We start from the raw sequence: 144,179 nt of genomic DNA on the forward strand, positions 1-144,179 counted from the left end.
TCCATAGGACTGCAACTCTCAGAACTATATCCCAGCTCCTCAAACAGCATTGCTGTCACGTCAGCTTTGGAAGAATAAGATGAATTCTTCTATACTGTACAGATATTCAGTGAATTGTGGGTCTGAATTTTTTAATTCTGAGTACTTTGAAGTATGTGCTTTCATTGAATATTATTTTTCCTATTTTTCTTCTCTTATTTTTCCTCTTTGCATATTTCATCAGTGCATTTTCCAATATTTTAATAGTCCATCCAGACAATGATAATTGTCATTGAAAATAAGTCAGAAGAAAACATTCTATGCTACAAACCAGGGACTTTTTTACAAGCAGATGTTGAACAATAGCACTTCTGCTTTGTATGGCGAGTTGAAAGCTAGATTACGCTTCTTTCAGTTTAAAAAAAAAAAGGTAATTTTGTTGCTTTCACTGTTGTGAAATATTGTAGGAGGGAAATTAACCTCCCACCACACCTCCATTTCTTATTTTCTTAAACTTTCCAGGCCTGATTCACCGGTGTATGACTTCAGTTTTAAGCGATGTTACAATGGGTATGCACAGGAAGAAGTGCAGCTGGAGTAGCACCATGGAGAATCAGACCTATTATCTTGGCAAATGACTAATCTCGCGCTCCATAGCACAGCCTTTAAAACAGCATCACAGTTTTTATTCAGGAAGTAACTTTCTGCTTCAACAGAAGTGCTATTTACCTGCACCTATATGCTGTCTGCATTTTCTGAGATAGCTATACTGAGGTTCACTTAAATAAAACAGGTCTCAGAACTGGATAAATATCAGAGGTAGACAAGTTTACCCCTAGGAAAAGTTGGTCATTTTACAGAGTAAACCCGAGTGGAACGGAGATTGGGAATTGTCGGCGGTCTGTGACTAGGACCAAAAACGAATTGCCCAAACTATTGTGAAGAAGGGCTATTTGCAGTGTTCACAGATGGAATGAGACAACAGGAACTGAGATGCAAAGTCCTGCCCCTGGGAAGGAGGACACTGACTGGTGAGGAGCAGCTCTGCTGTAAAGGCCCTGGGGGTCCTGGTGAGCAGCAAGCTGAGCGTGAGCCAGCCCTGGCAGCAAAGGTGCCAACAGCCCCTGGGCTGTATGAAAAGGAACAGAGTAGTTGATTGGAAGTAGATTGAAGGAAGTGGTCATCCCCCTCTACTCAGCACTTGTTAGACCACATTGCATCCAGCTTTGGCACCCCAGAACAAGACATCCATAAACTGAAGTGAGTTCAGTGGAGGATCACCAAGATGGCAACGGGGCTGAAGCACCAGCCTTATGAGAAGAGGCTGAGGGACCTGGGCTTGTTCAGCCCCCAGAAGAGACAGCTTCAGGACACCTAACAGCAGCCTTCCCTTACCTACAAGGAAGAGAAGATAGAGGCAGGCTCTTCACAGTGGTGCATTGTGGGAGGATGAGAGACAATGGGATTAAGGTAAAACAAGAGAGGTTCAGACTGGGTATAAGGAAAAACCTTTTTCCCCGTGAGGACAGCGAAGCAGTGGGACAGGCTGCCAGGGAGGTTGTGCGGTCTCCATCTTTGGAGATTTTCAAGCTCCACCTGAACAAAGCCCTGAGCAGCCTGGGCTGACCTGAGAGCTGATCCAACTTTGAGCAGGAGGTTGGACTAGAATCCTCCTGAGGTCCCTCCTAACCTAAAGGACATATCCTTTGATCCTATTGGAGTGACTGTGGTCAAGAGTAAAAAGGTGCCATGCCAATAGCTTCTAGAGGTGTTGAGATACCAGTTCTGGTGTGAGAGCAAAATAACCTCCTGTTTGAACGCTCAATCGTTTTTAATTTTTTTTTTTCCCCAATGTTAGGCTGTTCAGCTATTGTTTGTGACTATAACAACACTTAGGGTACATGGCAATTCACAACACTGAAATCTGAAACATTTGAGTAGCATCAGCACTTGACAGAATCAAGGTATTGGTCAGTATCCTATTTCTGTTATAGGAAACAGAAAGGTATAGGTACTGTTTCAGTACCCTATTAAGTTATCACCATTTTATCGTGTTTTAGGAAAGAATGTGAAAGCTGCCAAATTCTGTCGCCTAAGAAAATCTATTTCAGGTTTATAAGTATATGCATTAGTTTATGAATTTTCTCTACGCAGATGGATTTTTAACTTGCTTGCACACTTACAAAGGGTGGCAACAAAAACCACTGTTCCAAATGTACTGACGAAGGTAGTCCAAATTATATTGGTAAGAGACATCTGCCTTCTTCACTGCAGAAAAAGTAACCCAACTTGTAGGACAAGAATCATTGTCGTAGCTGGCTTTCTTTTTATGTTTATATGACCAAAGAGTTTTAGTTTCTAACAGAGCAAACAGCTGTAAACCCAGCTAGATTTCCTCTTACATTTATATGAAAAAATACTTGTAGTTTCTTATAAACAGCTGTAAAAATACTGATAGGACTTCAGATTGAATTTATTTATTTTTCCGACCCTTTCCCAAATGACAGTCCTTTTCTATTCTTATTGTAGGTTAAACAGAGGCTCAGAAGAGGAGAGAGCCCATTACTGCATTCTCTGTGGTGGTTTGGGTACAGTCCTGGGACTTGCTGAAGCCCTTCCCATGCTGCCTGCGTCAGTGTTCATCTTTGTGCAAACTGTGTGGTCATGGAGATTAGGGGGCAACTGATGTCGCTGCTACCACCTTTTAGAAAGAGTTAGCTTTGCTCCTCAGGAGCTTATTGCTCAGGAGAGGGATAGGAAATACTGGATCGTAATTCTTTATAATTCCTACTGATTCCTACCAGTACCCTGAACAGCCAGTGGAGGACAACAGTGGTTGTTTTAGGGAAACTGCTACTACTGCTCCTGCTCTTCAGAGCTACCCTAGCTACTCTTTCCATTGACTTCACAGGGAACTTAAGCTCTTATTTTAGAAGAAATATATTAACTCCTTCCCCTTACTTCTTCCCTACCTCCTCCTCCAAGGCTAGTTTGGCACTTTAGGAAATTTTGGATCTCACCAACACTGCTTTTATTTCAAAAACTATTGTTTTATGGCATTCTGGAGTCTTGTTTAGATCATTTTACTGATAGAATTTTCTAATTGTTACCTCAAAATGTTATTGAAACAGAATCAGGGGTTGTCGGCTTTGATACTGCATCCTTAAGGCTTTGCTGAACAGCCACTCAAGGGAGTGTCAGAAGTTGATGGCTTAGCAGAGACAGGCTTTAACAAAAGGTCAAACAAAATCATAGTGGAATCCTGAATATATTTTCAAGTGGACACTTAAGACAGGAGCTTTCCTGGACAAAGGGACATTAAAGGACATTTAGAAACAAAGAGTCCTTGATGAGGATTTATTCTATTTAGCTGTGGGTTTTGAACAGATAAACATTTAGCTTGACCTGAGAGAAATGTTAGGGACCATTGAGCATCCAAAGTCAAACAGCAGTCTCTATGCCTTTTAATATGTGAATGTCATGGTTTAACCCCAGCCGGCAACTAAGCCCCACACAACCGCTCGCTCACTCCCCGCCCCCGGTGGGATGGGAGAGAGAATCAGAAAAGTAAAAGTGAGAAAACTCATGGGTTGAGATAAAGACAGTTTAATAGGGAAAGCAAAAGCCGCGCACACAAGCAAAGCAAAACAAGGAATTCATTCACCACTTCCCATCGGCAGGCAGGTGTTCAGCCATCTCCAGGAAAGCAGGGCTCCATCATGCGCAACCGTTACTTGGGAAGACAAATGCCTTCACTCTGAACATCCCCCCGCCTCCTTGTTCTTCCCCCAACTTTATATACTGAGTATGATGTCATATAGTATGGAATATCCCTTTGGTCAGTTGGGGTCAGCTGTCCCGGCTGTGTCCCCTCCCAACTTCTTGTGCACTCCCAGCCTCCTCGCTGGTGGGGTTGTGTGAGAAGCAGAAAAGGCCTTGACTCTGTGTAAGCACTGCTCAGCAGTAACTAAAACATCCCTGTGTTATCAACACTGTTTTTGGCACAAATCCAAAACATAGTCCCATACTAGCTACTATGAAGAAAATTAACTCTATCCCAGCTAAAACCAGCACATTCTCCACCCCTTATTCCATACCATTCACACCATGCTCAGGTCTTACACTATCCAATATAACCTCATTAACCACCCCCTCCCTTCCCATCCTTTGATATAATACACAGATATCATTCCCTTAGTCTATGGACCACCCCTGTGAAATGTCTGTAAAATGTCCACAAATGTCCACAAAATGTCCATTGAGTTCATTTAGCCCATGACTTTGGGCTCCATCTGTTATGGTGGTCACTCAGGACAGGAGAAGTGGTGTGTTGTGTGGAGTTACTGGGCACCAAAGCCAGCTCAGGTCAGGTCACTGCTGCACTTGCACTGCTTCTTGTAAGGCTTGTCCTTCACTGGTCCAAGTGGTTCCTGCTATAGTAATTCCTATAACATGCAACTCACATCATGGGTTACAACAATTTAAAGGTATATCCATTACAATGTCCACCCCTGGTCCCTTTGGGCCAGGTTATAGGGTTTAACACTGCAACGAACTACTCCCCTTGCTCCTAGCCTGGCCAGCAACAGGGGGGTTCTTGCTCTAGTAATTCCCATCACATGCAACTCAAATCATGCATTACAACAATGTAACGGTATTTCCATTACAATCTCCACTCCTGGTCCCTTTGGACCAGACCATCGGGTTTAACATTGCAATGAATTCCTCCCCTTGTCCCTGCTACGGCTTGGACTTACCCACAGACTGCAGTTGCTTAAGGTTGTACCTCCTCCGAGTGGAGCCTTATCTATGAGCCACAGTCTCTTCAGGGGTATACCTGCTGTGGCGTAGACTTCTCCACAGCCACAGTCGCTTTGAGGTGCACCTGTTCCAGCGTGGCCTTCTCCATGGGCCACAATGCCTTCAGAGGTACATCTGCTCCAGTGCAGCCTTACCCACAGCCACAGTCCCTTCAGGAGTGACCCTGCTCCAACATGGCCTTACCCATGGCTGCAGTCCCTCCAGGGGTGTAACTGCTCTGCCGTGGGCTTATCAATGGCCACACACTTTGAGGTGCTCCAGCGTGACCTCACGCACAGCCACTGATGCTTCAAGGTGTACCTGTTGCAGCATGGAGTTATCCACAGCCACAGATGCTTCGAGGTGTACCTTCTCCAGTGTGGACTTATACTTGGGCCACAATCTCTTCAGAGGTATGCCTGTTGTGGCACGGATATAACCACGGCCACAGACGCTTCGAGATGTACCTGCTCTGGCATGGGTTTATCCACGGCCACAGACACTTCGGGGTGTCCTGCTCCCACATGGACTCATCCACAGGTCACAGTCCCTTCAACTCCAGTTCACACTGGAGTTCCAGCCTGTCCAGTACAGCAGCACAGACACAGCAGCCATGCCCTGGCCATCTGCCAGCCCAGGCGCATCGCCATTGCTGTTATCAAAATGTTCCCAGACACAGCAGGGTCAGATGATAAGCCGTGCAGCAGCACAGCAAGCAGTGAAAGCAAAAAGCAGCCCCTAACGAGCACTAGGCTCTAATTTACAGTAAGGCAAGCAAGCCCCATGGCAAGCACAGGAGCCTGTCAATTAATAGCTAAACAGCAGTAACGGCTATAAATTCGATCTAGCACATTCCAGTCAAACCTGTTGTTATCTTGAACCCTTCGAGCCCCACACTGGGCGCCAAAAAGGACTGTCATGGTTTAACCCCAGCCGGCAACTAAGCCCCACACAACCGCTCGCTCACTCTCCCTCCTGGTGGGATGGGGGAGAGAATCAGAAAAGTAAAAGTGAGAAAACTCATGGGTTGAGATAAAGACAGTTTAATAGGGAAAGCAAAAGCCGCACACACTAGCAAGGCAAAACAAGGAATTCATTCACCACTTCCCATCGGCAGGCAGGTGTTCAGCCATCTCCAGGAAAGCAGGGCTCCATCATGCGTTAATGGTTACTTGGGAAGACAAACGCCATCACTCAAACGTCCCCCCGCCTCCTTGTTCCTCCCCCAGCTTTATATGTTGAGCATGATGTCATATGGTATGGAATATCCCTTTGGTCAGTTGGGGTCAGCTGTCCCGGCTGTGTCCCCTCCCAACTTCTTGTGCACCCCCAGCCTCCTCGCTGGTGGGGTTGTGTGAGAAGCAGAAAAGGCCTTGGCTCTGTGTAAGCACTGCTCATCACTAACGAAAATATCCCTGTGTTATCAACACTGTTTTCAGCACAAATCCAAAACTTAGGCCCATACTAGCTACTGTGAAGAAAATTAACTCTATCTCAGCCAAAACCAGCACAGTGAAGTATAAATGTGTAATGAAAAGAAAAAACTGGCTCCAAAAATTACCAGAGTAGATTCACTTGTAGAGCATTGTTCTTTTAGAGAGGTCACAAACATCAAAACTGAGAAGGGCAAGTTCAGACTACAAGATTGTGTTCTAGAAGCAGCAATTCTGAAAAGACCTTAAGGCTAATGGTAGATAACCTCAGCATGTTCTTCCAGTGAGATTTTGGGGAATGGAAGTTTAAAAAAATGTTAGGAGGAACAAGAAAATGAGATTTTCTTGATTTCTACAGAATAGTTCTTCCAGGTCTTGAGCCCAGACATGAAAATAATGCTGTAAAATTGCTCAAAGAGAATCACCAGACTGAGATAAAGTCTGGAGGATACTCTACTCTGAGGCTGGTGGAGAGGGGAATCTTCAAAAGACAAACAATCTAAAGCAAGTCACATGAAAAGCAAGTTAAGATATCAGTCTCAACTCAGAGATTCTACACAACTGTTATCTAGCAGGATTCAGCATCCTGATCATACATGTGAGGACTGTAGTTTGCAGTTTATAAAGCAAATATTTAAAAACCTTCCTGTAAATCTGATTTCAATCCAGTAGTCAAATATTAAAGCTATAAAAATGCAAAGTGTGGTATTTTTCTCTTCATGCTCAATTAACCAATGAAATACTTGCTAACGGAGGTAGTAAACTCGCCAGTAGTTGAATCTTTTGCTCAAGATTGAATTCCTTTCCAAAAATATGTTCTAGGTATGTTAGGTATTTATAAAGCTGTGTTTGCTGTAGAAATTATCAGGGAATTCAATGATCTGTTTTACGTAGAAGGTCAGTTGAATGATCATTTTTGACTCCCTGATTTTAAATTACAAAAAAAAAAATCTGTAAAATTTAGGATTTAGGCTCTACACTTTAAAATGAGGTATCCTATTTAGTATAGAAAAGATTTCAAATTCTTGTTTTATTCACGCACTTAAATGAATTCAGTTCTCAGAAGTAACTGTAATTGAAGAAATCCTTTGTAACATGCTTATTTTTCTGTGCAGATGTGTCCCCTGTTTCCTAACATTTCTGCAGCAGCCGTAGGACTGAGGGGCTGTGGTTACTCTTTGCTCAGCAATCTGTACTTTCAGGACCATACTACCAGCTGGGATTGCAAACAGGATTGGCTCCACGCTGCCTAGCATGTGGAGCAACATATATTGTATTATTTACCTTTAATTGAAAATTAGTATTTATAATCTAGCCATTGAAGTGGAGAGGAAACTACAGGTTCCTGTTTATTTCTAGTAATAAAAAAACAACTGGGCTATTCTTTAAAACAGCAGCAACCTATAAAAATTAAAATTAGGAAGTCAAATGAGGCTAATAACCCATTCCATGGAGTTTATCAAAGGCTTATAGCTGTAATCAGTGGCTGAAACAGAAAGGCTGGTAAAAGCTGATTTGCCATCTGAGCACTTCAAATAAGTACCTTGGCACTTTCTGTGGAGAAGTGGAACAGAACAGAGATTTACCAAATTTTCATTTGGGTACTTCTTCATCCCCTTCTGACCTTTAGCACAGAAACGAGTGTACTTTAAAGGGCCGTTTTCTGCAGCATTTGGCTGTGAAAAGGATTATTTAGCACTAACAAGAATGGCAGAAGCTGGTGTGTAATGTGTTAAAAACAGATGTTCAATAAGACTCTGAGCTAATTTTCTTTGATGCAATTGTCACCGAGTTAAGTGAAATTATTCCCACCTTGTTGTTATGGCCAGAATCTTTCTCTTTAGTCCTGACAGTGGACACATTTTAGCCTTCAGTTTGCAACATAACTCTAATTAAATGTCTGCCTCAGCTGATAAACCTTGGACTTCATCAGAGACAGCAAGAGCAGAGTTTTTCAGCTGAAATCCATTGTGTGCAATGGATTTCACATCTGATGGATGTAAAAGGATGTTCACTCTAATTGCATTGCTATGAAACAGTTTTAACCTTTTTCTCTAAATGTAGTTTAATATAACATTGGTCAAGGCAGAGACAGCGAAGGAAATTTCAGGGCATGTCATTAATTGATCCAACAGTAACTAGAAAAACAGCAATCATCAATATGGTATAAGAAGAGTGAGGAAAAGTTGCAACAATTTCTGAGTGTATATCATAATACATCGATTAGTTGCATTAAAGGAAAATTCAGTAATATGCCACTAGAAATATGAAACATTTTTAGTAGTGAGGGTGAATACTCATTGGGACAATTTACTGGGTACACACTGGATTCTCTACCCCTCACAGTGTTTAATCAAGGCTAAATACCTCTCCTTAAGAGTTTGGGGCTTGATAAAGATGCTCGTGGTTGTGATTCGGTGGCCTGCAAGACAAAGGATATCAGAGTGGATCATGGTGCTGATCTCAGCTGTTCCTAAAATATCTTCTGCTCCTCCACATCTAAGTTACCTTCAGCTTTATAAAATTAAAAAATTATATATTTCATGGAGCTATTTTGTAAACTTAGTTCAGAGAGAGATATAGTATTCTTTGCAGAAAGCTCAGGGAAATATTGGAGATGGAAGAATATTTTCCATTCATCCTCAGCTCTTTTTAGAAAGCTATACACTGATAAAATGGTAGAATATGAGCGAGAGGGGAAAAGAAAGCTCACAGGATCATACCACATTCTTGTGATTCAAAAGATAAAAGAAAATACAACGAAAACTAGAAAACCCAAATTGAGAGACTCGGATTAGAACTGCAAACAGATTCTTTGTTTCCACATGTCCACTCACGGCATCAATTAAGGAAGCCCAAATGAAAATTTTATGTATATTGCACAGCCCCTGTCAGATGCCATGCATGGCATGCCAGTCCATCCCATGGACTCTAGGAACTCTAGGACCCAGAGTACTCTAGCAATCAGCTAGACAGAGTAACAATTTCTTTTTCAAAGCAGATGTGAATATTTGCTAGGTCTATTTAATTGTATTGCAGGAAAGTGCATAAGGAAGCCTTTATGCAGAAGGATGCAGAAGGATGCACTCAGATGTGGCTGTGATAGGCTTGGAGGGTCAGACTAGGTCAGCTGTATCTAGACTGCAGGAAAGGAGCGCTCTAGGACACTCCTAACAATCTCTCTTTCTCCAGTCATCTCAGCTGGGCCCCCTTTCAGCCCTCTACGCTGGGGCTATCCCAGTTTCTGTCCCAGGTGCTGGCTGGGACAGTGCTGTGGGCAAGTCTAATCCAGGTGCCAGGATCTCTCAGAACACAGAGATAAGAAACGTAGGTACCAAAGTTTAAGAAACAACAAGCTAGTAAGTTCAACAGGAGACATGCACCCTAAGCACCTTTAAAGATTTGGGTTCTTTTAATTTGTAAACAAAACCGATGCCAGGGAAGAGGGGGGCGGGAATGGGCACGAGTGGCAGTTTGTATCACTGGCCAGGCTTTCATCTCCTGCCTTTGTGGGGAGTCTGCACTCCTTTCTGAAGCCAGAAGCAAAGGCCATTTTTAATTCCGTTTCTTCCAGGTTCTCCTAAGAATTACTCTGTTGACACAGAACAGCTCAAATAACCACAGCATGGTTATTCTTTCCAGGGAAATGCCAATACTGACCTATGCCACAGACTGACATTTTTCTGCATTCCAACAGCTTTGATTTCTGTTGCTGTATCATGTTTCAAGTAACTGAGCGTCACCATAAATGGGGCACATACAGACAACAAGGAAAGGATAGAAACATCCTTTACCAGTATGGGAGTATTTCTTTATAGAGACCCTTCTCCTTTGACTTTTCAGTTCTGGGAATTATAATTCCTAATTCTACTGAGTAGTGAAGTCATGGACCTCAGAGAGTTACTGTTTTCTTGGACCATTGTTATCTCTCTCTCACTAATTCTTCAATGTTCTGCAGGTAATAAATGGCCTGCCTCTCTTTTATTCTCAAGAGAAAACCAGCTTATCACCTCTCCTTTTACTCTATAGATACCAATAACCTTTTCTTTCATGTGGTCAGACTGATTAACACTGCTAATTAAATTCAGAGCAGTTGTTCTCAGTCTGCATTCAGCTTTGAACTTTCCAACCTGTTTTGGATGCAAAAAAGAATTTATGCTCAAAAGCCTGTGATTTTTTTTCCAACTACACTAGTTGATCTAATGAAAGATATGACCTCTCTACATAAAACTCGCATTTTAAATTGGATGTGCTGTAAATTCACATTATTAAGGTTATCCTGCAACTGGAGTCCCCAGTTTTCACAAGGGAGATTGCATCATTAGACCTCAAACTTGAGACCTCATATCTGCTTTATTAGTAGACAAATAATCATTTTTCTGCACTGAAATGACATCAATTGCTAGAATGACAGCTAGTACATGAGAGCATAACCACAGCTTATGGCTAGGTAGCTCCTAGGTTTCTGGACACCTTCAAAAAGATCTGAAGTTGCCAACATTTTACACTGCTGTTGCTGTCAATCCTACTACAATTAGTACTACTGGTAAAACACTCTTTTGTGAACTGCAGAAAACTGACACAAGGATATATGTGTTTATTTTTTATACAGGATAATTTTGTGGACTAGAGTGTCTTTGTGGAAAACAGTAAGATTAGATCTTGGGCTTATAAATCACATACTTGAAAAAAATTCTGCATATTTTGTCTGAGTACGTAACATCTTACAGCTTCAATAGAAAGTCACTGAAATCACTAGGAACATTTATGTCATAAGGACTGCTTGTGGGAGTAGATACATAGCAATTTAGATACAGTAGATATGCAACAATTTGCCTATCTCTCTCTGATTTTTTATTTTCCATTTGAAAAGAAGTGTTCAAAATTCAAGCACAGACCTTCTGTTTTTCTGGTGGCATTTTGTTCTATACTGACAAGCCATCACGCTCCATCATTCCCCCTTATTGGTATGGTAGAGAACAGCAACTAAGGCAAAGTCATTCTTAAAACAACTGGGAATATTTTTGGCATTTCAAAAGGAAAGAGCTTTTGTTTTAAAGTGAGACTACAAATGCAACAAATAAAGTTTATAGGTCTTAGTCTTCAGGCAAGGTTTATGAGAACAGCTAATATATTAATACAGGAGTATATGGCTGCAGTACCAATGTGACAATGAGGGCAAGGAAGACAATTTCATCTTCAATCTCTATGTACAATTATACATTGTGAATTGAAATAAAATAGTATTTTTCTTTTTAAGTAAGCAAGAACTGCAGGATTAAATGATCTTTTGAATGAATTGACTGCCACTGAGTGCAAATATTCACGCAGTCTACATATTATAGGGGAGAGGTACCAACTCTGTGCAGCAAATGATTACTCCTGACTGATAGCCTCCAAACTCCATGTAGATCCATCTGAACTGTACATTTTTCACAGTCTAAATTTTTACACCAACCTGCATTTTAAGAACTATTTTCTGATTAAGGTCACCTTCCTTCCAGCTACTCTTAGACCTGCAACCTCTTCTGGCCTTTGGAGCTTGCAGACCTCTGCTTTCTGACTCCATTTAGCTGTAAGCTGGGGGCTCTTGGGTGTTCTTCGTGGGTTACAATGCACAAGCTAATGTTCTAGGGAGCCCTTGCCGAAAAGAATGATTCTTACCAGATATTACCTGCTTGGGTAGCCTGGAGTGCAAAGAAAACCCAAACCTCCCTATATTGTCAGTTTAACCTCATCATGAGCACATAGACTATAATAAAGAGGGAAGTCATAATTTTTCCCTAATACTAATGTACAAATTTCTTTTTAATATTTCAAATGTCCTTGGAGTAATTTTCACATTTCATTTGGTGTATGATATAGATGAATCATTTTATTCCATGATTAATGGCTGTTTCTTTGAATATTGCCATGTTGCTTCCCATTAAACAGATTTCTAATATGCACAGTAGCTTTTTCTAGTGCAAGGGTTTAAGACTGACATTAGCTGGGTTCCTGCCATCATGACCCTTTCTAAATCAACAGTATGTAGCAGCTAGAAACACAGAAAGTTGGCAATCTCAGTTTTATATCTTCTGTGAATAACATCTGCTTTACTACAGGGAGCACAACCTCACTCTGCTGCCCTGATGCATCGTGTTCCTTTGTTTCTCCAGTTTGTTTCATGGTGAGTTGAATCAGTGCCATTCTCTGGATTGTATTATGATGTTTATTAGCAAGAAAACAAATTATTTGGGTTCAACCACTTCTCAGCTTAAGCTTACTTCTCCACTTAAACTACACTCACTGATGACAATGAGATTTAAAGTAAAACAATCATGTTCTTCCAGCCTGGAGCATTTGGATTTAGCATAAATAATTCATTGAAACACAGATTCTATTTCACAGTTGCTGCCACCAGTCTTTTTACTTTTTAAATAACAAATGGTATTCTTGAGAAATGGTTTACATAATGGAAAGTCACTCCCATTCTTCTTCATCCAAGCAGTATGAATTATGTGTAAATAAATAGAGAATGCATACATTTTGAAAAGAGTCAGGACTTTCTACAGTAGCACTCCTCCTCAACAGAAGACGAGCACCTCCGTCTCCCCACCTGCATCTGTGAGGGAGCAGACCTTCCTCCCTTTGCTTTTTCCTTCTCTCCTGGCATAGGACCAGCCAAACTTGCAATGTCCCTGAGGAAGACAAAGCAACTATTGCTCCCATCTGGAAAAACGTCGGGGGTGATGGTGGGGAGGCAGGAGTCCTGCTGAGAGGCCTTGCTAACAACTTAGTAGGTTTGTGTAATAAGCACAAGCATTCTGCATAGCAGAAATGCACATGTAAGAGAAGGCTTAAGATTTGCTAATGGTGTAATGAGCATAATTAACCCTGTAACACATTAATATATGATTTGAAATGTTTGCCGACTAGATAACAACGATGTTTTGGCATTAAGTGTCCTTGAAGGCAGATTATATTTTTTAAGATACTTAGGAAAATTGATGTTTGACAACTCTGTGACAGCTGATACTGTAACAGTGGAGTGATGTAAATGCAGTGTTAACAAGCACTCAATATTTTGAAAAAGATCTAATTTGCAATTATCACTTACAGGAGCACATGTGCGTTGGATATGTTAAGGCTAGCCACATGCTTTGTGATATAATTGCAGGAGCTTCTTCCACAGGATGAGATCTCTGCTATCTGTCTTGTGTTTTATTCTGGACAAGCCAGAGAGACCGAGTGTATTTTGTTAAAACGCTTAATTTATTTCAGTAACAAAAAGCATTTAATACGCATCAGGTTGTTTCTACTGTGAATACAGACACCATTTCATTTCATAATTTCCATGTGGCTGGTCAGTAGGATGAGTGCCCAGGTAAAGGATGGCTCTTTATCTGGACTGTCTTTAACTACCACTCATGGGTAGTTAATAGTTAGGTTGCCTCATGGGCAGGATTTGCAGAACATGTTGAGTTCATTTATTATCTCAGATGGGGCAATCAAAACTTGAGACTCAAAGTCACTTGCTCCCAGTCACTGGAAAGTCTGAACCCTGTACACACATGTATGGGTCCATCTGCACAAACTGAAGCTGGTAAATCAATTTCCGTGAAAGCCGGTAAGCCATTACCATGCTGAAGGAAACCCACATTTCATCCTGATGAATTATGTGCCAACAGGCGAACCTCTGCAAAACAGTATTAGTACAGATAAAAATCACAGTTAACCAGAAACAGCAGTAAATTAAAGTAAAACTTATGCAAATAAATTGGAATGGGCTTGACTGTACCTGCATGTTTCTCCTGAAGTTATAACACTAAAATATTGAACTTCCAGTTTCCATAGCAATGTGTCAGTGGTGCTCATAGAAAGTGAAAAGACCATCATTTTCTCTCACTAAAACAAATTCCGAAGGAAACAAGAACAGATGGAGGAAAACAGAAACATCTTGAAACTACTCTTACTATTTAGAGATGGGAGAACTTCACAAGTTTTAGGGGGCTGGTTGGAATAAACACCTAAACATCTGAAGTCTCATTTGTGTCTTATTCAAACCACCGCAGCTCTCAGATGTTAGTACCAACACAGGTTTCCATCTTCCCATTTATTCTTCTTAACAGCATCCCAGTCAGTGCTGGTTCACTCCCCAGCTCAGACTGCCCCTCTGCTACAGGTTAAGGGAAATGACTGATCCCCTCTGCTCAGAGCTTTGGAGGCCACTTCTGAAACACTTAAGGGGTCTCCCATACAAGAGAGGGATTGAGAAGGCAGAGCAAGTCCAGCAGAAGGTCCCTGAGAGGTCTGAGGAGCTGGGGCACGTGACATGTGAGGAGAGGCTGAGGACTCTGAGATTGTCCATCCTGGAGAAGGGAAGGCTGAGGGGGGCAGTGGGGGAATGTAGCACCTCACCGACGAGGGGCTATAAGGAGAAGGAGCCAGGCTCTTCTCAGAGGTGCACGATGGCCCTATGCTGCAACAAGGAAATTCTGATGGATATATGGGGGAAAAACCAAATCACCCTTGAATATGTGCCCAGAGAGGCTGTGGAACTGCTGTCCTTGAGGGTTTTCAAGATTCAGGGTGGCTAGGCCCTCAGCTTAACTTTGAAGCGAGCTCTGCTCTGTGCAGGGTGTTGAACTGGATGAACTGTAGAGGTCCTTTCCAACCTAAACTGCTCTGTAATTCTACGATTTTATTCCTGATATGCTTCAACACATACCTTCCCCTTCTTCAGCTTTCTGTCACAAGGCTCAGCGGAAAGACCTGGCAATGGGAAAGCTGACTGAGGCATCCCTGCATGCCAGGGGCAGGACAATGGCCTCCCTTAGAAGAGCTGTATGGTATTTTCTTCTTCCCACCTGGCTTCATGCAGTCCTTGCAACAGGGCAGGTTCTCCAGGTTCTTTTTCATCTCCTTATTTATGATCCTATCACCTCTTATGGATGACAGACAGTGGCAGCCAGATGACATCTGCAGAAGTTAAGGTACCTAACATTATTTGACCATGTTGCTGTCCCAGCAAAGACCCCAGCTGATGTTAGTTAACTCCGAAGATCTCATTGCAAAGCCTGGGACTGCTTCCAACCTCTCAGCCCCTCCTTCAGATCATAACTCAGATGAGACTCTAATCTCCTCAAGGAAGAGGCTTTTTCCTTATATTGCCAGTGCCTGGCTACATGCAGGGGCTGTACAAATGAGTAACACTAATAAGGAGGAGTGAATGCATTACTGAACTGAAATGATTAATCTCACTGCAGGTGTTGGATCGTCTGGCTGCTACAGACATCGTGGCACTGAGTCTAATGTGCCCATATGCACAGCTTTTGCCTACAGGTAGAAAAGAAGTCATTTTGCATTTCAAAGTGCAGGAAGCAGAGTGCTAGCTGTGTTCTGAACACAGCTAAAAGATCATCTTACAGGAGGTGGGAGAAAAAAGAAAACAGAGGGCTTCACATAGGGCATTTTTTTACTTTCTAATAGCATATTTACACTACAGCTAGTTTAGTTGATAGGCACTGTAATGACTGTAATCTTTTTTTTTCTGTGACCTATTACAAGTATGCTTATTCAAGACTTGAAATCTGCTGAATATTTCAGCTCTATTATACATCACTGGCTTAAACAAAAAGAAGGCTGAAAACCAAAAGAAAATCCATATAATATCCCCATTGTCCTGAGCTAAAATTATGTATTACCCTTGGAAAATTGCAGGTTCAATATAACTGGAGATTTATTGTTATTGAAGTACATATTCTGGTTTGAGAATGGTGCAGGAATGACTGAGAAGCCTTCTTTAATCTGAGGGTAGTGGGAACAGTCCTTGCTCCAGCTATGCACATGAGTATCACTTAACATCGTGCTGCAGTTTGGAATAAAAGGTGTCAAGTGTCTTTATAACTCTCTGACTATTCTTCAGAAGTGTATGTTTGCTACAGGTGCAGGTGACCTGAAGAAGTGTCTCTGTACATAAATATTTGCCTGTATTTTCCAGCAATGCCAGTTGCTTCAGAAGGAGTTTCTGCCTCTGCCTGCTTTGCTTATAAACCCCTAAATATCCTGGATCAGGGAATCCAGGTGTCAGTATAATATGAATACTACCAAATTATACTTTTCCATGAGAATCATGAAATGTTGGCTTTCGAGTGTGAAATAAGGTAAAGTGCAGTGACGATCTGGGTTTGCTTTTCAGTGTGGGATTTCTTCATACCTGCAAATGAAAGAGAAACTATGCAGAACTGGGTATAAACCTCAGAACATCATTACACTTGAAACTTGCTCCACTCTTGGAAAGAGAAGCTGGTCCCTGAGGCTCAAAAGCAAGGAAGATAACACTTAAGGAGATGCTTTGCAAAAGGACAGCCAGTTGTTGTACTGAAGGAAGCTAAACCAGTCACGTCCATTTTGTGATGAAGTGCAGCCTTTTGACAGGGACAGGGTGTCTGCAAAATGTTCATAACAAATTGAATGGAGGAAATTAAATGCACTTTTCAGCACAAACTTGCTAAATCAAAACAAGTCAATGCATGACAGCCAAATTAAACTCTTAAGTGCAGAAGAACAGACAGAGTTGCCTTGGTAAAATGAGCTTTCCAAAATTGTGTAATCTTTTACTTCTTAAGTGGTCCTATTGGTTTCCGTGGGGTGGCTCCTGAAGTGAGTGCCCACTATAAAAGTGTCAGAATCTGGCCCTCTCCATGAGAAATTTGGGAACTGTTTAAACTGATAAGGAAAAAATTGTGTTTACAGGACACTGAGAAAATTTAAAATAGGTGAGAGACAAGCAAGATCACCCCTTGAGGAACTGCAGCAGCAGTTCTGTGGATAAGTATCACAGACTTAACACAAATAGCAACAGGCACTGATAAGTGTCTGAGAATTAGCACCAGTATCTCAGGCTAGGTGTGTGATTATAAGAGGACTCACTGTTGCTTCTTCTGAGTAGAAAATGATACACGGAGGTAAAAGAAACCATGTGCATTACTGGCTTCTGAAAAAAGCTCCAGGACATTTCAGCTGTGTCAAGATGAAGCCCTCATGAGAAGCTGGGGGGACTGGAAGGGATGGCGAGGAAACCATCCCTCTGCACCTGGCTGAGGGTAAGGGCACTGCACTCACACACAGGGTTTCCACTGTTGGGAGCAGAGCATCACCCCTTCCAGGCTGCGAAATGATCCAGCTGCTGTACGCCTCCAGCTGAGCTCTCTGCGGGTGAGGGGCAGGGATTAGCTATAGAAAAGTTATAGGGAGAAAAGAAAAAGATGAAAGTAAAATAAAAGAAGAAAATCACAAGAGGAGGAAGAATGACAGACAGAGAAAAGCAAGGGGGGGCGGGGGGAAATTGTTGATATGGAGAGAACAACTGAACCAATGGCAAAATTCTCTTTTCCTTCCTGGCCTATTTCATATCTGAAATTGTGCTTTTTGAGCTGCCTTATTAACTCTTCTCCTGGAAGGCAGCGCAGTCTCCATCCATGCGCACCAGCAAAGTTTCAGACCAGAACCTTCACTGGCAAAGAGCAGATATCTCGGAGGGTTTTGTTTGGTTGGTTTTTTCCACACAAGCTGAAAGAGAGCTGACATTAACTGCCAACGCTTACCACTTTTTAACACAGGTTGGTGTAGAGGCAGGAGTCAGAGCCCAGGGTTAAGATGCTCCTTGCTGGGCACAGGGCAGCTGTGGCTGCATCCCCTCTGTGTGCGGTGCAGCAAGCAGTGTGCCCGTGGTCCTAGCCCTTTGCCTGCTTCCTTCACCCTCACTGAAATAATATTGCCTTTTTCTAAAATAAAAAAGCCCAACAAGAGAGCAATAAGGTATTCATTCCAATAATAAAATTGCAGTCCAGATAATGATTGTATTTTTTCTAATTTACAATGGCATATTAAACAGTGACAGTGATCATTAGGGGGGAAAAAAGTCTACTTGCTGTTGAATTCAAAATGAAAATTTAGTTACTAATCTCTGCACCTGTGTCTCAAATCTTATGCACACTCAGTTGAAAACATTCAGTTCAGTCATTATGATGTTTATAAAGGATGAACTGTTCTTCAACAATTTCTCTAGTGTATTAGCTTAAAAAGGGCTGTATTCAATGTCAACATAAACTACACACTGCCTGAAAGATGGAAAATGGCACTCCTCCGGACTGCAGGCACTGGAGCGTGCACTTTCCTTCAAGCTTGTGGCCTGGTAACATCAAACAGATTAGTCCTATAAAGCGATGCTTTGCTGAATTTGGGCCTGATTCAGGGTACGTCTCTTGCCCTGCTCATTCAGCAGATTGTAACATTTTTATTTCTAATACCTTTCATCTTGGAAGACTAACACGAAGAAGTGATATTGAAAGAGTTGCATATATGAAGCCTGGGCTCCGGAGGACTGTCTGGATCTTGTCAGGGTCACAGCAGCTCGTTACGGCTCATCAGGCTGGGGGTAGCAGGAGCCCCAGCACGTGGGTGTGGAGGAAGTAGAGGTCGAGGGATCAGCTCCGCGGGAATATTGTAAGTCAGTCACCTGGCTGTGACGCTGATGCATAATTGGTAAATAATAAGCTGAATATCCTGTTTGTCGTGACAATTGGAAACACATATTGCAAACTGAATCCAGCACAACCCTTTACTCTTCTAGCTATCAACTGGAAGCACTTTATTGATCATATAAACGTTAAATGGTGCCTATGAGACATTAGCATAGGAGGAAGGTATGGCTGCTTGGGATAGCTGGAATGACTGCTTTTCTCAGCTCTTTAGCCACTCATTATTTTGGACACTCATTTGATCGGCTGATTGCACAGGGAAGAAGATGTGAAGGTTTCCCATAGGTGGGGAGAGCGAAAGAGGGCAGAGCTATGCTTTTCCCTGACTCATAGGGGTAAAACAGTTCAAATCTGAATTCTTATACAGCCTAAAGGATCGTTCACAAAACCTCTTCTTAGTAACTGGATATAATCAGATGGGGGTTTTTTAGCTCCTTTACAGCCATGTTTTCCCGTCTATTTTTATTGAAGTTCATCAGGCCAGGGTTAAAGAAAAGGGACTGGTGATGAGTAAACTATATTTAAACATCACGAGAACCAAACTTCAACACCTAATGCTGCTGGGGCTACCCAACACCTCTGTGCAGCCTCCTCCTTTCCTCTCCTCCCTCCGTTCCCAGGTATGGTCCCAAGGACCTGTGCAAGTACAGGAATTTTTGATCCTGGGCAAGAGTGAGGAAGAGGGGACATGGCACTCTGTTCCTAAATCAGAGGGAGAGGCTGGTTACAGCAAGGATCAGGATTGGATGTTTTAATGTGTGTCTTTGGCACAGGACTCTGCCATGAAACCCAAGCAGGAGACACTGAAGACTCATTTCTTGTCAAAAGGTGCAGATGGGCAGGAATCTGACTTTAAAACAGGATCCTTCACATTGTCAAATCTCTGTTTCAAAAATAGTTTCTGCATCCCCCTTTGCTACACTGATGGAGTGGACTGCAAAGTGGCTGTTGTGTACCGGAGCAGAGCCAGTCACAGTCCCTAGCACCGGGGACTCCTTGTCTCTGTAATTTCCCTTGAATGTGCAGAGGACATGCACATACTGTTTAAAAAGGTGTTGGAGTTTGGCTCTGTTTGTCTTTAAGAGCCTTCTCATGTATTTGTTTGTTTATTTATCTCACGACCCTGTGCTTCTCAAACAAGAGCTATGGAAACACTTTTCCCATTTATTAGCCTTGTCTAAGCATTTTGAAAACTGCTCCGTAGATTGTATCTGTTGCAGTGAATTACTTTCCTCAATTATTAATTTCTGCCATCAATCACACTTTATCTTTTCCACAGCTGAAGAAATATCTTGTCACTTCTTGTATGGAATAGTACACCAATTAAATTTGATTTATACTGTTATATATTACGTTCAGTTAAATTTAATACACAGGGTATAATTTTCGCTTCTCAAAGCCTTAGGAATAAAATCAGATACATTTTCATTGGTAAATGATAGGTTAAGCAGAACCTCCACAACATTAGGCATAAAAAAAGCAAACACCATGATTCCTCTCATTGGTTTGTGACAGCCAAGATACTGAAGCTTAGAGATACTGTTGGTAATTCTCATGATAATTTATAATTATTGCGCATTATACTCTCACTTTATCACTTACCACAATGACTGTGCTTGAATAAAGCACAACTTTATTTTGACTGGAAAACACAAGCATTTTTTTAGAATTTGACTTAGGTTTTTTACTGCATTCCTTTCTTCCTTTCTCTCCTTTTCTGCTCCTACAACTGAATCTCTATGTTTATATTTATATTTTTCCTTCCTCTTGAGATTTCCTACTGAGGCAACATATAACCTTTTTAAAATCTATGTCTGGACACAGAGAGGAATTGCCATTAATATCAGTCTCATGTTCAGTCTACCATTATAAATTCTGTCAGCTTCTCCAGCTACTCAGCCCTTGGATCTGAGGATAGAAAGCAAAATATTAATACAGAAGAAAGGTGACAAAAATAGCTCAATGACACAAACTGCTATATGATAATATAGGAAAACTTTGTGAAAATGAATGGCTAAAACAGAATATTTTGATCAAGAGGCAACTGCACCGAGAATCGTACAGCTGAGATGAGGATCTTGGCATATCTATAATTCTCTTTCTGTCAAGTTATTGCTGACTGGTGCAAAAGAGAAGCAGAATATGGGCACTATCATCCTCATAGACTTCCATATGTACTGGCCACTGCCTAAAAGCATTTTTGCTTTGAGATAGGGATGCAGCTGATCATTCCAGCCCAAGGCAAAAAATCCCTTGAGATTTCCTCCTTTCAATCAGATTACTTTCCCAAAAGCAGGAAAGTGAAGTTTGATATCCTCCTCAGACACTACATATTAAAGAGAAAACATCATTTATTGGGACTGTACATTAGAAAAAAAGTGATGATCTCTGGGAAGAGTTTCATCCTGTTGGTATGTCTTACACATAAGCACAACTCTGCTGGCACCTTGAATCCCATGGGCCTGTGGTGGGACACACCAGGGACTTTCGGTCCCTTTGACACTTTCCCTGAGCCCTTTCAGATGTGGTTCTTGCTGAGTTTTCCCCAAGGACCCAAGCCACAACATCACCGCAGTATCTAGGCATGCATCCTCGTGTGTAAACCAATTTAAGAACCTTGGAATAAATGTGTTATTCAAAGGTGCCTTTTAATTATTGTAGGTCAAAGTTTTGTTTTCTGTTATTATAGTATTTACATAAGATTAGAAAAATCTTTGCATAATGATGCCTACAGCTGAAATTATCTGTAGAGTGGTGAAGAGCCAATCCATTAAAGTCAAATGAAGGAAACTTGCAGATGATAGTGCAATTGAGGAGTGGGAAAAAGAAACATTTTTACATGGTGTCGTGGTTCAACCCCAGCCAGCAGCCAAGCACCACACAGCCGCTCCCTCACTCCCCACCCCCGCTCCCAGTGGGATGGGGAGGAGGAAAGGGAAAAAAAAAAGTAAAACTCGTGGGTTGAGATAAGAACAGTTTAATAACTAAAGAAAAATATAATACTAACAATAGGAATAATGAAATATAATAATAATAATAATAGTAATGAAAAGGAATATAACAAAAAAAAGAAGAGGGGAAAAAAAGAAAAAAAAAAAACAGTGATGCACAATGCAATTGCTCACCACCCACTGACCGATGCCAGAGCCGCGATCCACCCCTCCCGGCCAACTCCCCCAGTTCATGTACTGGGCATGATGTTCCATGGTATGGAATACCCCTTTGGCTAGTTCAGGTCAGCTGCCCCGGCTGTGCTCCCTCCCAGCTTCTTGCACACCTGCTTGCTGGCAGAGCATGGGGAACTGAAAAGTCCTTGGCTTAAGCGCAACTTAGCAACAGCTAAAACATCAGGGTGTTATCAACATTATTCTCACACTAAATCCAAAACACAGCACTGTACCAGCTACTAAGAAGAGAGTTAACTCTGTGCCAGCTGAAACCAGGACATGTAGCAAAACGGGTTGCAGTAAAATCCTCCTTCCCCTTCCAAAATCCTGAATAGGGAAAAAATCGTGAAAGCTATGAAATAGCTGGCAGAAAATTCAGTCAGTTAATATGCTACTAGAGGAATAAAGTAAACAGCGTTATTACATGAGTGCTCACTGATACCTTTTGTAGAGGTCTGCAAAATGTAATCATGATGCTCAGGATAAGGACTCTCACTGAGGTAACACATACAGAAACAGAAACGATGAGTGGAGTGGAAGAAGGTATGGCAAGGTTAAAAGCTACGGTGAAAAGGAGAGTCACCCATTTAAAACCAAATCACCTAATGAAAAGTTGTGACAAAAAGTGAGTAAACAAGCAGCAAGAGGGAATTTTAAACAAAACGGTACCACATCTAGGTTAAACAAAGTATGGTGTGTATCAGGCAACCGCTTATTGAAGCGGGGGTAAAATAGGGTGATCCACCATATAGATCTGAAAAGAATCGCAACAGTGGAAAACTACAAGTGAAATTAAATTGTGCATTGAAAGGCTTAAATGTGCCTGTTATAAATTAATTATCTCAAAATACATTTTAGACAGAGTTAATATTTTTGTTACTTCCATCTAACAGATGGTATGGGATAAAAATAATGTAGTCACCTCACTAACACACAACCCAGTCAAATGTGATTGGCAATATCTACTTTTTAAAACTGTAGTCTTCCAAAAGAGAAATGTAAGCTTTTATACAGTGTCTCATGAGCCTCAGTAACCCCTAGGGAAATCCAAAGCAAGGTTTGTACTCATTCATAACCCCCCAAAACCAGTAATATCGTGTTTCCATGGTACAGGAGAGCAAAGAATCAGGAAGTCTGCATGAGGGGGTCTCTGTGCCTGAACCGTGAATTAAGAGAAACATCTGGGAGCATCTATGAGCTCTTGGAGGAACACCAAAATTCATTGTGTAAGTGACTAATGCTGATCCCACAAGCAGGCTGTACAAACAGTACATCTTATTAACCTTCAGCTCTTGTCAAGTGAGTTTGGTGAGGTACCAGACCTCAGTATGGTACCTCATACCACAGCCTGTCCTATTGATTCCTATTCCCAGCTTTGATTTAATCTGAAATATTACATGACCTTTTAAAATTCAGGATTTAACTCAATTATTTCATACCAGACCACTGGGTATTATCTATCAACAGATTTTGCTAACTAGGAGTGAACCCGTTTCTCATAGTTGTTTGGCAATAGTTTACGTTAAAAAAAAGATGCCTACAGAATTCCACAAACTTTTCCAATAACCTTTTATTCTTTGCATACTGGTGCTTCAGCTCACTGACTAACTCATTTGTCGAAAAATTGGTGTATTAGAGCAAAAAATTTCCTTAGTCTTCTGTGGAGTAAAACGTATATGTGTGGAACAGCCGGTCTCTGGAAGGCAACAAGTTCTCATGCATCTCGCGTTCCAGGTTTACTGAACTGCAAACGTTTTTCAAGAGGCTGGAAAACTTCATTTTTTCTATTGCAAGTGCTACTGTTTACAGTCGATGTATATATATATATGAATATGTTTTTTGTAGCCCTCTCTAATTAAGTTTGTTATGAAGTTTTCAACTTTTCATTTCAGCTGCAGTTTTAAGACAACTGTTGAAGATCAGCGGCATTTTCCATTTGAAGACATAACTGATTGTAGAAAACCTGTATGTCCTTTTTCACCTCAAAGTGAGACAAAAATTGCTAATTTCCAGTATTTTGAATACAAACTTATTACATATTTGTGGAAGCATCTTTCTGATATAATGGAGATTTTATAACTGTGCAGCTCCAGTGACTTTATACATATGCTTTAATTTGTGGTCATGAAGGCAGTTGAAACAGAGGTATCGTGAGTATGCAAATATATCACTTTGGGCTATTAAACTCACTTAAATACAATTAATTCATTAAATTTCATTAGTTTAGATTGGAAAATAATAATTTAATTGATTTGGTAAAGATTAAGGCATAGATGACTCTGTGACCACACCAAAGGAATCATAAAGAGATACTGAGCTGAGGCAAACACCAAGGTGTGGATTAAGTCAAGACTATGAGGCAGTCACAGTAGTACAATGACAAGTAGTACAAGGACAGGGAGTTAAATTGTTATGTTTCGGTAAGGGAAGAGGTTTTTGTAGAAGGCAAACAGAGACCACTGAAACCCATTTTGAAAATATCAGCGTCAGAAGGTGGTTCTGATAACTCTTCATCTGGCATCCATCATGGCTCTATCTGGACTACTTTAGCCCTTGTGGGTTAAAACTCAGGACTTGGATTCTGTTTTGCTGATGGGAATTGTCTTAAATATTGTACTTAAAAACACCTACTGAGATTCATAGATTATATTCATGCTTTTTACAGATTTTTGTTACAAAAATGGGCACGATACCTTCACTCATCATGAAAGAATATTAGACAGTTATCTTCTTTCATCCTTAAGCCCATGAAATGCCTTTTTTTTCCTGTGTTGTTGCCTAAATTTAAGAGATTAGATTTTTAAGAACATTAAATCCTGCAGTCCGATTGCAGATCTAAAACTGAGATGAAAAAAATCTAGTCTAAGTAATTGCAAATGACCCCAAACATATAAACATATCTATTTATTTTGAACAATCAAGTGTGGTTTTTGGTCAATTCATACATTTGTTTTTGATTTTGTTTTAAAGTGCTATTTTGATTGAAAAGAATTTCAGAATCGTAGAATCTGGGTGGTCCAATTTGTGAAGATCGAGAAAAAGCATTTGACACCTATAACTTTCACTGCTTCCAGAGCAGAGTAACATCAGCCTTGTGACTAAAGCTATCTGTAAGGAGAACTACAAATAATGTCACTCATTACAGAGAAACCCTTATAGAGAAAAGATACAAAACTTAACGAGGACCTATACTCGATGACAAAAAACCATGTATCATGTTTGATAGAACTTTTCCACAGGGTTGTTTTTACAAAGTCATTCCCAAATTCTAATTCACAGAAGTAATTAGTATTGATGCCCATCATAGCACCCAGTAATTAAGATTTTGTAGAACTGAGCACTATACTTTCTGGAAGCATGATATTTTTACCACTAATCTATTCTGTTACAAAAAACACAGATCATTTGGAATCTAATTTGATACTTCAAGTACTTTTGAATAAGTTCTGTTTTATAAAATCAACAAGGAAATGTTCATAATATAACAAAGTCCTTCTCTTTTTTCTTTTTAAGTTTCTTTTCCATCCTGAGGCAGCTGCTTGTGAAGGCATAGATTAGCGTCAAGTTCAATGTTTTTGGTATTTCCCAGGCTGCAGTTCAGATCTTCAGAGCTTTTTCTCTCTAAACATTCTTGCATTTTCATTCAAGTTTCCCCTCAGTCATGGATCAGTGAAATGTTAGAATTCCTCGTGAGACAGAATTACTTATTTCCAACTGTATTCCTAATTTTTTTTGCAGGTACTTGAATGAGTGGATTGATTTCCCAGGTGTGCTGCTCCCAGTAAAATCATTGAGGTGTGTAGTGTCACCAGTATGTTTGAAATCCTGGGATCTCCTTCAGGTACAGAGTTATATGCCAATTTTCAGGGTTCATTCTTTTTCATGAGCTCAGTTCTCATTGTCTATATGAAACATGAGGAGTTAAGGAAGGCTTTCTTGTTAGCAAAGCTGCAAACAGCAATCGAGCTGGAATTTCAGGAAAAGGTAACTTGAAAATGCAAAACACTTACAAAAGCAGCTTGTTTTCCAAAGTTAAAGATCCCTTGTCATCACCTGATTCAGAGTGAGAAATACCAGTTGCCACCTCTGAGGGGTTTTGTTTGGGAAGAGTTTGGAAGTACACTGGGGCAGGGTTTATGTGTACCAGTCACTGCTTCTATATCCTAAACCTCCCAGTATTATTTTTCAGTGGTGGCAACAAAGTACAGTCAATTAAATGAAGCCTCAGCTGAAAAGTTGTCATAAATCTTTGCTATGCAAGGGTGCTGGAGACATGCTGAGGTGACTAGCTCAAGAAGGTGCCTCCTGAGGTGATATTTTTTTTTAAATGGAAATGCCTCACAGTCATTTCCATTTAATAATCAAATGCAGGCAACACTTCATTTATTCTCCTTCTGTTTGTATCTTTGCACTGGCTTTTGTATAATTAATTGAGAAAATATAGTAAAGTATAATTGAGTCAGTATTCCTTTTCAAGGTAGACTTGTGGTTTTATTTCCTTGTGGGACACAGGCTTTTCTTTCCACTCCATATTCATGTGTGGCTTCTTTAAAGTTCAGGAGGGGATGCACACATGCATGAAAGGAAATTCATAAGCATGAACAAATCAGAAACACTCAGATCTGAGGCATCTCAAATTCAAATAATCCTTATTCAGCTGCTGGAATTTTTGCTCCCTTAACCATATTTCTGCTGCTTATAACTACCAGCCAAGTCTCTCAAGAGCTACTGTAATTGCTACCTTCTGAATCCTGTGGGTTTTAGAGACAATGTGACATCTATTATTATTACAATATAACATCAATTATTATTATTACCATTGTTCTGTGTAAAAGGAACAGCAGGCTTGGTTTGGCTTTGAATGGCCAGATTAAGAATTCGTAACAGCAAAATCTCAGAAATTAGCAGGAAGGCAAGAGCTCTGACGTACTTTCCAAGCACCTCGTCAGGATTTTCCAGCATGAATCACTGATTCCATCAAGCTGAAGCTGTGAGAGTGATGCAAAATTCCCAGTGCAGGAGCTGCTTTGCCTGTAAAGGGTGGAGAGTGTCTGCTGCAAAGTCACTACCACAGCAACAAGAGCATTTCCATACTTTGCTTGGCACAGAAGAAGATGCAAGCGTGTCTACCATTTGGTTCGCCAGACCAGTGGCAAGGCAAAGTTTTTTGCAAAAATCACTTTTCATGTCTGCAAACTCCTCTTGGTTTTCTCCTCTTCATAATGTTTTGTTGGTCATAAATTTCTGCTTTCATTTCTCTCTTTCTGTCTTCCACATTTCAGCAAGGCTGTCAGTTGGAAAGAAAAAATATTGATATGCTCTTTCCCTACAGTAATTCACCTGGAGCCATCTATGGAAGACATTAAGTCAGATTGTGCTATCTTGGCCAGTTTTGCTCACAGCATGCGCCGCCGTTTAATGCTGCAACACAGAATCTTGCTGATCCTTTTCTTTACCTCCTAGCCACACTCGCTCAGAAATGACTCATAGAAACGTGTGGCGGGACAGGTAAGCAGGCTTTTACAAGTGGCACCTCCGTGTCACTATCAGCAAGGCTGGCAGGGATCAGGCTGTCACCTCCTGATGGCTCTTGTTTGGATCAAGAGAGGTCACTTACAGTTCGACAACCTGTCATCTTCGATCAGCTGTAAACTGACATTTAATTTAAGGATGAGGCTAAAAGAAAAACCTGGGTAGAAACACACAGAACTTAAATCCCTAAATACCTCTGTGTTTGCAAGACGAACACAGTCTCTGTTGGTAGCCTGGCCAAGTCCTCTTGTCTGTATCTTTTCATTATAGCATATCTCTCTTTTGAATAGGTGCCATTGGTTCACACAGAATTTTTTTTCCTTTTTCAGCTATGGGGAGACACAATGGTAAATTGGGCTCCATGCTTACATATTATGATTTTTTTATCATTGTGGTTGTGTATGATGACCAGTCCTATGGGGTGTTTATAAGAACTACAGAGTGAATTGAAGTTGTCCTGAAGCCTTGTCTTCCAGTGTTTAGGAGGTGTTGGTAAACTTGCTTTGACATGAAGAGTTGACTGCTCTGTTTGTTGTTACTTTAGCTATTGGATACAAAGAAATCCTGGAAAAACTGATGTGGAAACATCTATAAAGACTTGAAAGAAGACCACCAAAGACATCAGCTGGGGCAGTTCCATCAGTGATTTTTCCATTAATCCAGTGCCCAGACCTCAGAATCATATTAGCAAAAACAGGGAAAAATGACGAGTGACAATGTGCCCTGTTAAGCAAAATAAATTTTTCGTGCACTTTAAACCCCAAACATGTGAGCACTAAAGACAGATGACGCTGCCTTAGAAGGGGTAGTAAGTCAATACAAAGAATCTTTTCCAGAAGTTTCTTAAAAGGAGAAAAATCTGGTTTAAAGGTGTTGGAAGTAGAGTGTTTTTGTGGTGAAAATACGGCAAAAATACGTCTGCAACACTATAATGTAGGATATTGTCCTGTCTCTGCTCAGGTTTGTGTCTGGAACTGAACAAACCCTCTCTTTCATCACAGTCTGATCTTGAAGACTTCTTTCCCTTTTGAAGAGTGTGATCACTGGGGAAAGTTATTTTTTGAACAGGGAATATTGCCTTCATATGCCACAGATGTGAAATGCAAGTGTGAAATTCAATTCTTTGCTAAACTGTCAATAAATGATGGTTCAGAAATTATGCCAAACTAAAAATATTCCTGTTACATCATTAGGTACTGCCATTGGATGGCTTACAGCCTGACTGTTGGTCTTGGACCTATATTTGACCAAGAATTTAAGCTATATTAAGCTTCTGTTAACTCCCTGTTGATTTTAGTAGTATCCAAAATACTGTGATGACTGTAACTCTGGGTGTGGTTCCAGTTTAGTTCCAGTATTCACTTCTTATCATGAAAAAAAAGCTATCCAAATACTGTCCTTTATGCAGGAAGAATAAAGTGACTGTTGCAAAGCCCATTTGAAATTGCCAAGAGTCTTTCAACTGGCTTCAATAGTCATTCAATTGATGTCTGAGCAGCCATTAAAAATCTGCCCCCAGTGCTTTCCTGTTCCCCGAGCAGATTGCTCCAGTTCAGTTGTTAAGAGAACTGGTAGGGCAGGATGGGGAAACTTGCAGTTGTTCTCCTCTCTGCCCATAAATAGAAAATAACCAAGCAAACACATTCTGTTGGAAACAGAACCCATTTTCCACAAATGTCAACATGATGTTATTTGTAGGCATCTATTTATGTCCAAACAGAAACTGATGGAAAAGGTAACCAATTAAAAAAATTACAGAAGTCATTTTCATCATAAAAGAATTATCTAAGGATAACTGTTACATGTGTTGGGAAAAAAATGGCTCTTCTCCAGATTATTTTGAGCTAATTTTGTTTAGAATGGCTTTTTAAAAGAACATTTATGTGCATAAAAAAATAGGAAGCATATCAACTTGCTCATACCAAGTCAATATCTTTCTGAGCACAGATTTCAAGAATCTAGTACAGTTATGTGTGGCCAGTTCATCAGAAGTCATGAGTAATATCTGAAATACATACTTTGGCATTCTTCAGGGAAAAGTATTTCTAGAAGTAGTGTAATTCTAAGTATATGACACTGCCAAATTTTTCAGTAATGTTCTGAAAGCATCTTCTATTCCACCTCAATTTTCTGTTGTATCTGACCTATACATATCTCTTCAATTATTTAAAAACTAATAGAAGACAGAAATTCCTTAGAGTGGTGTCAGCTCTGTAATGAGGCTCAAGAGTCCACTAGGATTAGTTTTATGATTGCAGAAAATATTCTGGGAAATTTTTTGAATTTCAAAGTGACAATTAATTCAAAAAATATGATAGATATCCAATCTCTAACAAATTAGCCTGGGTATTGCTAGCCAGATAATTTCAATAGTTCTCCAGGCTGGAAAGGACCACTCTGCCTGCATAGCCTGAACTATGTTACAGACGCCATAAACCTTCATTTGGTGACTTGTGCATCATAGAAAATGTTTTGCCCAAACTTTCTTTACAGAAATATCTAATTCTTTTGATCATTCAAATTTTTGAACACATGTACAGATTGGGTGGAAGAGCAAATGGAAGAGAATTGCTGGAGCTTAAAAGTTACATCTGCATGTCTGCATATGCATATACACACAGCTATATGTATAGTCTCAAACAAGTATATATGTGTGTATATGTATATATATACATCGGTGTGAAGGGAAAATACCATCATGATCCATGTTCACACCAACTGAAGGCATGAATTATCCTCCTCTGCTACAGCTTCCTGTTTTTCTCTTCCAAATTTCTACTATTTTTCTACTGTGTTTCTGCATTTTTCATTGTACCCTGGTATTCGCAGAAGTTCCTTATTACAGCTGGTCTGAAAGAAAAAAAATTCCAGGATAAAACATTATTTCATTGGAATTTGATGATTTACCCAAGCCGGCATATTTGATGCAGATCTATGCATTTCAGACAAATTCGGATGGTGGTAATGTTTCTGTCAGCTTCTCCTCCTGGCACCCTGTCAGTTGCCTCCGTGGCTTGCAGAGGACACCAGAATTCCTTCTGAGACCCAAGGCAGACATCATGACTCCCCCAGTCTTTTATAGGAGGTAAATCACCATGATTGATTGTTTTGGATCTGTGACCTCACATCTTTTAATGGAAAATTTCAAACTTGAGCTTTTCAGTTATGAGCTGGCAGTTAGCTAACACCTGAAGAATCATGAATCTGGGGTGAGTGATATCTTTTTCCATGTAGTTTTGCTCCTCATAAGATACCGCTGCCAGGTAAAATGGTAGATCTGAATATAACCTGGATACCTACAAAACTTCTCTAGCACATTTCTCCTAATGTGCAAATTAATAATTTGGTTGTAGTATTTCATCTGAAACTTTTATTTCCCTTTTTTTTAGTAGATGTCATTAAGATTTCTTAAGAACAATGCCATCAAAACCTGGAGGAAATAACGAATGCTTTAAGCAATCTATCATCAGAACAAAGCCCCAAAACCACAACAACAACAACAAATACCACACCAAAAACAAACCAGAAAAATGCTGGAGGCCAAGAGAAAATTGATTTCAAGTCACAAATTTGTAAAAGTTTGTCATAACTTTGTATTTATTTGAAAAAATATTTAGAACTACAGCTGCCTATACCTGCATGACACTGCTTCAGTTCAAGTACTCTGCAAAGCATGTTATATCTATTTTAAAAAGTAGGCAGAAAATAAATAAGCATTACAATATGTTATGGGAAGCATTATCCTTTCAAAGCTACTAAATAAAAGAATTTCCATTTCTCAGACTCAGTGGACATACCACACATTTCATCTAAGACAAAAGAACACGAATCTTTGAAGAATAAAATAAACATTGCTAAATGAAACCTTCCAACAGTAAAATCCCCTGTGTTCCAGTAAGCTAGGATCTGAGTTTCATAACTTGTTTCACAACAATCTGCTCAGAAATTACTAAAGACATTCCTTATTTTTCAGACCAACGCATTCCCCCTGGCATAAAATGTAAAGCAGCAATGACAGTTTCTTATGCAACAAAAGGAAAAATGGTGAAAACAGAAGGCACTGTAGACTGAAGATAAGCTGACAACATCCCACCATATCACTTGTAATACCGAGTCCCACCCAGCTGGAAGAACTCCTCTTATCATAAGGGAAACTTTTGATGTATCTGATCTGTTTTCCTTAATTTCAATAAAAGTTCGGTAGGACCAGTGGCATTAACTAAGTTAAAAAAATCAGAATAAAAAAGTTTTTTTCTTCCTAAATACAGAATGGCTTCTGATTGTCACACGGGTTTTAACTTTGAAAACAGTTCCTTTTGGTTGAAAATTCATTTTTAGAGTAAGTCTTTTCACGCCTGTCAGAGTTTTATGCCTTCAGAGGAACAATCAACACACTTTCCTCTTGCAGTTCTTAATAAGAAAGCCTTGACGACTGGAGATTCGAGAAAATCTTTAACGGTTGTGAGCAACTAATAACCAGAAAGGAGTTACGTTCCTGGAATAACCTAACCTCCTTTGCAAATGACGTCTTGTTTTAACGAAGTAGAGTCAACTGTTCATTCTCTTTACTTTTTAAAGAACAAAATTCTTTCCCAGGATTTTATCTGAATGTAAAATAAGCACTACTCCCTTCTCTACTTTGTATTAAGATATTCAAATATGTGGCTGCTTTAAAAATGTAAGTTTGAACAGAAGAGAGGCTCAGTCTTGACTATGATGAGTAAGTTAACTATGTGAAAAGTTTGGTTTTAAACACATGGACAGATGTACCTCTGCCCTGTTTTGGAAGAGCTAAGTGAGGAAAAGAAATCATGCTCTTCCACGCATGATAGATATATCTGGAATTTCATTACAACAGGTCCACAGCTGGAAAAGAAAGAACAAGACACAAGGTGCAGAAATGCCCATCAATACTAAAAAGTTTGCTGTAAAAAACTGCAATGTGAAAGAAACTGGACGTATTAACTTCCAGGCTGCAGTTTTGCAGTTCCCTGAATATGTATGTGAAGGAGATTAAAGCATATAACTGTTAATCTCAGAAAAACTTTGCTTAGTATATAACTTCACAGTTTATTGTAAAGGAGAATCGTTATCCGCTTATTCTTTTACACCACATTCATCACTGATATCTTGTGATCTGTCATAGAGGCAGGTGCCCCAGGGTGGCAAGGAATATTTAGTTACCTGAGGACAACAATAGAGTACCCCTGCAGTGTGTATCTGGGGCCTTTTAGGGCAAAATGATTCTAATTTCAGAAAACATGAGTGTAAAGCAAATATTAGCACAAACTAAAGTTGCTAGCAAATGAAAGCGAATTTTTCAGTATATCCATGTATGAAACGGTCATTTTGTTATACCTAAAGGCAACAGATGATTTTTTAGGCCACCCTTGCCTGATGACATATGTTAGTGAGTGAGTGACTGAGTGAGCCAGAGTCCTTTCCTCTTCTAAGAGTGGAAGGAGTGTTGGTAGAAGGTCATTGATGAAACAGCATACAGCAAATGAACAGTTAGTTAAATCCAAGGACTAACGAAGTCCATGACAAAATGTCTATTGATGTCAGCGGGTCTTGAATGGTCTTTGATGGACCTGAGAAGAGATGATATTAAGGTGAGCCTTCATGAAGATAATGTGGCAAAGGTTGGACTGCCTTTGTAAAGGTCTTATTTTTCCTTAATTCATAAAGTTGTATTTTACCTAAATCTCACCATCTGCCACATCACTTGTGTAGAATCTGTAATCTGTCCTCAAAACTCAGCTTAAGGGGTGATCTGTGCTCTCTCATCCCTTCATTACATGCTGGAGCTGGTACACTGAGCCATTCTGCGTGCTGCTGAGAGATGTCGACGCTAATTTTTCAGACTTGAAAAATATTCTTGTGTTCATAGTTCTTAACCCTTGTGACAAAATGGCCTCTGCATTCTGCTACAGTTGAAATTGCTGCTAGCAGGGAGTCAGAGAAATTCAGTGACAGCTGGAGTGGGTTTAAAGGCGCTTCAAACTGCAGTCATCTGTCCGTTGCTGCTCTTCATTTCTGCAGAGGAAGATTCATGGTGCTGCTGCTTCATAGGATAGAGCTGCAGACCAGAGGAGAGCACAATTTGCTTACTGCTCCAGTTTTTCCAACAAACATTTGGAGCCATTTAATACCAATTCAGGAGGATTTCAAGCTGTTGCTGTTTGTAGCAGGTCTGGTGACTTGAATGTAAATGTTCATCTCTATGGCGACAAATTTAACTATGCAAGTGCTGTCAAACTTTAATGGGAATCTAAACCCCACATCTTTGCACTGAAAACACCCATGAGAATTTGCAGAAGGCAGGGCACAGCTTAGAGGTAGCAGCAAAAGGAGGATTTTGTGTGAAATACAATGACTTCTGGCCAATTCACAGATGTAGCAAAGAAAAAAAAACAAGTTAGATGATACTGAAAGAGATTATTAATGAGGGCTGAACCTCATAAGGTTCACCTGCAGGTTCAGAGATCATTTCTTGTTCTTGTCAGCTCTCAGAAGCTCAGACGCTTCTGCAGACCTCAAAGTATATAACGCGCTGGATTTTTACAATTAGTCTCAGAAACAACAGCCTGTCTTTTCAATTTCCAGTGCTTCCTCACTTTAGTCAGGATGAAATGTCATTGGAAAAAGCTTCTCTTATGTTACTCCATTTCAGTGCATGCTCTCCTGAAGCAAGACTGGAATGTGACAGGTTTAATTTAGTTCAAAATTTTAGGGTGTGACTTTAAATATGAAAAATCTTTAAACCTAAAAGATTGCACACAATTGTCTGGGCCTGATTTTGTTCCCATTTTAGTCTTTCCCTTGGAAAACTTCTCTCCTAGTCTGTGTGAGAGAAGACTTTTGGAGCCATTTTTCCCTTCTCTACTTCAATTCTTTACTTGGAAAAGTTGGTGCCATGAATGTGGAAGGCGGGTGTATGGTTCACAAAAAGGAAAAAGGCCTATGAGCTGAAAGGCAAATACAGATATCGATGAGACCATGTGGGGGAAACACCAAGAGCAGAAAGGGTGACAAATATAGGAGTGGCAAAATATACAACCACAAACCTGTCCTTAGGAGGTAGGGGATGGCCCAGCTGTCTAGCTTAAAAAGAAATTACAAAATAAAGACGATTTGTTGTGAGACATTCACCTAATCTGTGGAATTTCAATTATGGTAGCAAAGCTAACTGAACTAAATGGTTACCATGATAAATCCTAAAAACGAGGAGACATAAGTATTTCACGAAAGTGAAAAGACACCGGACAAACACGGAAGAAGTTGCAACAGAGCCGGCAGAAGCGAAGTGCCCATCTCTTCTGAAGAGCTTGGATGAGTTTTTAGACAACTCTGTTCCTGGAAAATTTAAGGACAATTTTTTGCATCTTGTATTAAGTGGTCAGCAGTATAAGGGTTTGACACATATTTCCTGCATTTTCACCATGATTTTAACAGATTCCATTGCAAGTATGTAATTACAATTATCGTCTGTGTATGACTAGAATATGCAGAAATGAAGGGTGAGATGATTCAGAAAATTAGCACCTGAAAATGCAAATTGGTCTTAAATCAAATGCTGTTAGGGACAAATCCTTTGCTACTTACTTAGTCAAAAGTCCCTGTTAAAAGCTTTTTTTGTTTCAGTAGGTTTCACCCCTTAAGTGCAAACGTACTCAGAAAAAAATCTTTCTCCTTGGAAATGATGGTGTTTTGATGCAAATCTATTAGAACCAAAACTTTGTGATAGAAATGTATCTGTTCCAGTGAAAAATTTGGGAAAGGTATCTCAGCTCAAGGGTAATATCTCTGTTCAGGATGAAAGAAAGGTTTATTTGTCACTCTCACCCACTTTCTGGTTTGCCTTTTTTAAGCAAAACACCATGAAAGGTTTTGGTTTTCTGCTTTTATAGAATAAGAAATTCTGGAAATCTTACAAAGTTTTGCAGGAGTTTCAGTTTTATTCAGCCTGCACATAGAATTTTTAGATTATCGGGAATAAGAAGAGGTCAATTGTGGAGGTGGGAATCAAGTTAAGTCTGCAGTTTATACACACACATACACACACACGCACAAACTATATGCATAAGCAAGGCTTATAATAATAATTCACATACATTATGTGTGTTGTTTGTGCGTGTGTGTGTGTCTGTGTGTTTGTGTAAGTGTCTGCACACACACTAAAGTACAATTAACAAATATGACCAGATTTTTCACAGTCATGGTTTTGGAGCCTCAGAAGCCAGACTGACCAGTCTGTGCATCCACATGACAAATTTTAATCAAAACACAATTGTTGCAATAACGTTCCTGCTACTTTAGGGTCTCGGTGCTGTAAAAAATTCAGCCTACAGTCTTGTTCTTCGCTGTGATGTATTGCAGTGTTTGAATATTCAGCCTGCTTCGCTAAGGGCAGAGCTCCACCGGCAAATGAACAACACAGTGCAATGCAGTGACAGCTACTGAAATATTTGTCCATCTGCCGACCCAGGGATACCCTTGTATTAGAAGTTTGGCAGCTCCTGACTCTCTTGGTAAATCAGAATTATGCTGACTGCTTTGAATTGGACTCACTCATTTCCACTCAAAATTGTATACAGTGGCTGGGAAGCTGGTAAGTCACTGTTACATCTTGAGTGATTAAGTCCTAGTCAAGGATAACGACAGTAATAACTGGCTGACAAGAGAATCTTCCACATAAATAAGAGTAATATAATCAGCAGTGCTGTCAGCCTTCTTACATAGTTTCCCGCATGGAAATTTCAGAGCCTAACATGAACAGAAATGAAATAAAAAGCAATCATGTTTACTGCCATGCTCTGCATTAAACATCTGCCATACAATGGTATCATTTGCCTGCTATTGGTTTTACATGCTGGTATAGCAATTACTTGGGCATTGCTCCTCTGAAGAATTGCTACCCGGCATCTTTGAGGCCAAGAGCATAATTAGGATTTAGAAAAAGATGAGAAGTTTATACAAGTGGAAAGCTACTGCCCAGTCATACAGATAAGCTACACATGTGAGAAATATTTATCCACGTTTTCAAGCATAAATAAAATATCAGATGACAGCAGCCAGAAAATGACTTCTAGATTTGTACATAGCTGGTTTTCAAGTACCTCCCTAAATTTGATGCTGACCTGTGTCAGAGATGAATAGCATAACTAGCTACTCTGTGCTTCAATGTGGCAATTTGTATGCTCCTATCACCATTTTTTGTCACCAGAAACATGATAATTACCATTGGTGTCTCAGTGCTGGATCTCTAACATGTCAAAAGAAGATGGGAGCACTGACACAAGGTATGGGTCAAAAATAAACATTCTCTTGGGGATAGAAAGAAAACCTGGCAGCATTCAAGGAGTTTGGAAGTTCATTTTTAAATACATGTGTATATAAAATAATCCTTTTTACCAATGTCATCAGAAATAGACAAATGGGAAGAGATTGCTGGGCCAGCAGGTTACACAGCCTGCGTGTGGAAGTACCTGCTTGTGAAATGGATTACTGCTTTTCCACAGTTGCCAAATAGCTATTCAGTTGCTCGTTTCCAGATGTTTGAGGCATTCACACTACCTTTACTCCGGACAGCGAAGCGAGTATTTGTGAGCTCTGATGAAATTTAACGCTGTATGTAGTCTCATATATAGGCAGGACCTAAACACGACAGAGACAGCAATTTATTATAAGGATCTTCATGAAACCCCATCAAAGCTGATCAAGAGACTCGAACCGATTTTGCAGGGATTTAAAACTGGACACTAGAGATGGCAGCAAAAGAAGATCCTTGGTCCTTCTTAACAGTGACGAAGCACAGACAGAAGTGACCGTATTGGGACTGAGCTCCTTCAATGCTTCTGGACAAGCCTGAGGCAGTATTTTGGTGACAAAATATTACCATATTGTGCTGATACCTAGGCTGATGCTGAAACTTCATAGAAATGCTCTGTCTGAATTACAAATATCTCCTCTTGATATCTCTGTTTCTCTGCATCCTGACTGAGCCTGTTCTGGGGGGGTATATTCGGGCTGATTGTGTGTTCTTCCAGTTTATGCTGTTGGGACTCAAAGCCAATTTGTAACTGCTAGAGAAGAGAGTCAATGAATGTCAATGAATGGAAGAAATTATTATTATATGACCAGTTACTACCCCACATCTAAGTTTCTTCCATGGCTTGTTACAGAACTAATTTTGCATGTAGCTCTGGTATCACCAAGCCTCAGGAGACAGATTTTTTTGGGGAGTCTAACTGCAAATGGGCCAATAACATTCTGTAGCTATAAACATCAACAGAATTTATCAAGAAAATATTTTTTCTTTAGCATAGAGAACAAATGTTTTCCTTTGAAAAACAAATCCACAGTATAGTGCTTGGTAGGAGTGATATCATTCTTCATTGATCTCTTTTGAATGGGTAAAACAGTAACATACTATAGGTCTTTTCCAGATGAGCCTTTATTAGATGCACTGTAGAATAGCTCTGTATTTTCAGTTTGTTTATGCAGCTTCCAGTAGCATTACAGCATTTACTCTTGGGAAGAAGAAGACATGATAACGGGGAAAAAATGGAGGGAATGTGTCAGACAACGACAGGGAAGAGCAAATGCCTGCTTCCAGATCCTTAAAGGAACTTGTTTGCATGAAAGCCATCTCCTTTATTAACATACTGAGCTTTCACAAGTGAAGAGATGCTGGGGAGATGATATGAGAGCCTAGTGTCAAATTCTGTAGACTGTAAAACTTCGTTTTGCAGGGTTGGAGCTGGCAAGAAATCAGATGCTGAAGTTAAGCTGGGTTAGGGATTTGTGAGGAGTTAAAATTCCAGCAACATGGGAGACACTTTCTTTATATTTTCCATCTGAGTTGCACTTACAAGATACAGGCAGATGCTTACAGATGAATGACTGCATGTATAAAATAAGTACCCTCAGACGTAAAATTATCTATCCATGGATAGAACCCATTTTAACTTTGCACGAGTGAACATTTCCCTCTCTAACATTCAGATGCAGAAGGAAGCCACACTTAGGCATCTGTGTTTAAATCATCAGTAGCTCTTTTGCAGCAAATCAAAATGCAGAAGAAACGAGTGAGATAAGCACCAGAAAAATCCACAGCAACTGTTAGTTTTGTCCCTTTTTCAGATGGGTGAAATTTGGATTGCTGGATTGGGCTGGCAGTGTGTTATTTACATTTTTCCTAAATGGCAGCTGATCAAAATAATTACTACACTTATGAAAATAGGGGAAAAATAAAATATCTGATGTTTTTAGATTTCTTAAGCACAGGACATTGTTAACAATTGTTCTCAACAGCAAACAGCTTTGCTCTAACCAGAAAACCCTTGTACTTCATTAGATTGTACAAGTAAGTGGCTAACACTGTCCATTTGCTCTTCTCACTGACAGCCAAGAATCACAATGATCAGATTCACAGAAGTGCAATGTCTTGTACTTCAAACTTACTACAATCTTAAAGTAAAGATACTTTTCACTACTCAGTTTTATTGCAGTATGTTTATTCTTTATTCTTCCTTTCGCCTTCAGGTGCCAATAGTTTGGTATAAGAAAAAATAAACTAATCATTCTTGTTTGGTTTTCTTTCAGCGATTGTTTGGGCATTTTATTTTAAACACTTCTGCCAACCCTTGATATTATTTATGCACAAAGAGTGCTAGAGTGTTAGTACCGATTTTTTTCTAAATCCTGCACCTAAATCTTGATGTCTGTTATTTTCTAATTTCTCCGTTACAGTTCAGTGGAAAAATATCCTGTGTGTCTGAGAGTCACTTACCACAGGAGAATTTGTATCTGCCTATTTGCTGTCCCTACCCTTTGTGCAATTTCTTCTGGAGTGAATGCTTGGCTCAAGGGAATCGCTAGGAATTTTATCCTTCATGTTGATGGGCTCAAAACTTAGCTCTACATTTTGTTTCTCTTTGAATTTTTTTGTGTGCAGTTCTACCCATATCCAGAATAACCTGGAGAAACAGTGGTCTATATGTTGGTTATGTTTGATTGAGGGAACGATGCGCTTCTCAGAAGAAGAAATTCAGTGAATTTACTTTAAAATTCTAATCTGTCTTTTAATTTTTTTTCTCTTTAGATCTTCTTTTTCCTCTGTGCACTCTGCCATACTAAACCCAGCTGCAGAAGTAGATTCATCATTCCTACTACTTGTTATTTGCATTAATTTTCTTTATAAACTGCAATTTATTAATGATGGCTGTGTGTATCTGTTATAACAAATAACTTTATCAATAACATCACAAGTTATATATATACCGTTTATATACAGAGTGAAAACCCAGCACAGGCAGATCAAAAACAAGTCTCAGAAATTACTCATGAAGTTTTTGTTCCTTAGATGATGTTTGAATTGCAATCAGTGATGGCTGCACCTCCAAATCAACTTTGATTTCCATGTGGATGTTCTTCTGAACAGTCTTCTGAAAAGGATGGGACGAAAATATAATGGGATCCATTTTATCAGGTGCCCTGATACTTTCAATTCAAGGTCCTAGTAGAAAACCCTCAAAAACTCATCTCTCACTGCTGTTCAGCATTATCCTTTTTTTTTCCTAGCACATGAAAAACTTAGGGGTACAATAATGACAGGAAGAAGAGGAGTTAGCTGAATATTACAAATCTTATAAAATAGTTGGCTCAAAAAGTTCTCCAGCTTTCTGAGGGCAGTCTATTTATTTATTTTTATATTCCTTCCTCAACTGGTTTATTCTTCCTCAAGTGGCACCCTGGAATGCTGTTCATAAAGCCACCAGCAGAGCTTTTTTGATGCAAGTCCTGGCAGCAGAAAAATAAGCTTTCTGCTTTCTCTGCTGGGTTTCTCAAGAATGATACTAGTGACACGAGTGGTTTACATTTAAATATTTTCAATTTTACAGTTGGACTGGCATGTAGACACTGGAGTTAGAAAGCATGAAGAGGGAGATATCCAAAATGAAGACAGGTGAAAATATTTTTGTGATGGTGATAATGAACATCTTATTTGAACCAAAAAACCCTGCAGATAGAAAAAAACAGAGTGTTGGAGGAAAGACTGCTAAAGAGTTGCACATCCTTACAAAAATGATACTGATGCTATTGTGGCCACTACATTGTGAAAATGGAGATAAAACATGAGCAATAGATATGAGACTTTTAAAATAAGTCTTTTAAACTTCAGGTTGTAAAACGTCCAAACTGGCCTTCGCACAATAAGAGAGGCAGTATGTTAAGCTGTGCCAGCCCCTTGTTAGGAGACTTTTCAGAGATCACAGGTAATTCCTCCTCTTTTTCACAAGGGTGTGAATTTGCAGGAACTCCAGTGAATATATGGAGCTTGGGGGAGTGTATAATGGGTACAAGTGAAAGAAGAACATTCCCAAAGAACAAGACTCTTTCAAAAAGATGATCAGGTTGGAGTCCAAAGCACAGTCAGAAGTGCACTAGAGAAGTTGGTTCTAACACTGAAAATCACAGATATAAGTCACTTGCTGTTATGGTGACTAGCTTGCTCTCAAGGGATTTATTGGTGATGCACTGCTTATATCAAAGCTGGTAGGCTGGTTCTCTGGTTACCAGTCTTGAAAAGTTATTGATGGGATGAATTCTAAACAATTTTGTTGTTTCTAGCAAAGTAAACTTTCATCCATCCTCCGAACCATAGTTAACATTTCATTTTAATCACAGATCATTAGAGGTTCAGGAATGTTTGCTGTCCCTGTATTTTGTCATGGACCAGAAAGAAATGCCATATAATCAATTAATATCCAGTTTCAGTAAGAGAAGAGAAACAGCTACCATGTATCCTGAAAGATTCAAAGTGCAGACAGAATCAAGAATGAAGCTATTCTCCAGAAGTACCTATCATTTCTTTACCCTAAGGTTTAAGTATATTTCAAAGACACAATCAAGATTTTCAGTGTGAGCTACTTCACACCTCACAAGAGCAACTGTGACTAAATAGTGGAAGAAAGAATTTCAAAAGTACAAAGCAAAGGAGAAAGTACAAGTTGTGTTGCTTATGAACTTTTTTCCTTGCAGTGGACCAGAGTACTGGATGCTTTATAGAAACACAGAACAGTTTGCTGCCCAGAGGAACATATGGTTTAAGAAAATTCCTGATGTTAATTTTCAGGTCTGACTTGCACAATAATTACCTTGAGATGAGCAGAGTAATGACAATAAAAGAAAGAACTAGGTGACCAGCAAACCCTGAGGGGTTCTCTGTCCTGTTCAGTTTCTACTGACATAGGTGCCACACTCCTCTAAAGGGCATCCTTAACAAAATCTGCCCCACTGCCACTCTTCTCAGTTATTTGAAAGCTACCATTGACTCCCTAGTGGAGAGCGAGGCTGGACCACCTTCGAGGTGGTGCTGTCAAGCTGTAGTGACCAGCACAGAGCACCGTGCTTCTTTCTGCAAGAAATCCTATCTCCTTTCCCATTGCACAGCCTCAGCAGAGACAGGCTTCAGATTGCCCTGGGTTCTCCAACACAGGTGCTGCCACGTCAGACAGAAAGCGTGGAAGGAAAAGGACGGTGTCTGGGACTGAGTAGCTGTGCTCTGCACAGCCCTGTGCTGCTGAGGACCTCGTGCACCTACCGAAGAGCTGCTGTCTCATCTTCCCTTGCCAAGACTGCCAGTGTCTGCTGTCCTGGGAGGTAAAACACACTTGGCTAAAAGCCAGGTGGGAAACTCTTGCTAGTCAACAGTAGGCTTTAAAGCCTTTCCAGGCTCTGTATTATCAGGATATTTCAACCTCAACATAGTGTGGAATAGCGATATACTACAATAGTTGTTTAACAAATCACACTAAGAAATAATGCTATTCTATCCCTAGGAAAGCTTTTCACCATTTTGTGCAGTTTCTTACAAGTACTGACTAATTACAACTTTGATGTGCACTGGCCTAGGTCCAAATAACTGAAATCCCACAGGATGCACAGGCTGTCATTTTTCAGAAGCTTGAGTTAGAGAAGCAAAAATGTCTGTATCTTCTTTAAACTGGCTTCAAAATCTAAAGCCTAAGGGAAAACCACATAATTATACTCTCTTTCAGTGTCCAGTGGTCTAGCACACACATAAGACCTTATATAGAAAACATTTAATATATGTGATAACTGATTAAGAGCAGAATTTTAGTAAAGTACTTTCAGTACCTTGTGAAGTTCTCTTCATCTGTTCTATATGAACATGGAAAGGAGAAGATATATTCTCATAAAAATGTTTCATTGATTAAATTGCCTCCTTGGCAAAGAAGGAGCCCTATCTATCATTTTTCAGTATAACATTTCTAAAAATTATAAGAAACATGCTTTATTCAACTAAGCTATCTTGTTCTAAAAAGCCTTCAGGTGTCTAGAAGAGGCATTTTATATAAGTTTGTTAAGAAACTGATTGTCTGATATTCAAAATAAATCAACTTCTGGGGATTTAACCACAACAACAAAAGGAGCATTTATGTCAAATAGATCTCAAACATGCATGCCTGATTTGTTCTGTGTATTTAGTTTAATACTAGTGGTTTGGAGACTCAGCACAATAGCTTTTACTTGGCACTGGTACATATTCAGTTGCTGTAACAATTGTTTTCCATTATAATTGATCTTGCCTGTTCCCTTTCAGATTGGTGCAATGTATGTTCCTGATTCATGCTTTTACCCTGCCCGAGTCTCCCACTGCAATAGTCAAAGGTTAACTGGGTCTCCATTTCTTGATGTCCTTGATCCCTGACAGGATGCCGTCCTTGGGCCCACAATTGGCGAACGCAGGGTACCAGCCACAGCATGGGAGCGGCTGAGAGAATGCAGCAGCCTGCGGTATGCAGGCCATTTTGGGTGAGGTATGAGGGCTACCCTGCTGCAAAGTTTAAGCCCTTACATTCCCACGGAAAAACTACTCAGCCTTTAAGTCTTTGAAAAACTGCCTCCACACATCAGCAGTGAGTGGCTGGAGGTTAGTAGCTAAATGTGCCAAGGACTCGCTTTGGATTTAGCTTGCTCCATCCTCACTACAGTGCCTGGGGGGAGACTTTGACCATGGGTGTCATTTTCTGTGACACAGAAAATGAGAGTTGAGGACTGCTTTTCCTGTGCTTCTCCAGCTGGAGGGGCACCCCACTGAAAGCATGTTCAGAGAGGAGAGAATGGACCTAGGGTCAGGCACCATAGGGACAGAGGGATTTTTTTGGAGGTGGGGAGGGTGCTGGGAGAAGAAGAGACCTGGCCATGGGGATTGATGGAGAATGGGAGCCAAAAACAGTGCAGATGGGATCTGAGGAGAGGAGAGCTCTGCAGGAGGGATGTGAAGGAAAGGAAACTTGATGAATTAGACAAGGGAAAATGCCATGAGCAGGATGGCAGGGCAGAGCTGGTGTGGGGACTAGGGAGGCACAAGAGCAGAAGCCATTGGGGTTGGAGGGGCCTGGGTGTCATGGTTTAAGGCCAGCTGACCACAAAGCACCACACAGCTGCTTCCTCAATCCTCCCCCGGTGGGATGGGGAGGAGAAAATACAGCAAAAAAAGCTTGTGGGTCGAGACAAGGACAGGGAAGGATCACTCACCACTTATGGTCACAGGCAAAACAGACTCGACTTTGGGGAAAAATAAACCAATTTAATTTGTTAACAACCAAATCAGAGTAGGATGATGAGAAATAGAACCATATCTTAAAAACACACCTTCCCCACGCCCCTGCCTTCTTCCCGGGCTCAGCTTTGCTCCCAATACCTCTACCTCCTCCACTCACAGCGGCGCACGGGGCGGGAATGGGGGTTGCGGTCAGTTTGTCCCACATTGTCTCTGCTGCTCCTTTCTCCTCAGGGGGAGGCCTCCTCACGCTCTTCCCCTGCTCCAGCATGGGGTCCCTCTCACGGGGGTCAGCCCTCCATGAACTTCTCCAACTCAAGTCCTTTCCACACACTGCAGTCTGCCACAAAACTGCTCCAGCGTGGGCTCTCCCATGGAGTCAGGGCCTTCTCCGGGCCCAGCCACCGGCTCCGGCGTGGGGTCCTCCACGGGCTGCAGGGGAATCTCTGCTCTGGCGCACCTCCTCCCTCTCCTTCTTCACTGACCTCGGTGTGTGCATGGTTGTTCCTCTCACATCCCACTCCTCTCCTCACTGTAGCTCCTCTTCTTCTTCTCCCATCTTCTTCTTCCTCCCCTCCTCTTTTTTCACTGTAGCTCTTCTTCTTCTTCCTCCTCTTGTTCTTCCTCCTCCATCTTACTCTCTCCCATCAGGAGTCTTTTCCTCCCTTAAAGATGCTATCACAGAGGTGCTACCACCATTGCTGACTGGCTCAGCCTTGGCAAGAGGCGGGTCTGAGTTTGGAGCCAGGGAAGCTTCTAGCAGCTTCTCACAGGAGCCACCCCTGTAGCCCCTCCCCCGATACACAAACCCAACACACTGGGGAATAAGGGCCCCGGTGAATGGAAGATGGTCCCTTGGAGTTAAACCTGAGAAACAAACCTAAGACGCCTGCATTTTGGTGCTCAGCTGCTGCTGGCAAATGAAGTGGGGCAGTGCCGGGCAGGCAAGACCTCCCATGACGGTGAGTTACTGCAGGACTTCCAGTGCTTGCCTTCTGACCTTGCACACTTCTGGCAGGCCCCTGTCCTCGCCTCATTTGGATGTGGGAGAAGGAGTTACCGGGAGCAGAGGCTGGAGACCTGCTGCCCCATTTACGTGTCTGGTACCAGAGGAGTGAGCAGCAGCCGGGACTGACCCCTGCCTGCATGCAGAGGGTCCAGAACTGCTTCCCTGCTGGAGAACCACAGGATGCCTTGGGGTGTCATGCCAACAACTGAAAATAAAAAAAGCTCATGTCTGCTATTGTAAAAGTTTCGGGATCTGCACACCAAGAAATGTCTCCCCCGAATCTGCCTGGAGACAGAGTGCTGTGAAGGCTGCGCCAGCCAAAAATGAGGAATTGCCAGAATCAAAGGCATGTGTATGTTCAGCAATCCCTTCTTCAAGGCACTAATGGACTGTGCTTTGGGGGCAGATTAGGGTTTTGTAGGGCAGAAAGCTGCTGTCCAAACATCTCATTTTGCCCCACTTTGAAATGGTTTCCCTTGCTGCAAGAACTTAGAAAGAGATGAATGACTGAAGGAGGGAGTGCAGGCATGGGAAGGATGGTCTCATGTTGAAATGCTTTAACTCCCAAGAGAACGACTATCTCTGCTCCACAGTTGTCATTGCTTTATCTGGGAATTCAGACTCTGCCAATGAGCTTTTGAAACCAGGGTGGTCCAAGCAACTGTAATATTTCTAGGGCAGTTTAACTTAAATTTGGCCCAGTACTCACTACAATAGCAAGCAGAATAATCATGACAGTAAGTAACCTTCAGAGTATTGTCATGAGGACAAAGGTCCAAAGAAATAAAAATTTACTCCCTTTTGCAGAATGAACGATTCAGGGTTTGGTGTAAGAAGAATATCTGATGTCTGTGAACTCTAATGACAATTTTGAACTTCTTTCAGGGACATTTTGTGCCAAATGTTGTCTACAGAGAAAAAAGCTCACACTAATGGTATTTGTTGCTAGTACTGTGCAGGAAAAAGGAACAAACAAAACAAAACAAAAAGCTTCACTGTTCTCCAAGCCAGAAAGGTACAAGCAGATATTTGATTACTTCAGACATATTGAAGCTGGAATACATCCTTGCAATATCATCTCCATAGGAACAGAGATAAAATGACAGAAAAATGGCAAAAAAAGTGGACAAATAATCAGTTAAGAAGAACATATAATGCAAATATGAGGTGCTAGGTGTCATGGATAATGGAGTACAGTGTTTCTATCTGAAAACTTTGTATTTTAGGATTGAAAAGATTTTCTCTTAAATGGAAAAATAAACAACCTGAACCTAATATTTTTCAGCTTTTATATTCATTACAAAATGGCATTTTTAGGTCATCCAATGGAGCTGGTAGGAAGTATATGAGTAAGCAGTTCGAGAAGAATCAAAGAATATATTGAAAGGCAAATCCTTCCAAGAGTATTCAGCAGTAATATTGCTTATTGCTTTGCGGTAAATCTAAATGCAGCTACTCAGCTATCCTCCTCAGCACACCACTCCACTAAAGCAATTACATCACCAAATGAGCTTTTGAATCAAAAGTGAAAGGTTTACTGAAGACAGCAACAAAGAAAGTGGAAACTTCACTGGTGACTTTTGCATCCTGTTCTAATTCATTTGAATCAAATCCTGTCTCTTTCTTCTTTTTTTTTTTCCCCAAAAAGTTTTTGAAAGTAATTAACGTACTCTGGCAGTGTTTTGAATCACCCATCTGGATGGATTTTGTTGTGTGGGTTTTCTCAGAACTATTCATTTAACTCTGCCACAGCCGTACTGTGCATATGCCTTGCTGACAAAAAATTTCCATTACCATTTTTAGAGAACTGCCGCAAATGACCCCAAAGTCTCATTTCTGTGTGATAATACTGTGTTTGTATGTCTACCGTTAAACACAGAGAGCTAGATTAGAGTTCTTGTTCTTTCATGGGAATTAATTTCCATTTATCAGCCCTGAGTATCATCTGATCTTCACCCAGTCATTCAGCACTGCGAATTTCCTGCATCTCTGCATAGCAGCTTTAGACTTAACTATCCTGAATAATTTCATATCCTCTGCAAAATTTGTTCCCCCACTATTTATCTTTTTTCCTTTATCATTTGTGAATATGCTGAGCATGACAGGTCCTTCTACATATCCTTTGAGACTCTCAATAAACTGCTAAAATGTCCATTTACTAGTATATGTGGTTACAACAAGACAGAGACAAAAATTCTTTTGGTTAATAGAGGGAAAACTTCTTTAGCAGTTTTTGCTGAAAGCCCTTGTCAACCTTTTTTCTTAAGTCCAAGTATACTGGATTGACAGGTTCACCTTACCAGTAAACTGCCATCTTCACAGAACACTTATAATTTCACAAGACATCCTTGTGACTCATCCCAAATCTATCATTTCATCCATATTTATTAATTCCGTTCCTCATTACAGTTCCTCACCAATCTGGCTGGTGCTGAAGTCGAAAGTAACTGGTTTGTCTTTCCCAAGATGACCTGAGTCACCCTTTGAGACCCTGGTACCGTATTAACCATTTTTTTTTTCCCTGATTCTGAGGCTGGGTCAAGCAGCAGGTAGGTTATTTGCTTAGTAGTTTGGCAAGTTCACAAATCTAAATCTCTTTTAAAAAATAGCAGCTCTCAGAGGTTTGTGTTCAGTTTATTGATTTCTGAAATGCCTGCTGTTGATAATTCTGACTGACACAATTCCCCACCATCCTCTTCTCTGCTCTTCTGCATCAGTGATAAATTCCCCACCTCCCTTTGCAATAAGTGAGGATCAAAGCTTTTCATCTTCATTGTCTATTCATCCTACTGACTCTGGCAAGCTCTCTCTTTCTGATATGTTTGAAGAATTTTTGATTATTAGCATTTATGTCTCTACCAAGTTGCTCCTTCTATCTTTTTTTTTGGCTGCCCTGTTGTTCATTGGTATTTAATTTGCTACAATCCTTTATCATCTTCTCAAGTGGATACCACTTCCACTTTTAAGGGTGTGGGATTTTTCTTTACTTCTGATACCCTCTTTTACTCTTCTGTTACCCTCTTTTACTCTTCTGTTCAGCTATACTAGCTTTTAGGTGTGGGAATGGTCCTCCTAGGCCCTAAGTTTCTAGTATAATACATTTTAATAGCATTTTACCTCATTACCTGCTCCTTTTAAATGTCTGTTTAACAAGCTTCCTCATTTTAGGGTAGCTTTTCCTTTCTAATATTTCATTCTACTGTGAGGGATATCCTTTGTTTTCCCTCTCAGTACCGCAGTTAAATCTGTATACCTTATGGTCACTGTCATTGAGTGGCTCTTCTATATGTACATCCTGAGCCTCCAGTTCTGGGACCTGCTCAGAGCTAACAGTTACTTGTCCTCTTGTGGGTTTGCTGACTGTTTGCCCAAAAAGCAGGCATTAATGGGGTGATTGCACCTTGAAATTAAATTTACCCAGGGTATATGAGGTATCTGATGTCTCCCAATGCTGTTCTCTGTTTTCTGCCCTGATTTGCCTCCTTCCAAAATGATTTTCAGTGCAACTCCCAGACATCACTCCCACTGACAAGCCTGCGGGAGGAAGACAAACTGTACTTAGAAACATTCATCTTGCCGAGTTCTGTACAAATCATCTCCACAAAGACAGACAAGCTTGAAAGACTGCAGAGTGGAAGGCAGATGATACAAGTATGCAGAGCTTTTACCTCTTTCCTGCATGCCAGAAAATACCATCTCTCTCTGCCCGCCCTTCCAAGTGCACATCACTTCTGCTGTACTTACCTGATACTCAAGAACAGCCACAAAACCTCTCACAGGGAAAAGCTACCCAGTTCCCATAGTTTAAACCAATTCAGGACTGAAGAGGTTTATTAATTTAAGAAATACAATTAACTGTCAATCAGCATACTATACACTCAGGATAAATACTTGCCACTCCCTATAACCCACTGATCCCCATGCCAGTGAGAAAGCCCACTGCAAGGTTGCATATGTATGTGCGAGGTGCAGTTCCCTACTTGCTGCACCCCGTAATCCACTAGCCAGTTGAATGCTACTCAGCATCCGATGGGGTGGTTGCTCCATCCTGCTGAGCAAAGGTTGAGATGACAGCGGGCAGCTTCTGGTGGGTTTTGACTCCTGCTGTTTCCACTCAAATATCTCTGCAGCTATTAAAAATTTTCATGCTTTGTTTATACTTCTTTTCAGCCTTACTCCTTCTTCATTTCTAAAGTTCCTTTGAAATTTCCTGGTTACTCTCTGATCTGGCTGATGGCCATCTTCCTCTTTAACTTGACTGGTTTGGGGCCAATGCCCCATAGAGTTTTATGTATTTGATACATGCATACACTGTGCACACCCATACTCTTACCTTAAAAGCTGTGGTTATGCAGGCCACTTGCCAAGAGTATGCCATGCAAGCACCCCCACAAAAGCAAGTCAGGGATCTCTGGCTCTCAGTCCTGCCCTCTGCAAAGGAAAAACAGACAGTGAGCCATTACTCCCCTTATTTTCTTGAGGGCAGAGATGAATCAGTCCAGGTGAGCACAGGAAAGGTGCCTGCTTCCTTTTACATCTCTCTGGACTATCCTGATGACAGTTGTCAAGCAGTAAGGCTTTTCCTGTGATGTCCTATGGGAACCCAGTGCTCTTGCCTCGATCCTGAATAAGACTCTCCTGCAGATAAGTTGTATTTGGTCCATGGAAGAGAAGACTGTTGACCAGCTACAAGTTATTTTCTAACTCACACCATTTGGTTAGTCAGAAATGGTCAAGGGAGAATGGAGACACAGAAGAACTGCCATCTTGTAGCTGTTCCCAGTAGGCTTCATCCCTCCCGTGCCAAGAGGGGAAGTGACATACGATCTGCCTTTAGTCACCTAATGCCACTGGGGATTTTTTCTCCATGAGGGAAGATTTTGTCGGCAACTCATCAGCTGAATCCAGGCCACTTTCCTCACGCAGATGAGGCATAGACATCACGTCCGTCATTCTTACGGCTAGTTCAGCTTTGCATACTCTCCAAGTTCTTGTGTGACAAAAATCTAGTAGTTTTTTTTTTTCTTTTAAGCAAAAGATAGTATTCATAAAAATCTATGAACCCACATGGAGAAAACACAAAAAGAGGATTTTTTAGATTCTCTTTCACTTATTTGATCCATAACATAGAAATTCAAGATGACAAGTGGCTGGAAAAGTAATAAGGATTTTGTGACATGAAAACAATGGAGTCAGTTATTATCGTAAACCTTGTGGTTGCCCACTGAGGGAAGTAAGAGATTACTGAAGCAAAATGGTCAGTAGGCTGAAAATGAACTTACAGTACATTAGCTGATCCACACTAAATCTGGCACAGGGTAGCTTGCTCCAAAGCTGCCTCACATTTCTGTGTGCGCTGAAACAGAGAAAAGCCTCTGAACTTTCCTTTAGAGACTCCTAACTTCCTTAAGAGACCAGGAAAAGAATTGAAAAGACTGAAAAGCATTGGCTGCAGAAGGAGGAAGGCAGCAGCTGTTAACACTGAAAGGAAAAGAAAGTTTTAAGCAAAACCAAGACACTCAAGTTTCAGAGCTTATAAAACTAATTGTATTAGCAAATAAGGTACATTGTGGAAACAGGAAATAAACATATTTTTTTGTAATCAAGTTTTCTCTCCACCACTATAAAATAATCAGCTGGATGAAATGCAAGTGGGACATTTATCTTCTTTCTTTACAAGATGTCATGTGAACTTCTCTCTCCTGCCAATTAGTATTGATCTTCTTCGCTTCATGTTTCCATTCTCACAATGAAGTAATAGAATCTGACACACAATTTGCCAAAATAATTTTTTCATTAGACTGCACCAGACCTTGTCAATACCTTAAGATAGTAGGCAATTCATTGTTTGCAATGATATCTAGCAGTGTCGTCACATGGCTATAGCTCTTCATTTAATATCTTTATAAAAATAAGCTAGTTTGCAAAATAAATATGCTTTAGAGAAGGTTTTGGAGTTCAAGTTGCTAGCAAAGTTAAGTGGCATATGGCTAGAGGTAAACACTGGATCATAAATTGTTTTGATACAACTGTGATATTTGGTCTGGTTTTGAATTGTTGCTTTTTTTGAGACAAAAGTGAGATGCATCTGCTTTCAGAGACAAGCTAAGCCACATTTATATTAAAGCCAATTAAAAACAGTAGGCAAGCTAGCATAACAACATTCTGTTTCTGACCTGTACTTCCTCAGAAAATGTTTTCTTTTTTGTTGTCTTACAAGGGCTGTAATTCCAACATATGTAAAAAAATGATCTCATCAAATCAAGATTGGTTTGATTTTCCAAGCTAAAGATCAGTGCTGGGCCTATGCACAAACGCAAATACCCTTTCCATTGTGTAATTTCTTCCCTTCTGTTTTCAGGGATTTCATTTATACCTTGTCCTTCCCTGTATATTTGTCTTCTTGTAATTCTGTCTTTTGTTTTACAGTCAGCTTGTAAGCTCCTTACGGACAGCAATCATTCTTTGTTCTGAATCTGGGCAGTGTCTCACTCAAAGGGGTCAAGGTCTAGGTGCAGAGCCACCAGACCTTCAAGTACTCTCATCTTACAGATTTTCTCAAGCACCTCTGGGGCAAGGGGAACAAGTTTGGTTGGGGTAACTCAGGTAGAATTGATCCTGCTTTGCTCTGTGTGGAGGTACCTACTTCTGAGATAGACAACGAAGGTTCCATTACAGTCAGTTGCAGACTGTGGATACAGTTAGGATCTGATTCACCTGACCAAATGGTGGTATCTGTTTTCGAATTACATGAATTGCTTCCTAGCTCCTACTGGCCTTTTTACCTATATCTACAGTGACTACAGAGGAAGTCTAAACAGGCTTATTATGTGTAGACATAGATCTATGCAGACATCTATGAGTGTAGGTCCTCACACTCAGTTGAGTAAATGTCACACTTTATGTCTTTGTGAGTATCTGCCTGCAAATGCAGGCAGCTCAACATTCTTTAATTGCCTGCCATTTGAACCTGCCAGAATAATGAGAGTTCAGTTATTCTGCTCCACTATCCCAAATTAATGAGGAAAGACCCAACATAAGAAGGACATGGACCTGTTGGAGTGAGTCCAGCGGAAGGCCATGAAGATGATCAGAGGGCTGGAGCTCCTCTCCTATGAGGACAGGCTGAGAGAGTTGGGGTTGTTCAGCCTAGAGAAGAGAAAGCTCCCGGGAGACCTTCTAGCAGCCTTCCAGTGCCTAAAGGGGGCCTACAGGAAAGCCAGAGAGGGACTTTTTACAAGGGCATGTAGTGATAGGACAAGGGGTAATGGCTTTAAACTGAAAGAGGGTAGATTTAGATTGGATGTAAGGAAGAAGTTCTTCACTGTGAGGGTGGTGAGGCACTGGAACAGGTTGCCCAGAGAAGTTGTGGATGCCCCCTCCCTGGAAGTGTTCAAGGCCAGGTTGGATGGGGCTTTGAGCAACCTGGTCTAGTGGAAGGTGTCCCTGCCCATGGCAGGGGGGTTGGAACTAGATGATCTTTAAGGTCCCTTCCAACCCAAACCATTCTATGATTCTATGATTCTATGATGACTAAAACCATGACATGATTCGTCTGACCTAATCCCAGTAGAATGATGGAAAGAAAGGTCAGGCACATTTTTGGCAGAAGTATAGTAAAGAAAGTCCTCTGAACACACAGATGCATAGAAAGGTACAGCATATGTGATGGAAATAAATGATATTTTTTAGAGCTTGACCCAGGGACTCACTGCTCTCAACCGAGACCATTTCCACTGACTGCAGCTGGTGGTGGATCAGGGCCTTTAACACAGTGCATCACAAGTTCCCAATCCTGCAGCTGTTCATGACAGAGGCAAGACCAGAAAAAAATGAGCAAGTAAAAGGAACTGATCATACAAATTTACAATAGTCTGAAATTAAATAATAACAGTAATAGTCCTGCAGTAGCTCCATGGTTTCCTTGATAGGAATCTGAAACACACCTGAAGTTATGCCACACAAATTTGTGCCCAGAAGGCAGACCTTCATCATCTGTCTCTGACACGATGCAGAATCTGTGTGTTTTTATAATGCTAGTTAACACAAATGCATAAATAAATAAATTTTAAAAATAAATCAACAGTCAGGCAGTCTTGAACATGAATGCTTATAGGTGTAGTTATGAAGTGTGCTGGTCAAGATTTCCCCAAAAGATCAAAACCAACATAAAAACAGCCTCAGTAATTACTTTGGCACCGAGACACAAATGGATATCTAAAAGTTTCTAAGCAAAATGGAGAACCTTATAATCCATTCTGAATGTAACCAAAGGACAATTACAGACCACACCAAGCCACTAATAACCTCACAAAAGGATGAGAAAATTTGAAAACAGAAAACCATTAGGGGAGTCTTCTGAGTAGGAAACACCAGGTATACAGAAAAAAACCTCTAAACATATACTTCCACAGGAATCTGTGAAAATTAAGAGAGAAATTTAGCTCTAAGGGAGGGTTAGTAACACAAAAGTTAGCGTTTTCCACTTTATTCTATATTTTCTTCTCAATGATGGAAGTCCATCCTCTTCTTCTAATACTACCCATGTGTTCACTAAGCTGTTTCCATGACAGATAAGTAGACATCCTAATAATTTCTATCCAGAGTTATTGTTTTTCCCTCTGAAGTCAAACTATTACTTAAAAAAGTCAGTGCTAATAAAGAAGTCAAATTAACTTCTATTAAGTGAATTCAAGCAGCATGAGGCTCAAGAGAAGCCTGTCAGATAAATTATTTCCTCTTTAGGGTATTCAATTGTACTTGCATCATCGTAGCACCAGTATCCACAGCACTGCCACAGGGTTTATCTTCAATTTATTATGACTGAAATTTTTCCTTTGGCTGCTGAAATAGTTTATTGGAAGGTTTCAACAGGCAACCACACAACCCCAATGGCCCTAAATGGCTATGGTCTTAAGCGGTCTTAATAACTGGCAAACAAGCAAAATATCTAAGGTCAGTGTCTCCATAAAAAAAAAAAAAAATAGAGACATCCTCACATCTTCAAATACAGCAGTAGCCACTATTCGAAGAGCAAAGCTTCAGACTTTGTGTTGGATCTTAAAAAAATAAAAATCAAAATAAAAATTTAGGAACTAATGTAACCCAAACAACACACCCACTTACTGGCAGCTCTCCTTCAGCTACAAGAAATTAGACCCTTTGTGGGAAGTACCCTAATTTTGATGCAGATCAGCAATGAGAAACTAAAGCAATTTTTCTGATTCTGTTGAATATATTAAGACTAAGTTTGCAGCAAGCTAGTTTTCAGAGATGGTCAGCCAAAAGACATCATTAAAGAATGAAAGGAAATGGAAAATTAGTGTAATATTATTTAACTCTGCACATGATTGTAAGCCATAAATTCTAAACGTTCCTTTCATTTCAAAGGGAATGTGAACAAATGTTCAACAAATCATTCAAAAATATATACAAAACCAAAGATAGTCAGAATCTTGTGATGAACTAGATTTGATGCAAAACCATAGAATTATCACAACCAAAACTCTTAATGGAAATGGACCCCCAAAAATGTCTCTGGATGCAATTTCTAGGGAAATTGGCTGAGAAAGGAAGAAGAGAGAAGAGCAACCTGATAGGAGAAGCTGCCAGCAAGTAACTAACCCTGCTGCAGGGTTGGTTAAAAAGAAATTGCTTATTAAAACTATGTAATCTAAAATGAATTACTGGAATTTTAACACTATTAACAAGACTTAAAAACCTTTACTGCATTAGTTCATCTTATGTAGTCTATGTATTGCATATTTGTAATTACATGTTTCTGTTGAACTTCTTAATCTATATAGAAACTATTAAAACAAGCCAAGTGAAATAAAATGTTGACATTGGACCTTTGTACTCTTGTCATGCCACTGTGTGTACCAAAGTGGTCATTCTGAAGACAAAAGGGTAAGGACTCAGCTCATTCAGGAAACAAAGGCAGGCATGAGTCATTTAAATGTTAAATTAACACATAAAAATCAGTGTAAAGTAGTTGCATATAGTCATGGGAGGATGCCCACGAAAACAAACTTCAGTACAGTCGATCAGCTAAAAGGATAAGCAGAAATATCATCATATGAAAAAAAGAGAGATCAAAGACTTGTTGCATCAGGACATCTGTTTCTTTGACCATAAATTAAGAAATACAGCGTATTGCTCCAAAAAAAGATGGGATTTGAGTAATCCTGGGTTTCACCATTCATCTCATTTTCCCATGTATGGAATAAAAATAAGCATGTTTTTGCAATTGGAAATGTCTAGGAAGAGAATGCTCCAGCCAGAAATGGGACCTGGCTTTCTTTTTTTTTGCCTTTTTTGGCTTTTTTTCTTTTTTCGTGGGTCCTGTTTTTACTTTTGCAAAACACTTTGAAGGGTGCCTTTTATGCCTCTGTATAAATTAGAGAGAATTTTTGAAACTGTAAATTCTTTGCAAAATATAACTCCTTGTTTTCTTAACTAATCTTAATCTCTCTTACACACATATACTAGATTATTTTTTAAATGTTCAGTTTAGTTTGACAAAAAAACCTGGAATGAATAACAAAGATGTTGTTACTTAAAGCCTGTATTTTCATTTAACTATTGTACGATCATAGTTTCCTAGATGGGGCACAGACAGCATGTTAATAAAATGTTTTACTATTAAAAATGCTGAGAAACACTCCCACGTTTTTCTAACGCTAAGAAATTGAAACTCTGAAGTGTCTCTTCAGCTGGTTAGCCAGTAGGCTGAGTGAGATTCAGCTCCAGATGTAGACTCTAGTTAGTCTATCTAGACTACTCCCGATGAAATTGAGATGTCTACATGTGAGTTAAAGGTTTAAAAGCTCCCATTGTAGCTGATGGAGTCTAAAGGTCTCAACCTCAAGTAAATGTATAGGCAGGTGCCTACTGTGAGCAGGATCCCACCCGCAAGTTATTTAGGAACCTGTTCTGTCATTCCTTTCTGATTGAAATACCACCAGTGCCCAGATTAAAGTCACATTTAAATATATTTTTGTCATTCATGCCCAGTAGTTTTATTCTCCAGTGAGAGACACCACTTCAAGATAGTCTGATTTATGAAGAAATAGCTACCTACATGGTTGTGCTCAAAGTGAGATGTGCAGACGTTCACAAACCTTCCTGGCTCAACAGAAAGTAGGATTAAAAGAGCAGCTTCTGTAGCCTTGTTAGGCACTGTTTGCTGGTCTCCAGAATAAAGCTACGAGCATTAGATTTGATGCTGACACTGCCACCTGCTCAGTGGTTTCAGCAGCTTTCTGTGTCTCGGCAGGGAGACTGCACCTGTGAATTATCACTCAGCTGCTGATGGCACGTTTAAGAGCAGCAGTGGCCTACAGTCATTGTCTGGTGATGCTTTTGAGCCACCTTAATAATCAGGATTTGTAATAAATTCAGAACTAGTCCCCAGTTAGTCGCCCAGCTCCTGGTATTTGGAAAGTTACTGCTTTTCTAGCCCTCCCGCTGGGTCCCAGTTCCTAGCCCAAACCAGTGCCCTCATCGGTTATGGAGAATCTGTTCCTCCAGTGCTGTGACTGATGTTTGCCAGAGCAGTGTTTTTCAATAAGCTGTGTAAGCACGTTCTTGAAATTCGCCGCATTAATCATGTTGCATTTTGTTACTAGGGCAGCACACTAGAGGGGTGGTTATGGAATCAATTTTGACAAAGGGGAGAAAGTTCAGGCTCAGAAACTCCAAAATGTTAGCATTTCCCAAGAACATTAGGTTAGGCAGCTTTTTCCTTACACTCCAAATCTAAAAGAACAACACAGATGTTTCATGAAAAAAACTCAAAGTAAACTTCATTTGATTCATGTATTACATTCATGAACTCTGGATTAGCTGAATTTGAAGCTTGCAGCCTTTATATTAATCTTTTTGCCAGGGCCCAGACCCTTCTGTTCTTGCAGCAGACAGGCAGAACATATAAAATAATAGAGACCATGACACCTTGTCTGGGTGGGGAACAGGTCCAAGCTCTGCAACTGTCCACAGCTATTATGCACGTTTCTGTAATCTACCTAAGGTTCACAATATTACCATTTCCATCCAACTCCATTGGCATTGCAAATTGTGATGACCTACAGCACCTAAAAGAAAAATGAAATTTCTAGAGCAGCACAACTAATAATACTCACAAAGAGGATTTCATGAAGCTTTTTAAAAAAAAAAAATCAAAATGTTATTTTTTAAATGCAGGTTCTGCAAAGGACACTCTGTAATAAAGAATTAATTTATTCACTTAAAATGCCTGAGATCTGCCAAACTACGAATTAATAACGATAGCTAGTCTTTTATGTCAAATCAATCTCACTACTTTCCCTCCTCCAGGAAAGTTCATGACATTTTGTTATCTGCTTCAAGTGAATTCACTGGACTTTAAGCATGCAAGGTCAGAAGTGGACATTTTTGAACCCTGCATTGCCTTTCTCAGCCAAGCGATAGTGAAGTCTCTGGCATTCGTTTGTGCTTGGGTATGGGGATCTCTGGGCTGTTACTGTGTCCCTAGTGGGAACATTTCCAGTAGCTTTAATGAGTGCAGGATCAAGCAATTAAAAGTAACGTAATATGGGTAAAAAAGCATGTGACTTTGGGTAAAAGAGAAATAAACTGTATGTTGTTACAGGCTGCAAAATGGAGCAAGGAGACAATCAAGGAAGAACGAGGATAGTCCATCATCCAGGGCTGAATTTCGAAGACTGACCTATCCAAAGGGAGAGAGAAAAAGGACTTGGTTTTATTAGCACAAACACAGTCTGCACAGAAGAAAAGATACTTCTGGGTCTTCACCTTTGGGAAATCAAGGGCAAAGGGTCAGACCTACAAAACAAGTTGGGGACAGTAAATCCCAGACTGTAACCCTTATCGTTCTCTCCCTTCACCCAAAACGACTGCTGAATTCTGTTTAAAGATAGGACCTGTGGTCAGAGTACTCACTTTCTTTTTCCCTTGGTGTCCATGCAACGTAAAGTGTGGGCATAGTCCTGGGAATGGAGGCGTGAAGGGTCCCAAAAGTCTTGCTCATTCACAGACTTCTACCACAAAGAATACAGGTTTCAGCAAAAGGATGGATGGAGACTGCCCCTACCCAGGACTGCCTACAGACTTTTCCCTTAATGCATTATCTAGAGGTAAGTTTTGTGGTTTGAGCCCCTGAGACAGTAGAGGGCTGGGCTCATCCAAATACCCCAGCCTCCTTCACTAATACAAAAGCTAATAACCCCCTACAACCACACCTCATAACCCCCTTCACCACCACCCTCAAAACAACCTGGGATCCTCCCCAAACTGCTGCAATCTGGTGACTGACCTAAGGTTTCCCCTGCTGCCTTCATATCCTATCAAGAAACCATCTCGTGACCCCACCAGTGCGGCCACTAGTGCCTGAGAAAACAGGAGAAGCTGCCTTAAAACACAGCACCACAACCAAGCAAAACAGTTTGGGCTTTTTTATAGCATATTCTAAAAGAACAGGAAGGACGTGCTCTGTGCTTATCTGCTTTCCAACTACCTATTGCCTGTTCCTCATTAGTGCACATTAACACAAGCTGGGGAGACAACCTGGCATTACAAAGGACACTGAGGGATTATGAGCTGCTATGTTTTGTAAAATGTAAATTTACATTTGAGTGCAGGCAGGGGACATCAGATATCTCTGTTCCCCCTGCAGGGGTTTTTTGGAAATTACACAATATCTGATCATGCAGTGGAAAATGCTTTCAGGCCTGGAGCATGAGGTAAGGAGTCAACTGAGCAACACAGAACACAAACACGATATACCTCTGAATGACTGGATGGAGCCTGACTCACTAAGAGAGGGGTATTTTTTAAATCCTATTGGGTGTTTTCTTGATGGCACTTTCATATTCACATGCGTGAAGTCAATGGCCTGGTAAACATTTCATTTATTGTGAGTTTCACCAGTGAAAGAAGAGCTATTCACCGCTCAGCTTTGGCAGACTTAGCTGAGGTTTCAGCAAGGGGTGACCGCAATGTACCTTCACATACCTGAAAAAGCCTCAGACGATTTCCACAGAAAACGGAGTCCATGTTTTTACTTCCAGTGTTGTTTTCTGAGCAGGAAGGCAGAAATGCTCAAAGATCACTGTCGGCAGGACACGGGTTGTTTTGCCTGCCCTGAGCCCAGGGGCTTTGCTGGGTATTCCCTGTACCTGATAGTTTGTGGCAGGGCTGAGCAAATGAAATCTTGAATTGGTTATCTGAAGAGCTTTCTCCCTTGCTGCAAGTAGATTGTTGCAAGAGGTCCTGCTTTTAACTTCCTATATATATACAGACGAAGGGTAAGTCTACCCAGCAAAATGAAAGTATGATTCCAGCCCATTTGACTACCTTCATTCTCAGTGCTCAGACAGATAACAATAATATTTAAGTCTTAGCACAAAATGACTTCACTGTAATCTAAGCTAATATGTTTTTCTTTGCATTTGATAGGGGCTGAGCACGTACGAGTACTCGGTTGTAGCTGAGCCATGGAAGCTTGACTGCGTGTGAGAACCCTACGCAGCAGCGGCAATGAAAGCTGCGGAGCGAGGGTGGCCTGGTGCATCTGAAGGGTCGTGCTCAGAGCACAGACACCTCCAGTCCCAGGGGGTTTGGTTCTTGATGCTCAGCCGATAATGAATCCCGTCATATCCTCATCACCACGCAATATGGTGAAGACACCAGCTGTTCTGCAGGGTAAACATCCACGTATTTGTATGCCAGGTTAGGACAGAGCCTCCGCTGCGGCGTGGTGGGTAACACCACCTCGGGCTTTGGCTGCACTGACAGCTGCTCCGTACTGGTTGACACAAATACCCACTTCACATCTAATTCTTATCACATCCAAAGCCTGTGTTTCTGTTTCATTCAGTGAGAGGAAAAGCAATATGATTTGGCTGTTTGTCTGAGCTCAAGTAGCATAAATCACTGGCTGATGCCCATGGTGACAAATGAGCATCTTCCCCTGTCAGGAGGAAAGCCTGTGGGGAATGACAGGTAGAGCTGAGCCTGCTTTGTACCAGGGGGCCTCTGAAAGTCCTTCCTCTCTGCTTTCCTATGAGGCTACGCTGCTTTGAGGAAACATTGCTAAGGGATTGTATGAATAGTGACAAAGTACAAGTAGTACTTTACAATGCTGAAAAATCCACCCATCAGTATATGGACAGAAAGCTCCAAATTATCTCACACTCAGATGAAAGATGAACACCCTTATTATGAGAAAGTAATTGATACAAGGTTCACTCATATGGTGGACTCCATGTATGAACCCAGCCTGACCAGATGGATACATAGTTCCAGTCTCAAGTAATAGTATTGCTACTGATTTCAAAGTATTTCAGGAGAAATCCTTGTAATCTGAATACGTACATAATCTACAGTTACATATCTATATCATACTGCTATTTTGTACAGAAACTCAGATTTACACAACAGCATTTAATAAATATCAGCTCTTGGCATTAGCTGGATCGTCATATACTTTGGAAGAATTTCAAGCCTTACTTCATTTAGTTTTGCAGTTGCTACGATGCACAGAGGCACTGGAGTCACTGCTCTCCTACATTCATCTAATCCCCCCGAGGTAAAACAAGTGTCACAGGTAGCAGCCAGGTCCTCCTCCTCTGAAATACCTCCACTGTATGTTTGGTGTCAGGAAACAGTGCTGACCTGTGCTGAGGCATTTTGACTTTGTTTGATGTTGCAATGATATTTCCAGCACCCCTGTTTAAAAGCGTGGGCTCAGCTCAGTCCTTGAGCCTGTTTCAAGCTGGAGAACACATCTTTGCTACACCAGAACCTGCTGTGGCCTCCGCTATCATTTACTAACTTCACATATCTGATTTCAAGGTCTTTGACTCATTAGAAATTTTTCGGACCTTCAAGTGGAAAACTTTCTGACAACTGACATAGTTTGGATATATCAGGGAGTACATCTTCCAGACTCAGACTGAGGGATTAACCAGAAACTATCCAGATCTATAGATGGGTGTTATGAGTCCCTCTCCCGAATGCTGTCTAGTGGATCAGATCTATACAGGACCAAAGGGAAACTATGGCCCATGAAGGAGATAAGAAAATATAAAGGTAGAAATTATACCCCTACAAATCATTCCATTAATAAGGTGGAAATATTTAGTCAAGTCTCCACAAATACCTGGAAAACTGCACAGGCACATAAGACTAGATGGGAATTCTTCCATCGTCATGCCCAGTTTCCCAGGCACATGCGAGGATCATTTACACCTTCTACCTTTATGCCTTCTGCTACTGATTTCTCTCCTTCTGGCTCCTCAGCTGCCCTTTTCTCATACCATGATCTCCTTATCACACAGAGAGAGTTCACAGCATGGAAGGGTACTTGGAAAGAGGTAATGGGACTTCTGCTTGTGTTATTCTGGGGAGTTTTCCCTGCAAACAGATGTAGATTCTCTGCCCAGTAAGGACTACTGCTGCAAAGTCCACAGACGATAACGCCACAGTAGTTGACATATCCATTTTCCAGATACATCCATCTTCCAGATGGCTAGAAGTTCCTGTAGAGAATGATCTCCATAGGTGCGTCTATGGTTACAGTCCACCCTTATGCAACATTATACACTGTAGGCATCGCTAGTATCACCAGAGGTAATGTCTTGCTATTTCACTGCCAATTCTCAATTTGCAAAACACAGTGCCTGCAAATTACCCTTGATTTGTTTGCATCATTTACAACAAACAAACCTCCCAGAACACAAGTCAACATGTCCATCTTATTTATCACTGCAGTTTATTTGTAATTCAGCATTTTGGAAACACTGGATTTCCTTTTATTGCTGTCTTAGCACAGAGTAATGCCCCACTATCATACTATTTATATCAGAAAAGAAATCACCAAAGGTTAAATTTGAAAAACCAAAGTTGGATAACTATACACTTTGACTAGCAACCATAAAAGGTTGCTCATAAAATAGAATGGCCTGGAACTGCAGTTTCACATTTCCTGATATCACAGATGTTCTGTTACTATGCCTCAGTCAGCAGATATGCCAACAGCAAGGCAGCTACCAAGCTTTATAAACTTGCTCCTAAATCTGGGTTACCAACTAGTCTGACCATCATGTGGAAGCCAATATAAGATACGGAGTCCCACAATTAGTTCAACCAACAAAATGCAATTATTTGTAAGAGGTAGGAACCTGTTGGATACAAGCCGATATTTCTGTATTAGCCAAACATGAATAGCTTCCTCAATACATCAGATGCCTTAGCATTAAGGAAAGGCCAAAAATAGCTATAGCTACCCCAGGTAGAATGATAGAAATTATCTTTCAGAATTATATCTTTAAATTAGCAATTACAGACCAGCAATGACTGAGTCCAATCTGAGGATCACTAATATACACTGCAGTCCAGAACTCAGGAGTGAGGTATTATTGACCTGACTGAAATGCAAATTTGATCATCTTTGGCAGTTTTAGCAAGGGGGCAAATGACTGCAAAAGATGTGACTGGAACCCCTACTTCTTGCCTGCCCTTAATCTTGCCACGAGGCTTACATTTACTACTGGTTGGCTGAAGGCTAAAATCTCTACAAAATGCCTGTTTTGCTTATTTCTGCTGCCATGGTAGGGCTCACCTGTTTCTCTGTGTATTCAGCTACTGTGTGTTCATGAAACAGGGCTCAACAGGATGAGGTTTAAGTTCTACCAGATGGGCAATATTAAAGGACTATCACTGTGTGGTTGCTAATGGTTCTAGCAGGACTTCTACAGAAACATGACTGAAGTAATAACTCCATACTCATATCTCCATCTCTGTATTGCTGCGGTTCAAGAGTCACTGCGATTTTGCCTAGTGTTGATGGTTGCACTGTATTCCACTGCCTTAGGCTGAAGTAGCCTCCAGGTACAGTACCAGTTCCAGAGGGCAGGATGCTCTGTTTGCTCAGAGCTAAAATTCACTAGTAAAGGGGCATAAAAATACTGCCTGGCTGTTATCCATGTTATGTCTTGCCTGTAATTAAACAGAGAAGTCAGGTTTCCAGTTTGGTCAATCCAGTCTTGCCATAAGCAATACATTCACTTTAACTTTTTTTCTCCCAAAGTGAAAGATTAAAATAAACACGTAAGACCCATCCCCTCCAAGCTGTGCATTTAGCTCCTTTAATAGTTTCAGAAGCCACATTCCTTTCTCCTCCCTCTCCCTCCTCCCTCCAAAGTCCAATCTTGCTGCTAGAGATTGATTTTATTCTGTCATTTCCTAATGCTCTGGATAGTCAAAACTGAAGTGCTATTTCTACTTGGCTTGATTCTTCTCTTCTTGTATTAATGAAGTCTTTTCAAGAGGTAAACAGCATGACTTTTTAACAAAAAATACATCTAAATTGAAGGAAAAAGCCAGGAAGTGTGACAACAAACCTTCTAATACTCCAGGACCCAATACATCAACTGAAATTATTTAACCACAAGAATTTGTTGTGGGATCTTGCAGAGAATGTGGATACAGACTCTTGAAGGTAATTTCACTCATTTGCCGTAGGGAAACAGATCTCAACTTAATAAGATTGCTCCTAACAAAAAGCGAATAACAAATGCTGTTTTTACTAACTGAGGAATAGAATTTACAGACTGAGGAAATACAGGAGAATTGCTTGCAAGTTATTCTTGACACAGATACAAAAATAATAGGCAAGCGAACATTTCCTTTGCTTATGAATCCAAGTCTTACTTTATTGAGATCCTGGTGTTTTTAATAGATAGGTCAAAATGAGTTTAAGTGATTCCCTGTGGCTTCATGGTGTATTATTTTGCATTTGAAATTGGGCAGCAAAAGCCTCCCAAGGAGAATGGCAAGGCGAGTGGTTTGCCTCCCACCCAGGGAGAATTTTGTACTCTTGATTCGTTCTGACAAGGGTGTGCACATTCTCTGGGTGATGTGGGGCACATCCATCGATAATGTCACCAGGGTCCACTGCTTTCAACCACTGACATGCAGTTGAATAACTTTTCAAGGATACTTCAGTGTCCCATTGGATTATGGTAGTAAATCTATTAGGAACAACTAGGATCTGCTGAACTAGCTTCTGTCTTAAAACACTTAATGTCTTTGCTTTTCCAGAGTGGAGAGGAGCAGAATCAGTATGTGTCTGTCCCACACTTTTCCAACCCAAAGACACATCCCCTGCTTGTTCCCCTTGCTCCTCTGCAGCTATAGAGGTTCTTCATCACCTCCAAGGCCTGCAGAAGGGACAAATCCACAGAAGTCCTTTTCTCTCCTCTGCCAGCACCAAACCTCCAAGGATAGACTGGGAGGGGGGAGCAGAACCATTTGAGCACCATCCTATGTTCCTCTGGTGACCCTTCTGGTACCCTAAAACAGGGCACCCAGAGAGAAAAATGAACGAGGGACATAGAAAAGACAGAATTATTTCTTCCTGATGTGTCTGCAAAATACAGTCACTGTATATGTGGTATAGGCCAAAAGTGTGTTTTCTACAGCTAAATTATGAAAATTGTCCATATATCTGAATCAAAATGAATATACACAAAAAAGACACTTAAAATTACATGACAACCACGCTGCTGAAATCTCCTAACTTGTTTTTAACTAGCAACATTTTGACATCCCTTTCTTCTTTTCTTACATGAACTTACTTATACAGACACAGAGTCCAACCCTTCCCTACACAACCTGTAGAAGCAAAATTAATTACATATGAAACTCCTGTAATGCATTTGCAATTGTGAGCGGGACTGCACCTGCAATGCTGCATAGTTATTCTCATGTATACCCAGAAATACCCCATCCCTACACTGCATATTAAATTTACAGGTTCTGACTGCCTGCAGAAAGATCAGACATGGAAGACTCCAGCTGACAATCCCAAATGCTTTTGCCTTCTCAGATAAACTCTGGTATTTTTTTTCTATTAAACATAAAATTTGCAGAATGAGTTGGTCTGCAAAAGATTTTCTTCAATTGGTCTAGAAGCATTTGAAAAGGTCATAATTATTTTCCCTTGGGTTGAAATCGTTGTCTTCACACATTCGCTTTAAACCATGAGTAGTAATAGTAATGGACAATTTGATAAGCCAGCTTTTTTGTTCTTAAAGAACACAATCAAATATTTCAAATTAAGTAATTTTCCTTCTTATACTTTCTTTTATCTTCTAGAGAAATGTAGTGCTCCTCAAAATACTGGCAACACATTACCACAGGAATCACATTTTATGAACTCTTAATTCCTAAAAACAAGGATTCAGTGCTGTAAGGAGCTGATCTCACTGACAGACTTCAATTACATCTGTCTGAAAGCAATTACACGTATCAGAAAACACGCAAAATTCTTTTCCCATGAGACTTTCTGACATTTTGAACTTTATTTTAATTCCAAAAAATGTCTGTTTGGAAATATTCAGTTTACCGTGATGATCTCGAAACAGTTCCTTTCACTAACACTGAAATAGTTTAATAGATTATAAATATATTAATAAAATAATATTTACATTGATATCATATAGAACTGAAAAATCAGAACTCTCACATGAAATTTCATCAAAATCAATATGTGGATATATTTAAATTTCAATGAAATTGCATTTTCTGAAAGAGATTTTTTCCATGCCCAACAACAAAAATAGACCATACCTTCTTACAAGACCAGGACAGATCCCTGAAAGGGTTAGGGAGTAAGCTAGAGCTGGCACTTGTTTTACATGCTTAATTTCAAAATCTGAATACTCAGAACCCATACCCAGTTGCTGCCTGGCCTTGGAAGCATCTCAGTGCATTGAGAGCTAAGTTTTCAACACCAGCATTTCTCATGCACCTCAAACTGCCTCAGCAGGGATGGTAGCTGTGACGTAACTTTCATCTAAGCTGTCCTGGGATACAGGAACGAGGTGCACTTCCACGTATATTGCTTCAGAGTCCTGATGCGTTAGGTGTCCTCAGAAATTGCCACAAGCTTTGAATAAGGCTCTATATGTTGCTAATCGCTTGCTGCTCTCATCCAATAGTTTAGCATATAGCATTTTTCTATGATTGGAGAGTTTGTAGTCCCATACTGTCTTCTGCCTGAAGGTAATCAAATCTACATCTTGTATATGAGTCCCCTTACCACTAAGCTACAAATTGTTTTGGAAAAGGGCCAGACAGGCCCGCTCTACCTGATGAAGAACAGGAGAGGCTGAGGGAATTCAGCTCAAGTCAGGCTTAGCTTACAGTATTAGTAGAGCCTATGATTCTCCTGAGAGGAGGCTGTGGCATTCCCTGAGGAGCAAAGCAATCTGCATTGCAGTCCTTTGCTATTTTATTTTACATCAAGGAGTTACTTGACTGTGGCAGGAAACTGGAAGTGAGAAGGAGCAATGACAGTCATGCTGCTGTGTCACCCTTGTGCTTACTTCCTCTCTCTCTGGCCAAATGAATATTTCATTAGCTGATATAAAGTCAAAGAGTTTCAGACAGAAAAATGAGGATAGAGTCAGCTGCAGAAAACAGACTTGATTTATACAGTAGCAGTTGTCTCCCCTCAGCTGAAAGAAAAAAAACCTGTGAGCACTCCTACTCTTTTGCAATGTGAAGAGTAAAAGCAAAAACTTGAACCACTTTTATTGGTGCTTTAGGAGAAGTACTGCCCATTAGAGGAGTCAGTGTATCTGCCAGTGTTTGGAAGAACAAAGGGTCAGCAACAGCAGGAAGAGAGCAAATAGCATTACCTCATGCATGGATGAAAGGTTAGTTCAGGAGGCACTCACAGGAATGTTTGTAAAGCCCAGAAGGGACTGTGATGAGTGTGCTGTGTTATGAATTTAAAGCTAACAAAGTGTGGTGTCTTTTGAAAATCTAGTTATTTACTCGAGGCATTGCCCAGATGAAAAAGATGTACCCTCAGGAAAATGAAAGATAAAGGTTTTTGAATACTTCACAGCTGCAGAGTATCTTAGACATTCAATGTTTTCTGGCCATGTTTGAAAGGTTCATTCCAAATTTATCAGAGTCAATCAGCTTGATGGCCACTGCATTAAAATAACTAAGTATACTGGACCAAAAAGAAAACTAAAATCTCAGAGGAACTGGAAAAGGAATGAGTAGTTTCAGGCTACTGGCCCATATTTAAGCAGAGTAACTCATAGTAGTAGGATGTGGTACTTTTCTTCTGGGCAATGCGGGCTTCCACTTCACCAGCTTATAATGATGGGCATTTAATAACTTGTAGAATTAACTTCAAAGACATACTGAAAACTGAAAATGAGAGTAAGGAGGCCCAATCCAAAAAAGGCACATTGGGTATAACTTGGAATCATAGAATCATAGAATCATTTAGGTTGGAAAGGACCTTTAAGATCATCAAGTCCAACCATTAATCTAACACTGCCAAGTCCACCACTAAACCATGTCCCTAAGTGCCACATCTACATATCTTTTAAATACCTCCAGGGATGGTGACTCAACCACTTCCCTGGGCAGCCTGTTCCAATGCTTGATAACCCTTTCGGTGAAGAAATTTTTCCTAATATCCAATCTAAACCTCCCCTGGCACAACTTGAGGCTGCTTCCTCTGGTCCTATCACTTGTTACTTGGGAAAAGAGACTGACACCCACCTCGCTAGAACCTCCTTTCAGGGAGTTGTAGAGCACGATAAGGTCTCCCCTGAGCCTCCTTTTCTCCAGGCTGAACAACCCCAGTTCCCCCAGCCGCTCCTCATAAGACTTGTTCTCTAGACCCTTCACCAGCTTCATTTCTCTTCTTTGGACACTCTCCAGCACCTCAGTGTCTGTCTTGTAGTGCAGGGCCCAAAACTGCACACAGTATTCGAGGTGCAGTGTCACCAGTGCTGAGTACAGGGGGACGATCACTTCCCTAGTCCTGCCGGTCACCCTATTTCTGATACAAGCCAGGATGCTATTGGCCTTCTTGGCCACCTGGGCACACTGCTGGCTCATATTCAGCTGGCTGTTGACTAACACCTCCAGGTCATTTTCCGCCAGGCACCTTTCCAGCCACTCTTCCCCAAGCCTGTAGCATTGCATGAGGTGGTTGTGACCCAAGTGCAGGACCTGGCATTTAGCCTTGTTGAACCTCATACAGTTGGCTTTGGCCCATTGATCCAGCCTGTCCAGATCCCTCTGTAGAGCCTTTCTGCCCTCAAGGAGGTCAACACTCCCACCCAACTTGGTGTCGTCTGCAAACTTACTGAGGGTGCACTCGATCCCCTCGTCCAGATCATTGATAAAGATATTAAACAGAACTGGCCCCAGTACTGAGCCCTGGGGAACACCACTTGTGACTGGCTGCCAACTGAATTTAACTCCATTCACCACAACTCTTTGGGCCCGGCCATCCAGCCAGTTTTTTACCCAGTGAAGAGTACACCCGTCCAAGCCATGAGCAGCCAGTTTCTCCAGGAGAATGCTGTGGGAAACAGTGTCAAAGGCTTTACTAAAGTCCAGGTAGACAACATCCACAGCCTTTCCCTCATCCACTAAGTGGGTCACCTTGTCATAGAAGAAGATGAGGTTAGTCAAGCAGGACCCGCCTTTCATGAACCCATGCTGACTGGGCCTGATCACCTGGTTGTCCTGTACGTGCTGCATGATGGCACTCAAGATGATCTGCTCCATAACCTTCTCCAGCACCGACGTCAGACTGACAGGCCTGTAGCTCCCCCGGTCCTCCTTCCTGCCCTTCTTGTAGATGGGCGTCACATTTGCTAACCTCCAGTCAACTGGGACCTCCCTGTTTAGCCAGAACTGCTGATAAATGATTGAAAGTGGCTTGGTGAGCACTTCCGCCAGCTCCCTTAGTACCCTTGGGTGGATCCCATCCGGCCCCATAGACTTCTGTGTGTCTAAGTGGTGTAGCAGGTTGCTAACCATTTCCCCTTGGATTATGGGGGCTTCATTCTGCTCCCCTTCCCTGCCTTCCAGCTCAGGGGGACAAAAGAGACAACCCAGAGAACAACTGGCCTTACTATTAAAGACCGAGGCAAAGAACGCATTAAGTACCTCAGCCTTTTCCTCATCCTTTGTCACTATGTTTCCCCCTGCATCCAATAAAGGATGGAGACTCTCCTTAGCCCTCCTTTCGTTGCTAATGTATTTATAGAAACATTTTTTGATTGTCTTTTACGGCAGCAGCCAGATTAAGATTAAGATCTAGTTGGGCTTTGGCCCTTCTAATTTTCTCCCTGCATAACCTCATGACATCCTTGTAGGCCTCCTGAGTTGCCCGTTGCTTCTTCCAAAGGTCATAAACTCTCTTTTTTTTCCTGAGTACCAGCCAAACCTCTCTGTTCAGCCAGGCCGGTCTTCTTCCCTGCCGGCTCATCTTTTGGTACATGGGGATGGCCTGCTCCTGCGCCTTTAAGATTTCCTTCTTGATGAATGTCTAGCCTTCCTTTGCCCTTCAGGACTACCTCCCAAGGGACTCTGTCAACCAGTCTCCTAAACGGGCCAAAGTCTGCCCTCTGGAAGTCCAAGGTAGCAGTTCTGCTAACCCCCTCCTTACTTCTCCGAGAATTGAAAACTCTATCATTTCATGATCGCTATGCCCAAGATGGCCTCCAACCATCACATCACCCACAAGTCCTTCTCTGTTTGCAAACAACAGGTCCAGCGGGGCACCTTCCCTAGTTGGCTCACTCACCAGCTGTGTCAGGAAGTTATCTTCCACACACTCCAGGAACCTCCTAGACTGTTTCCTCTCCTCTGTATTGTATTTCCAGCACACATCTGGTAAGTTGAAGTCCCCCACAAGAACAAGGGCTAGCGATTGTGAGACTTCTCCCAGCTGCTTATAGAATATTTTGTCTGCTTCTACATCATGGTGGGGTGGTCTGTAACAGACTCCCACCATGATATCTGCCTTGTTGGCCTTCCCCCTGATTCTTACCCATAAACACTCAACCCTATTGTCACCATCACCAAGCTCGAGACAGTCAAAACACTCCCTAATGTACAGGGCTACCCCACCGCCTCTCCTTCCTTGCCTATCCCTTCTGAAGAGTTTATAGCCATCCATTGCAGCACTCCAGTGATGCAAGTCATCCCACCATATTTCTATGATGACAACTATGTCATAGTTTTCCTGCTGCACAATGGCTTCCAGCTCCTCCTGTTTGTTGCCCATGCTGCGCGCATTGGTGTAGATGCACTTCAGTTGGGCTATTGATCCAGCCGCCTTTTTGGGGGAGAAGCCCTAATTCCTACGTGACCATTCTCAGGCCCTTCCATGGTTTCTAACACATCAATAACCCTTGCGTCTTTGCTGCCACATGGATCTCCAGCCCCTACCTCCACTGAGACGGCAGACCAAAGGACCTTGCTAGCACACCGTCCCTCAAACACTGGCGTGCTGCCCCCAGGCTTATATCTAGTGAGCCTGGTTTTATTCCTTTCCCCCTTCAAATCTAGTTTAAAGCTCTTGAACTTGGTGCACTACTTAAAACTCTTAAACTCGGTGTACTACTAAATTTCACAAGTTACCACCCGGAAGGAAAAAAAATATATTGGTCTAATCAAAGACTGGATAAACATCCTGGGTCCAAAGGTAGGCAATAGCCTGTGGTCAGCTGCCAGGTTGCAGAGACCTGCTTTGATTTCAGCGGCTCACCAATATGACTTTTGTTATGCAGCATGAGAAAAACATGGTTTTACAGACAGACTGTCCTCGTTGTTCCAGGTCCCCAGAGAAACATACACAGAAAGTGCATAATTCCCCAAATAGCTCTGGAAACAAGGCACACTTTGAACAGGCTAATGCATTATTCCTTTTAGGGATGATCTCATCACCTAGCTGAAAAGAAATGTAGCCTCAATGTTTCTGGAAATTGAAGCTGTCAGTGGAGAATGGTTGTTTGCTATGGGGATTAAAATATTACCACCCTGAGGAATGTTTACAGAAAAAAATACTTGTAGAATTCTACACATGAGCAGGACCGAGAGGCATTGAAAATTCAAGGGAAGGCCAGGAGTGAAATATGTTGGCCAACTTCAGATACAAACATAGAACTGGAAAGTGGTTGTTAAGTAAAACCCTGTAACATGCTAAAAATGGCATCACAGCACTCAGGAAAGCTGGTGACAGCTTCACTTGAAGTTTGGAGTAAAAACAGCAACACAAAGCAAATGCATTTCATCATATCCGTTAGCTGACAGAGATGGCTGTTACTCATGGTCAGAAATAGTGCATATGACAAATTTCTGCTGTATACAGTTGATATGATTCAGAATACACTTGTCACCCGTATGATGCCTGAAATTGAGAACTCATGAAAACACAAGTTTCATTCATGATTAAAGGTGCTTGCAACATGACAGTTTCAGCAGAGTCCAGGTAATGTTTTTTTCTAAAAGTGTTTAAAAAGCAAAACAAAGAAGCACAGTTAGTGCTTTCAAAAGAGGGCAACACAAAAGATTTTATTTACTCAGCATCTGGAACTGTGACCTAAATGTTATGTCTATCTCCAGGCAGGTGAGAGATGAGATTTTTCATTCTATCAAGCAGACAAGAGCAGTGAATCAGGTTCTCCAGACTCCTGGTGATGTTCAAATCTAAGAAAAGATGAAGGAGTAGTGGAGTTTTTGCTTTCCATGGTTTTTTGAAAGACAAGATTTATCATTCATTTTGTCCATGTTTTTAAAGAAACAATAGCAGTGCTGTACTCTAGAAAATGGTTCAGAGTGGTAAATCCTAAACAGCAGAATATTCTTCTTATAATTTGATACTTGCTGGCTAAGACTCAGAAAAGGGCAGGATTTTAGATTCAAGTCATATGCCTATTGTAGATGTATGGTGGGTTGGCTGTTGTTAATTTTGACAACAACCCCTAAGAAGCCTAAGAATCCAACAGAGGAGTGACGGATGCTTCTTCAGTGTCAAGTTCATCATCTCAAGACACAGCGCTGATGACAACTCTATCCTTAATAGGATTTAATCAGTCTGCTCCCATGGAATCCCTGGAACAGCACTACACATATATATGGCATATGTTTCATCTCCTATGATTAAGTGTCTCCTAAAAAAGTAAAAAGCCCTCTTAAATGAAGAAGGGGTGAAGGATCATTCTTCTTCTAGCAGAATGACAGTTCTCTCACATCTCCCAATTTTTCTCATGGCAGGAGCTGCTTTCTGAGTGAATGCTTTTGGGTGTCCCAAACAAGGGTACAGATGTCAAAAGATGGAGCTTCTGAACTGTTAGAACAGTTAACACAGAGCTATTCAATTTCATTCCACCATGCCAAGAACTAGGAGGTTATTAGGAGGGTTATTTTGCAGTCAGCATCCCTGCATGTTTGTGTATACCATAGCAGTGACTGATGGCATTCTTCACATAAAGAGGATTGCTCCTAGGATCAGCTGCTTAACCTCTCTCTGGAAGGTTAGCTGGTGTATTGTCTCCAGCTGCTACACAGGGTAAACTCTGTCATAATCGCTGTCTCCACCACAGCCAGCCACTGCTTTTTTGTGGTGTACAGCTAGTAATGCTCACACGCCTGGGCTCAGACCTTCTGTGCTTGCTGTGCATACCAAAGAGAAGATGCTGGTCCCAACTAAGTAATTTTTTATGAAAATTAAGCAAGCTTTTCCCAGCCAAGTCAACAAAACTACTTGCCTGAATATCTGATCATCATCTGGAGCAAAGACTTCTCACCTCTACTCTCACCTGCCTAACAAAAAACTACTGGTGGTTTTAATGGGGGAATGCAGAAATGGCACCTCCCCAAGTACCTATATATAAAATAAAAGCATACTATGACTTTACTCCTTCTGTGTTGACCCAGTAGAATAACTCAACTGTAAGGTTACAGAAAAGCTTCCAGCAACTCTGGAGTGCCTGGATGGATGTTTTATGAACAAGATAAGAATTCAGTAGGTTCACTGGTTATAAAGTAACATCTTTGATTTAGATATTCCACACACTCTTATCAGCATTTTAAGGTTCCTTGGCATTTGACTGTTGGGGTTTTTTTAATAAGCAGAGGCTTCCTCACTCAATTTTCATATCTAGAAATAGAAATTCTTCCTTAATTGCACCTGGAATGTAAAAATGTTAAAAAGAGAACACTGACAGGCAGCTCCTTCAGTATCTTTACAGAGTCTTTCTCCATCCAACTTTAGGAATTTTGGACAAAAAACTTGAGAGGAAATAAAATCCCATAATGTCAATGAGGAGCAATTTCTTTTCAGAAAGAGAAAGGTGTTTAATGAAGATTGAATTGAAGAAGAGCAGTGGTGGTTTCCAAGGAAACTTAGCATGCACCTCTACAAACATCAATGAATCCCCTTTGGTTTTGGGGGGTTTTTTCTTCATTTTCTTTTTCCTCCCTGTTGTTGTTGAGGTGTTCTTTTTTTCTTATTGGGTTAATCCAAAGCAGGAATTCCAAACCATTTCACTTTTTTCAAATAGAAAGTGCATTGACACAAACATGTATTGGGAGATGTTAGGTGTGTATAAAGTGTGTAAGTCCTGTGATAACACATTTGACTTGATTCTGGACAGAAGCATGTTGGGTCATCAGAAGAGAGTGGGTACCAAAGGCAGCAGAAACGAACATGAATGTGACAAGCCCAGTGTAATTAAGTGGTGTTTATGCCTGGGTGCAACACTTGCCCAGCAAGGAGGGTGCCCTTTCTGTCCATGTGCTTTGAGTTCCTCCCAGAGCAAACCAGCGAACACAGCAGGACGGAGTCCACTCAGACCTTATCATGATAGGCAGTCAGCACACAGCTGCAATGCATATCCAGGGATAAGGACAGTACAGCAAAGTGGACCCGCTCCTTTGGATAGATAGAGCTGCAGAGTCTGTACCTAACAGGAGATGGAAGGAATCTGAAAGTATAGACATCTGTGTTAAATGAATTATTTTTCCACTTTTTCCTGTCATCTGAAGATCTGGTTGCAGTGATTTATGTGACCTGTCTCATGGAGTGGGCTACTGTAAGTTGCTTGTAAACAGCTGGAGCAGACAAGGGTGTTTGGGTAGGCACAGCAATCAGTGCTTGGAAGAGAAAACTGCTGAGTGGTGGGGTTTGGCTCCTCTTATATTTCTGTGTGCTGCCTCTCTGGGTTGTGTAATGGGGCAGTGAGCCCTGACTTAGCAGAAGCAGCCCATCGAGGCATGTCGTTATTGTCAGAATGCAACTTCCAAATCCTCAGTCAACTCTGTGCTGAAGTTTCTGCTCCCCAAAGAAAGGAGGACAGGAAAAAAGAGCAATATACCAAACATTTCACAAGCGAACTTGAGTAGCAGAGTGAGACATTTTCCTTCCAGATGTCATTCTACATCCTCTGTGTTGTAGCCAGAGATTGATCAGTAACTCTGAATGGATGGGTCGTGTTTTATTTCTTCTTGAAGCCAGAAGGGACCTACAGCATATGAAAACTTAAGAAAATAGGGACAAGCACAGTCAGTAAAGATGATCAGACAAATCAAGGCTAAGATTTTGGAAGTGTCATTAGCTTAGCAGAAAACAGACTGATCAGGAATGGAAAACAGGAGACAGACGAGGGGTAGCTTTGCATACTGCAACATCGAGAGGCATGAGGGTGAGATGGCATCCACAAGGAGAGGAACAATATGAATATGGCTGTGATGGGACTACCAAAGTGGACATGAGGACATGAGGAATTCTCCATAGCACCCAGGCATTACCAAGTACTCAAAGAAACTACAGAAGTTATCTCAATAGAGCAATATGGTTGAAAGCAGACAAATACTCCATGGTTGACTGCTGTTTGATGCAACCTTTAAGCACTCTCAGATTGCATCACGGATGGACAGATTGCAGATGACTTACAAAGAACCTGGAGGGATGCTGAGTATGCAAGGACCGTATCCAAGGACTAGCTTTTGCTGTTCTCTGCAAGAAGCAGTGTGTAAGGCTGTGGAAGTGAACTGCTGGGGAAAAAAATGTGAGTTAAATAGAGGATTTTTGTGGAAGAGAGATTTTGTGGAAGACTAGTCTCTCTTTAGAGGCAAGTGAACTTTTTGGGTAACCTGCGGCTCACTGCTTAAAGGGGCAGACAGGGAGGATAATTAGGAAGGTATTCAATTAATAAAAAAGGAGGGGATAAATACGCACTAATTTAGCATAAAATCAAGATGTCAAGAACAAAATTAATCAAGGTACCCGGAGATAAGGGGAGAGAAATGTGCTAATTTCCTATACACCAATGCTAGTGACCTGTGTAATAACAGGAATTGGAATGTATTTATGAGCATAAATTCAGCCTTGTGGGGAAGAATGAAGCCTGGTGAGATCATCTGCATGACTGGAATGCTAAATTCTCCTCCTGTTACCTGTTTAGGAAGGGATGAGTGGACTAAGAGGGAGGTAAAGTGTTATTCTATGTCAAAAATTATATTGTCTGTTTGAATCACTGCCAGCTCGGAAGCAAACATTTAATGAATCTTTACAAGCCAGTATCCTAACAGGTAGGACATAGTGCCATAGACCAAAGACTTGAGGACAAACTGATGGGCTTTATAAATATTTACCTATAAAGTGCAAGCTAAAAGGTCTGTTATCATGGGAAACTTCAGTCTGAGTGACATGTGCTGACAGTCTCATTCTGCCAAATATCCTCAGATATCTAAATTCTATAGAAGATAATCCTTAATTCAAAAATGTTGTCTCTGTCACAAGGGAATTCTATATTAGATGCCTTCTTGACAGCTAGAGAGGAATTGATCACCCAGTGCAAAAGCCCTGGGAGTTGTGAACTCTGCACTGTAGAGTTTGGCTTGGGGCATGGAGGCAGCACGATCACCTTTCCTCCGCGGTCCATCGGGCTGATACAACTTACTTCCCAGTGTGGCTGGGCTGCACTAATGCAGCTGCGCGCAGTACTCGGTGTGTGAGTGGGTGTGGAGGTGGGAGGACAGTGCTTTCATAGACTTTCAACTCCCAGCTCCTCTTTCCAGCCACTGAGTCACGATATTTTGCTTGTCACAGAGTTCGTAACTCAATGAAGCTGTGATCTGCTGTTTCTCACCAAGGTCAGGCGCTGCCGATCAGCAGATTGGGGGTATCTTTTGTTCGTTGAAGCAGGGTTCCCAGAGCCTCACTGAGTTTCTCAGGTGGAAAAGTGTGGAGGAACACTGGATTCTCTGTGCACTGAGGAAGATTGTCTCAGCTCTCATAGGCACAGAAGAGCAGACTGCCTTCTGATCCAGAGCCCGGCTTCACTGAAAGAAGTTAATGACGAGCTCTCACCTTACTCTATGAGCAAGAAAGCATGTAGGTTACTGAACCATGCAAAATGAGGGAGTCAAAACAAAGGGAGGTGAGACTGTGGAGTTGATACTCATTAGTAATAGTTCAGAGCAAAGAAGAGAAATCACCCAATATTCAGAACAAAAGGTACTTACATGACAAGTTATAAAAATGCTAATAGAAGAAAAAAACCCTAAAGGAGGAGGAAAATAGCAACACAGCAGGATCAAGGATCCGCCCTTTTCAAAAAACAATATATTGACAACCGGTTGGTCAGCACAGACTCACTGGGTGCCCAGCAGTGGGGTGTGAGCATGTTAATGGTCAGGCTAATAATGGCTAGTTTCAGCCCATTACAATGTATATAAACAATAAATGAGATGATGGCTGTGTACTCACAAGCTGTGTGCCTGATCTTGCTCTTGAGCCTCTGCAGCTGGTAAATGATGCCAGAATAAAGGTAACTTCAGTGTTACACCCTCACTCATCAGTATTTGCCTCTTTGCAAAGCGATTGTGCCTGAGCGACCTTGTTTTGCACCTTGCCAGAATATTTGACAGCAACTGCTGAAGAAGTCTTGCAGTTGTTGCTGTTCAGAACATAGTTGTTGCCTAAAAAAACATTCAATATTAAAATGTGAATGTAGGGGATACTGCTCCAAATCACCACACAATCAGCCTTATACTACTAGCCCGTTCAGAGTAAGCTCAGATAACTCTGTGTGATGCTGCTTTGCTCTATGTAGATATAACTTCAAGTGATCATGACTTGATCATGTGTGCTCTGCATCTGTGAGCTCTGTGCTTTATATGAGCAGTTTCACAGTGTCACAGAGCTGAGGACAGCTTTGACCATATCAATTGGAAGTAAAAAATCCAAATAGAAAAGCATGAATAAAAATAAAGTTAAAAAAATCAGAACCCTGCGGCTGAAAATGAAATCACCCCAGCTGTCAGACCTAGGCAGTAAAATGAGATAATGGTAATAGTAACAATATTAATTAATGTATCACATGCATTACATATATCATAAATGAAAGAAAGAAGAAACGGATATTGAAGAATATAAATTAGAACATAAAACTGTAGGAACTGGTAAAGGCACAGAAAAACTACGTGGTCAGCAAAGTTCAGGATAAAAAGGAAATTGTGAAAGCAAATTTGGAACAAAAGAATACGTAAAGAAGTGAGGGATTTTTTGAAATAGTAGAGGATGTCTATGGAATTGTCTACAATATGGCAGAAAAGACAAGCTTCTCTACGTGTTTCTCTTTCAGGCTTTGAAGAACAGTCAATATGCTGTGATGGCAGCGCATCTTCTAGTGACGATGATGACAATGATGGTGTATTTTCTATTCTGACAGTGACTCAAAGAAATGTTAAAAAGCAGCTATTGAAGTTAGATATTTTTAAATCAGCAGGTCTGGATAGCTTGCATCAGGGAGTTTTAAAATGCTGTTTGAGTAGCTCTCTGGATCCTTAACACTGATTTTCAATAAAACTTGGAACAGTAAGCTAGTTTCAGAAAATTGAAAGGAAGCCAATGCTGTAAGAAAATCTGAAAAAGGTAAAGTGGGCAATCTGGTGGGCCTACTGGGCCTTTCAGCTCTAAAGAATGGCCAAAGCAAGGATGCGTAATAAGATTATTTCTCATTGCCAAGGATTCATTTACAATAGGTCGTGCTAGTTAACTTGATATATTCTCTCAATGAGGTCATAAAGCTAGCTGAAAAAGTAATAGTGCTGATGCAAGCACAGAGCTTTCTACAATTTCAGACCACATTTTCATTAGAAATTAAAATATTACAAAAGAAACAAAATGCACATTAATTGGGTACTTTTCAAACCTGAATTAAAAAGTTAATGTATGGATGTCTAAATATGATCGGCCAATGAGCATGATACTATTTAGCATTTTTGTTAACAACCTACTGAAAGGATTGACAGATGATATAACAGTGGGAGAGTCGTAAGCCATGAAGATGACATGCCCCACAGCAAGTCTGGCACTAAGACCCCAGGAAGTGGAACGCTGGCCGTGTTCACCGTGGCTGAAGAGGACTTGGGGGTCACGACAGATAGAGACATGAAGATGAGTTCATGCTATTACTGTTCTATGGTATTTCCAAATATTTCTTCTCATTGGCAAAGACCTGAAGTGTTAACAACTAAGAGTGAATTTTACACTGAAAATTGCATGAGTGGGACACCATGGATGTAAAAACAAGAAAGTTCTTTTGAGAAGGATTTTGTTAAACAGCAGACAGTACAGAGAAGGCACATGGGACAGATGAAAAGATTGAAAATCATTCTTTATACTGATACAATCAAAGAGCTCCGCTGGCTTAGATTTATGCAGAGAAGATTAAGCAGATGACTTCATGTAGGTTTGTAAGTACTGACATGAGAACAGAAATCTCCTAATAGAGTGTCCTTCAGTACAGCAGACTGAGACATAATAAGATGCGTTGGCTGGAAGCTAAGGTTAGACAAATCAGATCAGACAAAAAAGATGCATTAAAGCCATTGGACCTATCTGTTGCTGAGGTATGTTCTTGATCCTCGGAAATGTTTGAATCAAACCTGCTTTACAGGGAACACCTCACTCCACTGAATAGTTAAGCATTAAATTCATGGACCATGATTTCCCCAGGAATTTCTAATGCTAACTTAACACCCTGGACTCAGACTTTGATTTTCATAGAAGTCAAAGAAGTGAAAGATAGATGCTGGCAGGTCTTTAGGTGCGTTCCTGAATTTGATGCTATACCTTCAGGAAATTTCATTTTGGTTTTACCTGGTGTAATTTCAGAATATGTTTTTATGCCCAGCTTATGTTTTTAGACAGGGAACACATGGCTGGAAGCCCATGACAGCAGAGGAGTGTCCTCAGCAGGGCAACGAGTGGCCATAGGAAAATAGAAAGCTAAACAAAGGCCTAACTTCTTTGTACATGTATTGCAAAATTCACATTTTTCTAAATGTCTCTATTGCCATCTTTCATGAATGGGCAGGCTGTGACTGTGCCTCCCGGGTTTCCCATATTAGTGTTGTGGCACTTAGCCACAAAATGGGAGAGAAGGGCTGAGGAGGCTGAGCCACCCTGAGCACACGTCTGGAGAGCTCCAACACTGCTCCTCCTGAAGCTGAGCTGTTAGGCAGCAAGCAAGAAGTGATCTCACATTGGTCCAGTGGAGAGTACACCAGATGGGAGGTAGGGAGAGCTACAGCTTTGGTCTCTGGTCCTGAGTCCTTTTTTTTTCTTCTTCCAAAAAGAAATCCATTCAGGAAGACTCCATACTTTCCCCCCCCCCCCCCCATTCATTCACTTTCTCAAGGAGCTGGTGAAACAGAGTCTGGATTAGGCTACAACATAATCCAATTAGGATGCAGCCTAACCCAGTTACAGGTAATCATGGTAAAGAGGGAAGAAGACAAGGGGACACACTTACACAACTGCCTCATGGGAAAAAAAAGTAATAAAAAAACATTTATAAAGAAAAAAATACATCCTCAGTCAGTGTTAAGTTTTCCACACAGGCAGAGTCCTTCCAAATTCTTCCTGGAGAGTGAAAGCAAATGGAAAGTTAAAAACATGAAGATGTGTTTCCCTGAGGCATGAATAGCTCACATTAGCATTAATAGAAATTATCCACGTGCCTCATACACTGAACAGGTTCAATATTTAAATTGACTCTGTGGGAGCTGCTAGGTGCAAAGAAAAATGCACAGGAGGCTCCTGGAATACATAATACCATAGGCTGTAAGAGCTTCCTTTATTTTCTTAGGACCGCCATGAAGCTAAATATGTACCTTGGAAGATGAATCTAGATAGTATTACTTATGCAGACAGGAGGAAAAGCTCATTTTTTTAAGGACGGAGACCTTATGTAAAACCTACTGAAAATGAAAAATAGAAGGTGAAGAAAAAAAGTGTTATTTAATCTGTGAGATACCATTTTCAGTTATGTCAGTTACTACACCAAAAAGTAAAAAGTGATTTTTTTCTCTTCTACTTCTCTGTTGTGTGCATTTTTTTAATAGTTAGAATATAATGGAGACCTATTCAAAAGCAAGACAGCCTTTGGAGGGAGATTTCCATGTTACTCTAGAGAATCTCATGCAACAGATTTCCAGATTGGTAAAACCTGCTTACATGTTTCTGTCTTAAAAACTTGTGCTTCTTCAAATTCATGTATTCTGCTTGTAGAATGAAATCAGTTGCTTCCCAATAGAACTCTGTTTTTTCACTCTTTTTTGGAACAGCTGTATGGAAAAAAATGTAAACAAGTGAAATGACATATTTTAATTTTGTTGAGGTATTTAACCAATAAATGTGCATTTCTTGATTATTGCTGAATGAATACATTTTAATTGTAATATTCACAAAAATATTAGTATCATCAATGTGCTAAAGAAATAAACTTTATAGATGGAACTACCAGCTGTGTGCTAAATACAGTCTTTTGCATGCATTTTTAGTTAATTTTTTAAGTATTAATGAATGCAAATGCACAAACTAACTTTTTTTTAAGGTATAGAGTGAATAAATTAGACATTTAAAACATGCTTTAATTATTCCTCTTGATCAGTAGCCCATACAAGCACTTTCACTGACTCAGAATGAAGCTATATGAGCAATTTCTGAATAAAAGATGTGCAGCATGTTTAAATTTTAAAAATCACTATTGTAATTTCTATTATTACAACTGAATAATTGGGTCAAAATTCTGCTCACATAATCTTATTGCATTCAGGCTACAAGCTACCATGAATACAAGGCACTTGTAATCTAACTCTCTTCATTTTTTTTGTTGAAATACTAAGGGTTTATAAGGTGTATCTTCATTGAAGTTGTGCTCATTTTTAATTTTTCTTTCGTGAATGTGAAATGCATCCTCATTGACAAATGGCACCATAGATCTTTAATACTTTCCTGCATCAGTCTTCACTAAAAAGGTCAAATGGTTAGAATGTTCAATATCACTGAGAAATAAAATATCAGGACGGAACAGGAAAAGAACAAGTAACACTGTTCTTTGACAAGTTGAATCTTTTTATAACTGCTGGCCCTGATGGATTTCATTCAAGTTAGTTAAAGAAACAACTGAAGCAATCTCAAAGCCATTTGGGATTATTTCTGAGAACTTCTCGGGGGGGGGAGGGTAAGATACTGTAAGACAAATATAGCTCAAGCTTTTAAAAAAATTCTGGAACAAAAATAAAATTACATGTAAGAAGCCATAGGATAATAAGGAGATCAGTAAATCATGTCAAACTGCTATAATTTTCTTTTGTAATAGCATGATTGGCATCATGAGCCAATAGGACTAGTACTGAATCACATATGTCTTGACTCATTCCTGGAACCATCTCATACAATATTCTCACATGAAAGGTAGGGAGACATGGGCTATGTTACACTCTTGTAGGGTGGATGTAACGCTGGCTACGTACTCATTATCAAAGACCCATTCTCAGAACTAACAGACATACTGAGTGGGATTTTGTAATGTGTCGTTCTTCATCTAGGATAGGCTTTGACACTTAGGAACAATCAGCAGTGGAAGTACAGGATGGGATTCACTTGGTGAACAGGCAGTTCTTCAGACAGGAGGGAAAGCCACCACTTCATATCGTGTTACACTGGGGCATTTAACTCAGAACACAGTCTGCAATATAAAGCAGGGAGCCCTTCCTCTTCAATAAGGATCAGAGCATTCATTTTTAGGCTCTGTATTTCAATATATAAGTTGAGATATTGGAGAGAGTTCACAGGACAGCTGCAGAAATAACCAGAGTCCTAAAAAATGCAACATATGGGAGATTTCAGAGGCTTGTACAACTTACTTGGAGAAGTCTGAGTGGAGACAAGACAATGATTTTCTGATTTGCAAAAAGTTGCTGCCAAGAATCTGTTCTTCAGCTCTGTGATGAATTCCAGCAAGGAAAGTTCAGATTAAGTATCAGGAAAAAGTGCCCAGTAGTAAAGTTAGTAAAAATCGGTGATAGGTTGCTCAACTATAGTATTATGCAACATAGCGTACATGCCTGGGTATAAGTAGGAATGGTACAGATATGGGGGTTTCTGCCTTTGGCAGGGGATAGACGAGATGAACTCTGCAGGCTGATATTTCACCTTTGTTTTCTATGATTTGTATGCTTACCTGAATTTGTTAATGAAAAGCAGAATTCAATAACTTGGGAACTGTTAGGCTGCTGATGTACTGAAGCTATTGCCTAGCACACTGGGTAAAATTTTTCCGTTATTTTTCCTACCTGTCTATATCCATTTGCAATCTCTTGATTTATCCTAAGCTTATAAACACTCTGGGGCATGATCTGCCCTTTTTTTTGTGTGAGTGTACTGTCTAGTGCAGTGGATTACACTACATTAATTCCAGTTATTGTAACATATACAATTACTATATTGATCATCATCATCATTGCAGCTGTTTGGTGCTGGTAGAAAGCATAGATAGGGAAATGAACAATCCAATGACCATTGCCCTCTCCTGAGACCAGTGTGGCCAACAGACTTCCATAGGGGTTAGAAACAGTCATCAGAGAGTGCAAACCTAAACTGTAACAGAAAATTATTTGGGGGGGATTCCTTGGGAAACCACTTCTCAACTAATAAACCTCCAGGAAAGTACACAATATGCTGGTTCATAATCATTACCACTGGTATTGTTTGCCCATGGGACTGACATCAGGTAGAGAAGGCAGGTGAAAAATCTTTAAATACCAAGCTGTGAGAATGGAATTGGAAAGAGGATAGAAAGGAAAGATCAAAGCAGTGTTTACTGTTGCAAGTGCCATATGGACTCTGCCGGAAACCAGACCAGTATCATTTAAATGGATTAGAAATTTCTATCTCCATGCAGGATCTGAGAAAAGTTATTATCTGGAAGACATCCTCTGTTTTGCAATAATACCTTGACCTAAATAAATCTGTCTGATTCTAGGATGAGCATTACAGAATCCCAGCTTTCAGTGACATCAGTCTTTGAGGTTGGGTTATGAATAAATGATAACAATAATAGATATAAGAAATTTAAACTGGAGTTAGCTGGGAAAGTTACATTGTTTTAACAGAAATATTCAGGTTTCAAAACTTTTTCATTGTTTTCCAAGAGGAAGAAATATGACTTTTTATAACTGCTCCTGATCAAATGAGAAAGGTTTGTCACATAATAAGCAGAGCCCTAGGATCAGAAGGACTCACTTGCAAGTTCCAGATTCAGGTCTCTAATCTGAATTCCTTCTGAGGAACTTTATGTTTCAGACAGAAGACAGTATTAGTGAACATTTTTAACACTGATGGCTTGAATGAAAATTATTAAATGTAGAGCAAATAATCCTTTCTGTTTGATCTTCACTGGACGAGCATTGCTTCATCCACTGGAACAGCATCAAAGTCATTTTTTTCCACCTGAAATATGGCCTGAAATATGTTTTGAAAGGCATGTATCAGTCTGTCTTTTTTTATTTTGCAGATAGCAGCTTTAACCTTGAATTTTATTAGAAATTTTGTTCTTCTTCTTTTCATGCTTTCTTAAATATCTTAGCTCAGGTAGACATTATCAGCCTGAGTTTGATCTTATAATTATTCTATATTGGGGCAATACCACTGACTTCTAGTCCAGATAGAGACTGTTAAATCATGATCCAAACCAGGTATCATTTGCATTAATATAACAACATAAAGACTCGAGGGGATTCGTTTCTCTTAACTTAAGACATCTACGACATAGACATCTATGTCTGCGCCATCCTAAAGTCCAATTTCTGGCCAATGGAGGGAAATCTATCTGACCAAATGTAGGTGTCTATTTTAGGATGAGATAAATGATATCCAAAGAGCAACTGGTTCTGCCCGTTGACTGAAAGAAGAGCCCAGGACTGCTTGAAAGTCCACAGACATCTACACTTAATCAGATGAGGCCAACTTTTAAAGGCAATGGCTGAGACTAAGCTCTTATCTGGGCACATGGACATACATAATGAAAGCTAGCCCTCAGGAGTTTACATCTTGGAGCCCTGATCCAGCTGGCTCCTTGTCACGTCCCACATACGAGGAGGGGGGAGCGACTCAGATTCGCAAATCCCCTCAGTGTGGATTAAGGTGAAATAACACTCAAAGTCCGTACATAAACACCAACTTTAATGGAACAAACATTCTGTGAACATTGGCCCTCTTACAACTATATCCACCTAAGCTATGTGGCTTTATGAAAAGCCAAGGTAGGCCTCGCATTACTTAACAAGGCGGGGGGGGGGGGGCGCGGGAGGAGAGGGAGGGAGAGAGAGACATCACCAGTCATGGATCCAGCATCGGACCTGCCAACAGAGGTGTTTGGTGTAGAGAGCGCCCAACATGGGGCTCGGACGTGCCCCTATTTATTGGCCCCAGTCCCTGGACTTCTGGAACCTTCTCTCGCCCCAGTTCCAGGAGTGGTTGAGACACCAGTCAGTCACCAGGCCTCTTCCCGGGCTTCCTCCTCCCACTTCTGGAACCGCCCCTGGGGGCACTGCCTGGGCTCACAGTACAGTTACTTGGGTCTTGTCCCTTACACTCCCGCATACACACAGTCTGATAGATAAATCAAAAAGTTAAAACAAAGCATGGGAAAAAGACAGTAATGTTATCCTTCCTACATCCCCAAAAGATGTGAAACGTGCTAATACTCTGGGTTAATCATGTTCCTTGTAGCATGGGATCTCACATTACAACTCACTCTGCAATCTTGAGTAGTCAAAGCATTACACACCAGCCATCCCACTGCCTTGGCAAAGCAACTGAACTCTTAAGCCAGAATGAGAGTCCCTGCCTTGTATCAGTCTGACTCCCTAACCGAGTCATTTTGCCAGCATTCACATTCTATTAAGGAACATCTTCGAGGTGTTTCATTCTTGATAGCAGTCCCTCAGTACTGAAACTCTAGTCATCTGTGTCATGTAACTATCGAAAATACTGGTCTCCAAAGCCTTTCATGACCCTCTTTCTGGTGGCATGCCAAGCTTCTCAAGCTCTGAGCATGATGGAGCACCATGCTTTGATCCTTGAAATGCTAATTTTCATTTCAAGGCAACAGTCAGTTTTAAAGTTGATAGTGTTGCTAATGATGACTTTGATGTAATTATCAGTGCTGGATTGACTCAAAATGCCAATTTATCCATATAGTTCTGAAGAGGTTTATGTATTTGAAAGTTTTTCAGTTTATTCCAGCTATATCTGCTGGTCTAACGAAAGATATTATTTCTCTCTAAAACCTTGTGTTCTTTGTATCCATAGACCTTAATTGCCATGGGGAATCTCCAGCCTTGGAGACTTTGAAAACTTAGCTGGACAAGCTGATCCATCTTTGAAGATGGCTTTGCTTTGAGCAGGAGGTTGAACTAAGTGGTATCCAGAAGCTCCCTCCAACCTATATCAGTCTGTGACTTTATAAGGCTTAAACCCGGTAGATTTCAAATCTGCCCTTTTTAAGTCTTTGTAATGAGGGATTTGATAAAATATTTTAATTCTGCCAGTAGCTTGATCAGTTAAAAAAGGCAGATTCTCAGAAAGCTACGAGGAAATATGAAGCAACATAAGTTGAATTGCCAAGGATACTGTGAGGTTCCTTTTAACTGCCTTGGGCTTCCCAGATGGAGAACGGATTTCCAACTGGAGACTGTTTTCTGCAGGGCTGACAGTTTTGCTGGCAACAAAAAGAAGAGTTCAACAGAGAAATGCAGAGTAGTAGATACATTCAGTCCAAAGAATATATATGAAATGCATGTATACAGTAGGATATGCAGCAGCATGGCTTGAAGAGGTATCTCTGTCATATGTGATAATGCCTCTCCCTCACACTAGAAACAGATTTGGGTATGGAAGGCAGTGCTGTAAATTGTCATGGCTGTATTACATGCATGTGTGTTTGGAGGTGGTGGTTGGACAGAAAGAAAGAATTTTATCAGAGGATTGGGGCATGGCTTTATTTTTACAGAAAAGCACATATGCTATCTTCAACTGCAATATCTATCTGAATTTCCACAACAGAAAAAAACCCCAAACCTAAGTTGCATTTGAAGGAAATTTATAGTCAATTTCAAGTAAGAGTTTTCTAAACTCATAATACAAGATCTTTTACACCATTGGAGTTGAAAGGGAGCTTTCATTTTCTGCAAGTATTTTGGAGTCTAATACTGTGCGTTTATAATATCCATATCATATTTAGCATTCACTTTAATGGTTCAAATATTTCCTTAATTGAAAAACAACTCCAGTGCAGCAAGGGTAGCTGAGATTTTTACTTCAAATAATGTTTTACTTCATCTAAAATTAATGATGGCTAGCGAGGGCTTATTTATATAGTAGAGTGTAATTAAAAATGATGCACTGATTTGGGTTATTCTCTATGGCCCTGATCCTGCAAATACACAAGACTAACTTTATGCAAAACGGTTTCTACGCTAAGTTCCACAGAAATATTCAAGCATATAAAAAGGCTCAGAAGAAGAAGTGTTTTTAAAATTAAGATATATACAGACATGTTCTAGTGCTCAGGATGTTCTGCAGCATTCATATTGCTCTTACTGAACATCTTTACCTGCTCAGCATCAGTAAGAGTCAGTATTCTTAGTTCACAGAAAGAAAACCAAACATTATGTCTCCAGCAAGGATAGGAGTTGAGATGGGGGAATCAATGGATGAATTTTTGTTAACCAAGAATAATTGGTACCTGTGGCTTTGATTTAAATTAAATTAACAGAATGAAATTCAATCCAATGTTGCCAACCCAATCCAGAACCTTGTGAAGCCAAGAAGATTTCACTCAGCTCAAACTCCAAATGCCTCGTGAAAAAAAAATAAAGAAATCCTATGTTAGACATTTACAGATCTTGGCTCACATCTTGTAGCACAAATCAATTTGGCCTAGAATTTATTGGATGAAATATGCCTCCTGACACTCAGTGTAGGTGATGGTAGCTACAAAAACATTTACATCTGACCATATGAGCTGCCAAAGAGAATCAGTTTCAAAATTTTGTCCATAAACTGCAGTAGGATTTACTGGGGGGATGCCATCTGGTGAGGATATTAGGAATTTTTAGGTCATCAGTAATGACCTTTTTGCTGAGGTGCCTCTAGCAGTCTGTATCATATAGAGAACTAGATGTTGAATCCCATGTGGTGTGGAACGTATGAGCTCTGAGCTAGAAGGCATGAACCAGCGCCAGTCTACTGAGACTTAGTGGTTGGGCATGGTCAATCATAAGTTTATCTAAATGGCTTTGAACAGGAGATAGCCCCTGTAAAACACTCAAGAGACCAGGCACAATTAGTATGTCTGTCTGCATCAGACCATGTAGATGTGACTAATATGTCCTCATCAGCTGCCTAGACCTAACAGTATGTGCTGGAGGTTTGGGGGTTTGCATGTCAATTCCTTCCCTGGTTTTTCTGTACAAACAGGATGATGAGAGGGACCTGTTTTAGCTGGTAGGACATTAAAAAATGCATCTGATTATAACTTTTAAAATTATGCTTATAAAGTCCTAGACTAAACAGGAAACATGACTGATTCCCTTCTTAACTTAAAGACCTGCCCAACATATTTTCATTCACAGCACACTTAATAATGTCTGAGCAAATGTTTCCCCAGGCCTCATTCTGGACCACGAAGCATGAATAAGCGCCATAGTGCTTTTGCTAAATGACCAGACTAATACAGCATCAGTATAGTTAATGCATCATTTGTCATAGTCACAAAGATGGAAAATATTTTCATGCATTTTTTTTATTTGGGAACTGTGTACTTTCAGAAGCCATACTCAGCAGGAAAGCTAAAATTATTAGAGCACATTAAGCAATCTTTGGAATCTAGATAAAATACGAGAGATGTCTCTATCATACGTTATGATCAGGAAACTAAACTCCTTGCAGCTATCTTAGAATACACCTGTGCACCTTCATCAGCCTTATTTTGAAAGTATTATATTATTTTTCAAGATTTCTGAGCTTTGGTTTGTGTATCAGTTATGTCTAGAATCTCATTCACTTTGTCTGTATGTACATTATTCTGACCAATGGCAAATTCTACAGTAGTGACACACTCAAAAAAGTATTGTGTGTTTATTAGAGATGGTTAAGTCCATGGCAGGCACAAATATTAAAATGTCAGAGGACAAAAAATATGATGTACATTTTCAGAAAAGCCCAAGCACTTCCAGCCACACCTACAAAAACACATTACTCACTTGAAACAGTGAACAGGGCAGGAATAACAGTGCTTAGAACACAATCAGAAACTCAGTGAAATTAATAAAAAGGATTCCATTAATTTCTGTGACATTTTCCTAAGGCTTCAGGGTATTATAGCTGCAAACTAAGCAACAGATATTTAATCAGCACCTTCTTCATGGACATAAAACTACAGCTGCTTCCTTAAAGTAAAGAGCCTTTCCCTTTATTTACTGCTTGAGGGGAGTGAGGATGCTGGGTGCTGCAGTAGCCCAGCCCATGTGCTTCGAGCTATGCAGCTGCTTGCTGCACTTGTCTCCTGCTTGCATTTCAGCATTGCTCAGCACATCTATTTGGAGCAGAATTAAAGTGTTCACTCTCAAAGTGAACCTGGAGGAATGCAGAGGGAATGAAAAGGCCAGCAGGATTCTGCTCTGAGCAGTGACCGTGCAGTGCCTGCTGCTGTTTTTTGCTATTTCCTCCCATAATTTCCATATTAAAGTTATTTGATTTTAACTTCCCAAAAAGTTGGGTTTGCGGGTGTGTGATGTGTGGGTGTTCATTTGTGATGGGAGCGAGTTGTAGAGAAGTCCATTGTCAGATGTAATTCCTTCACTTCAGACCATTGTTTTCCCTTTATCATCCATTTCTCCTCCTCTCAACTTTTTTCACTAGGGTTTTTCCTTCCAGTCTCCCAATCTACCAGACTACCTCTTGTTCACGGCTAAAAACCAAAACATTGTATTTTTCTTTCTTCTCATCTTTTCCCACTTTCACTGCTCTGTCCTTCAGATGATGGGTTTGAAGGAAATACTGTAATCCAAAAAAGTTATTTTAACTTTTTGGAAGATCTGTCCTGTTGTTTACATACCTCATTGCAATTCCTGTCTGCCTTGTGGGCTGCCTGTACTGGACGTACAACAACATACCACTGATTCCTTGGATCTTGCAGAAAGGTTTGTTCGCTTAGGCTTCTTTGTTGCATCTGAATTCATTTATCAAAGCCAAATGCTAACCCAGAGATTAACATTTGTTAAGAACTTCCTGGGCCTGACTGGTAAAATGATTAAGGAAAAGAAAAGATGTTTTATGATGCTACAGAAAATGCAAATCTTAATTTTGGCAGATCTAAGATCTAAAGCTGAAATGAAATAACATTTTAAATGGCCAAATTGAATGAACTGAAAAATGCACCATCCGGAAAACATTCCATCTGACTCCCAACTGACATCTTAACTAAATCATTTTAGTAAACAAATAAGAAACAGAATTGAAAAGAGACAGATTGAAAGGGAAGGAAAATGTCTGTATGAAAGCTGAATCTCATAGTTTTATGAGTTACAGCTGATATCAGAGAAAAGCGATAATTACTAAGTAAATCTCTCATACTCATCAAATAACTGGAAGGTCTTTAATGCTGGCAAAACAACTACTGATCTTCCCCAATCAACTTCCACATTGCCAGAGAAGGGTGATATTTTTCATCTTTGGGCTATTATGCAGTTACTTCACTGCCACTTTGATTTCTCTTTTCTAATCCGTTGATGAAGAAACTATTCTACAAATATTGTGATTTTAGAATCCTTTATAGTTAAAGAAACAAAGAGAAGACCCACTTTGACATTCCAGTGAAACGTACTGTGATTGCAATGAATTCTTAAAAAATCTCACTGACTGTCCTCATTTCTGAGTGCCGGCACCATGTCAGTATGCAAGCCATGGAGAGCAATGCCCCCTTATAGCAGGGCCTTCCACTGCACTTGGTGTGTTTGATTACCCTGTCTGTGTTCATGAAATCATCTTATTTCTCACTAGCTAAACCAACTTTCTGTAACATTTCAAGGTTCGTTTCATTATTGTCCTAGTACCTTATTGAAAAATTAGGTACTATTGACTACAGGCTGGCAGATAACCTGTTTACATGTTTAACTGCCTCTCTCATGAAACTAGCAACATCTTTTGATGTTGCTCCTGAGATTCTTTACCGTTTATAACATCTTATATAAGTTTTTCTCAGAAGTGAAAAGTGACCTTTCTCTCAGTCCCTAAACTGTTCATCTCTGCCCTGACAATTCATATTCCCCTTATACATATGTAAAAGACGATGCCTGATGAAGAGAGAGGATAATTGTAGTTGTCTGGCATGATGGCTTGTGTTATGTATCTCTGGTTTTCACCTGGGATAGTGTAGACCATTTAGGGATTTTTCTTTCCTGAAATTAATGGATATACTTGAGTTACTTCATATTCATTTCTTTCTAGCTCACCTGAAAATGTTTTAGAGCAAAAGAAAGCTGTGGCTTCTGGGGTTTGTCATGAGTGTAAGATTGCAAAGGCCTGACCCAGTGGAACTGAAATGGAAAAGTTTCTCGCTGACTTCAATAGTCATACCTACAGCAACATGGCCTGGTGGAAGCCCCCTAAAAGCTTTTGTCAGGCAGCACATTGTTTTTCCTCTGAGGAAAATGCTAGTCAGATCTTCCAGGAACAGAGACCCGCCCTGCATCCCCATGGGAAAAGAGAGAGTCATGGATGTGCGTGTCCCACGGTGCAAGTGTATCCTACACCTACACCTACACCATGGCTGCCACAGCTGGCATCATTCTACACTGGAGCTGGCCCCTGCAGGTGTGAGGCTCGTCCCTGGTGGGAATTGCAGCAAAGGTTGCTAATAAAGCAGCGGAATTAAACTGTGCAGTGGTTCTCAGAGGGAGACCAAAAGAGTGCAGGAGGAATAAAGAACAGTTCTTTAATGGGGACGGATTGGCTGCTCCCTTCATCATCAAGCCAGATGCAATATATTCTGTTCTCAACTGTTTTAGTACCCCAATAGAACAAACCTATCAACCTTTGCTTTTACTGGAGCTCTTTGCTAGAATTGTTCTCTTTAATTGTATATTTAATGCTTGACCGCTGAGAAGGATGAAAAGAACAAGTTCACTGTCTCTCACTACCTTCCTCAATGAAGCTGATGAAGATTTTTCCCACCTTTGTGCTTTAAAAATTCATTAATAAATCTTTATAGACTGAGGAACAGTAAAAGCTCTAGCTCTCTTTTAGGCAGAAAACCCCAACACATATGAGGATAAATAATGTAGTTTAATACTTCTCGCTTCCCACTAAGTAATGTTAGCACACTATTCAGAGAAATGCTGGAATGAAAATCAACTGAGACATATTAAAATATTAAATAGAATTTGCCTGATATATTTATTCATCTTTATGCCTTCCACATGATTAAATAAAAGTACTTTCAGGGGAGAATCTGGATGACAGTAATACAGGGAAGTGGTAATCAAGACACCTATGTCAACACTGTTTCTGCTTCAAGTTGATGGTCAACAGACTTAGTGCAAACACATAGTACTTCCAATCTATCCTATGTATGACAAAACCAGTTTTTATATAAGATATTAAGGTGACAATGTACTGAGGAAGTGGCAATTTTTTTGCAATGGCTTCTGCAGATTAAAAGGTTGACTTAAGTATGCGTTGCTAGAGGATCATTCTTAAAAAATCAAATATTTACTAAAAAATTACCGTAGTTTAGATCTGGATTTAGTGAACATCATTTTAGGTGCAAAGACAAAATCATGGTATTTTCCAGTGTAATACCTGCTGAAATAGCCATGATTTTTGAGATGATTAATATGTGTGGTCTCATTGTAACAGTTTTAACTCATTTTAACTACTAAAATATTTTTTGAAAGGCTTTTTGGATAGATTTTAGTAAACAAAATAAAGTACAAAATCCCTCTTCAGTTTTTCAGGCACTTTCAACTTCAATCAGAATCAGGAAACTGCTGCATTTTATTTCTACAGATTCCTTCACTGATGATACCATTCCTCCTTCTTCCTGCGAGTGCATGTGCATTCACACATTCACATCCAATTGCACACAGCCTAGGTTTTGATTTTTGGTTTTTTTTTTTTCCTCTTTGGAAAGGAAAGGAGGCTGGGAATTCAGTGCTGTTAAAGCCCTTTTCCTCCTCTGCCTGTGGGGGGTTCCAGCCCACCGCTCCTCCCTCGCCGGACGGACGGCTACCTGCCAAAACCCGTAAGCAAGGGGAAGGAAGGGGATTTTCAGCTCCCCTGCTGAAAGTCTTCTGTTTGAGAGCAAAAAGTAGCTTGGCCAGGGGACTGAAGGCAAGTAAACAAATCTTTCTAAGTAACATTTGGGGTGGCCAAAGGGGAAGAAGTCCAGATGCCACTTCTTACATTAAGGATCATTGCATTAAAAAAACCCATAAAAAGTCTTTGAGGCAGGGAACAGAACTCAAAATAGCACCTTATTCTCCAGATGATAGGCAACAAAACGGTTACTAGTCTGACATAAAAGTATCTACCTAAGACAAAAAAAAAAGCCTGTGCCAGAGAATCAACCACATACCTTGAAACCTCAAAGCACAGCTAGAAATAAATTGATAGAACAATCATTGATTCAACAATCATTGATTCCAACTAATGGTGATACTCCACCATCATTTATAAGTAAGCAGAGTTATAAATATTTCTGATAGAAAATCAACAAGACTATTGTGTTTTGCAGGAAAATACTGATTTCCATAGCTTTTTCTGAAGGAAATCATTAAAATAGAACATCTTTATATGACTAAAACAAATACATTTGAATATTTCAAAGAAGATACATAAATTCTGGACTTGAGGCTTGATTCATTTGCCTAAATTTTGGCAACATAGGCCTAAACATAGTGCTGGTGCAGTACCTGACGGTTAAGCGGGATTTGCTATGGTATCTCCATTGGCACTAGACATCTAGGTTTAGACAACTGAACCAAGCCATTTTGTCTTGTCCCATTTGAGGATGAAACCAACAATTGAAAAAACCTCAAAATATCCTATAAGATCAATGTTCAAAATGTTAATGTAACTGTAGAAAATAAGTACTTTCCATTAGTAAGGTGACTGCTTTTTTACTATAGCCAGCTGAGAGCCACAATATTGTAAGATTACAGATTGATCATAACCATATTCTTTGAGTAACATACTTGGACAGTAAGGACCAGACTAAATACATATGTTTACAGTAGGAAAATCTCTCTTATTATCAAACGTTCTATAAAGACATTACATGATTACATATGCATCTACTTGCCTTGGCTGTGATGTTTTTTCTTTCTCCTGAAGAAGTAAACTGTCCAGATTATTTTAAAGAAATCTTTCTTCTTAATGACTCCAAGTTTAAAATAACTTTTCCAGCAAATGCAACCATCAAGGGGTTTACTGCAGATTGCAGGGGACATTAAAATGTCAATAATTAAACACTGCAGGAATAGGAATTTTGAATGAAAATGGCTCACAAGGCTTGCTGCTTTCTATCTTCAAAGTATTTTAAAATGATTTTCCAATAAATTCAGGGGAGTTGTTCTTTTTATCCTTCATTTTTAAAATGAATGCAGGAGATCCATAAAAAGGATTATTTTTTTTTTTACCCCAAGAAACACCAGAGTTCCAGGAATAGTTTATTTGTGCTTATTTATACCTATTACCAATTTTGAGATGCTTTATTTTGTGATAACTCACAGCTTCATGTAAAAGAGGTTGATGAATACAGGATTCCTCTACAACATTGATTAGATTTATTCACATTAGAAATGCATTGCTTTCTTCGTTGGTCAATATTCATTCTCCTGAATCTTCAGATTTTATTATTTGATGAATTCTACAAACATCATAGAGTTTTCAAATCCAGGAGTACTGCACACTCATAAAAGAAATGTTTGCCTCACCTTTTGTTATCAGGATCAAATATTGAAGATATGTGAATATCATTCTATTCTCTTCAAGGTATTGAAATCATAAAGTAACGTACAGCCTGCTGACATTTTCACTGTTTTGTTCATTCAGTGCCCTCCTTGCGACTTTCAAAATAAGAGAGGGTGGGACACATTCAACTAAAATTCACTGTCAGCTTCTTGAACCATGCATACTAATACACTTAACTGGCTTATCATGGCTATTCTAAAATATTTCTTCCTATTCCTTTTAACGGTGGATATAGATCTTTGCATATTGGTCACCAATGAGAAGCACTTGAGATACACTACTTTAAGACAGTATGCCAAGAATGAAGCAGCACTACCTGCAATAAAAAAGATATATTAGAAATAAAAAGAGATATGGCAACAGAAATGGCAGTCTGACTCCTGCTTTTAACAGTGAATGTAAAACATGGGTAAGTGTTGTTCATTTCAGTAGCAGTCAATTCATAAATATACACACATGGATCATTAGCATTTGCAAACATCGCCTGTTTTCCAAGAGCTGAGAACCTCAAGTGCAGTGAATGACGCTTTTCATATTCCAGTTCAATATATTTTTTATATTTCTTTTGTATTTGCTTTCAAAATAAATTAAGACTGCAATACTATTAATATTGTTCTTCAAAATATTTTCCATAAAGGTGCATGCCCAGTCACAAAATCTGATATTTTAGTGTGCTCTTGAAATTGTTCCTTTAAGTCTTGAAGCCAAAAAAGAAGGTAACAAGCCAGTATCTATTTTATCAGTAACTGAGTGTTCACAAGACTTTTTTAATCATACAGTCTACAGGAAGTCACAGCAGATGCCACTTCTTTTTCATATATGTATGGCCTATGAAATATTCTTGGCAGTTACTGATACTGTTACTGGAAAGTCTGAATTAAAAAAGTCTTCTGTTGTAACCTGCAATCATGAAGGGACAGTCTCCAACATTGGGCAAGTCAGTGCACACTCCATCATTCTGTTGTCTTCTGGGAATTACAAAACAAAGTACAGCCAGCTGACTTTTCCACTGTTCTGTCTCTTCAGTGCTCTCCCTGTGTCTTTTAAAATGAAAGTGTCTCACATTCTACCGAAATTGAGTTGTATTTCCTGAGCCTCATGTTTCCATGTGGTTAGGTATCTCTAGAGGCTTTCTTCTTATTTAGTCAATAGCAAATTGGGTGGTATTTAGGTCTTCCAAATACAGTCTAGATTACTGACTCTTAGCATTACACTAAGGAGAAATGTTTGCTGCTTTGTTGTTCAGTAATTCTGTCTGCCTATGGAGTAAAAGCTTGGACCTTCAGCCTCCAAACAAGAAAAAGAGGCATTACCTTCTCCGGACACCCAAGCCCTGGGCTGAGTTCCCCACCACGCAGCAGTATACTGGGGGCTCTGCTGCTGCTTAGGGATCAGGAAACTGCCCTAAACATACTCTCCAGCTCATCTAGTCCAGGGTGCCATGGTCCTGCTATGCCTCCTGTCTTGGAAGGGACATGTGGTGTGTCTATACACACCTTGGGGAGCAGGAATTGGGTGATAGCAGAGGCACATCGGACATCACATCAGAATGGCCCAGGGTGTTTTCAGCAGAACATCACCATGGGCAACATTACTGACCAGTTCGTTACTACATGGAAGCACACAAAGGGCTTTTCTCTCCTGTCACTTGCTGTAGTATAAACCAGGACGAATCCTGTGGAATGTAGTCAGTTTAGGCTGACATTAACCTTGAACAAATGTCTATATCTAGCCTCTTAATGTATACTGAGAGACAGGGCGTTGTTGTTGTAATTACATTTTTTTGAAGATGTGAGTTGCATAAATCTCATAATCATTTCCTCTGTCTATAATGGCTGTAATCTGCAGTTCAAGAAGATTCCTAATTAATATTAATCCCCACCCCGCACACTGTGTGTTTTGGCAAGTAATTAGGTCTGAAGGGATGGCCAAACACACTGATCTTCAAATTTTGAACAATTTAATTACAGGCTTGTTTTCTGTGTGGAGCTGCATAAACTATGAGTTTAGTAGAGAGCATCAGTGCAGTCCTGTTACTGAGGCTGTCTCTGGAGCGAACAGCAGAGAGTGCTCTGCAGGAGGGAAGGCAGGCTGCTCAGGCCTCCTGCCCAAAACCATTTGATTTAAATGAAAGCCAAACTATCAGCTTATGTGAGTGACTGTTTACCTGGAGGCTGCTCTGTCAGACTGCTGAGTTTGCTGCAAATGCCTTCCTGAGAGAAGCTGAGTAACAACTGAAAGCAGAAAGTAGCCACTCAAAAGGAGGAATACTTTAAATTTTAAATTAGTTCATCAACAAAAAAACTGGCTTTGTCACAGATTTACAGAGTAATTTTGCATGACTCTGCACATGAGAAATTATCCTCTTTACTCTTTTAGAAATTCAGCCCTTTCTTAGATATTTTTAAATTTATTTCTTAGTATTTTTTACTCATTAAGCTAGATTGGCTAATGCTGAGGCCACCTTCAAGGACAAGTTACTGTTCTAGATAAGGAGGGAACCTCACCTGTCCCAACCTGTCATTCACTAGATGTTTCTTTGATGCCAGGTAATGGGACCTTCACTGGTAGGGGGAGTTCTGAACCCTTTACCCACTGTTCTAAAGAAATCCTGAAAATTAACATCAGTAAAATAGCTGTTATATGTCTCACTCCATTTTTCGGAGACAGAATAGAATCCAAATTGCCTCTGCCCTGTCAAAGGTGTCAAAACAAAGTGATCAAAGTACCAGAAGCAACAAGATTGCTGACTTGTCAATGACTTAACTGATGGAGAATGATAATACAGGCAAATAGTTAAATGTGTAATGGTAAGTAGCAAATGCTATATAAATGATTAAATATGTTTTCACAGGTGCTTCAGAAAGGCCTTTCTTGTAAACTCTTTACTTTTAACCTAACTGTAATTGTGGTGGATATGAGCCAAGATTTGCACCTGCTGGAATTGCTTAATATAAATAGCATGAACCAGAACATCTGACTGGGGTGCCCATGATTAATGATCAAGGGGGGAACAAACAAACAAACAAACAAACAAACAAACACACACGCATGCACGCATGCACGCACGCACACCCTATGATGCATTGGTATTTCCTCGCAGGATACTCCTGCAAGCATGCTTGCCTACTTTGCTATGCAAAGTATTTACTCACTTAAATAATGTAACTGTTGAAGAATAATTGATCTTGAATAGGTGCAATAAGAATGTGTACCTATCTGATCCACACTGACACTGTAAGGACACCGAGTCCTTACACTTGACCCGGGTACACTGCAACATCGTTACTGATGGCTGTGTCTTCCCCTGAGAGCTCAGGAGTGCTCCTACAGGGAGGCTAGCTCTAGGAGGGCAATGTTAAGAGACAGATATGTCTCACATGTCCCTCTGCAATGGACACCAAAATGTGTTTGAACAGGAAAGTGAATCTGTTTAAGAGGAGGAACAGTTGACAAATGTCACAGGTATTTAGTTTGTTTATAATAACAGTGCATGTGTGTTGGTATTTAATGTTTATGCTGGTACACTTTAAGTAAACATTCACATCTAAGTAGGGGCATTTTCTGCACTGAGGTCTGAACCAGGCATTCGTGATTCATAAGTACTGATGTCAACTCAAGAGTTTGAGTTAAATTTTGATTCTGCATAGTGTTAATAAAACTTCTTCAGTATGAATTTTTTCTTTGTACAACCTATAGTTAATTTGTATGGCTTCTGTGTTTTTATTTTCAAGACTGAAAGATTGTTAGAGTTAGCTGAATCTTATACAGCTATGACAAGCAAGTAGAATACAAATAAGGGAATGTTAAATATTGTGCTAAACCAGCTTCGATTTCCAATAGCTGCAGTAACTTAAATGATCAAGGACTGGTAACAGATACCATAGGTTTCTGATTGATTATGGTCTTCCTACTGCTAATCAATGATTTCAATGAGTTATACCTTTTTGATCTCCTGAACTTTCTGTGATCTTGAAATCAACATTTCCTTTGCATGACAGATAAATAGCAGGCTACAGTACTTGCTGCTACTCCTGCTGTGCATCTTTTGTGAGTTAAACTATTCTTATTTGGAAGAGCCTATGTTCACCATATTCAGTAGATATTTGTTCCTAAAGGTACACTGCAATTTTTGACATGTTTTACCTAATATTCTTGATGATTGCCATTAGCCTAGATACAAATGTAGAGTATAAACTACTGCACACTGCAGATGTTGAAAAAATGGATAAGATCAGAAAAACCACAGCACATGAGTCCATACTCCTCAGATGTTTTGTGAAGAGGGGATGAAAGTAGCGGTTTCACCCCTCCCTCCTTTCCTCTCTCCCTCTCTTGATTCCTCTCTCCATCTCTTCCTTGCTTCATCTTTCTTACTGGCAAACATGAGTAAGAATGAGTTACATGAATTGAGAATTAATTTTATGACACCTTTTCGGCTTTGTAAGATGCTTCTAACGAGCCATTTTCACTTAAAAACTTTGCTGACACTTAGTTATTTATTGATATTTACTGATTTGCCATTTCCAAATATAAGGCCCCATTCATCAAAACACAGAAGGACATGCATAATTTTAATTACATGCTTGAGTTCAAATCCAAAATAGACAGCAAAATGTCAAACACATCTCTTTGACCTGCAGGTGATTCTCCAGTGGATTGCATAAAGTGTACCGAGAGATACTGCTACAGCAGGAAGGTAATGCCTGCTAGAAGTCACTACTCCCAACTCATTCCTAATTTTGAGCTCCTTTCTGGACTATACAACTTGTAATACAGGCTGGAAATAGTCTCAAGTCATCAAAGAAGTGAAATATTACAACACAGACAGAGTATCAGAATTCTTGGCAATATTTTTCGTGCATGTGTGAAAATGACTACCATCTAATATCAAGCTGGAACGAATGAATATGATAAGGAAAAGAGTAATATTCTTTACAGGGCTTTTACTGGTCCTTACTAGCAAGGTCCAGTGTGACAGCAATGATGTGTTGACTTGACAGATACAGATACAGTGTATATACAGTCAAGGCTCACTTGACAATAGTGAAAAGGCTTCTTGATTGAATTGTCCTTTTTGGTGGAGGGACACTATTCCCTCAAAATCAAATACATGAAGAAATGCTGGATCTCCTCTGACAGCATTACTAGAAAACAGGTAGCTCTTTTCTGTCTATGATGAAATTCACAGACACTGGGGCGTATGAACGTCAATTATACAGAACCACCGTGAAAATGAAAAAAAGATGAGGAAAATATTGCAAGAAAGATTAATAGCTCCAAAATGAAGGATGAATACATAAGGAATGATTTTCAATTGTAACATTCAAATAAGCTTTCAGACATGGCAGAAACTGTATTTGACATTATACAAAAAGAATGGGAAGCCATTTGTAAATTTTATATTAATACAGCAGAGATTGTTCTTTATTAAAACTAGGAAAGAAGAGTGGATTAGCAGCGCCACATGGGATGCTATTACAGAAAAAAGGCAGGATAAGTTAAATCTACTCAATACATTGAGGCCAGAAAAGTAAACAAAGAAAAAAGGAATATAGGAATAAAGATAAAGCAGTAAAAAGATCAGCCAAAAAAGGATAAAAGAGGCTCTGTTGATAGACAGGCACTGAAAGCAGAAATGGCAGCACTGAAGGGAGACATGAGAACATTTTATCAAACTGTTTAAAGACTTACTGGAGATTTTAAGCCACAACAAGGAAAGTGCAGTGAGGAGTAATGACTGGAAAAAACAAACCTCACCTTATTTTAGAGGAACAAAAGAAGAGAAAGGCAGAACACCTCCCAAACACTGCAAGAAAAAACACCTTATTTTCCTAGTGAAAGATGGCGGAACTTGATGCTTGTCTTGAAGAAATCAAATCTTCATGAGCTTAAAGTAGCCTCTGAAAGACAGACAAATGCTAAATTAACAGATACAATTCAAATCACTATAGCATAGATATGAGGAAAGGAAAAGGACAACATCATATTTGGACGTATCTCTATGGTTTCATGTGAGGCAGAAATAATACAATCTGCTCTTGTTCCCATGGAAAGTCTTCAGTGTAGTCAACTATACTGCTTTGAAGTTGCCACTCATAGCAGACACAGGAAACATGGCAACGTTTGCTCTAATTGATCTTGGGCAGACAAGATCTTCCTCCTGCAAAGCATCATAGAACAATGTACAAGATGGTAGATGCCTCTTCTTCTGAACTGCATGGGGTTTGACTTAATGATGGATTATCATGGCAAGAAGTACTACCCTTTGAAATCCCTCAGATGGCGATTCAAAATATTAAGCACAAGTATGCCATGAAGTAGATGCAGCTGGGAGGTGATGAACCTTGGTGACAGAGACTGCATCTTCTTCTCCCCCACCCTCACTAAAATCCATTGGAATGGATTCTGTTACTTGATCATTACTATGGAAATCGGTATTTCAATATAAATGAAGAGAGCAGAGATGTACGGGTTTGCAGCCAAAATCTATCTCCTAACTAAATCAGTTGAAAATATGTCATGAAAAAGGCTGTCTTACAGTTATGCCAAACAGGCCCTACAATTAATAAATTAGAGATAGGCAACGTCACAGATGATAAATTATCTACACAGAATTTTCTCTATTTAGAAGCTGAAGCTTTTATAAACTTGCATAACCTCATTCAGAATGCAAATAAATGCATGCTTGATATAAGTTCAGAACAATAACTAAGTACTTCCCATACATATTACTGTGCAGAAGTCTTGTATGATTAAAAAACCACTGAAATCAAGGGGAAGAGTCCTCAAATACACTGCGGAGTCCTAGAAAAATAATGCACTCATCCTGTGCAAATGGCACAGCTATCAGTACAGGTGTCTGTGAAGGCTATTTAAAGTACTGACTTAATAAATAAGAAATGAAGAAGCCTTAAAATGAGTACGGATAATGGAAACAGTACAAATAGGAAAAAGGAAGAGAGGGGACATAGATCTATTTTTCATGACTCTCCAGTAATAGGCAGAATCAAACAAATACTTCTGCGGTAGCCCCAGGTTTGGTTCCAAAGGGCTGAATCAATGGCACTCTGCAACACAGTTGGTTGACGTGATCCTGTTACAAAAGCAAAAAAGACTTACAGAAACGAGCCAGACACGATATGGCTGACTAATATTATTTGACTTCTGTTTTATGGTCTTACCAACAACGACACCGTTTAGTAAGAGCATGAAAAAGAGTAACAAATATATAAGAGAAGAAAAATTGCATTAGGGAGCTGAACCAATACATTTCTTCATTCAATTTTAGCTCAAGCATAATACTAACTTCAACATGGCAATTAAGTTTTAGTTCCACATCAAGGAAAAAAATAACAAATAAACTGGTTTTGATTTGGTCTTGATCCCTTAATTGTCAATGAAATATTCTTTCATACAGAAGAATGAGTTTCAAACAGACTCATTTCAATCAAAATTTTCTCCTTCTCTGGACATTGTACTAAAAAAATAAAAACTGAAAAAGATGTTCAAGTCCAAAACTTGCTTTTAAAAAAAGTGGCTTCTGAAAACCACTTAGATTTCCATATTTCTGATGAAATATTTCAAATATTCACAAATAAATAAAAATTTGTGTAGTATTATTTCCCCAAACATTCATTACCATTTTATGGAAGGCTTTAAATAAATCTTTAGGACTTGAAATGACCTTCTGATTAATCTTGGGGGGGTACAGTTAAAAAAGAAAGAACATAACGGGTCCAAATTACATTTTCAAACAAAAGGTCAGCTGATGCCTAGATTTACAAAACAGTTCCATTTTCATATGTCAAAAGAAAAATGAACAGATGCTGTCATGAGCATCACAATGGAAGCAGGTTGACACTTAGGTCTTTTGAAAATTTGGCTCCATTTGTGGATAATAAAAGTTTACCCTGACTTCTGTGAGGCATTTACAGGTTAATGTCCATTTAATGCTATAGAATTTCACAATCTTTCCCTTGATAACAATATTCAAGTTTTGAAGGACCTGAACTCCCCTTCAAAGTAACTGTAGGTTTCCTTATATTTAGTTCCTTTCTTTCAAAATCCAGGACAGGCTACTTATTCCTCACCTCTTATCTCATTTTGCTATCACATGGTTTGTACTGCAGCTTATCTCTTTAACTGCTTAGAGATTTCAGCTAACCCGTTCTATTTGATCATGGCTTCCTGAGCAGATTTATAATGCAAATCGTGTCTCAGAAAGTATATACATGTACAGAATGTTTTGTCAGCAGACAGTTTCTTGTACTGTTGATAAGACTGCATAATTTTGCCTATTGATGTAAAGCTTAGTTTGAGAGATTAGAGAGCACTTCCAGATGTTTAGTAAATCAGGCTGTCCTATAAACCTTTTTGTTTATTTAAGACACATTTTCAAAGTCACAAGGGGGAAGTAAGGAACCCAGTTCCTACTGAAAATCAAATATCACACCCTTTATTAAGAAAGCTGACATATTTCCTCTATAAATGATAACGACCTTCTTCTGTGGAGGGAGGGATTATTTTTAAAAAATGCATTGAAGAGCATTTAATAGCATGGCTACAATTGTGATGACTTAAAGATACAAAGTATAATGAGACAGGTTTGTAGGAAGAAGTAGTATTTTCCACTAACTCATCTGATACGTTTGGGAGGACAAAATAGACAAGCTTTCGGGCACACAAGTTTTTCTTCAGATCTTGAACAGAAGAGGCAAAACATGTTTGGAAGTGCAAACCGGCTAGAACACTTTTTTCTCCTAAATCTATGTGTGTGCAAGCACAGTGTGCACTTGTGACAGCACTATTCAAAGCAAATGTTCTTATACAATCTAACAGAAGCCTAAAGGCTTGGGTGTCAGCAGGAATCTTTCCACCAACTTCAGTGGCTGGGTTGATGTCACCTTTGGTAATTGTCCCTGAGTGTGGACTTGAGTTCTTGAGGCCACCACTGGCCAGTTTCCCAGTGCCAGCTTTTGGATTTCCCAAGATTTAAACCCAGGTGCAGGTGGTGGGTCTCTTTGGCCAATACAGTCTTCTGGTAGCTCAAACTGCACTAAAGGTCAGTCTAACTTGAGAATCCAAGTAAAAACCAACAAGAATTAGAGACAACAAGCAATATAAAATAGTTCTACTCCTGCAGGATCTTCTCAGCCGGCTGTGATGGGAGGTTTGTAGTGGGATGCTGGATGGGGAACCAGAGCAGCAGTGACAGTGTACAGCGGATGGATGGGTATAGCACAATATCTACTGGATTACTTCAGGAAGACTGGGCTTGGATCAGTTTAAGCCAGGTCCAGTTTATTGCCTAGAAGAGCCTCATCCAGCCTCTAAACTGCATTTTTTTTTCATGAGAGCCTGTTAACGCCTACCAAGCATGAGCTCAAATGAAGGCCAATGGTTAGAAGCTGATAACTATTGGGAAACCAGTTTTAAGAGTGAACTTAACATAAATGCAGTTTTTTGGAAGGAAAAAAAGCAGCAAGGTGCCTACTTATCTTGTCGTCAAGTTTCTATAAACCTTAACCTTTGTGTTTTATATGAAACCACTGATTTCCAAAAGCACAACTACATTTGATTAATCCACTGTCGTTCACCCTGCTCCTACCTTTATCTCTCAGTAGACTATGCAGATTTTCATGAAGGTAGATTTCTTGTATCTATGCCCATGCTTCATTCACCTCTATATACAAGAGCTGGGATGACATACGGCTATTTAGGCAAACTGGACCTCAGTTACATACATGAAAACCCAAACGTTACTTCCCTGGCTTCAGTGGCATTACATACTGAATTGTTTCAGCATCACAGTACAACTTTAGTGCTAAAGAAAGCACAACAAAACGTGGACATTTTGCTCCCAATTTGTTTTTAATTTTTTCCATATCCCAGTTGGCATTTCCTCATTAGAAATGCCAAATAATTGCTCAGACATTTGCTTGTCTCATTCCTTTTGCTATGAAACTTCTCCATTGACTTATTTGAGCAAAGATAAGCCTTGAAAAGCTTCAGCTCTTTTAATCTGAAGCCCCAAATCAGTAGCTGAAAGTTTATTTCAAGTTCCAGTTCATACAACTTCAAGACCTACTTGGTGAGTCTGACGTCACACTTACCCTAGTAAGGGAACTGAATATCACGGGGCTTATATACCCCTTTTTGACAGTTAGTTCCTGAATCCCAAATGTTCATGTGATTTTGCAGTTTGTATTTACTATATTTTGAACCCAGATGGAAGCAGTTAGATCATACATTCTAGCTTTCTGCCTAATGCCGGTCACATCACAGGTTAGACTTCAAATTCCGGCACCTTGTCCTCTCAGTTCATAGATACCATTATGAAACTTTCAAATATGAAAAACTGACCACATATATTAGGAAGCTGCCTCAGTGGTTATTCAGGTTTCATGTTAAAAATGTGCCATTTACTTCCTGTTTGAACTTTACTAACCTCAACCTCCATTCATTTAATCTTCCTGTGGCTTTGCAAGCTTTTTTAAAGAGCCCTCCTTCTCAGATTGCTTCTCTATTTAGGAGGACTTGAGAGGGCATCAGATTTCTATTTCATTTTGTTCTATATGTTACACTTTGGTTGTTTAGGTGATTACTGCTTCTGCATTTCAGTCTTATTAGAGTTTGTTACCTGGCAAAGTTTAGTTTCAGCATTATGTCCTTTCTCTTTTAGGTGCAGTCACAATGTGTTTGTTAATTAGTTTTCAAATGAAAAAAAACTTCAGAGTAAATTGCTTACAAAATAGATTAATTAGATCATAATCTCCAGAGCAATTTTCCTTCCTATCAGAGCTAAGCATATTCACTTCCAACCCTTCATAATCCACTCCATGTACCTATGCAAACGGACAGAGAACAGAGGAGCCAGTGCTGGTTGCACCAAAAATGTAACTGGAATCAGAGTATCCCTTATCAATTCCCAAAGCCCCAGGCTGTTCTGTTTCAACTTGTGGACCATTACAATATCAAGTATTTTAATATTTTAAACATTATACAGTGAAAGAGAAGTTCTCTTGGGTATCTGTGCCTTCACTACTCACAGTTTTGCATTATAAAGAATATGATCCTGGCAGTAGTAAGCAGAACGTGTGTACCAGACTGCGACTCTCCCAAGACCTAGGGACACTGCATTTCTGGATCCAGATGGGGCACAGGAGGGAGGCATAAACCAGCTGCTCAGACTGGGAATGCCCGTAGGCAAAACATCAGGCTCATCTCTTTAGAAGTCAGCAGGATGATGATGAAGGAGTTTAGGCGGCTCCAAAACTAGGTACTAGCCATGGAATCCAGTCAGGTTGTGGTTTTCAGCACTGTTGTGCCCTGCAAGTTCTGCTGTAGATATCTACCTCTTTTACTGGATCTTTTACAGTGTCACAAGGGGAAAAAGCACCCATCCGATGCAAGCCGGTAACGTCACCACACAGCATAAAAGGAATACATTATTCTGGATTAAAAGTGAATTAACTGGCTGTGGATGAATTCATATTCTGGCTCACCTGAAATGAATACAGCTAATCCTGCAGTTAGGGTTACACTACTGTTGTCAATATTGTATAAGCACAAGCTCTTTGGAGCATGGCACAAGAAAAGCAAGCGCAGCAGCAGAGAGACCAGTGGAACAGCCCTTGCTTTGAAGAACTTGTGATCCAAAATCCAGGCACCAGGACGGGCTCCCAGAAGAGGCGCGCTACATATATGGCTCTTCTCTTTACCTTAATCTCACGGTGTCCCACAGGCAATCTCTGGAGGAGGACCTGGGGGATGTAGGGAGAGCGGGTGGAGGAAGGGGCTTGGGAAGAGAGAACATATTCTCCAGCGCAGGGCAGTGGCTTCTCTCAGGACCACGTACCACCACAGACCAGGGCTACACTGAACTACCTTCTTCTACCCTTCACTGGGCAGGTTCAGCTAAGGGAAGAGGCATTAAAGTGGCCCTGACTTCATTTTTATTGTCAGTTCTCAAATTTTCTTTCCAAAGGAAGGTAATGTAAGTCACAGGGCTGTCAGCAAAGGAGGTCTGAAGATGTATCCCTCAGACCCCTCACAGCAGGGATGTAAGACAGGTGGGGATGAGGCAAGCCCACGGCTCTACTCCGCATCTGCCTGCCTCTGCTGGGAAGGAGCGGAGTGAGCCAGCCATACTCGTTCTGCACCGGTTACCTCTGGCTACTGATAGAATCAACCTCTCATAGATCTTCCAGAGAAAAGTCCTGACGTCCAAACAGTGGAAATACTACTCTACGTTTCCTCATTGCTTTCTTTCCCATTATCGCGGTTTCTCTGCTTTCATGACTAAAGCCAAACACCCCTAAGAGTTTTCCCCCTGCTTCCCTCCCAGGCCAGCACCCGCCCGGTGCGGGCTCGCACCAGTTTCCAGCGGAGAAGCGGGCTTTATCCGGGCGAGCACTTACACCAAACCTGTGCTTGAACATCGCTATATATCCCCGAAATAAGCCGAAGAGCCCCCGCTCTTCGCGGTCCCCTCAGGGCGGCGCGGCGCCGCGCCGTCGGCCGGTTAACGGCTGCCCGCCTCGTGCGGGCGGGCAAGGCCGCCCCCTAGCGCGCGAGGCCGGGGCCGCAGGCGGCGACCACCCCGCCGCCGCGCTCCCGGGAGGTGAACTCGGCGCCGCTTCTCATGGCACCGACAACTCCTACCCCCCGGGGCGGCCTCCGCGGGGGCCGCTTCCCCTCAGAGCCGCGCCGCGGCGAGGAGAAACACCTGCCCGGCCGCCGAGCGGGGCCGGAGGCTGCGCCGGGCGGCGGGGAGCGCCACGGCACCGCGCCGCCGCCCCTCCCGGAGGCCACCGCCGCCGCTGGGCGTGGGACAGCGCCGCCGCGGGGAGGAGCGGGCAGCCCGGCCGCGCGGCTCCCGGCGCGGAGAACCGGCGGCAGAGGCGGCGGCGGCGGCGCTCGGGGCGTTTTTCCGCCCGCTGGGGTGTTCCGCTGAGGCGGGCGCGGCGGCTTCGCCTGGCGGGACTGAGCATGCGCGCGGCGGCGGGGCACGCCGCCGATTGGGAGCGCGATGCAAGACTAGGACGGAGCCGCCGGGCAGCCGCGACTTCGCCGAGAGCGTGCTGCCGCGCCGCCGGAGCGGGGGCGCCGGGAGCCGCTCTCCATGGGATTTGATGCCGCCGCTGCTGCTGCCTCGGACCCTGCTCCCTGCGAGGATCCAGCTCCCGCCGGGGACTCCCGTTGGCCGGGCGGTGTCTTCTCCGGAGCCGCGGGCTGCCTTGAGCTGGGCATGACCGGGCGGGCGGCGGGGGCCAGCCGTGCCCCGCTGCCCCCTCGCCGGGGGCCGGGCGGAGGCAGCGCTGCCGCGCTCCCTGCCGCGCCGGGGCGGCGCTGCCCGGCCCTGCCCTGAGGGGCCGGCGGGGAGAGGCGGGCGGCTCAGCCGTTGGGAGGCGCGCGGCGGGGCGGCCGTTGGACCGTTGGCGGGGGGCGATGAGGGCGGCGGGGCGGCGGCGGCGGGGCGGCGGGGCGGGGCGGGGGCTCCGCGGGGCTCTCTAGGACGCCGGCGCCCCGCACACCCACCATGGATCTGCTGCTGGTGGTGAACACGAGCCTGGGCTCCCCCAACGAGTCCCTGGCGCTGCCCCCCTCCTCGCCGTCCTCCTCGGCCCTCCTGCAGCCGCCCTCCCCCTACTCCCCGGCGGCCGTGGCCAGCCTGGCGGCGGTGGTGGGCTTCCTCATCGTCTTCACCATCGTGGGCAACGTGCTGGTGGTGATAGCTGTGCTCACCAGCCGGGCGCTGAGAGCCCCCCAGAACCTCTTCCTGGTGTCCCTGGCCAGCGCGGACATCCTGGTGGCTACCCTGGTCATGCCTTTCTCCTTAGCCAACGAGCTTATGAATTACTGGTACTTTGGCAAGGCTTGGTGTAACATTTACCTGGCGCTGGACGTGCTCTTCTGCACCTCCTCCATCGTCCACCTGTGCGCCATCAGCCTCGACAGGTATTGGTCTGTCACACAGGCGGTGGAGTACAACCTCAAACGGACCCCCGGCGGATCAAGGCCATCATCCTCACGGTCTGGCTCATTTCAGCTGTCATCTCCTTCCCGCCATTGATCTCCATGTACCGGGACCCTGAAGGAGATGGCTTTCCCCAGTGCAAGCTCAATGATGAGACATGGTACATCCTTTCTTCTTGCATTGGCTCTTTCTTTGCCCCCTGCCTCATCATGGTGTTGGTCTATATCCGCATCTACCGCGTGGCCAAGCTAAGGACCAGGACCCTCTCTGAGAAGCGTACGATGCCAGAGGGGTCCTCTCAGACTGAGAATGGCTTGAGCCGCGCTGCTGGCGGCTGCACATCCCTGAGGATGCAGCTGGGAGAGAACGGACATTATTCAATGCACCACTGGCGCAAAGCCTCTGAGCTGGAGGACATTGAGCTGGAGGAGAGCAGCACCTCAGAGAGCAGACGGAGGCGGAGCCGGGAGGAGCATCCCCGCAAAAGCAGCAAGAGCCAGTCCTTCTCCTACTCATATTCCTCCAAGCACTCCAGTAGCCGTCTGTCCCGCTCTAGCAATCGCTCCATGCAGTTCTTCTCATATCGCCGTCGCCGGAAGCGTAGCAGCATCTGCCGTAAGAAAGTCACCCAGGCCCGGGAGAAACGCTTCACTTTTGTGCTGGCCGTGGTCATGGGGGTCTTTGTAGTTTGCTGGTTCCCTTTCTTCTTCAGCTACAGCCTCTATGGTATTTGCCGGGAGGCATGTGAGGTCCCTGAGACTCTCTTCAAGTTCTTCTTCTGGATTGGGTATTGCAATAGCTCCCTCAACCCAGTCATCTACACCATCTTCAACCAGGACTTCCGCAGGTCCTTTAAACACATTCTCTTTAAGAAGAAGAAGAAGAACTTCCGCCATTGAGCTGGAGGGATGGATTTGCCTTGAGCAGGAGTGGAGTTAAAAGAGAAGGAGAAGGCTCTATGCTGAAAAAGAAGGGAGAGAAGAGAACATGGGGTTTGGGCGTAGAGAGAAGGAAGAGGGCTCGCCCCCTCGGTGGAGCAGAGTGATGCTGTGGGGTACGGGATAGTGTCGGGGAGGCTGAGGGCATTCACCGTGGTACAGAATGGCAACATGGTGCTGGAGGAGTGGTGCTGGAGTGCGGATGGGTAAACGGGGAGGGGAGCGATTGTCTTTGAACCCTGACGGACGGCATGGGGAGTCCGCAGAGGAAAATAGGTTAAGACACTGAGTTTGGGAGGCACTGAGCTTTTATGGGCTCTGGAATTTTGTGGAAAAACAAGCAGAGACATCAAGAGGAAAGGATTAAGTGGCAGTGATGGTGGAGATTTGAGTATTTATAAATAGAGCAGCTGGGGCCTATGGTGGGCTTGTCCCAGTAAGAAATTGGCTTTTACTGCTTATGTGGGGAAAGAAAGTGCAAAGTACCAGGCACTGACAGTGTTTTGAGTTATGAAAGGACTTAAATGTTTGCCAAAAAAACCCTAAAGAGCAATCCAAACTCTTTTCTAAATAAACCTTTGTACTGTTAAAGCCTTCTGAATGATGATTTTACACAGGGCTTAAGTCAAACAGAAAGCATGGGGTTTTCTTTTTCTTTGGAGGGGTCCTGCATATAGAGCTGGATGGGAAATGTTTTTCCTGTCTTCCCGTAATTTTTGATTTGTCAGTGGGACAAACCTGAGAGTCTTGCAGGTTTTCATGAAATATGAAAAAGAGCACATGCACCCCGTGACCTTATTTCCCCCTGCTCAGTCACCAGGCAGTAAATTCCTCCTCCATCCCTCTCAGACCAGTGGCCTAAGCACGTTGCTGTCCTGGAGCAGGTAGTGAAAAAAAAAATCATTTTGGTGAACTTACCTAACATTTTCTGAGTTAAAAGAAAAAAATCAAATTTCCAACCGGCTCAACTTACATGTGCCCTGGGGAACTTTTTCCCCCCTCTTTTTATGTCCCCCTCAAAAGGCTTATCTCAGGGGCTGGATGCATGCTGCTCTAGTTGTCAGACAGGCAGTTGGAGGCAGTCTGCTATGCAGATTTTCAGAGGAAGAGCAATCACCACACCACTAAGGTCTTTAAATCCTTCGTATTTACAGTCTTAGAGCAACTAAATCCTTTATATTTATTTTTTTAATGAGAAGCATACATTGCAGATTGTCAGTGGTGTATGGGAACAAATCTCAAAAGAAGGTGCAGCTGTTCCAAACCTTTAATATTAATGTTGCTTGCTTTCCCTTTTCCCGTTTGCATTTCTAGTTTGTGATTTCAGAGGATTTTGTTGGGGGGAGGGGATGGAAGAGGGGAGAAGAGTTTGAATAGTTACTAAAGCAAACTGTATTTCCCATGATTTTATGAAATGTCATAAACTGTAATGAAGAGAACGAGAGACAGGGACTGGTGTCTGTACATTCACCACTGAATGCATACAGAGTGTAAGACTCGCTGAGCATTTACATCCCTTCTCCAGCTGTGCTGCTGCAAGGTGTGTATTCTGTTTGCGGGGTAAATACTGCTTCATTTTATGTGTATCACTCCTTCCATAGGCAGCCAGATTTGGCAGCTGCCTCGAACCTTACCATTGTAAACAGCTCTTTGAAAAATAGAACGAAATCTAATCTCATACGGCAGGCTTCTTGAAACAGCTAAATTGAATCTATACCTGAGAATCATTAGATATCCCCTTCTTTACTCCCTCTGTTCTGTCTGAAAGGTGTCTGTCTGAAAGGTGTCTGTAGCCTCTCTTCTCTTGAAACCTCTGTGGCATAAAGAGAAATGATAGAGCAGTCACTTTGTTTCATCAGTTTTTCATAATAAGCATTTGGTTCACTTAACCCTGGAAAAGGACGTTGTCGGTGGCTAAGATTCTGGTATTAATTCAATAGACAATTTAACTTCAGGGCCAACTCAAGTGGGAGTTCTGCTGAAGTAAGGATTAGGTGATTGCACCAAATGCATTAGAAGTTTGCTTGATTTCACTAAAGAAACAACTGAGACATTTTCAAAGTCCTAAGTCTGTAACTTACTGGATCCTTTCTTGAAATAAGGCTTGGAGTTGTGAAAAGATTTGAGCTTTGTTTAAACATTTGCACTTAAAGAAAGGATGTTAAGACTTATTTTCAGGAGCATCCCTTTGTAAATAACAAATGGTTTGGTACAAACGCGTACCTGAGACAGATAAATAAGAGAAAAAAGTAGCAACGGAGAGGAGGAAATTACAAGCCATTTTCTCTTTTGCAAAATGGAGAATTATTTTTAAAGCTACACCAAGAAGAGCTGAAACAAGCTCATATTATTTGTAGGTAACCATGTAGCTAAAAAGTTCAGGTTTGTTTAATCTGAAGAAACTATATAATTGCCAGAGCAACCAAAGCAACATATGGTACATAGCTACTACCTCTGAGCTACGGGATGGCTTCATTAGAGATACCCGTTCCTACCAAGATGAAGGTCTGCTTTTGTCACTTAATGCTGGTGTAGAGTGGTTTCCCAGTCTGCAGACACACAGCAGTTTCACTGTTGCAGTGCTTTTGAAATGAGATTTGTTGCCTGTAAAAACAATCCTTCCCCTTTGTTTTTCCTTGCAGAATTCAAGGAGTCTACGGAAATGAAATTTAATTGACAGTCAGATTTTAGTGGATGTGAAGTGTATACGGAATGACTGATGTGCCTTAAAAGTAATTTCTTCACTATAAAATTATTCTGTGGTCATTATAAACATAAAGGAGAATGCTTCTATTTTTGTTTTGCATTTCCAAATGACTAAAAGGGATTGATGCCGATACTGAACATCTATATGCAGCAGAATACTTAAAAACAGGGCATTTTCTGTGGTTTTAATTTATTTCTCATCACAGTTACTCATCTGATTCAATGCCTCAAGAGGATCTTAATTCTTCTGAGCTAGATAAAAAGTAATATTCATCAATAAAGATGTGCAGTATACACCCATTTCAAGTGCATTTCCCTCTAAATTAGTGAATATAGAGGATTTCTATAAAAATTGTTTTTAATGTAACTACTGAATATACTTCAAGGAAGTAAAATGGGGCTGATTTATTTTTTTAATTACAGTGTTCTCTTATTACTTGTAATAGCGGAAGACTGGAATTTGTTTGTAACATATTGTGTGATGTTAACTTTTCATAAAAAGTAATCAGCTCTGCTACTCACACTGTGGTTTTGCTTCCACTGTAAGTTGGCTAATAGCATATGCAGGAAAAAAACAGTCACTGCAGCTTTTGCTTAAGAAAAAGGGAGAAGATATTTTATGTTTTGAATGTGTCCAGTTGTGTCTTTGATCACATCTGATGAGCTGGTTGAAACACTCACTCTTTACTGATGTGGAAGAACGAAATGTTGCTGTGAAGCCATATTGATTTTAACAAGCACCTGATCATTAACTCTTCATTTGCTCATTTCACCGTGAAGAAAATTTTCTGTCAGTCTAAAGTGAGAAGTTAATGTTTTATTTTCAAAACCAATTTTCTGAGCAGTACCACTTTTGGTTGGTTATTGAAATATCGAACAGTATACCTTAGCTAGGATGGGAACTCAGTGCTGCTGTCCTTCTGCCCTCTTCTGTGGGAGTTTTGCATGAGTGAGAACCGCAGAATTAGCCTCTTCAAGGCTTGAGGCAGATGGAAGGGGCCTTATATATAGGAGATTTGACAGGATCACAGCTTTAAATCATTGTCTAAAATAAGAATCAGGCCCTTGTTGTTCTGTGTGATCTCTGTCCAGAAGAGTCGTGTTGCTCCAAGAGCACTGGCAATTTCTGAGAAGTAGACCTGAGATGAAAGACTACATTTGAGCAGCTTTGCCCGCATTGAGCTGTATCACCCTTTATGAGTAATCCCAGAAAACTTCAGTGGAGTTTACTTGTGAATGAGGGAACTACTCAGTGTGGGCAAGGATGTTCGGAGCTTCCTTAGGCATTGCTTCTTTTTCAGTAAATGTGCCTGAGGAATGTAAGCAAACATTTGTGTGTAAATGTATGAGAACCGAAAGAAAGCAATCCTCTCTGCTTAACTTTGACTACTGTTCAAACGCATAGAAGGTGTGGGTCAAGGGGTTTTTGACTGTATAACCAGAGCAACAAACCCTACTGTATATTTTCAGTATAAGCTGTGTGAAGAGCATTATGTGATTGCATGTTTTTCAGAGGAGAAAACTGTTGGTCTCTTTCTTGCTCTGTGGAAGTTGATATTGGTTAGAACAGCATCTGAGAAGTGTAAGGATTTTGTAGGAAATGTCAGTAACGACATGCATTTCAGGAGAATGTTCTAACCTTAAACTATGACTACAGTCAAGAAGGAGAGAATACCTACAAGCTGTGCAAAATGAAGGCCAGATGCTATCTGTGAGTTTGTTTTCATGGTTGCTCATTGTGGCCTTGTCGGTGAGCAGCAGACAAGTAGATGCTTCAGAGAAAAACCTCTAATTTGGAGGGGGGATGGTGCATGAGGAAGTGACTACCCACAACACTGGAGGAATTAATATTTACTTACCTTGTTTGCACTGTAGACAAGTACGGTGGAGGAATTTGCCTTTTTTGTTACACAATAGCAAATGTTAATTCGCCTTCCAGATCTGTGAGTTCCACTAGGCCGTACAAAAGATGGCACAGGAGAAGGTAGGGATAGGGGATTGCGCAGTTCAGTGTTCAACGCCAAGCTTAAGTTTGTCCTTTGTCCTTGAAACTAAGCCAAAAATACAGTTTGACACTTGGACCCAAAAGGCCATGTAGCATCAATAATGCTACACTGAATATAGGCTAGTTTTAGCAAAAAGCATCAGTTCATATTATACACCCTGCACATCTCCATTTCAGGACAGAAATGGGAGAGTCTGACACTTAAGGCATGGGAGAAAGGACTAATCAGCAGCTTGAAGGGTCATGGGTGTATTGTGAAATTTCCCTAGATCGCATTCTGATAACTGAGCTAGCTTTAATTTTGTGGCTTTCCAATCACTTTGAACTCCTAAGAAAGAGTTAGGGAGGTACGTAACATGGAAACAGTAGAAATACTGCTTCTCAAGGAAGCAAAAAGTGGCAAATTGCTCAGAGAGTCAGTGTTCAGATGGTTATAGCAGATGCCCAGTCCTCCAGTGGCTGGATAACTCTGCTACTGGTTTTAGTGGGAAAGGCTGGGGTATCTTCAACTCACAGTGACTATCATGCTTGGTCTGAATTTAGGTGATACCTGCAGTTGGTACATTGCCCTTGTTTGAAGTGGCAGCCCTTAGAGTACGACAGAAGACATTTTAAGTGGTTTCTCTCTCCTCTGGCACATGTCCTTCACTGCACTATCCCAAACATTTTTTAATTCAACTGCACAACAGTTCATAAGGTAGAGAAAGATTGCCAGTATCTTACAGAAAAAAAGAAAGAGAGGCATGGAATATATTAGGAATTGAAACCTGGTGTCTTGGTCCTAGCCTAACATCTTACTGCAATACCAGTCTTCCTCTCCTCACCACCTTTTTTTTCTTTTGGAAAACAGAAATCCGTGCAAAATTGCAGAAGCTTATTAGACTACACTGATGATACTGTTTACACTAGAAAAAAGAGCTTTTCTGTCAATAAATGGCATTCTGCTGTAAAGCAATTTTCTTTACTTCTCTGAAAAATCTAATGAAAAGTAGAACAGCACTTTATTCAATTTGTCTATATGTAACTTTCCTAACAAAAACGCTTTATTAGAAGTCCTGAATGTAAAGTACACAAATCAAATATAGCTGCCTGCTTCATCAAAATCAATTAGTTGTGTTTCAGCATTTTTGTGAACAGCAGTCATTCATTTTGTATGATACTCTTTCCTGATAGCTCTCTGCTGACAGAGAAAGCTGTATACCCTGTTGACAACAGGAAAAGAATGAGGATTCATATTTCCCTCCATTAACTCTGTTGAGTCTCCTCTAATAAATTAAAAATCAGGCCACTAGGAGTAGGTCTTTTGGTGTGATGTCTAGTAAGTGACATGAGTCACAGAAGTAACCTGACTGGTTCTGAGATGTACAGCACACTTAATAGAGAGGCTAACCCTAGGCTGCAGGGACATGCTTCTCCTGGTTTTGTTCTCTATGCCTTTGACCCAACATTTCAAATTATTTCCTCTGTAGCAGAACACTTTAAGCACAGCACCCCTTTCAACCTAGTCTGTTGGAGTGAGAAATTAATACTGAGGTTTCCTGCTTCCTCACTGAGTGCTTTCACCAATAGACTATTTATGAAGGTGATGCAGCTAAAATGCCTTTCCTTTAGGCACATAAATGTTTTATTTGATCTAGCTTTTTATCTCTCAGTAGACTAACACTCTCATTCCACAAGGACATTCTCTATCTGGAAAGCAAACACATGTCAAATATTGGGAAGAATATGAGAAATCCCGAAAAAAACCAGCCACTCCAGCTAAATTTTAAAAGAAAAGGCCACAGCTAAACTAAGGAAAAGGCTTAATCTTGTCAGTGGTGGGGGTGCCCTATCTGAGACCACCTACTCAGATGTGCCTCTCATCAGATTTTGGTGCAAACAGTGTGTGGAGCTGTTCAGCTGGGCCCTTGCAGCTGTACTGAGGAGCAATTTCAAGTGCCCAGCAAAGATTAGGGTGTGAAAATATGTGCCTATTGAATCACTCCACATGATAGCAGACTCTCTCACTTTGTCTTTCTGTTCTCTTTTTGCACTCTTTAAATCAGTCCCCGCTTGCAATCTGAGTACAATATGCAGCACATGCTTGCTATGCCTTTACCTTGTATGCCTCAGGGTCTGATCTGCAAAGGGTAGGCAGCGCTTCCCCTCCTCCCAGGTATGCTGGGAGGATTCCCCAGAAGACTACCTGTGAGGCGCTTCGATGCAGCGTTGTGCTATATGTAAGTACCTCTAGTGGAGTAACAGGAGTGATGCTAAAAGTTCTTGACTTACTCCAAGCCATACTGTTTTATCACCAATAAATGCTTGTGTGCAGAGTCTCCAAGTGTCTGTAAATGTGCATTCACTAAGGCTGGCACTGATTTGTTTACATCAGCAGTAATTTCTGTTGGTGATTGAAGGGAGACTTTTAGTTAATCCATCAGACCGCTACTTTTGATTTGCCATATGGTACATCAGAGGAACATGATGCATTGTTTTAAAAATACAATTAGCAATACAAGTAATTAAAGATTCCTGGATGGCATGTTTTTCTGTCAGAAAAATGCCAGCTTGATGAAATCTGATCTTTCCTTAAAGTATGTGTCTGTTTTGCCCCACATATAATGGAAACCAGGAGATCTTTAATCAGCTTGTGGTGGCCTGACTGCTTACTGGCTTGTCTGGCTGGCTCCTGGGCAGGCTGCTGGATAAGGTGCCAGAAAGCCGAGACTTCCAGGCTCCTGGATCCTGGGGAGCTCAGGCCCCTGGGTTTATGGGCACTCAGCTCTGAGCTCCATTACCACAGTATCTAAATGCTTCATAACCTTTGTTATACTTAGTCTGTCAATGTCTTTATGCATTAAGGAGGGACTACCATGCCCTTTTTGCTCATGAGAAACCAAAAGATTAATGGCGTTTAGGTAGGTAAATCTTAACAAGCTTCTACTTTATGTGGATCCTTCCAGTTGCAAATTCGCTATTGGTTCTCTGATGCCTGCTAAGCTCCAATGTATGAAGTTCTGCCTGTGCTTTGAAGTTCTGCTTCTGGCTCTGTGAACGTTGTGTGTCCACAGAACTTGCACATGAATCCTATCAGGATACACAAACTAAACATTTCTCTCCTTTGCATGTCTCTATCTGGTAGGTAGGTCATGCAGTTTGGGTTTTGCAGAATAAGAAAAAAGTAAGGCACTACCTCCATTTTGTGACGAGGCACTGACATTGCTAGCGTTTTTTCAAGGACTGTGTTTGTATTTTTAGTCACCAGTGTTGGATTCACACTCCCATTTCTAGATGTCTGTTTTTTCCATGTATTGAACAAGTACCCTCAGGGCATAACTCTGACCTATGATTTACACCCCAAAGGGGTAGACTTTTTCTGTACTCCTGGCAAAGTACAGAAATCAGAAGTACTACTAAAAAAAAAACATTGACCCAAGATCCGCAAAACCTAGTCAACTGAAATAGCCAACCTCATTTATGGGTCAAGGCTCAAATTCAGGCAGAAAAGACAGAGATAAACCCAGGGATCTTTCATTTCTCCCATTTCTTTTAGTGCCTGCCAAGTGTCTCAGGATACAATGTGGATCACTAGATCATTCTTTTCTCACACGTTGAAGGTCACCTCCCTTGAGACTGCTGAACCTAGGTCTTCAATAATCCAGAAATTACCTGGAAACCCAATGAAAAATAAATGTTACAGAGTCAAGAAATAACATACAGGATTCCAATCTTAAGGCATGATGGCCTCCCTAACTGGCAATATGCCTGTTGGGAACAAACATTTTGGGCTATTGAGCAACTCTGTGTATATTTTTCAGGCAAAGTGATGACCATAGAGGGAACTTGAATGCCACGTGAACGTTTTGTACAGAGGAGGCTTCCTGACAGTATTTACCACCTTCAGAAATGCCAGTCAATGTCTATCAAACTCATACTTTTCATAACTAAGGAATTGTCCCCAAATATGGTATTAAAGGAAAAAAGTAGGTAGAAGTAATTTTAAAAAGTAGTCATGCATAGTAAATGTGGAAGGAGAAGAAACCTGTCCATTCCTGGAGAAAGAGTTCAGCGGCAGTTAATTCTTACCTAATTCTGCCATCTCCAGCTTGGAATAACTGATAGTCACATCGGTTGAGGCTTCCCTCAGGTTACAATGTTTTCAAAAAGTGTCATAACTTTTTTATGTGTTAACTAGATTTTTGTTGTGGTAACAGTTACTATTAATTAATGACAGAAATTAATTTTTTTCCCTCCCTTTCTTTCAAAGAAGAAACAAACAAACAGAAAAGATATTTTACAGGACTATGAGAATAGCTGTTCCTTTTCTATTTTGGTAATGCAAAAATAAACATTAGGAATAAACATATTAAAAAGAGTCATTAGGACTTTTGGATGCAAATCAACCATTTCATTCTTTGATTAATCAAGCACAACTCAATTAACTCAATGCACTTACTTACTTACTTATCCCTGAGGTTTTATGTGTCATGTAATAAAATATCTTGGTTGCCCAGAAAGGCTGTGTTGTCTGTCCTTAGAGGTTTTCAAGACCCAACTTGATAATGTCCTGAGTTTGGCCTCATGGCTGACTCTGCTTTGAGCAGGAGACTGGACTAGAGACATCCTGAGATCCCTTCCAACCTGAATTAGCCTATGACTCTAAGACCTGTTTCCTCCTAATAATAAACAAAAGGAAAGTCCTAATAATTGAATAGCATCAAAATAATAGTCCATAGAAAGATGCACATATATTGCTATAGGTGGCCAAACTTTGCTCATCTCTTCCTAAGGCCATTTGCATCTCTAGATCTCTAAAACTTTTCTATCTATCTGCTGTGTGCAAATTCTGTCTAACACACATTTGGCTGGATCCAGGGCACAAACCTTTTCTTGGTTTAGAATTAATTTAGTAACTAGAGACCCCTACAGCATGCTCCCTTCTCCTGCCAACCCCCTCAACCCAGACCTTAACACAGTAGAGGCACATACACATACAAGTATTTTACAGGCATTTTCTTTAGAACTCCAGCCAAAATATTGCTTTTGATTTTTTTTCCCAAATAAAATAAACTATGTTTATGTCCAGCAAGTCAAATGAGTCTTCATGATCTACTGACTCTGAAGTGGTGAAGAATATAGATCATAAAGCACCAAGTCATGATTTATACCATAGCTGCTATGAGCAGGATAAAAATAACGAGGAAATTAGTATGTTTCCGTACACAGCTGAAGACTTTAGTTAAAGCCTGGGCAATGGGAGTCTCTGACCATGACACATGTTGCTTCTTTCCTCATTCCTTTTTGCATGGAAGGTGCCTGACTCTTCTGTAGAAGTGGCATTTCAGAGTATCAGGTGCTAGCTGATGAATTCATGAGTATGTTGTCACATCTGGAACTGCAAATCCTTTTCTTCCTTTCAAAATATCAGTAATGTTTCTCTGCAGTTACGATGCAGATGCTATTGTAGGGCATGGCAATACAGTTGTATATTCCATGTAAGTTATAAGGTTTGTTATTTGATTGCCACTAAATGTATCACAGGGCTAGAAAATGCTCTTAACATACGGTTATAATACTTGATGTAGCTTGCACAAGTACAACATAAAGTATCTGTTTCCTCTCTGTGTCCACTCAAGAAAGAAACGAGATTCCTGGGGCCAAATCTGCAGCAAGGTGTGAGCAGAGCCGGTCTGCGGCTGCTTGCTGCAGTCTCTGGTCTGTGGACACCGCTGAGGCAGCTGAAGCCCACCTGGGTGAGGGAGTGGTGAATCAACAGCATCATGAAGCCACGGGCTACATTTATTCCTCACTAAACTTGTTCATGGGATCAACAGGGTACAGGTCCCATTGCTACAGCTCATAAATATGCTGTTCTGTTTAGTTCAAACCAAATCCTTTCTTTCTGCACACCTCCACTGTCTTTATGAAGCTCCAGAGGTGCTTGATACCATTTGCACTCCCACCCGGCTTCAGAAAGTTCAGAAAACTCTTTAAGGTCCTCTTCTGTCATGATCGGGACTCCAAAAACACTTTAAAATGCCAGCAGGTTTTTTTAGCCTTTGATGCTATTCGGATGGAGTAAAAGTGCTAGTTCTGGGCCCAAAACTTTTAAAATTCTGTTTTATAAGAAGTTAACAGCAAACAGAGACATTACTGAGGCCTGGACAAGGATTCATATCTATTTCCATTGCTGGCCTCTAGCCCGGTGTGCTATGTGCTTTGAACCTGTCATTTCAAACTCTTGCCTCTTTGTTTCATTACAGGATATGCACAATATTACTTCACTCATAAATATTTTTGAAAGTTATGAACAAAAAAAAGTGCTACGGAAGTCCTACATCATTATTGTTAGAAAAACATATAATAAAAAGTTGAGGATAGTCACTGAGGTACTACTTGTTAAGGAGTTCATCTGTCCTCTGGTTTTGCTTTAAATGACTTGAAATTTGAGGGTTGCAATATGCATCATCAATGTCTACTTTTATAACTTCTGTAGCTTTCCCAAACTCTTGTACACTGAAGTAGCTCTAAAAACTTTGAGTTTGCTATTTTATGTATCTACAGAAGATATTACAGAACTGATGATTTATCAGTGGGCGTCGGTCTCTTTTCCCAAGGAACAAGTGATAGAACAAGAGGAAACAAGCCTCCAGTTGCGCCAGAGGAGGCTTAGATTGGATATTAGGAAAAATTTCTTCACCGAAAGGGTTATCAAGCATTGGAACCGGCTGCCCAGGGAAGTGGTTGAGTCACCATCCCTGGAGGTATTTAAAAGATGTGTAGATGTGGTGCTTAGGGACATGGTTTAGTGGTGGACTTGGCAGTGTTAGATTAATGGTTGGACTTGATGATCTTAAGGGTCTTTTCCAACCTAAATGATTCTATGATTCTATGATTATAGCTAAAGGCCAGAACAAATTTTAGAGGAAAACTTTTGCCTTATAGTTTCCTGCTTAGCTTAAGTTCATATTATTTGCAAATATCCAGTGCAAAACTTCTCACTGTCTGTGGTACAGCATTGGGAAGGAGGTATTAATCTCTGTGGGAGCTGTGATTCTGGGAACAGAGCTTGCATTGAGACTTTGATGTTTCTGAGGCAGTTCCTGTTTTGGGGTTTCATATGTGCAAGTTCAATGCGTAGAAGCATGATTCCCGCTCAGGATAAAAATAATGACAAATTGTCTAATTGTGGAAAAAACTCTGGAATGATAAATGTCAACGTTTTGTCTACATATATCCAGAAAACTGCACTCATGAGGCTTCTAAATCAGTGTGCTCTGTTTCTGTTCTTTGAAGTTATTTTTATAACTATTTCCCGAGCAATTGCACATCCTACAATGAGAACTACATATGTCCCAAGATTAAAATATCAGAAATAAGCCATTTTTAAACCTTCGACACTCAAAACAAATGATGAGCGCTTTCTTTATATGCTAGCTGAATATTCAGTTCAAGTAAAATAAATAATTGCATTGTGGAAAAACACAGTACAGATCAGGATAACTATATATTTTTATTTAGGATTGTTAAAAATGTAAATTGCCCCCTTTGATTTAACATATATGTAGATTTGTCATGTGCTTTTAAAACTTTGTTTTGTCTTAAAGTTCCATTTTTATTCTTTTTTAAGGAGCAATCACGCACACACAGACACATATATATTCAGGTAAATAGTTCCATGAATAGCCTCAGGGTTCCTTGGCAAGAATGTAATTGTCTGTGCACTGACTCTATGACTAAATTGCCTTCCTTAATAATGGGATGTTGGTTTTATTGGCCCCTGACTGCTCCCCTTTAACACCCATTAATTATCTTTTTACTTTCTTTAATGTCCCTTTCTCTTTTACTTCCTTGATATTTCGTGTTTCTTCCCTGTTCCACAACCCCCCTGCAAAAGTGCAGCTAGTGCAAGAAAATAAAGCAGCAAAATGACTGTAAGCTGGCATTTACAGACTCCTATTCATTTCAAACAGAAGACTCCTGCATTACAATTGAATTAACTGATGTTAGAGCTCAGAAACACAAGCAGTCTCACTCCTATCATTCACAACTGTCCCTCCCAGTTGCTGCTGCCTTCTTGTAATCATTTAGATCCAGAGACCTATAATACTGAAAAATAATTCTGTCTTTGGGTAAGAAAGAATTTGATAAATTTGAGTATTTAAATAAATAAATAAATTTGAGTAATACATAGGAAAGAACACAGAGGATACCAGTTCTGCAGTGTGCACCAGCTACAGATGGCTACTAGTCCATCAACATCGGCTTCCAAATGGCGCCTAGGAGAAACTAACCCATGAAACAGGCATCATTTCATCAGTGATGAAATGTTGCAGTACAGATTATTTGGGTTTTCTGCTAGCCTTTAGAAAAGCTTCAGTTCTGTGCTGGAAGCCAGTATGTGACATTTCAACCCCCAAAATAATTGAGAAAACTAGTGCTTAGGTCAACTGGGCTATTAAAACCATAACTACGGCTTTGCTGGAGTGATGGTTGCAATATATATTGTCCAGTAGAAACAAATAGATTCAGCAGGTGTGACCACAAAATACAATTCTTATATTACTGGTTCTTCCAAAATCAGGTAGAGAAATACTGAAGAAGTTATAGCTCCGGCCTTCTTTTGCTGCAGTGTAGCCTCATGGTATTGATTAGTAAATCCTATGAAGAGACTGTAGAGGAGAAAGTATCGTTCATTCATGAAATGGTAATACGCTGCCACAGAGCATTTATTCTGCATGGGCCATCTACTCATAATTCCTCTAGAAATGATCCATCATTATACTTGAACTTGGATTCTGGGGCTCACAGAGGCGAAAGGGAAGGACATCTTACCTTATAAAGGTAGAGTTTATTTTTACACACCTATTATGTGTTCAACAGCCTTAATAGCTGATGCCGCCTCTGCAGGAGAACCATATGACAAAGCTGATAGAGGGTTTTGCTGGAAGAGAGTGCACAAACCTTTGTGATAGGTAGCAGCAGATTTCAAGGACAGCAGAAGATGTTGCAAAGGACAGGAACTGAACTGAGTGGACTGCCCAGTTGAATCAAAGTACACCTCTGAGCCAGGTTAGCTGGTCATACTGTCTGGCAGGACCAAGCAAGAAAATCCCTTGGGATGGGAGACAGACGTCTACTGAAACACCTGGATATTGTGAGCAGGTTTGAGAAGTGGGTGGAGGTGTTACTGGAAGGACCATCTGATCGGTGGATGGAAAGGAAAGAAACAAGCTACCACTAAAGTCACTGAGAATGGTAGTCTTTCACTCCTGTTTGCATGGGGATTCTTATGCTATATCTCCCCAAGTTATGATGTGTTTACTCGCCTAGTAATGCTTTGTTTACATGTATCTGTAATGCTAGCGAATGCGGAAGATCTTCCTCTACATCACCCCACAGGTTATATTCAGTTTTCAAAGGCATTTTAATGAATAAAACTAATTAACAAAAATGAAACCCTTTTTTGTACCACTGGCTACCTAGCAGGAGAACTAGAGCTAGTTTTCAACATTATTTTCCCATTTTGACAATGTTTGTCACAGAGTTTTAATATTTCCTGATTTTTTTCAAATGAAAACACCAATGTTGGGAAAAACTCTCCCAAACCATATGGCCTGAAGCCCCCTTTTCTGTATTTTTATTCCTCTACACCTGTCTGCCTACTTGTACCTTTTTTCCTATTCTCCTACAGAAGTATGGAGAAAAGTAAAAATCCATACCTGCAAAAAATTAAGAATTTCAGATTATTTTTTTCTTGAAAAAGTTCTTAAAATCCAAACAAGACAAACAGTAGGAAGATTGGAATGAAAATTCTGATGACTAATAAGTCATTCATTGGCAGAGATTTTTGTTTGAGATATCAGGGTTTCTAAACTAGTGTTTTCCATTTGAGCTTAGAGGTGATAATGTGAGTGCACGATAGGCATATTTCTGCCTTTGGTTTATTATCTACTAAGCGTAAATTTTGTAATGCTTTTGTCAGAAGCTGGATTTCACCAATGTTAACTAAACAAACCACAATGCTCTGAGGGGAAGACTACCAAACAAATGGCTACAACTTAGTAGTTGTGCAACAATGAGCATTGGTTGTTTTCAGAAAGAGCTGCTCCAGTAGCATGGCAAAAACTCAAGCTTGGAATTTAGGTATCTTCAGTCTGGACTAAAGAGAGTAACTTTAGACAGTGGGTTTTGAAAATCTTGGTTCCTTGCATCTGATCCCAAGCAAAGAGCACTACATTAAATCTCTTTGCTTGGATTATAACCAATTTCTGTTGTTATGGTTTAGCAGCTTTTGAAAATCATTTCAGGGAATCTTTTGTTGTCATAAAACAATACCTTTTACTATTCAGTCCCTGCCATCAACACTTTTTGTTTTCATAATGTATTCTATCAATAAAACATTTACTATCATTCAATCAGTGTAAACTGTGTTTAGGTTCATCTACTGTACCTGTCTTGATGAAAAATTTGTGACAGTTCTAAAGCCAACTGATCAGCAAGCTGATTTTTTAATTATATGCATGGGTGAAAGTATTTTACTAAAAAGGACATATGAAAAAGAAGTAGATCGTTATTACTGAAGCAGAGATTGCTTTATATTTTTATCTTCTAAAATGCAGCTGAGAAGATCATTATTAAGAAGAGAATGTAATTTTTCAAAAGAATTTGTGGCAGTAACAGCTAGTGAGGCATTTTTTTATTAGCTTCAAGAGGGAATGCCTGTTACACAATACTACAGCATCGTTTCAGGGCACGAAATTCAGAGCTAGATGATGAGGACAAAACATTCAAGAGGGCACAGATTCAGAAATCTTAGATTTAGAACTTCTACAGAATTGGCATTTGTAGGTTTCCTGTGTTCTGTATAGTGAATAATAAAGAGTACTATTGCTCAGATAAGGTAAGTATATACATTTACTACATGATGCAAATACTTTCATCTTGCCCTGATAGGTATGGAAGCTGTTTCTCAGTATACAGAAAAGAGATTTCAAACTGTAATAATAATATATTAGATTTTAGGGGGAAGTCCAAAAGAAAAAAACAGAGAAGTTTTGTTCTCAGGACAGGATGTGTAGAACAGTTTCCATTCTGGTATTGAGGGGGAAAAGTTAAACTTCATTTACAACAGTGAATGCATGTTTCAAGCTAAGGTAATTTAATTTCATCTACTTGTCCGCCGGTAGTCATGACACTTTTATTTCTTTTTGTTTCATCTTCTCCCCAGTAGGCTTCACTTACTGGCACAGATGGATTCCGATATCAAAGGCAATTTCCAGTTGGCTTTAGGACAGCTATTATTTAATTGTTCCCTTTAACCATCTTTTCTCTGTCACCAGAAGCGTCTGAAAAACTCTATTTAAAAAAGGCTGTGGGGCAAATTCCCTGCTGGGATATTTCTATGGAGCTACACTAGTAACAAATTTCACCTAGTAAATTCCACTCTCACTGCAGTATCTTAAATTTCGCTATATCTTTTTGTGTTAGCCTGCAAAACCTTTATGAAAATAACCAACATCGATACCCTGACCAAACCCCAATAGCAACCTAGCAAGCCGCAGCAGCCATCACTTCTCCCCTAAGGTACTGAGGAGAGCTGCTGGAAAGGGGCTCATGGCCTGGGGTCACAAAGCAAAGCCTTTTGAAGGAGACAGGCTCCCTAGCCTGACTGAAGAAGGACATGTTGCTTTGCACCTCCTTATGTCATCGCTTAGCACAGTAAGAGGTCAGGCATCGGGAGGGACCCTGCAGCATCCTTCAGTTTACCAGCCACAAAAATTGTATTAAGAGACGGTTGCTCAGCAAGGTCAGTTGGTCTGTGAAAAGGGATGAAATCACAGAAAAATGGTGACTGGGACACTGGATGTCAGTGGCACCTCAGGAATCTCCATACTATGTTCCACAGCATGGGGCAAACATGTCCTTAATCATAACTCACAGGCTGAACCGCTTTGGGGACATTGCTCCTTATGTTGGGACACACTGTACTTATGCTGGTAGGAACAGGTGTGGTGTCAACTATGTCATTGTAAAAAACAGTGTTTGAATAGCTGGCGGCAATGAAAGAAGAGACAGTTTGTAACCCTACCCTGCTTTGCTAGTCAGAGAGGTTCTGAAGATAATTTTTTTAGATTTGACAAATAGCACAAGGTTATACTGAAGACAAAATTACCCCCTTCCCAACTAGTGGATCAAAATCTGCTTCAGCTTTCTGAGGGTTGAGAGGGCATGAAGAGGGTTCAGAGTAGATTTAGACATATCCTGTAGAATATGAGTACAAAATTTCTTTGTGTACCTTAGTTATTAAAGAACTGTTGATTGACAGAGGATTGGTGTGTGCATTTGTGCTTCAGAGTACTACAGCGTGTAAATAGGTGAGCAGTACCCTGAAATATTGTTGCATTCAGGTGGAAAGCTGCAGGGATAATTGGTCTTGACTCAAAAGAAAATAGAAACTAGAACAGGAGAGAGAATTTGGGGATATCATATTAACAAAAGGAAAAGAAGGTCATTTCTCTGAATATTTTTTCGCACACTTACAGCAACCTAAATCTGACAAGCCATCAGAAATGCCAGAGACAATGATATTTGCATTTCTAAACACACCAAATGCTTAGAAGCTAAATTCTTTTTCTGTAAGATCATGAGACCTTTCTAAACAAAGCCAATGCCAAGAGCTGCCTGTAGGAAACATCTCCATTAAGAGCTCTATTCTGAACCTTTTGGCATCAGAACTTTATTTATGTCATGTGCTCTTGCGTGCTAGCTCAGGAGTGCATGATCAATCCTACATAAGATATTCCCAGGCCACTAAGCAAGACTCAATTAAGGATACACTTATGGTGTGTTTAAAGTGGTCCTGTAGTAATATTTATTTTTATGCTGACATATATGTCATCTCAGTAAATCCTTCAATCACACTCTAGATATAAGGTTGTAAGCAAAATAATCCTATGGACAAATAAACATATGGATTTAAACTTAAAACAGGACACTTTTATATGATACAGTGGTAACACTCACGGATATAGCCAGGTGGCATCATTCATTTACAGCTGGCTCTCTGAAGGGACTTGGGCATCGCAGTGCACAAATTTGTGCCCTGTGCTGAACTCTGGTGATTCATAAACTTTCAAATTAAGCCATTTTCTTCCCTATACATTATGTGAAGGCAGAAAGCTCATGTAATGAGAGTGGGAGAGTACGAATGAGTGTCTGCAAAAAATGCATGCTAAGTGCTTAGCTTAGCTGGAAAAATCTTGGTGGGATGGGTGGGGTGGAGAGACATTTTCTCAGGGTGTCAGGCAGCTAATTGGGCTTCAGGAGTGTACCTCTCTTTCCTTGGTATTTACAGGAATACCATGAGGTAAATTTGGGGTAGAAATTGTGCTTTCTTTCCCTGTTACTCAAGTTCTCTGCAGAAGAAATTTGAACCTTATTTCTCATGGCTTTCCTCTAACCACAACTCTGCAGGGTAATCTGACAGGGGAGAGCCACTCTCATTTACAGGTGGAAACTCTTCCTCCATAGAGAATAATTTAAATATCATTTTGCCCAGAGTAAACTTAAGGAGGAACTTAAGTCTTACAGCATTCATGAAAAAAAAAGGGAAGACCTGAGCTTCAGTCCTGAACTCTCTAACGCTCAGTCTGAAGCAGGAAGAAAATCACAATTTCTGTGGCCCAGCAAATATGTAATTATATTTGTCAGGGAACAGTTTTGACAAAACCGAGTAAGAGGCGTGCGGGCACACACAGGCACAGAGCTTATAGCAAGGCTGTCTGGCCAGGCAGCAAGTTGACTCGAGGGCTGCAAGAGAAATCTTCCACAGCCCTGAATTGCAGATGGGAGAAGGGAGATATTAATATATTCCCATATGGTTTTGTGTGAGTAATGGCTGTGGCCCCAGTTCTGGCTGGATTGAATTTGCCATAAAGGGAGAATGAGGAACGGCCACTTTGTGAGTCCCAGCAAACCTCCCCTGCGGCTCAGCCCAGGTCGTGGCAGAGAACAGAGAAACATAGGTGCTCGGGGAACTTTCACGTGAAAGTCTTGCAAGGAGGATAAGCAAAAAATCTCACAATACATTAATTCCTGCATATATTAGGTGAGATCACACAAGGGCACGTCTGCTGAGGGGCCTCAGCCTCACACTGCTTTCAGGTCTTACAGGCACAGGAGATGAAACCCGACATCTGCAAATGCTTACGGCAGAGTCTTCATACGCAAAGCTTGTTTGTCCAAACAGACCGTGCACACACAGGATTTCGCCAGCGGTCTGATGGCATGTCCAAGAGGCCCTTTATGAAGGATTTGTTCCACTACTGCTTTAATAAATATTCCCTCTGTATCACAGGAAATATTAACCTCTAATACCAGTTCCATCCCTATGTTTTGCTCTCCACCTCCAGAACAGGATTAACTGTATACATTAAAAGAAACCTTATTAAATAATAATAATACTAGAAAAAAATTCATTCTTTATAGTCCTACTGTTACTGTTTCCATCCATCGACTGAGGTAATGAAGTAAGGAAATGAAATGTTCTTTGGTTTTGAGATTGCTAGTGAAATTATGCAGACAGATCATTTTCCAATCTTAAATCTAAATAATTCAGTTGCCATAGGATCAAAGTATGTGTTACGCTGCCCTCAGTTTTCCACGCATTGATTCATCCTTATTCCCCGTAGCACATTTTCCCTTTGATTTGATAATGCTCATAAAAGCAGTTGGCAGTGAATATGGTCAGCATCCAGATTGCTCATTATCATGCTTATTGTTCTAAGCCTTATGTTCTCCTCCTCCTCTTGTAACCATTTATACTTGAGAAGTAAAACCTTACCTTGTGTCTACATCTGTGTAAGCATTCAGGAGAAAGTCAAATCTCTTGCATTCATACTGTAGCATACAAAAGCAAATATTGCAAAATGGCTTAATCTTTGTTGTTCTGAACTGAAATTCATGAAGTAAAATACAATAACATAAAAACCAAATGCAGTCACTGGTGATGCTTATACTCAGCCTCCTCTGATATATCAAAGCAGCTGCATTCAGGTAGAAAAATTAGACTTCTCAGAGTGATGGTTTGGTTTATTGGCTGTATTTGAGGATCAGTGGAGTTAAATACCTGATGAACTTAGGTGTTACAAGTCAAGGACCTTTTATTCACCATTGCACCTTTCACAAAGCATTATTCTACAGGAGCCTACAGAGTTGCCCCTCGTTAACAGGGGTGTGAGTCAGGCCTCAGCAATGTTCTCCAGTTATTTGCTAGCAGAAAGGGAAGTATTCCTCATGTCATTCTATAACTCTGGTTTTTAGAGGCTGTGCTTTTACAGACAGTCCCACATGGAGGGACACACACACTCAGATGCCTGATAGGTCTTCTTAAATAATGCATTACAAAAACCTCTTTGTGCCGAAATCTTTCAGGCAGTTACCCTGATCACCTTACTCTATCCTTATGTGTGTGAATACATACTTTTAAATTTCTTTCTATCCTTTTTTCCTTAGCAAAGAATTATTTTCTCTTTGTAGCATGCCTAACAATGAGGTCCCAATTATATGGAAGCCTCTTGCTTCTATCATATTAAACATAAATAGCAATAAAAATAGAGTCTTTCCTATGACTAGTTCACCCAGATCTAAACATAATATACTCGAACAAACATATTTTTGGCTATCATAATGCAGATTTTAATGCTTTTCCAAGTGTACATTTTTTTGGTACTAGCTACAAAACTTATCCTTGTTAACACAGAAAGTTTCTGATTCACACTTGTGCAGAACCTTGCAATTCTCTAATTCAGCTTATCTTATGGTGTGCTTAAAATTCTTCTGGAAGAAAGAAAAGTGGGACAAAATTTTTATCAGAACAAAATATATTTAAGGTTACAGCTCTGTCTTTAGCTCCCGCACCTGGTTTTGTTTGATGAACAAAATTGGTTTGAAAATTGCCAGATCCACTTAGAAGAAAAAGTTCTCAGGTTTCCTTGATTATACACATCAGTTGGCTTTGCCACTGAATTGGCTTACTTGTTTTATCAATTGGTTAAGAAAGATGTTCTGCCGTCATCTGAAAGAAAATCTTATTCCAGAGAAATCTAGGAGGCTTGGGCACATCGGTGGCATTGTGACAATAGATGGACCGAGATGGAAATTCTGAGTGTTGTAATGCTTTGGGGGAATGGTAACACTGAAATTCAAATCCTGGAGGTAGGCACAAAAGTGCTGCAAGAGGGACTGAAAAAAATGGGGAGACTGCTGAGGAGAAGGGAAAAAGAGAAACTCACAGCTCTGCCTGCAACTCGGTATCACAGCACCACGTGTCATCATAAGTACTTCTGTCTAACAAGCAGCCCTTAAAGTCTGACAGACTGTAGAGCGTTTCCTGCTTTAGATCCATGCAAAGAATAACCTTTCTCAGCTCAAAAGTCATGTAGCCAATCCAGGACATATGAGTGCCCAGAACTGAATTGCTTGTCGAAGTCAGTGCTGTCCTTTCGTTGAACAGGCTTTGGTTTGGAGGGTTAATTTTGTTGTTTTTTCTCTGAAATATTTAATTGAATTTACACCAGGAAAAAACAGTCTTTCTGTGTATGTTAAGATTAAATACTAGCTATTTATGGCTTGCACAGAGTAAACCATAAAACCAAAGACAAAAACTTCAAAGGATTGTTTAGGCCACATCCCTGGACTGGCGCAGAATAGCTGCTCTTGTATCAGCCCTCGCAGATGCTTGCCCAACTTCTTGAAAGCCCTCAATGACACATTGTCCTGAGTCGGGCTCTTGCCTCCCTATCAGTTACAAAGTTTTTCCTAACATCCAGCCAGAATCTTCTCTCTTCCAAATTAATCCAATTTGTCTTTGTTGCTCCCGGCGGGCATGTAAAACAATTGATCTCTATTCTCTTTCTTTTCAAACAACCAGGACTGGTAAACATTTTGCATAAACACACATACTCATCTAAGAAATCTCTCTGATTCATTGTTTCTCTTTTCGATGGGAAGCTGGCCTGTTGCTGGCTGATGGTTTTGAGACCTTGCAAGAGTTTCAATCTAGTCTAATTTGTAAATAAGATTTCAAAGTTAGAAAAAGACAACACCAAAACAAACAAACAAAAAAACCAAAACCCAACCTGGGTATCCCACATCAGGCACCTGCCCTTCTGCATCCTTGAAACACAACCTGCAATGACATAAATGATTAAGTAAAGTCACACTGTGCTGCAGTTATTCCACCCCAGAATATGCCCCACATTGCACATTTGCTGTGCAAAGCCTGTACAATGCAACCTTGCATCTCTTTACAGCATCTCCTGCATCTCTTTAACGCCTGCTTATCAGGTGATCTCGGGGGTGAAGGTCAATGCCACCATGTGAAAGAAAAAGAGCGGAAGTGGCTGAGCTGGGATGCCATAGTTTGTTCAAGTCACAGCACAGGGAGGATTGAACAAATGTTTGGAGGCATCTGGTAGAGTTTCTTATTCCTTTGGTTGAGCCTTTGAATATGTGCACTGAGGCAGATGATCTGTGAGTAAAAGTGATTCACACTGAAATGGAATTTGATTACAAAATTCCAGCACCCACATGGAGATTCTGCTTTGCATTGCATTGTAATGCTCATAATGTAACCTTCCCTTTCAGACAATTAAGTACTTCTTTTTTAGTGGCTGGGTTCTGAAATTATCAGATCCTTCCCTGTGTTCAACCTTATACATCAGAGCATAAAGGCCCTGATGTACACAGGACCGAGGAATCTCTGGGTTTTCATGCAAATCCACTAGCATAATCTGCTCTTTCTTCCAAGGCTATGGATGCCATGTGGTGTGTGGATGGCTGCTTCTGCATCCAGCTCTACAGGTGATGGAAGACAGCCAGGTAGAGGACACCCATGTCGAGGGAGTGCACATGCATCCTGTTTAAGATGCTCCAGGAGGCACGATGGCTCGAGACAAGGCAGTAACTCAATCTTTCCATTTCTTTACTCAGTCACAGTATACATAGCAATAATCCTTAGTTTCTTGATCAGGATTCATTCAGTTGTTTGTAAAGCAGCTACAAACCTGGAATGAATCTATATTGGGTGTCCATGGCAAGGTGTTGGCAGTGGGGGGCTACGGGGATGGCCTCTGTGAGAAGAGGCATGGGGCTGTCCTGTGCCGGACATGGTCAGCTCCAGCCAGCTCCAGTGGGCCCACCGCAAGACACAGCTGAGCCCATCAGCCAAGCTGGTGGTGCCTCTGGGAAAATACATTTAAGAAAGGGCAAGATGCCACACAGTAGAGAGAGGAGTGAGGAAAAAAGTGTGAGAAACAGCCCCGCAAGCACCAAGGTCAGAGAAGAAGGAGGTGGAGGAGGTGCTCCAGGCACTGGAGTAGAGACTCCTCTGCAGCCCGTGGAGAGACCATGGTGATGCAGGTTGTCCCCCTGCAGCCCATGGAGGACCACGTCAGAGCAGATACCCATACTGCAGCCTGTGGAGGACCCCATACTGGAGCAGGTGGATATGCCCTGAAGGAAGCTGTTGCCCGTGGAGAACCTACGCTTGGAGCAGGGGAAAAGCGTGAGTAGGAAGGAGCGGCAGAGATGAACTGTTATAGACTGACCATAAGTCCCCATTCCTGATCCCCCTGTGCGGCTCAGGGCAGAGAAATTAGAGGAGTCGGGAATGAAGGAGTAAAGCTGACCCTGGGAAAAAGGAGGGATCGGGGGAAAGTTGTTTTAATTTTGTCTTTGTTTCTCACTATCCAAATCTATTTAAATTAAATTAATTTTTCCCAAGTCAAGTCTATTTTGCTCGTGATGGTAATTGGTGTGTGATCTCTCTGTTTTTATCTTGACCCATGAGCTTTCTTGTGTTATGTTCCCCTGCTTCCCTGTTAAGGAGGGAGAATGAGAGAGCGGCTGGGTGGGTGTCTGGCAGCTGGCCAAGACAAACCCACCACAGAATCATTGCACTCAGTGCTTGTAAAAGATTATTTTTAAGTATTTTTGAAGCTGGGATGAACTACAGGAGTCACTATGCCTTTTTGATTCTCAAGATTGGTTTTTACAGCATTTGTGCATGCTATTGCATTTTATATTTTTTTTACTTACCATCACTTCTACAACCAGTTTCTGAATTTCAAGGCATTTTATCTTTGAAGAGCAGACACCCTTCTTCTGCTCTCTAGTAGATTTTTTCCCTTTGATCATATTACAGATAGGCTTGGTAACACCACTTATTTGAGGTTTCCCAACATCTTGGATTATAAATTCCTGGTTTCAGTTGCTTATGACATTGCTAACCTTCAGCTTTTGGAATACATGATTTCTATAGTGCAAGTATACCAAAATATTTTTAGAAAATATAAACCAATGTATTTTAGTCATTTCTGAAAATGAAGTAATGGAAAAATGTTAGTTTGTCCATCACAAAAATGGAATCATTCAGAACCAAGAGTCCTGAAAATGGGTTACTAAGGATCAAAGACAGGTGGTCCTGCTTTGGCACTGCACCCAGGCTTTCTGAATCCACTCTTCCTTGTTGACGGTACTCGTTCCCCAACCTCATATCTAACTTCTAGGGGAAGTAATATTTTCTTACGATTGAATGGAAACCAGGAGCTCTCTGTTCCTTTCTTGGCACTTCGTCAGAACCATTATCTTTTTAAATGATAACTTTATCTCCATTCCCTGTATTTATTTTAAAACAGCTATTTCCTTTTCCCCATCTTTTATCTGACCTGCCAATTATATATGTATCAGGGCTGAAACGCCATCTGTGTGTTTGTGGAATGTTTATTCCACTAAGGCTGTGCCTTAAATTGATAACTTTTGATGTTGTCATAAAAATATGATCTGGAAAATTGATCAAGATCTGCAGAGTCTGGATAGCAGAAGAGAGTAATATGAAAGGAGATGCACTGGAGTTTATCTGAGCTGCATCAGGAAATCCATGCAGGTGACATGAAGTGGTAGTTATCACTAGTATGGGTTTATCTCTCTTCTACCCCTGTAATACTATAGGATCTGATACAGTAGGGATATCTTTCCGTCTCTCACTCTGTTGTTAAACCGCAGCCACAGCTATCAGATCTGAATGCAAGGGCTTCACAACACAATGTGATATATCTGATGCCTTTCAAACTGACATTATTAAAAGGAACAGTAACACTGGTAATGTAACATCTTATACTCTAGATAATCTTTAGGGTGCTGTAACTAAGAAAGACCCAAGAAGAACCTGGGGCTTTTATCAAAGAAAATGTCTTAAGTTGTCAGATGAATGAGAAACTTTATATATTTCAGTTTTGTAGACAGGTAAAAATCCTAATGTTAAGCTATAAAAGGCTGAAAAACATTTGATACAGTACTTTGCTTCAGATGAGATCCCGAGGTTAGTTTCATCATAACCCACATGAGGATGTGGAGCACAGATGGGGCATCTAAAGAAATCCTAGTCATCATTAGCATTACACATTCTTCTGTGCACAGGAGACTATAGCATCATAACTCAAAACAAAGGTCCTTCATCAAAACAAAGGTCCTTCATGGATTAGCTAAATTATATACTTTGTCAGTTGATGGTAGTGTAACAATCCAGGCTCTACTTCATGAAATCTAGCTTAAAGTTCAAACTATCATGTATTTACATGGTACATGTTCTAGCATGGCCAATACATAACTACAGAGCACCATATTCATTTTTCATTTTCCTTGCTACTAGAAGTACTAGATGTCTGAAGGATAAAGTCACCAGAATTAATACACAGGTTTAATTACATCAGTTATTTCTAACCTTAAACTATACCCACTTTGCTTAATGTAGGCTTATTTATAGGCTGTTGGACTTTACCGTAGGGGTGCAATAATGAAGAAAAGCTGCCCCAAGTTCTGGAAATTGTTTTCTTGGCTTAAATATTTAGTGCAATGTTTATCCATGCCATTATGTTTTAGTATTGAAGCATACTAGTGCTTTTACCAGCTAGTTTCCTGAGGTGAATGTAGTGATTGATATGTTGTTGGAATGGTGACTTTAAATGAGACCGTTGTTTGAAAATGGTCCTCTTGTCTAGGGTCAGGAGTTCAAAGAAAAGAGCTAGAGAAGTGTTACAGGAATGATCCGAGTTCTGAAACGCAAGCTTTAACATGAGGGCATAATGAATAACAGTCTATTAAGCCTATTCAAAAGAAGGTTAAAAGACTAAGATCACAATCAAGTAGTATCTAATTGTGGAAGAATTATGACTCTTCAATGCACAACAGAGAGATTCAAATTTTAGAGGCTGAAGCTTGATGTACTTGAATACACAAATTTTAAGTGAGGATAACTAGCTGTTGGAACAACCTATTAAGTGCTCTTCTAATCAAGTTAGAGTGCTTTTTTAAAAGACAGATTATAGCTTAATGTTACAGCCTTGATGCAGAAATGATTGGTGAAGGTCTTTGGTCTGTGTTATGCAGTGGAGTCAGACTAGATTATCATAATGGCCTTTACTGTCCATAGTAATCTATGTGTATAAGATTTCATCATGGCTAAGGGCAGATGCAGGTGGCATAAGCAAATAACTCCTGCTTTAGAGCCTTTGTGTCAGAGACTTTTCCCTGCATTCTCCCTTACCTGCCATGGGAGCAGTGGGAATGGTGTTCTAATGGTTATAAATTTAAGAAGAGACAAAGCAATCAAGAAAAATTCCTTTCATAAAAGTCTTGGAACATTTCATAAGAGAAGTTAAAAATATAAAAATCAAAACTGTGTAAACTAGTCAGACAGCAGTGCTGAGTGCACAGAAATTAAACAGGCTGTCCTTAGGGAGGTTTCAGTAGGTTCCTTGATCCCAGTTCAGCTACAACTTTCTATAATTCATCTGAGGAGCAATCTTTTAAGTCATCTAAGGTAAAGAACGGATCTTAAAGAACTCACCTACTACATTCCTCAGCCTAAAGGAAAAATCATTATGAACCATCTCTGTCTAAAAACCTGATCTAAATGCTTTACTGAGGGAGATTCCACCTTATTGCAATGTTCAAAACTTTTTTTGCTAATGTAGATGGCCTTTGCAGCAGACTTTATTATTTTCCTAAGTCACTAGTATCTGATAAACTAAATTATGCTTCCAATAATAATTACACTAAATCCGTATAAAGTAGCAATGAAACCAAGGTAAGGACACATACACATAAAGAAGATGGAGGCAAAGAAGAAATATCATGAAGGATTTTTCTTTTGATCTGTGGAGATTTGTAATGGTTGACCCCATGGCCATCTATGAAATTCAGATTCTAATTTCTCTGTCCTCTCTATTTTATAGAAAATTTCTTAGAGTTCACTTTCTGTTGCACGTCTCATAGATGTAAATACACTGAAATGAAAAAAAAAAGCAGGTTAAGAAATATATCTGGCTTTGGGATGAGTCTGTCCAGTATTTTTAAAGCTTTCCAAAGAAGGGAAATGGTTGGTCTTTCTGAGTAGGAGGATATGACCATATTGAACTGTGTATGTAAAAGATTATCTGTGCCTATTGCTTAGAAAAAGGGTTAGAAATCGAATCAATTGCTTTTGGAAACAATTATATAAATGCTTTCAAACATGTCTTTCTTGTGACCCTTTATGTCAAACATACAACTGCAGGAGGCTGCTAAGAGCTAGTTTCACTTAAGCCTTCACAGTCGTTCACCAAGATGACAGCTTGAAGGAAAAAAAGTGTATTGTCAAATAAACAAGCAGTGGCTTCTGTACAACAAAATGGCACTAAATGCTTTCTATTAAGGACAGAGGAATGCAAGCATGTACAAAGAGGAGAAGTCCAAACTTGTGTAGCACTGGAGAGCATTGTGTGCACAAAAAGCATCTTTTCTCCTCCTCAGAAACCGCCACAAAGAAACAAGAAGAGATTGCAGCAAGCATTACAAGGGGGCTGCTGCTGGGTGTGAGCAGCAGGGATGAAAAGGAGCGGTGGTTTGATCACAAGGTACCTGGTGAATATTCTTTCATATGTTTTCTCATTGTCCTTTTACCTCATCTTTAATTTTCTCATCTACTAGGAAATACCTGCTTTCTGTTTTAGGTCTTACCTTGATTATGTAAAGGGGCAATTTTCTTTCTACAAGGTCAGACTTCTCTCACTGCTACATAGCCAAGGTTTAGACCCCTAATAACAGGCATAAGCCCGTTAAACCAGAATCTCATCCATACTACTGTCACTCTGAGAAATTCGTTCTGATACCCAAGGCTTGGAAATTTATTCAAAGGGTCTTAAGCACATTTGAGATTGAAACTGGAAGGCTTTACACAGCAAGGCTGAAAACCTGGCAGTCTCTTTCACAAAAGGGCCTGAAATCAGATAGCAGATTATAAGCTTTTGTGAGTCATAAGGGAAAAGAGATGGGACTGGTCAGTAAGAGATTGAGTGTCTAACCTACCCAGGATGATTAATGAGGTCCTCTCAGTATTTAAAAGCACTAGGTAAAAGTCTGTGTGATGCTTTTAACATTTCTGAAAGACCAAAATCTTAGGAAAGCCAGAGTGTAATTCTAAATTAAACTTAACTTTCTGTCAGCTTATGGGTTTCCATTACTATCTCATTCCTTTCATCCCATAGCTCTAGCAACAAGTAACAGTGAGATGATTTGGTTCAGATCCCATCTGAAATCTTCAAATAATTCAAAATATTTGATCTTTTGGGGAGGGTCGGGAAGATAACAAGCAATTTGCCTCCTGCGGTTCTAGTAATTATTAATGTTACATTTAAAACCTAAGTGCTGGGTGAGATGATACAGTTGGATCCTTTGACTTCAGGAGATAGAAGATATTAAGGGCACCTTAGTTTAAACAGCACTTCACTGTATGGTCAAGCATAAAAAGGCCCTGAAAGCACCCCTGGGAAGGATAATACTGCTTATGTTTGTGTCCTAATGGAATCAAGTGAAGCTTTCAGTCCTCAATGAAGGATACTGGCCTTGCTTTCAAAGAATTTAGGGACTGTAATTTGTGATTATTTCCACCAACTTGGTAACATACTTAACCAAACTCTAAGAAATTGCACTTTTGTATTGATTGTGACTTGCTTTTTGTGAAGTCAGATTGACTTTAGTGGTACAAAAACATCATGATGGAAGTGGTTAATTCAATCTTTAAGTTGCAGTGCAGCATTCAGAGAAAGCTTTTAGTCCTTAGGTAAGCTGACAAATTTAATTTAGGGTTTCTGGTTTGGGGACATGTTTTTGTGATTCCTGCTATTCATTTTGTATTATGCTTGCTGCTCCCTGGTATTCTGTGTGGAAGCTGAAAACTGAAAAGTTTGTTTTATTTTACTTACAGGCTTCGTAAATTGGAGGGAGCGAGTGAAGGGGAGGAAGGTAGACAGACAAGGAAAAAGAGAGACTAACAAGGGGAACACTCCCACCAGCTCAGTACACTGAGCAACCAAAACAAGGATGGTTGTTTGGTGTCTATGCAAGACCTGGGGCCTGATCCTTTTCCTGTTAAGACTGGTGAATATTTGAACTAAGTCTGCTGAAGACAGAAATGGAGGGAGAGATTTCTGTGGCACACTGAACAGAATGGCTGGTGTTACAAAGGGATCTGCCACTAACTCCAGTGCTGGGGGCCAGGTACCATTCTGCTTCAACAGCCTTTTTACTGTGAAGCTGCAAACCACTACACTGGGCAAAATTTGGTCTTTCCGTGTCCTTTTTCTTTCACAGTTGAACACTTCTGATACAACCCAATATATATGTATTCTGATACAGCCCATATATGTAGCCTTTCCTACATATATGTATGTAAAACACATGTACTTTACAAGACATTTTGCCTTACATTTGCATATCATTATACTGTATGTACAGTCACTAATACACTAAATAACCCCAGGGAAATCAGGTAAACAAGTACCATCTCTCTTTTACAGGGAAACTTGAGAAGCAATAAAACGTCAGGTGATCCACAAATCCAGAAACTGGCATTGTCATTTAGCCTTTGATGAAACAAAACCATGTGGGCCAAAACATCCCCCCCCCCCCCCCCAAAAAAAAAAGTTTCAACAATCAAGAAAGCAATTTAGGAAAAATGTTCATCAGAATTGTCTAATTTTTGACCAGTTCTCACTACCGTTTGCAGTCATTGATATACCACCTTCAGAAGCTAACTGATCAGTCCCAGGGATAACCAGAAATAGTAATGACTAATTTTGAAGCTGTTCCTCTCCAGGTGAAGTCTTGTTGCTGATACCAGATTTCTGCTACGTGTTCTTCCAAGTAGGATTTCTCTGCCCAGACTTTGCGTATGTAATTAATGTTTATATCTTAGTACTAGCTACTTCTATCAGATATCATTAACTTAGCATTAGCTTCTGATAGAACAGTGCACTGAACTCAAAAATTTAGATTTACCTACTGGCAAGGGCACACAGTGCAAATTGATCCATGGCATTGGCCTTTGCAACATAACACAAATCAAGAAAAACTTCTGCCTCTCTGCATCGAGTTCCAGTCTTTGAAGCCCAAGCCTCTTCTTTATGCAGTCAGTGTGAAAGCTACCATGAGCTTCACTGCAGCAAGGCCCAACTCATGTGCTTATATATCCTATATACCTGTGCATTACTGTCGCATGGAACATCTCCCACAGGCTTCAGAGAGGAACAAGAACATCGATTCTCTACTGTTGCCTTGGTGCAATTTATCGACAAATCTACTAAAGTCAATACATTTTCCTCTTTATTATAAAATTCCTTGTGAAACTGATTTAAATCTTCAAAATATTTGTTTTTCATAGCTCTTCTAGCCTCAAGTTTATGATAAAATAAACTGCAGTTTGCCAAGCAATGTCTGAATCCTTTCCAGCATGAAATTTCATTGTTTTGCTACTAATACAAGCACTGAAGGTGTCCAAAAATTAAAACAACTCAATTGTAACATCTGGGCTAAACAGGCTTGACACTTGAATGCAGGTTGGTGAGCTGGGCCTCCTGGACTCACAGGTCTCCTGTATGGCCATTGACTGACCAAGATCCTGTAAACACTGGGAGGACTGGAGGATTCACTGAAATAACTGACCTGTGGCAGGGTAAGTAGGGCTACTTGCAGCTGTAAAGACAGAAACATGTAATAATTACTCTGTTCCTCAGTTCATTCAGCTGGAAAACAGGGGCCATGATGTTTGTCTGCTTCTTAAGGGTCTGTGAGGCTTAATTAATTAGAATCTGCAAAGTGTTTGGGGATTTTTGCTTGAGGGCATTTTGCATACAAAATGTTTTTCCTTTTAGTCTTCTGAAATTATTGAATGTGCTAGAAAAACATCAAATGTCACAAGTAGGAACTGAGGTCCACTGGCAAGTCAACTGGATATTGCACACAACCAAAGCCAGTCTATATCCCAGTAATTTCACAGCAAGATAAAGGAAATGTGCACGGGAGGGAGAAGAGAAACACACACAGAATCATGCATTTCCATGGGGCTAGAACAGAGCTAACTAGTTTTAAGCTAGTTCAGTTGCTTTGGATATGTAGTTTTCCATGTAAATTAGTAAATTTGGAGATTGTATTTTTGCCTTTCCAGACCTTCTGCATTGAAATCTTTCCATTATTACTTATCTCTTGCTTTGCTCCAAGCTATTGCACGCTTCTTTTTACTTCAGACTTCTTCAGGAATGAGTTATCTGCATCATCTCTACAAATAAATCTATGAATGTCTTTATTGTCTTGGTCGTTTTGTTAAACTTGAGGTTAAATTTTCATTCAGTAGTCTCCTGTCAGGAAAGCCATCACTACAATATCTCCAGAACAACATATTAAATCCTTGTTTATGAATTTGGCATTGACTTCTCACCCTGACACATGGCTAAAAACTACAAAACTCCTACTTTGTTAATGAATGGCTCTGAAGTCATGAAGCAAACCACCATCACTCAAATATTAATTTTCTTATGACTATAACTAAGATTTATGGTCTGAATGCCTGGGGTTTGGCTCAGTTTTGTTACTAACTTATTAATATAATACTGCATCACTGTGATTAGACAAAATGAAGATTTTCATTTTCATGATTAGCGAACAGAAGGCTCTTGATTTGCATTTCTTTTGTCACCTTTATATAATTTTAGTCTCTGCTGTTAGAGCTGAATATTTCTTATTAATTTTTTCTATTTTTCATTCAACGAGAGCATTTAGCATTTCACTACCGTTGAAGCAACAGGAAATAAACTTCCACTTCAAAATCAGAGCACAGGAAACAGTATGAAATGTTTTAAGGATTATTTTTCTTAGGATTGGAGACTAGCTTCCTGTTATGTCTTGCCTGTCTTTTTCAAATTGCGTCATTTGACTGTTGCAACCTAAAACCCAACAGGCATGGAAGATAACATTGACAACTAGTTTTCAATTTATGGTCTATAACATTTTGAAAGAGCAACTGAGAAAAGCAGACTTGTTTGCTGCAGATTTAAATTTACCATTCACATCCCTGTGCCACTGTTACAAATTTTAGTGGATATTTAGGAACTCCAAGACTGCACATCAGTGATGTGAACAGACTAGGTGCAACACGTTAAAAAGTCTGGCTGAAAACCCTCAGCTCAGTAAAATCAGTCGGAGCTTTATCATTCCATTTCACAGTACCAATATTGTGGATCTTGGAAGTATTACTTTATTCTTAAAAAAACCAAGCAAACATATGAAAGGAGATCATGGAAGTAAGAAATGAAGTCTTTTGCAGTCTGCCTGCTGCTTAGTAAGCTAAGCTTGAGTTGATAGCTTCAAATTATTTCTGAGAATGGCAGAGAAGAAACCTTAGTGATGTTCAGTCCATCACTTAGCCACCAGACTGCATATTCTTTGTCAAAAATATCATATATATCCTGTACCTGACGACAAGCCAAAGTGCCTGCAACTAAAGCACAGATTTTTCAGCCTGATTTGGGAAGATGACAATTAAGCAGGTGGTAAGTGCCAAATATCCTTTATTTTTCATATAAGAGATTTAGAAAACCATAAAGTCAAGCCTTGTGGAGAGGATTGTCATGGAGAAGACTGTATGCTTTTTATCTTCCTCCCATTGGGATGAAAACGTCAGGTTGTGTTAAGTGGAAACCCAGAAGATATTTAAACTCACATGCACAGAGATTTACAGGAAACTTGAGGGATGAAAGTGCCGGAATATTATTTCCCAGCAGCAGCAACATGTAACAGTCCGCTGGGTTCATGCAACTTCAGATACGTTTCTCAACCAAAAAAAAAAAAAAAAAAAAAAAAAATCAGAAAAGCTGACTTCAAGATTGGGATATCAGTCTCTTCCAAAAACAAGCTCCTCTCCTTCCCACCGAAGAAAGCTCACCTGCCTGTCTCTGAAGCCACTCTGGTTCTATCAGAATCTCAAAACTAACCAAGAAGATCTGAGGAGAAGGAAAGCCAGCAAAATGGCAACATAAGGGATCAGTCATTTTCTTTGACATCAAGGCTGTAGTTGGGTAAATCCACTGACCTCTGTTTTGTACCAGCTTCACACAGAGGCGAATCAGGTACAAAAGCACTAGACAGGTTATGTGTGAACACACAGGTCTGTTTCCTACTTCAGGTATGGGAACTAAGGGCTCACCTTTGACAGATTTAACTGCTCCATCCAGATAGTGCTAGTCTTGTGTACTCCAGCAGAGCCCTCACTGCTATGGCAAGCTAGATTATATCTCGGGGCAAGCTCTGAGCCACTGAGTAGACAAAATGCCATTAAAATCAATGGACCTGCATCTATTTACTAAACCTTAATGTAACAAGAGATTATTCTTTACCCATTTAACACTAGAAAAAATAACCACAGTATGAGGGAAATTTACTGGTTCAGGCCATGTTTAGTCTAAAATTAGCGCAGAATCCTAGAAAGCCAATTGATTGCTTCAGAGCAGTAAGAGCTAGTTTATTCAAGCAATCAGTCTTGCAAGAAATGTGTTCAATTTTTAAGAGCTTGTAATTTAGCACTGCCAGGGCCAGAGAAACAAATATCTCTGATTTCTGTGAGAGGTTCCAGGACGTTTCACAGACAGACCATCCACTAATGCTTCACAAATGTTAGCAAATGAAATATTGTTTCACATGCTGTAGCAAGATGTCTTGAGAAGAGATGCTAAAAATGTGAATTGTGGATCCCAGGACTATAGCCAGACATCAGCAGAAGGGAAATTACTGTCACTCTGTGGGGTAGCCAAGTTGTGGTTAAGGCACAGACCTTCAGAGCTCTAATGAGGAGACTGGAGGGTGTGTGATGGGTAGGGAGGAGAGGGACTCTGCCCCTTGCTTGGGGAGGAAGATGTCAAAGGGCCTGATATAAAGGCCCTTTAACGTAGGGGGCCCTCTCTGATGTATAAGGCCTGAGGAGATTAACAGATAAAGGATTTAAAGGAGCATACATCTGAAGAGGAATACAAGCAAACGCGAGCACAGCCAACATTGATGGAGGTGACAGGTTGAAGGGCTGATCCTCAATCTTCTATGTCACGCACTCCTCTAATGAGCCAAAAAAGAGGCAGTTCATGCATGCCTGTTTGCATTTGGATTTTGATCCTTCAGATCTCTTGCACATATTTTAGAGTCCAGCCACTTCCCTAGAAAGCTTCAAAAATCAGGAGGTAATTTCCACCCATCCAAATAAATAGTTACAAGCTATGATTTTTAAGCCAATGGCACGATTGTTATTCTTTGTAAGGGAGAGTATGATATGACTCATTATTTTTGAGCTTGTGGGGTCTGCAACACTATGAAAGTCACTGTGTAAAACTCAAGAGATAGCTGCACCATTTGGCTGGTAAATTGTACATAAAAATACTTTTTGAAGTAAGATTTTGCAAGAAGCTTTGATGTTATTCAATTAAATTTTGAAGAAAAAAAAATCATTCATCCCAGATACTTATCTAACATTGTATCATAACCCATAAAATTCATGTTTGGTTTCAATCTATGCAGTACGGAAATCTAGATAATATTATTTCTTTTCAAATAGGCCTGATCTGAGCATCTAGACAGCCAATTTATTTTTATGATGGTCTGTGTGATAAAGGAAGAAATTTTCAGGATGCTTTATAGCCATAATATGTTGGCCCACGTATTTTTAACGAGGCATTTTTTCTTTTGCATAGTATTCACTACAGAAATGATGGCTTTCAGATTGTTTGCATGAATCCTGTAACACACACTGTTGCACTTATGTCTGAGACAGGGTTCAACATCATGAACTTTTTTGGAAATCTATGCTAAAATGATTAATAATAACATAATTGATGCAAAATTTGGTATAGCAAGGGTTGGGTTTTTTTTTTCAGATAAC

General features: G+C 40.5%; 1 protein-coding gene across 1 annotated transcript; it reads left to right on the forward strand.

Annotated features, from left to right (window-relative positions):
• The first annotated feature begins 107,812 nt into the window (after nt 1-107,812).
• ADRA2C (adrenoceptor alpha 2C) lies at nt 107,813-109,361 on the forward strand. The gene is given in 2 exon segments (XM_050896234.1): nt 107,813-108,272; nt 108,275-109,361. Coding segments are annotated over 2 exon segments (1,335 nt in total). The 3' UTR covers nt 109,150-109,361.
• Nucleotides 109,362-144,179: the final 34,818 nt, after the last annotated feature.

This window comes from Gymnogyps californianus, chromosome 4, assembly GCF_018139145.2.
Source record: "Gymnogyps californianus isolate 813 chromosome 4, ASM1813914v2, whole genome shotgun sequence".
In the NCBI taxonomy this organism is placed as follows: Eukaryota; Metazoa; Chordata; class Aves; order Accipitriformes; family Cathartidae; genus Gymnogyps; species Gymnogyps californianus.